Source organism: Diceros bicornis, chromosome X (assembly GCF_020826845.1).
Source record: "Diceros bicornis minor isolate mBicDic1 chromosome X, mDicBic1.mat.cur, whole genome shotgun sequence".
NCBI lineage: Eukaryota > Metazoa > Chordata > Mammalia > Perissodactyla > Rhinocerotidae > Diceros > Diceros bicornis.
In genome coordinates this window covers 37,932,363-38,066,741 of record NC_080781.1, presented here as the reverse complement: position 1 = coordinate 38,066,741, position 134,379 = coordinate 37,932,363, and the positions used below count along the sequence as shown (strand labels likewise).

At 40.5% G+C, this 134,379-nt stretch overlaps 1 protein-coding gene across 1 annotated transcript; it reads right to left on the bottom strand.

The window, feature by feature from the left end:
* Positions 1-20,629: 20,629 nt before the first annotated feature.
* On the bottom strand, positions 20,630-84,371 carry LOC131400887 (amine oxidase [flavin-containing] A). The gene is made up of 15 exons (XM_058535682.1): positions 83,293-84,371; positions 67,032-67,126; positions 56,847-56,984; positions 42,520-42,624; positions 41,681-41,772; positions 36,198-36,339; positions 33,700-33,849; positions 33,252-33,411; positions 32,291-32,387; positions 29,082-29,135; positions 24,900-24,957; positions 23,602-23,699; positions 21,501-21,612; positions 21,228-21,290; positions 20,630-21,036 (listed from the first exon to the last, which is right to left on the bottom strand). Exons 1-15 carry the CDS (start codon positions 84,164-84,166, stop codon positions 20,890-20,892), a joined length of 2,385 nt encoding a protein of 794 aa, XP_058391665.1. The 5' UTR covers positions 84,167-84,371; the 3' UTR covers positions 20,630-20,889.
* Between the last annotated feature and the right edge of the window lie 50,008 nt (positions 84,372-134,379).

Sequence of the window (134,379 nt, the reverse complement as noted above, 5' to 3'; positions counted from 1 at the left end):
TGGATGGACCTTGAGGTCTTTATGCTAAGTGACATAAGTTGGACAGAGAAAGACAAATACTGTATGGTATCACTTTTATGTGGAATCTAAAAAAAAAACAAAACCAAACTCATAGAAAAAGAGATCAGATTTGTGGTTACCAGGGGTGGAGGGGTTAGGGTTGGGGGGGAATTGAATGAAGGTGGTCAAAAGGTACAAACTTCCAGTTATAAGATAAATAAGTACTGGGGTGTAACGTACGACATGATGATTATAGGTAACACTTTGTTGTTAGTGCCCTCAAGTCGATTCCAAGTCCTAGCGACCCGAACCCTGCCTGGTCTTTTTGTGCCATCCTCTCACCTTCTGGTGCTCTATCAGACAATGCTCCGCTGCTATTCATAGAGTTTTCATGGCCGATTTTTGTGGAAGTGGGTGGCTAGGTCCTTCTTCCTGGTCTGTCTAGTCTGGAAGCTCCGCTGAAACCTGTCCACCATGGGTGACCCTGCTGGTATCTGAATTACTGGCAGCATGGCTTTCAGCATCACAACAACATGCAGCCGCCACAGTATAACAACCAACAGACAGGTGATGTGATTCCCTGACCGGGAAGGGAACCTGGGCTATGGCAGTGAGAGCACCGACTCTTAACCATGATACTGCCAGGGCTGGCCTGTAGTTAACATTGCTGTATGGTATATATGAAAGTTATTAAGAGAGTAAATCTTAAGAGTTCTCATCATAAGGAAAAAAAATATTTTTTCTTTTTTGTATATGAGATGTATATTTCTATATGAGATGATAGATGTTAACTAAACTTATTCTAATCATTTCACGATATATATAAGTCATTATGCTGTACACCTTAAACTTACACAGTACTGTGTCAGTTATATCTCAGTAAAACTGGGAAAAAAAGATTTAAAGAATGAAAAAAAAAAAAGGAAGAGTCAAATAAGGAATTACCTTCTCCAGAAATCTCCTGGACCATTCATCCCCCAGCGGGGCGAGGTGGCCCTCTTCTTTGTTCTCCCAATGCCACATACATAGACCTCTTGTCCTGCACTTACCACGTGATATTTCAATTGTGCCATCTTTTTGAATTACATGATTTGCCTGAGGTGCTAAGTCCCACTAGATATCAGTTACCAAGGTAAATTCTGAGATAGACAAAAATGGGAAACTTTAAAAGAAAAACCTAAAAACCAGTTTCCTCTCTGTTGAAACTCCCCACCAGTTGTGAGGATATAAAAAGAGTGGGGAGGGGGTTTTGAAGGGGTAGATTTGTGAAGAGATCTCTTTAGAGAGAAGTGCCATGCTCTGAATCTAACTCACCCCGAAGGGGACGGCCAGTGTGCTACCTTCTCATCCCGAGTCTAGTGAGAGGGGTTTCAAGGAGACCCCTTTGAGAGCTTGATACATCCCTGAGGAATCTAAAGCCCTGGATCCTGCTCAAATGCTTTAGAGCAGAGAGTGAGGGAATGCCACAGACATTGCCGGAAAACAGAAGCTGAATGAGAATCAAATTGACTAACCAAAAGAAGCGTACTGCCTGTGTTGGGGTAGTCAAAGTCAGAAAGGGCTAGCCTGAGAGTCTAGGAAAAAAACACACAAATGTCCCCAAAAGAGTCAGTTCTCATAACAGCCAGGCCCAGAGCATATAAAACTATTTAACAAGAGGACTCATCAAGTAGCAATCTTCAGTAAGCCCTTTTCCCTCCTCCTTTTCCATGCCCAAACGTGAAGTCCCAGAATCCACAGTTGACGAGCTAAGCAAGGAGTAGAGAAGGAGAGGAAAAGTTAACCACTGGCTCATGTGAGATGGCACGAGAGCCCCTGAAGCTGGTTCTAACTGGAAGAGAGGAGAAAATCAAACTCTAAATCAAGTTCAGTGATTTGATGTTCCACAATATTGGACATTCAAATTATTGAATTGAAACTGTGGTTTGTGACTTTTAAAAAAACCTTAGGATTGCCTCTAATTTAAGAGTAGTTGGTAAAGTCATAGACCTGCCAGGGTTTTCAAACACAAGAAGGGGAGAAACTTCCCTCACTGAACAGTGGAAGATAAATAAAGTTGTGATTTCTTTACATCCCATTCAATGCACTGGTGTTATTATCATCTGTTCTTTAGAGCAGAGACTGTTTTCCCTTCATCTTTTCATCCTCTGTATCTCCTATGGTGCGTAAGCCATCATAGTGTCTCAAAAAATAAATGAATGGATTCCTGTAATTTTCATTATAAGTCTGGACTTGACTATCCTATTATACCTGTTTACTCTTTGTGATGAGAATGCTTCTGTGCCTTCTTTTGCAGAGAGCTAATTTTCATTTTTCCTCATACTCATTTTGAAAGTATCAATTGTCTTCTTGACTATATTTTAGTTGAGGTAGCACTAATAACTGTTTGGATCCAGTTTCCTCCTTGGGTAGATTGATGAGTCTGAAGCAATGGTTCTCAACTAAGGGTGCATACCAGAACTACTGGGGCACTTCGGAAAAACTCATGTGCCTAGACTTTACATGGAGAGTTTAATTTAGCAGATTGGGTAGAGGGCAAGTGTCTTCATAGATCTTCTGGGTGATGGTCTTAGCCAAGGGCTAGGCATCACTAGTTCAAAGGTATAGTAGGGCTTGGAGATCCTGGAGTTGAGTCTTTCTCACAGGACTGCTGCTCTGTTTCCATTCTCTTTCAGTTACTCAGCTATATCAGGGTGAAAAGAAGATGCTTATAAAATACTTGGACTAAAAGGAAACTGTTGATCTCTGAAAGTTAAGCATTAATTCAATACGTTAAAGAGTAAGACACGTTTCCTGGATCATAGGAACTACTTGACTAAAGAAGGACTATCTTGATTGGAAGGCCTGGTTGTCTTAGGCTGGATCCTCCCCAAAAAGCAGAGCCTCAAACAAGGGTTTTTATGCAGATAATTCACTTTGGGAAGTGATCTCAGGGAGCAGAAGTGGGACTAGGAAGAGGGAAACAGGGAAAGAGGGAAAGCCAATCCAAGGGTGTGTTATCAAATTGGTCACTGCTGTGGGCTATTGGGGCCCAGTTTCGCTGGGGACCTTCTGAGGGGCCATGCAGAATGCACTTCAGAATAGATCAGCTGAGGGAACCAAAGAAGGGGGTATTTGTCTCCCATTGATCAGAGTTTTCCCTGGAATGCTAACTCCCTTACACGTCCAGGTTTGCCCATGTATCAGAATGGCTGCTGAGGAAAGTGTTGTCAGTAACTTGCATGTCTGGTTTCTGGTTGCCGTAGCATGACTGGAGTGCAAAGACAGGTTTAGAGGATATGGTGGTACCCAAGAGGTGTTCTATATATAGGGGCCAATATGCAACTTAAAAGAAAAGTTAAGAGAAGCACAATATGGCATTTTTGTGTGTATGTCCAAGGTAGAGATGCTGAACCTTGGGAAAAAATCTGTTTATGTGACCCTTGTGTGGATATTTTAGTTATGAGTACATTCCAATTTGAGATCTTCAAGGCTGAACAACTAGGGTAAATCCTGTCTACTGGTAAGGTCTCATGCAAGAAAGGTGTCTATGGAACATTAAGTGCTTGCCATGTCTGTGATCTCCTTTTAAAAACGTGGTCAGGGGCCGGCCTGGTGGCATAGTGGTTAAGTTCGCGCGCTCCACTTCAGCAGCCCAGGGTTCACGAGTTCAGATCCTGGGTGTGGCCTACACATCGCTCATCAAGCCATGCTGTGGTGGCATCCCACATACAAAATAGAGTAAGATTGGCACAGATGTTAGCTCAGCGATAATCTTCCTCAAGCAAAAAGAGGAAGATTGGCAACAGATGTTAGCTCAGGGCCAATCTTCCTCACCAAAACGAAAAAACAAAAAAAGACCAGAAGTGGATCCTTGCAGAGAGGTGGCAGGGATGAAGATAAAGTGGCAGGCTAAGTCACAGGAATGATGCCCCATCCTGAGGGGGTGACAGTAGAGTGAATGCTGTGTCACATGACCTACTGAGGCATCACAACAGCTATGACCAATGTTCTGGATATCATGAGACTTGACTGAAACCACAGTGGGCTGATCTCCCCTACTTCACTTCCCCTAGTTTTTCTATGGATACTGAGGGTACCCAACTAACAGAGACATATTTCCTATGCCAACATTCACCTCCCTCCTATCTGCTTCCTTTCAAGCTTCAACTCTGCTTGTTCTCAATTACCTAGTCCTCTGTCACTGCACACTCTTTAGGATCTTGTCTCCTGGACAATCTGTTAAGATCCCTTTTCTTCCATCTTAGCTTTGGCTCCAAACTAAGAAGGACAAGTCCTCATTTCAACAATAGATTAAACCTTGTAATCGAATTGAGTAGTCTAGAATGCTCTGGACTCTAAGGGACTGTGTAGACAACTCCGTGTAATGTGGTGGTGGGTTTGTTGTTTATTTCTTTCATGTTTGTTTTCGAAATGCTGAGGAAAACTCATCTGAGTTGAAAATTCTCCTGGAGAGTGATCATAATGACATTTCAGCCTGTGGACGCTAGAAGCCAAGCTCCTGTATTGGAAATAACTGATCTAATCAGACCCTGCACTTATCTTGGGCTGCTACTTTCTGATGTGATTGCTCTTGTCGTTTCTGCTGAGACTATGCAATGAGTCACTGACAAGTCATAGATCACTCCAGCAAAATGATATTTCAGCCTCTGGCTTCCCTCCGTGATCACTTTGACCTCTTCTTTCACCTTTCTTTACCTCTCTAATTCTCAACCATTTCTTTCTTAAGCATTCTGGTTCAGTTTATTCTCCTTGAAAATCCATTTCCCTGCGAGGCAAAATGCTGAGTGGCACTGAGCTTATGCACTCCAGTTTGACATACTTGACTGTCTTACCTCTAGGCCATTTCATTGTATTATATTTTCTTTTCCCTAACCTGCTGTCAAAACCTGTTCAATAACAGAATCTTCCCTGGGTTATAGAAAATCGAGGAGAAAGTCCTGGAGTTATGTGGGGGCAGTGGGAAGGAGACCAATAGCTGTTTCAGAAGAGGCTAAGAGCTGGCATGGGCCATAAGCCCCCCATCCCCATGACCCATTCCTCTTCTCTGGCTTCACGTGGTCCTCTACCTGCTCTTCTCCTCTTCTGCTGCTTGACCTCTGGTGCTGCCAAATGCTCAGACCCTTAGTCCGCTGGTCAAGGCTGGGTTTGGATAAATATACTGTAACTCCTTCTGGAGCCCAAAGCTCATTGGGATGTTGGCCCTTTGGACTCTGCACTGCTATGTTTTGGAAGCACTCCAAGGACAGGATTATCTTCAAAATAACGTTTTCTAAAAGCTGCTTGAAATGTTAAAACTAGGAAATAAATTATGTGTCCTTAAGTAAATAAGAGCCTTCCTGCCAACTCCCTGCATCCTTGAGCCCCCTTTGTTTTAGGTGCCCAATGCCACAGGCACTGCTTGAGTAAAGGGTAATCTAGGTGATAAAACCTGCCATAGAAAGGAGCAGTATAGGAATAAGGTTCACAGAGTCTGGGGCTCTAGGTATTACAGGCCACGCCCATTGGCACTGGCCATCTCTTTTTGAGCCACAAGTTAGGGAAGGATGTTGGGTATTAGACTTACTCAATATCCATCCTTCCATCTCCTTCCTCGCAGAATCTTGATTTTGTTCAGCTATTCACCCACTGCTATGCTACAGGGTACGTAGGCTGGCCACATCCTCAGTGCCAAGAGATGGGCACTGGTTAGTGTAAATTGATCGTGGTGGGTCTATTTCCTTTGTCAACGATTGACTTAAGCCTGGGTATGTTATGCAATTCTGGCTAATGGCATGAAAGAAATCTTAAGTAGTGGGCTGGAGCTTCTGGGAAAGGGTCCCTCAGTCTTAAAAACAGACTCATGAAATAAAAATTCCCATCCCATCCTTCCTCTGGACATTACAAGTGGCTGTATGTAATTGCTACAGCCATCTAACTTTCAGGCCAAGGATAAGGCCCATACACAGGACAGGTCAAGGCCAAAAAAGTCACAAAGAAACCAAGTTGTAGCCCTGATACCCCCTGCTTACAGCCTGTCCTGTCTTGGGATGGCTGGTCATATGACAAATAAATTCAACAAGTTTGAATACAGGTTTTCTGGTATTTACAGTCCAAAGTATCCTATAAGATCCACCTGGGGGCCAGCCTGGTGGTGTAGTGGTTAAGTTCGGTGCACTCCGCTTCAGCAGCCCGGGTTTGTGGGTTCAGATCCCGGGCGCAGACCTATACCACTCATCAAGCCTGTGGCAGCGACCCACATACAAAATAGAGGCAGATTGTCACAGATGTTAGCTCAGGGCCAATCTTCGTCACCAAAATAACAAAACAAAACAAAGCAAACAAAAAAAGATCCACCTGACTTCAGAAAATTTAAGACCTTATAAGACTGTCTTTGGATAATAACCATGCTTATTATTAATTATATTATTACAATAGCTACCTTTCATTAAACATGTATATTTACAAGACTGTACATCATCTCATTTTATCCTGAAATCACCCCCATCATCTCCATTGTACAGATGAAGAGTCTGAGTCTCAGAGATGCCATGAGGCAAAGATCTCATAATCAATAAGAGGTGGACATGGGCTTCAGGCCCAGTTGGGAGTTGTTCTAAACCTGTGAGTGGTCTCTTCACTGTCTATTCTCCCTGAGCCAGCCTTATAAGATCACTTATCCAGAATACCTAGGACCTGACCTTTCTGAATTACTGGTATTTCCAAAGCTTTGACATCTTATTTTCAAAAGAGCTTTTTCATGCTCTCTTAGCACTCAATCTAACCTCAATATCTTCTTGATATGTTCTTTCGCCTATTTCATTATATGGGTTAAAGAATGATAGCCATTCAACAATAACTCAACAAATATATAGTGAGTACTCTCTCTCTTCCAGGTATTTTTCAAGGTGCTAGGAATATAGTTGTGAACACAACTGAGAAAGTCCTTTTCCTCATGGAACTTAAATTCTTATGAGTAGACAAATAAATAGATAGAGAAGTAAATAAATGCTGTAATATATACTATTAGCGGAGAGAAGTGTTATGAAGAAAATGTAAGCAAGACAAGGGGCTAGAGAGTGATGTGGTGGTGGGGGATGGCTAAAGTAGATTGGATGGTCACTTTAGGCCTCTTTGAGAAAGTGACTTTTAAACAGAGATCTAAATGAAGTAAGGCAATGAAGTATGATGTTATTTGGGGGAAGAGCGTTCCAGGAAGGAGAAACAGCAAGTTCAAGGCCAAGAGGTGAGAGTATGATTGGAGTATTAAAGGAATAGCAAAGGGCCAGTGTGGCAGGAGCAACAGTAACATAAAACTAGTGGTAGGAAATAAGGTTAGAGAGTTAGACAGGGGCCAGATCACATAGGAAGTCTTAGGCCATAGTGAAGCTTTGGCTTTTATTCTAAGTGTGAAGACAATCCACTGGAGAGTTTATAGTAAGGGATCAGGTCTGGCAAATGTTTACAAGAATCACTCTGTAGTGGACACTGTGGTGCACAGCCCAGATCCCTCCTTCGGGACTGATGCTCTCATTCTCCAGCTGCTGGAAGTTGGGAAGCTGACAGCTCATGGCTGCGTTCCTTTCTGTGAGCTGAAGAAACCCTCCTGGCCCAAATACATGCCCCTTCCTAGGGTTAGCCCACATCCAATGTCTGGCCAATAACGGAGGGAAAAGGCCTATCCCAGCTCCAGAGTGCCCATGGGATCAGCTGACGCCTCTATTGCAATTACATCAGAGTTCAACTTCACCCTCTGCTCAGTTTTGTCTCCCTCACTCCCTCACAGGTGTTGAGCCCAAGGGAACCCTCCAATAAACTTTTTGCATGCAAATCTTCATCTCAGAGTTGGCTCCCTAGAGAATTCAGCCTGTGACACTTTGCAATGCGGAGAGCAGGCTATTATGCAGTAAGAGTAGAAGCAGGAGACTAACGAGGAGACCAAGGCAGTTGTCCAAGCCAGAGACTCTGGTTGCTTGGTCTAGTGTAATAGACTGAAGATATCTATTAGATATCCTTGGGCATCCAAGTGGAGACGTCAGGTAGACTGTTGACCATATCTGTTAGAATTTAGGGGAGAGATTGGGGCTAGTGATATAATTTGGGGAACCATGGGATTGAGTATAGATAGAGAAATGTCTGAGGATGAACCCTGAGACATCCAAACATTGCATTTGAAATGTTCAGTATATATTTGCTTAATTACAAACAGCTGTGATCCCTAAAAGAGCCATATCTAAGAACAATCACAATTTATGTACACAGAGACTACTGTGAGTTTGCTGTGATCATCCAATATAAGCTACATTATTACAGTTTTCCAATGATGATAATAACCTGATGTTAAAAAGTAATTATTTTTTAAAATCTCTTTAAAGCATTTCTGTTATATATTTTTTAGTGTTCAGACACCTGGTTAAACAATCTGCTGCTGTATTTATGTATTTGCTTATTGTCTGCTACTTCCCAAAGGATTTGAGGCAACATCCCACAGTACATGTAAATATAAAGTTAATAAAAAAAAAACCCAGAAAATCAAGACTCGTGCCAAAAGGAGATGGTGGGTGAGCAGTGAGTGGATGAGGAGAAGGTGGACGAGCAGCTAGACAAGGGGAAGGCCAGCTGCTCTCTACATGGGGAATCTGAAGGACTCTAGCAAGGACACATTGACCAAGGCCTCAAATGTCCCTATTTCGTTTTGTCACATTGTCTGGAATATTACAGCAGAAAGCCTCTTGGATTGGGATCCCTCAAAATGCACATTCGGCCCACCAAGTGAATTCCTGGCCCATCTCACCCTAGTGTGAATATGCTTCATCGAATTGTGGTCTACCCTGAAATAAAATCTACTCTGAAGATGAACTTCAGGGCAACAACAGCACAAGGTGACTGTAGGATGTTGGGAGACCCTGTAATTCCTCCGTCCCCATCACTTTCTGGGCTCTCCTTTCTGCCCGCCTCCTCAACGTCAGCTTTTCCTCATGTCTCTCCTTGGCCTCTTCCTGGTGCACTTTTAGTGGGTGAACTCCTCCTTTCCCAAGATCCTGCTGGTGGCGAGAAGAGGGTCCCAAATGTGTCCAGTGCCTCCCAGGGGCCAGCAGGGGGATGTTAAAAGATACTTTTCATGGCTTGACCTCAGAAAGATGGGTTCCCTATTTGAAAGAGCTCTATGAAAAAGCAGATGGGTGAGAGAGCTAGAATAGAGACCGGTGAGTGGGGAAGGCTGCAGTAAGTTCTATTGGTCTTTTGTCCATCCAGCAGACTGTGGCTTGAGAACATTCCCTTGGGACTTATACCTGTGGGCAGTACTATTTCCTCTGCCTTAGGCATCCTCCCCTGTTGTCAGCCTGGAGAATTTCTATGGTTTGTCTTCAGTCACTCAGCTCTAGAATTTCCTTCTTCGGAAAGCCGAGGAGAGGACAGTTAGCTGGACCCAGTGAGGCTTTTCCATCACCCCAACCCCTCGAAGCTCACAGGGCCAATCACACAGTATGCCTGGCTTGGTTGGGTGACCTGGATAGGTGAGCAGGGCAGAGCAGCAGGATCCCAAAGGGGTTTGGCAGGTGATTCAGTTGAGGTTCGTGGAGACTAGTCCAGGGGAGTTCAGGGGCCCAGCCCTCAGCAGGGGTATGAAAAGTCATAGTGAGCTGGGAGGGCGGGAGAGGGTGGATAGGAGATTGGCAGCACCTGGGTTCCAGCTATATTCCTGCCTCATAGGGAGATGTGGTGAGAAAAGGGTAGTTAAGGTGCCCAGCACAGATCACTGGCCTAGGACTGGGTCCCAGACCCCATCCTCTCACAAGGATGAGTCTGCCTGAGGGGATAGGACTGAGGTTCCATGCCCAGTAGCCGTCAGCAGTCCCCCAGGACTTCCACAAGAGGCCTAGCCTCTTCTCTTTATTTGTGGGACCGTCCTGCCTGAGCTTGAAAGTGTGCCTTACGCCAGATTCAGATTTCCTGTTGTTATCCTCTGCCAACCCCCCGAGACACCCTGGAAACCCAGACTGGGGATGGCTGGACTCTTACAATGGCAGGCCCACCTTTTCCCCCTGAACATTCCCTGACCACCGAGGCTGTGGTTTCCCTTTGTTCACCCTGGCCACCCCACCATGTTGCCTCTACCGCAGGAGACGGGATTGCGCCAGGCATGAGCTCCTTCTTTTTGTCTCAGAGGGACTGGCCATGCAGAGCCAGTTTTCCTGGACATTGATCCATGAAGGATGTGATCTGCTGAGTGCTTGAAAGCAGCTCAACAACCCTCATATTGTCCCAATATCATCTTCTCTCTCTACCTAGCCAGAAATTTCTACCATTGACAGATTCATGTGTATGGCTGGGAGTGGGGGTACAGGGGATGGAGGAGAAGGTTGACCCAACTTTGAGAAGCCAGGAGCACCCTTCTTGGGTGTGCCCAGTGTCAGTATTAGCCCTTGAAGTGAGCTGAGGTGAGACTGGATTTGTTCCTTTCTGTGCTTGTTAATTTTAATCTGTTAATTTTGTATTTCAACCAGATACCCAACTTCCCCTCGAGACTGGGCATGTCATAAATGATCGAGTGAAATAAATAATGAATAAATGCTTCTCTCTTAGAGTCCAATTTAAATCCAAGGAGCCCTGGTGAGATCTGAGGACTGGTCCTGTCAATTATTTCTTCCAGACTGACCTCCGGTTACTAATTGGCTCATTTAAATTCCTTCTTTTGAGGGCATGTTACAATGGAAGTAAAATAATTAAAGAGCAGCAAACTTGAATTTGTGGTTGGATACGTTTGAAGCTACATCATTACCATTATGATACTGGGCACCATATGAAATTGTGGTCCAGGGAAATGACAGTGGGTTTTAATTTGTCTCCCACAAGTGATGTTTCACAGTAAAATCTGAATATTAATGGTGATCCTTGATCCTGGCTTGCTTATATGTCTACGTGTACCAAAAATACTGGCTTAAGGCAGTGCTTTCCAACATTTTCACATCGTATCACACAGAAAAAAAATTATTGCATTTTTATGGCATATTGGGTAAATGGATAAGGTCATTCCACGTCTGAAAGTGAGCAGCCTGGGTGCTCCAGCCACCCAAGACCCTGTCCCTCTGCCCAGAGAGCTGATGGCCTCCAGATATCTGCACACATATAACCCATTTGTGGTGGGGCCCATCGTTTGAGGAGACATTAAACATCATCTAAACAAATGTGTAATTTCAAGTCTTTATGGAGGAAATTAAAGACAATAATAAGAGATTATGATGGAGAATTAATTGTGGGGAAGTGGTTGTCAGGAAAGGCATCCCTGAGAAAGTGATATATTATCAGTGACCTGAAGGATTTAGTTAAGTGAAGAATGGAGAAAAGAACCTTCTAGGGAGAGGAAACTGAGACAGAGAAAGACTGGATATGTCTGAGGATTTATAAGCAGAATTGGATGGCTGGAAGGTTCTGAGGGAGAGGAGAGTGGCTCAAAGCACGGATAGGGAAGCAGGCAGGTGATAGAGCATGCAAGGCCTTGTGAGCTGCCACACATCATATCCAAAGGGCAACGAGTAGCTATTGAAGGGACTTGAGCCCAGACTGACAGGATCAGATTTGCATTTTTTTAAAAGATCACTCAGGCTACTCAGGTGGTGTGGGAAAAGAGAGACCTGGGCATTTTGGCAGGAGATGACTAACTAGAGAGATGATAGTGGAGGAGAGAAATAATTCAAAGTGTATTTTAGAAGTAGGAGTCAGACCCCAAACTGATCTTGAGTCTCCTTTTCATTTTTAAGGCTAACATTTATTGTTACTAACAGCTTTCTCTGCATTATCCTATTGAATTCTCAGAGCAACTGAAGAGCTCCATTTAACAGATGAGAAATGCATGTTCAATACCAAGCTTCAAACCCAGGCCTAGCTGGCTCCAGAAACCTGAGTTCTTAATGTGTATGCTCTCCTACAAAGGAGGATGACTTAACAAAGAATCTGTTTCTAAAGAAAATTCTTAGGGCTACTAAATCAAAATGCGCATGTAGCAATATTAAGTATTCTCAGTTCTGTGTTAAATCTAAGAACTGAAACCAACATACTTTCCTGTCCCTGAGCTAGGCAATATGGGAACCAGTCAAAATAGCTTGGCTACTTGTCCCAGGAAATACTTGCTCCTGGAATACAAAACTTTGAACTGACAAGATTAGATTATTTATCAGGACTAACTACTTGCTCATTAAGACTCACTCCAAGACCCCCACTTCACTATGCCTACTACCCATCCTGAGCTATTATGTCATATACTCTGCCCATCCCAACTAGTTTTCTGCCTTATAAGACCAGCCTTAAAAATACCCATCCCAAGTTGAAAACCCTATAAACCTATAAACCCTGCCCTAATTTCTCTACTTTGAGACACTGCTAAGACTCTGTCAATGTGATGTTCTCCCTTACTGCAGTGAGTCTAATAAACTTAGCCTTGCTGGATTGACATGTTTTCTGGTGGTCTTTTGGGAGGTCAATAGTCGACAAGTGCCTGGTAGTATACTTTTACTTTGAGACTCTGCCACCTAAAGGGAGGCCTGAGAAGGTTCATATAAGAGCAAGGTATTCAGTCATGTGCAGAGTCTCAAAGAATTTGGATTAGAGAATAAAAATTTCTTTGGTTTAGATAATAGAAATTTCTGTTCTCTCGTTTATTGAAGGTACAAAATTGGAGTCTAGTTTTGTGCTTATGTAAGACAAATACATTTGCTTCTCAAAGATCACAATCTTTTCTCACAGAATCCAATCTTTTTGTATCTAGAAGACAAAACTGGGAAATGGCTATATTCAGATGTGTGTGTGTGGTGGGGTAGGGGGTGGGGGGCATTGGTGGGAGCAGGAGAGAGCTCATACGGTTTTAAATCATTAAAAGTTCTATTTGCTGCTCTAAATTCAGGTGCCTAGAATAGCAGGAATTTGAGGACAGGCCAATGCTAGCCTTTAATTCTTGGTTTTCAAGAACATCAAGGCTCATGTGGTAGGGTGAATAATGGCCTGAGAAAGATGTTCATGTCCTAACTCCAGAACCTATGAATACATTACCTTACATGGTAAAAGGGACTTTGCAGATATGATTAAGTTAAGGATCATAAAATAGGGAGATTATTCTGAATTATCCAGGTGGGCCCAATGTTAACACAAGCATCCTCATAAGAGGGAGGCAGGAGGGTCAAAGTTGAGGAGGAGGTGATGAGTCCATGGTAGCAAGAGATTGGAATGATGTGCCAAGCATACTGGCAACCTCTAGAAGCTAGAAGAGACAAGGAATGGATTCTCCCCTGGAGCCTCCAGAAGGAAGCAGCTCTGTCGACACCTTGATTTTAGCCCTGTAAGACTTATTTCAAACTTCTAACATTCAGAATTGTAAGATAATAAGTTTGTGTTGTTTTAAGTTATTAAGTTTGCGCTGATTTGTTATAGGAGCAATAGGAAACTAGTACAGCCCATAAAATTAAAATAGCTGACACAGCAAAGGTGGTTGGGCTGCTCGTGAGAGAAGCTCATCTACCTTCACTTCCTTTAGCCTGTCTGAGTTGACCCCACCTCCCAGTGAACTTGCCTTCAGGATGCACACTCTGGCCTGCTCTGCACAGTCTAAATACAGGGCCCCTGGAACACTGGCAGCCTCATTGGGCCTATCTAGGGGCCCCACATCTGCATCTCCCATGTTTGCTGGTTGACGCTGCTACAATGGCCCACGGTAGCCAGCGGAAGACACATATTGGGCAAGCAGGCCTCCTTCTTTCATTTTCCTAATATAAATCTAATTCACAGCCAGACCTATTTAGTGTATTTCCAGTCTGGGGTGCACAGTTTACCCGCTTGAATGTTGGTCTTTTCACGGCAGAGTTGCTGAGGTCCTTTCTGTGTAGTTACATTGAGATCCCGTAAACTGAATCTACAGGACTCTTAGGCACTGTTCAAGATCCCAGGCACTTAGCCATATGTTTTCTGATTTCATATAGCCCAGAATAATATAGGCTGTTTAGGGGACCTCTATACCAGTACAGTATAGTGTCTAAAAGAAACACCATTTTGAAACCCAAAGCTTAAAGAATAGTGTAGATCTTTGTTGCACCACGTTAACTCCTAGCCAAACTTCCTAAAAACTCTCCTTACTTCTATGTCCCTAGGTTGTCAAGGCAGGTTTTGAAAACTCCCTCTCTCCAGCTGCACTCGATAGCCCCAAGCTGATTTTCTGAAACTTTCTCTTTTCTCCCCAGCCTCCCTCCCCTGCTTTTCCCAGGTTAGTTCCCTGCCCTATCTAAGGTAAAAGCAATCCCACCTCTCTCAGCTCCCACCAATTTTCCTCACCCATTACCCAGATGGACATAACAGAAGCTGAGAAACCATGCAGTTCTAACAAAAAATCTTCCTGGGCAATTAGAGCAGAGGAAAGGTTGTGGACATTAGACATTAATATTTTTGATCTATGTCGCAACTGGAAAGTAAGAGAGCACAGGAAAATGTGTTTGGAGGAAATTCTGAGTGGAGGTGACACCTCTTAGTCTCCCCAAGGACAGCATTGTCTTGAATACTTGAGGATTTCCATTGGAAGGAAACAGCAGTGTTTGGCCAGAAGATGGCACTCTTTTAAAACAAATTTAGGCAGCTCCTTACCACAGGGGGCTGGGAGACACTGAATCCTAGTTGATAAAGATCTCGGAGTGCAGAGAAGGGCTGGGTAGACAGAACAGTAAAAGACTGAAGGTGAACAATGGTCAAAGGAGCAAATGGGACTTTACATTCAGCACTTATGGATGATGCTTATTGTGTGGTTTTCTTTACCATTTAGCCATGCAATCTGCTAGGGACTGATGTTTGTGCCTCCCTGAAATTCTTATGTTGAAATTCTAACTGCAAAGTTGATGGTATTAGGAGGTGAGGCCTTCAGGAGGTGTGTGTGTAGGTCATGAGGGTAGAGCCCTCATGAATGGGATTAGTGCTCTTATATAAAAAGGCCCAAGAAAGCTCCCTAGCCCTTTCCACAGTGTGAGGACACAGCGAGAGGGCGTCGTCTGTGAACCAGAAAGCAGGCTCTCACCAGGCACCAAATCTGCTGGCGCTTGGATCTTGGACTCCCCAGCTTCCAGAACTGTGAGAAATAAATTGCTGCTGTTTATAAGCCACTCAGTCTATGGCATTTTGTTCTAACAGTCTGAACGGACTAAGACACCATCTCCTTACTTTTTACTTCCTTTCTCTGCCCTATACAGTGTTCTTACTGACGTGCCACACAGTGATGCTCATGGAGGCTTGAGCACAGATCCTAGAAACCTCCCCTTAAATCTCATGTCCTCCTAGAACACTTCCCCTGCATTCATAGTATTCTATGGTTTTCTGTCATGGCACTGACCAGAGCTACAGTGAATGTGTTGCTTGGCGTCTATAGTAGACTGTGTGCTCCACGAGGTGGGCTCTGTCTGCCTTGTTCACTGCTGAATCCCAGCACATTGTAGGTGCTCAGTAAGTATGTGTTGAATGACTGTAAGAAGGTGGTAACTGCTCGCAAAATTTAAAAAGTGCTTTCTATCTGCTTCCATTCTAAAAGGTCGATGGATAATAGCTAATACTTATTGAGTGCTTGCTATGCTAAGCCCTTACCTGCATTATCTCACTTTTCCCATCCATTCTATAAGGCGGGTACTCTCAGTCAGAGTAAATGACATAAGGTTCAGGGGTACCCTGAATTCACTTTGGGATTATCAAACCATCAGTTTCTCATCATGTTGCTCTGTGGACCTTTAAGCACCCCTCCATTTCCCTTTTCTTTTTCTTGCTCCCACCCCACCCCCCAGCATACCACTACACTCCATCACTATTTCACCTATGGATCTCGGTGGTGCTTGGAAAATATCGGAGGCCCATTAATAGGAAAACTTGGTTCCCACTGAGATGTGCCTGTAAAGGAGTATAAATAAATAATAGTCTTGTACGGGTCACATGTGCATTAGGGGGCATCTTGCTCGAGTGGCCCATGATCCACCTTGAAGGAACTCCACGTTCCCTCAAGCCAACTTTTCCACATGAGGCCCCAGATAAAACTTTCAGAAACCTGGCTCCAGGCTAAGACAACTAGTTCATACCAGCTGTCACTTTGAGACCTGCCTTCAAACTCCAAAGAGGATGGCCTTGGTCAAGGAAGGGAACCAAGCCCTGAGCTCTGATAGAGGAAAGGGAATTGTGAGTTATCCAATACCTTCCTTTGTTTCCGTCCTGTTCCTTTAAGGTCTCAGCCAGCTTCTTTGGGCTAAGGGACATACATTGTATTTTTACCACCACCTCAGTGGTGGTAAAAAAAAAAAAAGTGGACAGTACAGTTTAAAAAAATTAATCCATTCAATGTTGACGTCCTGTGTACTAGAATTATATTGTAGTCAGCAGAGATTAAATGGTGACAGAAGAGCTGCAATTTCTATCTCATCACGAGGATGCAGTTTTTCCAATAAAGTTTGCCACTGCTCTTGTCAATCATGACATTGACATAGCAGGAGATAAGCATTGCCTTGGGATAGGCTGGGGGAAGGGTTATTTCTTGAGGGAGATTTGTGGTCTAAGAGGGCTTTTCTCTTTTTTTCCCTTTGTCTTTTTGCCCTTCCAAACCAGGCCTCTCTTACCTGCTTTAGGTAGTTTTTTGTAACTTTAGGTAGTTACAAAATGGTGCTGGTCTTGGTGCTCATTTCTTAGAAAATCAAAGACATCCAAAAAGAATTTGTCATTTAAGTGATGTAAAACCAAACCTTGATAAACCTTATTTATCAGAGACTTCAGAATAATTTGAACATGTGAGCAAAGACTTCAAATGTGTTTTCATTGATTAGCAATCTTTTAAAGGAATTTGAATATAAATGCTCTTCAGAGGGCAGATACTCCTCAGGCCAGCCACAGTCCCCACTACTGCCTAATGTCTCATGCCTGCTGCTGTTAATTTTTAGCTGCCTGACTCCTGAAAACATTGGATTTGGGGCTCCTACTTATAAATGCACATTTTTAGCCCTTGATCTTTTCTGTTAGTAACCTGTCGAGGGGGGCTCCTTCACTGAGACAGAGGTTGAATCATTTCTCTAGTTTCTTCCCATTCTGATTTTTTATTCTACATAAATAATGCAGAAATACAACCTTCTAAAATCAGTTCCCTTAGCTAACAGGGATAGGTTCACAGAGATAGCCTCATTCTATCTATAAAACCAAAGCTCAGGTCTACAATGTCTTTTACATGACAAAGGGAAACTCTATATATTTTCAGGGGAAGTAAAGTAGATACTGTGGGAGCCCCCCCCCCCCCCGGATCCCCCAGCTGCTGGGAATACAGGCTAATCTCAGTTCACTGCAGTTCCTCACTAGAAATTGTCCTTGGACCTGCCTCACCCAAGGCAACACCCCCTCCCAGAGGGTAGCTAATGAAGGGATAGAGGCCAGACTCCCTTGTCTCAATGGGGAACAATTCTGACGGGCCTTCCCAGCTGCCCCTTAGGATCTGCTGAGGCCTCAGTTGCAACTGCTTTGTAGGTCAACTCCTGCCCAATCCTGCCTTCCTCACTCCCTTAGTTGTATTTCCTGAGAGCTGTCCCCGGTAAACTTTCTGCCTTGACTCTGCATCTCAGTCTGTTTCTAGGGAACCCAACCTACGACGAGAAGTGAAGCAAGATACAGAAAGGCTGAGTGACTTGCCCCTGCCATACAGATAGGCAAAAATAAATAGCTAGAGTGCTGGTAACAAATGCATAAATCATATAATGCTGCCATGAAAAGAATCATTAGAAGTCATCAAGTGCAACGCACTCTTTTCCAGATGGGAGAGACTGAGGCAGAGAACCAAAGTGATTTGCTCAAGGTATCATAAGCTAATTAGGTGAGAAAGCTTCCATCAGACCCCACATGGACTGACTGTGGCCCAGAATACTGTGGCCCAATATTCTAGCATTTAATTAGCTTCCAGAAAACCTTGATAAAACATGAAAGTCAAATTGAACTATGAGAGTTTGGAGTCAATATAAAGTGGTTTTTAAACCCATCATCCAGGGATCACACCTCATTGTGACCTCTTGCTATAAGAAGCCATTTAACCTTGGGACCACTGACTAAATAGAGGAGCCAGGTCTGAAGCAGGGGTGGTAGTGCACTTTATTAACAAACAAAACTGTAGCATACAGGCGAAATCATACTTCAATGGCAAAACACACACATATACGTACTCCCACATGTAGCACTGGGGCACAGTTCAGAGAGAACATTAGGCACCAAGCTCACAATCAAACTAAATGTAGTTCACAATCCTTTGATATTTTTTCTTCAGTGTAGTGTAAGTCCTTATTTAACAGTTGTGAAAAAAAAAAGGTTAACTTTTAAAATCTAATTCTAGACCTTACTATGGAGTGAGGCCAACTCAGCCTTCAGAATTGTGAAGCAGATGCCTTAACAGGGCCAGGCTCTTTCAACTGCTTAAACTGGCTGTAGTTTCTCTGGGTTGGAGAAAAGACCTATGGTATCTTGGTGTTGGATGGTCTCATATATGGTGGGAGTTCTCAGTTCTGATTTCACGTCTGAAATGGCATTCATTTTGATACTCAATCTGTAGCTTAACAGGGCTGATCTAATTAGGATAAATTAATTTTTCTAAAAAGTTTGAGCAGAGGGTAAATCACATACTCAGGAGTCCTTCAACATTCAAGACTTAGATATGTTAACAACTTGATTACTGTTAAAACTGTTGCCAGTTAAGAAGTTTAAATCAGCATTTCCCAAAAGGTGTGTCAGAACCAAGTTAATCACTAAGTGAACAGAAACAACTGAAATAGATCAGGGATGTGATTTCTCAACATGGTTTGATATAATATGCGACAACTCTGTATGTACTGGAGCATATCCAAGACATTACTAAAACTCCTAAATTAAATAAAATGCTTTTTAATTGCAAGGCAGAGTGGCAGAAAAATCCTGCTCTTTGCTCTTAGGATAGGCACTAGTCCTCACATCAGGGTCCAGTGACTTAATTTTGGATTTATGATAAGATTAATTATGTAATAACTTGGGTTGGTTTCCTTTGGCAATCTTTAATTCCCATTCAATAAAAAATAGATAGGAAGTTAGGTTAAGAAGTATCGGGAAGTAATGGAGATAACAAGGATATAAAATAAAATATTGAATATGGGAGATGATAGAAGAAGCAGTAGACTGACCAGCTATAAAACATTCACATGACACTTAGTACAGGGGCAAATCCAATCGTATCACTCTATTATAAAAGTATAAAATAATTGAGATACACAATGATTGACCTGATTAATAAAAAAAGATGAAGTGGAATCAAGCTTATTTAATAATGTGTGGAAGTCAGTCCACCAAAATTTTTATTTGAAAATTTTGGCACATAAAAGAAGAAGCTTCAGCTATTTAGAAACTTCATTTGAAATAAAATGCCTCATTCATCAATGATACCGAATAAGGTATTACTGGGTATCCACCACCTGTGTACCTGATTCCATGGAATTCTCTCGACTGCTTTATTGGATCACATCTGTGCAGATTTTTTCGAGATATTTATATTAAAAAAAAGAAGTATTTTATGGCTGAAACCTTTGGAAGGGGATTTTAAAAATCTTACAGTTTTTAAAATGGGAAAGACAAGATGTGAGCACTGTTCTGGGCCCACATTTCTCCTAAGAGAACTTAGTTTTCATATATAAAATCACTAGATTTTATGTTTTATAAAACTTAATAACTAAAGCAAGTGAGGTTATAATACAGAGCCCTAATTCCCTTTCTGTATTGGATAGTCTCAACAAATAACAATCAGAAATTCATCATATGGATTTCAGTACTTATTTGAGAGAAATTGGCAGGTAACCATGTTGAAGACAAGTTAATGGATCTGCCTAATTCTACTATGGTCATAGGAAAAAAGAAAAAATATATGCCACTAGGGGCCTTCAGAAGGCCAAGGTCTACCTGAGAAAAGGAAAATACTGCTTTCCTGCAATCGGCAGAGAATGTTATCATTGAAAACGAGGGAAGTGACGTCTAGCCACCTTCGAGGAGGAAGAGCAGATGCCTATTGCAGTTGGTCTCATGCGGAGCTAGTCAGGAAGGCCTCTTGGGGAACAGTCTTGCCACTATTTTTCTCTGCTCACCTAGGGAGCTGCACAAAAGCCACAGCAAGTCAATTTTAACATTATACCTTGGTAAACACTGCCCTCTTTAAGAGGAAAAAGAGGAAAATACAAACGAGCTAGCACTAAGACTAGGTGTGTAGAAACTTCACAGGAATTAGAAGTGGTCAGGAGAGTCCTGAGGCAGCAGCCCAGAAGATGTACCCCCTACTGGTCTGAGGGCCTTGCATCCTCCTGCCTCCACCGCTTTCATTTACTATTCCTCCATCCAAAGTGGGAGCTGCTCACCTCAGGAAGCTGTGAGCCTCTGGGCTCTGGACCTATACTTCATCATTTCCTAAGGACTGAAAAGGACAGTCACAGGCTGGGCCTTAACTTACTCAACCTCTGCAGAGAGAAAGTTAAATGCTTCATTTCTGCAATCATCAGGCATTTTGTGTAAAAGGGGAGAAAATCAGGACACAGAAATTGTTTCAGAATGAGCATTTCAACTTGAAATTCTTGAAATTAAGCGAACAATCACAAGGTTTTTGAAATTCTTGAAATTAAGCGAACAATCACAAGGTTTTATTCTACCATCAATACGAGTTAATCTACACAACAAGATGGAACTTGATCTTACTGAAATTAATGAGGTGATTCTTCGGATTGTTTTCACTTAACACGGACTGAGACTAAACTGAGGGGTGAAATTCAGTGCACTTAAAGGTGGTCCAATGACAAGGCCTTTGATTTGTCAACATTTTGCTTTTGATGGTGCTGGGAAAGCATAAGCAGGAAGCATTAGGTTGAAACTTCAGGATCGTGACAGCCCCCTGAATTTGTACACCACGATCGACAGGGCAGTTATTGTTGTGGACAATCCAATGATCTTCAGCAGGCCTGACACGGAGGGCAGATTCCTCTCCCAGAAGGTGTGGGTGATGTCTGTAGCTGGAACATCCTAGATGAATGAATATAGATCATTAGCAGAAAACTCTTGCACTGACAAGGAGGGGCAAAACATATCTGTAAAATCAGTGTGTGGATATGCCCTGGAGAGTGGCATCTACAATTACATCAGACGCTAGAAGATGAGAGAGATGAGTTTTACATGCAGTTACTGGTCCTTGGAGATGGAGCCGCCGAACTGACCTTTGATTCAGGTTCTTGAAGCCATACGTCTTTCTCTGCCACCTTCCCCCAAGCATTCAAGACCTGAAAGAAAGTGGCCATGGTATTAAGTATGAAATGAGGTTCTGTACTTTCAACAGATTCAAGGCCCTACTGGCCATAGATGAGCCCCATGAGTGGAGCAAGGGGCGGAGAAGTGGACATACAGATTTATCAGTGTCAACATCTAGAAAGGCCAGATGCCAAACACACTGCCGGACTCAGGAGGGAGAGTGACTCGCCTTCCTCTCTTACCTCTCTAGCTGCCCGCTCTCCGGCCTCAACTGCTCCTTCCATGTAACCGCTCCAGCGTGTGGCTGTCTCCGTGCCAGCAAAGTAAATCCTGCCTACCGGTTGGCGTATCACCCTTCAAGGGAACAGAGAGGTCACACAGAGTTACCTGGAAAGGTGCTGAGGGTAAATGAGCCAATCACTGCCCTCATTTACAACAAAAAAGACACGGAAACTCAAACTGTTTCAAAAACTCCCATGGGACTCAGCCAAAGGTGAAAGGCTCTTCCCTGTTTCCTGGGCCTGCACCTAAGGATCTGAACTTGCAAGCCAGAGAGAATCAGGCTGTCAGATCATCAATCACTAAAGATGATGCTGACTTTTTCCTAGCCAGCCAGAAGTGGAATATAAGAACATGCATTAAATCCACAATCAGATTTATTTGCTCTGTGTTTCCTGTTTGCAGTCCAATATGCTCCCTACAGTCTTTCCAAGGGGCGCATTCTCCATGGGATCACATCTGACTGCAGACCCCAGCCATGCAGGTACTCCAAGGGTGTCAGGAGGAACCGCAGTGGCAAGTGGGGACACAGGGAGATTAACTACTTTCTAACAAAGGAGAGATCTGAGGGATTATATGTCTGTCTCCTTAAAAAAACACATCTGTACAGTTAGCTTCTGTGAATTTATCTGGAGACTGGCTGAGGGCAGGGAAATGGGCCTTCTCTTACAAACAGGTCTCGGTGAAGAGAACCACGGAAGGGCTAAGCTGAATGGGCCACTGTCCCTCCTATCCTGTTGGCTTTGACTCCTGCCACATCTGCAGCCACTTTCATGAAATCTCCTAAGCTGCACACCTCCACTCCAAAGGCCTTTACCTTAACCCACTGTCATGTCTTTTTCCAATTCCAGGAATCTTGGGCTTCATCTATTCCTAATCCTAGTCCCATTTTCTAGACTTCTACTTTGAATCCAGAACTACTCCAGTTAATCAATTCTGTTATCACTAACAAAGGCTATTCATTCACGACTTGAGATTTGACAGAAATAGACAGCACTAACTGCCCTTTGGAAAAGGAACTGTAAAGCGCACCCAAGATCAAAAAAGGTTTTCAGATAAATCATTTAATCTTTCATCAGATATTGATGACTTTCATTGAAATACTGCATAAGTATAAAATATGATTGATTCTTGCATAAACCTGAAATTTAACTAAAATCATTACTTAATGATTCAATTAAGAATAAACAAACAAAAAGTTCATGTAAGGAAAGGATTAACAAATCCTTCTTCCTTCTCTGTGGACAAACGTGACCTTGAGTTAACTTTCTAGCTCTGTGCGTTTGGAAACCTGATGAAGGAATAACACCATCTACGTTACCAGGTAACACTGCTTATGGTAAAAATGCGTCCCCACACCCCCACATTGGAAAATTGCATCTGGGCTGGGAAAACTGTCATGAAATGTAAAGACCTGTAGGAGTTTATCACTTTGGGTTTCCCTGAGTATGGTGCCTTTTGTAACTGGGCATGTCCCTTGCAAGGATCCTGGACACTAAGCCTAAGAGGCTGTTACAAGAGACAATGGGTCCTATGGGGCATGGGGCTTCTAAGCCAAGGTGAACTCTCCCACCCTGAGTGGATATCACCTCCTTCCACCTTAGCTGTATACAGAGAGGATGCTTCCCCATGAAGAGGAATGTCTGACGCTGCTCTGGCTGGCAAGACGTGTTTAGCCCATGTCCCTCTGTGTAGACTGGTGCCCAGGAGCCTAGGTTAGTCATGTGAGACTAAATGTTTAGTTGAGCTCAAGAAGGCCTCTTGGAGGACAATGCAGCTTGCAGAATTCTCAACGTACTGCTGGCATCTGAAATCCTCACCAGTGGTCTGTGATTGTTCTAGGTATTGACAGCTGTTGTTCTTTGTACTGACTTATTTTTGTTATTTGTACCGACTTTGTACCTACTTGTTTTCCTACGGATATCTAGAAATGTACAAACTGACTATCTGGGATATTAGAAATAAGAATGCTGATGACTATTTTTACAATTTCTATTGAACCTTGCTTATCTTTTTAAGTTTGGTGCATGTGTTGTATTAATCAGTTTAGTGTCCGGGTAGTACCTTCCGTACTGAGTCATGATCCCAGGGGGAAAGTAGGCAGTGTAGCAGCCCCCGGAGTACTGCTCTTCACACCAGTTCTTCTCTTCATAGTGCACCGGCTGCAGATCAGCGGGAAGAAAATTTCAAAGGGAAGACAAAGCTGAAATGCTGGCAGTCAATAATAAAGGCTCTTGTGTGTTTTACTTTAACAAAAAGTTTACATTAAAAAAAAAAAGGCAGCCCTGTTTTTCTAACTCATTTAAGGGGAAACATGACAGTATCAAGTAATGGCCTTTTGTGAGGTACCAAGTGACAAACTATGTATACTTTGACTTTCTCAACCTTTTGCCTAGGAGAGACATGAAGTATTCCAGTATCTGGAAGAGAGGGCATCTCCATGAAGATTCTGAAGTCTTTAGACCTAAGTCTATAGGAAACCCCACCAACAATCAGGTTCTGGAAAGGTCTGCTCAAATCTCTGGATTCTCTAAATCATAGACTTTACTTCCCCCATCTACTACAGTGTTACTGCTGACAGAGGGGTGGAAGGGAAGAGGCAGAAGATAAGCACAGTGTCTAAGAAAGGCTTTTTTCACAACCAAAACATATAAGCTGGAAAAGTGAATGATGGGAATCCTGCTAAAACGGGGACAATTAAGATGAAAAATGTTTCTCAAGGGACATGAGAACCTTCTCCGATTTCCCTAACACATTCTGCAAGTTTTTCATTTGAACAGTTCAGAGATAATCCCCTGAAAGAGCCCCCAACTATCTAGTAGGTTCTTCAAAAAGAATTTCATTCTTGTAATCACTTTCAACGGTGGATTGAAAACACTACAGTTCCTAAATGAGCCGTGAATTGAGTCTACAGATGGAAAAATAAATTAGTATGACTTTGATCTGGGCAGAGAGTCCAGATTCAGTGTGTCTTATCAAGTATATACTACTGTGCCTTCACCAACAAATGATGACATACCTGGGATTTTATTTCACAATAGTCAGTTGACACTGACATGAGGGCAGGACCTCTATTCTGGGAACTGATCTCACCCACCCTGGAGATAATACCTGCAGCTCCAGGCTCTGATTACAATTGGCTGCCAATTATCTAGTGAACAGCCCAAGGAACTGCTGCATCTGAAATTGCATGCACCTGACAGCAGCTTTTAATTGCCTTTTGTGATTGTTGAAGTTAATCCTCTAGTAAGCATATCCCTTTATACTCTCTTAAGACTGTCAGGAAACCAGAATCCGCTTTGCTTTACCACTTAGAGCAAACTGAGCAGAACCTGCTAGGGATTAAAGCTGGAGGTTCTTACTTGTAAAGCTTCTTGGGATCCCAGCACTTTGGCATAGAGCTCACAGATTTTCCTCTTCCTGTAAAAAAGAACAAAAAAAAGTTAAAGAAGTAAAAACTGATGAGTATACAATAGAGACAGCAAGACAGGGCTCTTGCCAATGAACCAGATTTAGTAAGGAAAAATTAAAATCAATGGCCTTCTGTCACTAAACAAAATGAACAGTTCCATGAATCTCCGCACTCTAACTCTATGCCTCAATACAGTCATTTGATTTGAAGATTCAACAGAATTTTCCTCTTTTTAAAAAATATTTTTGCCTCTTTCATTACCTTATACCATATCTATTCAAGATTAAAATGGGGAAAATGAGATTAAATTCAATTCAGTCAGTTTTAGGAACTGATTCTAAGTCACTTTTCTGGAATATGTAGAATTCTAGAATAATCCCTTTTATAAGTCTATAGTACATATGACAGTGTCTTTTAAGTATCCTATATTTATATTTTAAAGATATACAAACATATAAAGCTCATTTGATCTTTTAAGCATAACATAAAATATGCTATACCTGGAGAGGCCTACAGTCATTCCAGTCTAGTAATCTGTCACTCGACAGAATGGTCTGCGGACACAGTACTCCAAAGGGCATCTGGGCAGTGGGCATGGTGTGCTATGTGATGTTACCTCAAACGCAGTCTTTGGTTACCCTCATAATTCATTATGTAAATGACCAGCACAGAACATGGCACGCGTTATGTCTTAAAAATCAGTAGCTTAATTTATCTAAGCACTTCTTGAAACAGATACATTTTAAACTTATAACCACTCTTGGTGATATTAAAAAGTTCTAATTTACTAAAATAACCCATTTTAGAAATGAATGGGTCTATTTCAGGATTTGTTGGAATAGGTTCACACTGATCCCAGTTATATACTTTTGGTATTTACCTACTTTAGTTCTTATATAGTTTAAACATTGAAAGTGCTCCAAAATACTTGTTACAGGCTAACAAGCAATTGGAAAATATTTGCTAAAAAATGTGGCAAACTGTTTAATTCAAATCTGTAAGACGAGCATTAAAAGCTGAAGAGACAAACGGCCAAAAACGTGTGAGGGGGAAGGTTACACTTACTAGTAATAAAAGAAACAGAGATTTTTAAAGATGACGATTTTATGTTGCCAATTACATTAGAAAATATTTTTAAAACATGTCCCCAATTTCTCTGAATAATGTGGGACAAAATGTAACCTTATAAATTTAACTGAATGCTCACATTTATACCATTTATATAACCCCTAGAACTTCCATCTTGTGGACATACAGTGTTAAGTCAGGAGTAGGAGGTGGAATTATAAACATTGCTTATTGCTACCATTTTACCGTGGAAGGTTTTAAGGGAGAAACAAATGCCACTCCTGAGGTGATGTCACACAACATTAGGTGGCTATTTAAGTTCCAGTACAGACAGGAAAAGTTTGGTTTCCTTCAAGGAGCTGTTCATACTACAGATCAATAATCATAAATGAAAGGCAGAACTGGAAGAAGTCTCAAGACTACTGTCCACCTGTCTATCTCTCTCTATCTAATCCAAGCCCCTCATTTCAAAGATGAGGAGGCTGAAGCTCAGTGCATTGAAGAGACTTTTTCAACATCACTCAGCTAATTAATGGCAGGGCCGAGGCTCTACTCTCTTGAGCATCCCGCCTGTAATAAGTGGTCAATAAAAATTTATTGAATCAAAATCCATCCTCAGCCTAGTATGGTACCTTCTTTCCTACTCTATGATGAGATGACTCATTCTTAACTACTTCATATGAGTGTTACAAAGAATAATTCTGACATTTTGAGTCAATTAGAAAACAAAAGTATTGATAATCATCCTGAAAAGATTAATGATGCTTAACTTATGTTTGGAACATGTAGTAAAATCTTTATTAAAACAGTGAAATCTAAAATCCAATCAACCTACATTGTAGTTAATTTTTCGTTCTTGAACGATAAACCAGTTATAATAGAAATATGTCATTATTTACTGTATTTCACACTATTAGAAGAGTCAAGGATGAGTTCATACAAATATATCAGGAAATTATCTTCCCCATCCCTTTCCTCCCATTAAAATTAAAAATTTTTGGAAAAGTTATGTAAGAAAAGGATATTGGAGCAATGCAATGATTGGTTAGTTGGGCTCTAAAAATAATAGAACATATTTTAAATGATGGCCAAAAGAGGTCACTGTGCGAATCATCTTGTAGGTGAATTTACCCACTGGTTTCTAAATCTGGCTGCTCTTCCTAATAACTGGAAAAGCCTGTTAAAAAATACAAATACTCAGGCCTCACCCCTAACCTACCAAATCATAATCTACTGGCCTCATAAAAATATATTTTCCAAACATTTTTTGGGAGATTTTGATGCAGTCGGTTCTGGGAACCATTGCTCCAGTCAACAACATAGTCAGAGTTCTAAGGGTTTTGCCTCGTAAAAACTTTTGAGAAGTTCAGCCACCATGTGGAATCATAACCAAATGTCTACATCCAGGCTGGTATTTATTTTACTATTAAGAAGGAGGGAAAGCAGGAAATCCAAAAGAAAATGTCAAGCTTAGTGTGGCGTAATGAAAAAAAGTACACATTAGATGCTATTCCTGACTTGGTCACAAGCTAGCTATGGAGCCTTGGGCATATCATTCCCTGTCAGTGGACCCCAAATTCTTCCTCTACTCAGTGAGAAGGTGGACATTAAAATAGTTCCCTTCCGGGGCCGGCCCGGTGGCGCAAGCGGTTAAGTGCGCGCGCTCCGCTGCGGCGGCCCGGGGTTCGCTGGTTCGGATCCCGGGCGCGCACCGACGCACTGCTTGGTAAGCCATGCTGTGGCGGCGTCCCATATAAAGTGGAGGAAGATGGGCACGGATGTTAGCCCAGGGCCGTCTTCCTCAGCAAAAAAAGAGGAGGATTGGCGGATGTTAGCTCAGGGCTGATCTCCTCACAAAAAAAAAAAAAAAAAAAAAAAAAAAAAAAAAATAGTTCCCTTCCTGACATCAAATCTCATGGTAGCTCAAATAAACAAATCTGTGTGCAAATGTGGGAACTTCTACAGCTTTTCCCTGACTTCCAAAGTCATCAAAGTAACTCTCAAAGCAAGGGCTGTTAGTGGAGAGAAGTATACATTTGTGTGTGTATCGGTCCTCTTCAAAAGCTAACAAAGGATTTAGGACTACCCTAAAGAAGGGAAGCCCAGAAATTCCCAGAGGCAGTTCCCCAATAGCCAAATGCCTGTTTCCAGGTAAGAGTTCCAAGTAAGATTTTATTTGAACAAAGGATTCCAAGGCAAAATAAAACAAATACAACATGGTACAAAGAGAGAAAGGGAGAAAGAAAGAAAAAGCCATTGTCCTAAAATAATTGTTCTACTAGGAAGCTCTCGGGAGAAGGGAACATCAGAGCTGTGTCCTAGGTAATCAAAGAGGAATACTTTATGTACACAAGTTGCAACAGGTTGAAACACATATGTATGGATTTGCTTTTCAAAAAAGTACATGTTAGAGAACCTTAGAAAAGGAATAATGAATGGTCTTGCAAGGTGATCAGGACTGGGCCTCTAAAGCTTTTTTCAAAGCTAATGTTTTCTATGATTTTCTCTATCTTACAGGGAAATCCTACCTCTGAACTACTGTAAAATGAACACAAACACGTAAAACTCAATTTATATATGCATATGGGCAAGGACTAAGTCGAGGGGCTCATAGCAAAATACAAAATGGTTGATTTGTTGTGATTTTTTTTTTTTGTGAGGAACATCAGCCCTGAGCTAACATCCATGCTAATCCTCCTCTTTTTGCTGAGGGAGACTGGCTCTGAGCTAACATCTATTGCCAATCTTCCTCCTTTTTTTTCCCCCAAAGCCCCAGTAGATAGCTGTATGTCATAGTTGCACATCCTTCTAGTTGCTGTATGTGGGACGCGGCCTCAGCATGGCCGGAGAAGCGGTGCGTTGGTGTGTGCCTGGGATCCGAACCCGGGCCGCCAGTAGCAGAGCGCGTGCACTTAACTGCTAAGCCACGGGGCCGGCCCGATTTGTTGTGATTTTGAGAATATTAGTGGATTATTGTGTTTTTCATAATGCTATTATACTGTTGTCAGTGCAATAAGCACAATATAAATCTAACCTATTATATGTTTCAGATGTAAATTCTTACCTTGTTTCTTTATGCAGCTTAGCAAGTCGGTCAGCTTTTCGAGCAACGATGAAGCTAGAGAGAGGTTACACTTGAACGATTAGTCATCAGCAGTTTATCTTAAGAGTTGCTTCTTTTTGAAGTGTTCTTGCCTCCACCTACTTGGCATTAATGAACTCCCCAACACCCTCCCATGATTTCCCTCCACTAGAGCAAATGCCATGCTGTCTTCGGTCTGCCTCTGTGTCCAAAACCCTTGCTAGGCTGTGGGCTCCTAAATGACAGGTCACCTTCTACTCAATATTTTGCCCCCAAAGTTTAGCACAGTTCTCGGCATATAGTAGGAAACCAAACGTTAGATGAATTAATGTTGCATTAAATGATTATCCCAGCAATGACTGTTGCCTTCTGCCAAATACTTGAAAAATTGGAAAAACAAATATAAATAAATGCCTGTAGTAGATGTCATGGTGGGTCACCCAGATCTCTCCTTAGGATCAAGCACTCATTGCCCTCAGCTCATAGCTGAAGCCTTCCCCAGCAATCATTCTGCAGCAGAGAACTGCCTGGCTCAAGGTCCCGCTCCTCCCCAGAATGACCGGTTCTGGGGTGCAGTGGGTACCAAGGCCCACCCCCTTGCCTCAGTGCAGGATGCCTCTGAAGGGTAATCCTGCTCAGAGCTCCCTGTGGGATGGCTGAGGCCTCCGCTGGGACAACACTGAAGCCCAATATCTCCCTCTGCCCGATCCTCATTCCTCCCCTTCCTCACAGGTAGTGATCCCCAGAGCACTTCTCAATGAACCTCCTGCACCCAAATCTCCATCTCTGAGCTGGCTTCCTGGAAAACTGGCCTAGCACAGTCCCCAAATTCAGTAACTCAGCAAAACTCTGTTATAATCTGTCTGCTTCCCTTTAATCAGATAGATTCTACTTATTATAATGATATTACTAATTGCATGTATATTTTAAAGAATTGAATTGTGACAAGAAGAACTTAGTTATACTATTATTAGAAATCTTCCAAAAACTCAAATGAGCTAAAGGACAATGAAGTTATTTCTCCATTAAAAAAAAATTTTTAAATTGTATTTCCTTTATTCTAGACCAAAAAGACAAGTAGATCAGGACTGAAAAAGCAAGGGCTGGAAACAGATATTTCATCCTCTCCCTCACCCTCAGATTAAACTGTTCCTCAATTTGATTGGCAATTCTTTTAGGGCCGTTATTCAAGATCATTCTGGGAAGCAAAGATACAAAACATAAATGTGTTAATCCAGAGAATAGTATTTCAGAGGAAGCTGTGGACTGTTGAACTTTATGGGATATAGTCATAATTTTGCTTGATTTAACACCTTATGTTATAGCTTGCTAGTAATGATTTTAGTTAAATTTTAGGTTTATGCAAGAATTGATCATTTTAGATTTATGCAGTATTTCAATGAAAATCACCACTATCTGATGAAAGATTAAATGATTTATCTGAAAACCTTTTTAGATCTTGGGTGCTTTTTACAGTTCCTTTTCCAAAGGGCAGTTAGTGTTGGCTATTTCTGTCAAATCTCAAGTCAAGAATGAAATAACCTCTTTGATCTAATTCTAACTATGGACAACTATTCTTTAACTTCCTTTGGTGTTTTATCGAGGAAATTAAACACACTGGCTTTGGGTTGAGGACATTCCACAGTTCTAAAGTACAACGTCCTTTCTAGTTTCCAAAAGGCACTAGTTATCACAAACACAGTGCTGGGCAATTACCAGCCCTATCTTCAAGGCTTTCCTCGCCCAGAGCAAAGAGCAGGGTGGAGGCAATGAAGCTTCAAGGCAAGAACAAGGTGGAGGCAATTGCCCAGATAAAACAGAGTAGAATATCACTTTTTAGGAACTGCCTAAGTAACTCCATTACCATCTGGAAGGCTTCTGCCATACATGTCCTTGTTAATAAAGCTGAAGAAAGCCCAGAAGGGCAGATGGCACAGTATCTAACTCCCAGGGCAAGAAGAACATGAATGTTCTTCCATCTACAATTGGATAGGTCTTGACTGACAGTCTCCTGAAATCTCTACCTCAACCTCCTGCTTTCCTCTGGCATATAGAAGGTGGTAACAAACTGCCCAAACAATCTATATCCTTTCTTGCCCAGTGGAATTAGAGATGAAGGGGATGAACTGTTCCTATGGTGATTATGTTGTGAGCACCTGCCCTTGCCAGGGAGGCTGGTGCTATTTCTTGTATTTTACAGCCAGAGAAGGGGTTATAAAATGTCTTACTGACAGTCCAGTAGCACAGCCTGCTTTCTAAGTCCCTTGGATCGTGGGTCTGCTCCTATTGGTTTTGTAATTTCCCTTTAATGATGCAATGTGCATGAGCTCAACTCTCCCAGGGGTGAAGGAGAAAACCACTGGTCTCTAAACGTCACTTGACTGCTACAGAAGCTGTGCTCTTTTGTTGTGATGTGGTAGAATAAATAGGCCTTTTGTTTGTATAGTTTTGAGGAGGGCTGAAAGGCACGGCAACTGGGAGGCTGCAGCACTCCTTAGCAATTCCTTTGTGGGAGCCCCTGCTTCCTTCTCTGGACCCCTAGTCCCAAAGGGCAGAGCAGGTGCATGCGGGGATGCAAGGAGAGGGTAAGAGCTCTCCTCTTCCAGATACAGAACCTCGCCCTGGACCACCCCTGGTAAAGGACAGCCATGGAGTGACCTACTAGAAAAAGTGCCATCCACTCAAGGCCTGGCTCTACTTCAAGCTGCACTTCCTAACTGGTCATCCATCTTATGTCCCAGGGTAACAATGAACATATTAACATTTGCTATGAGGCGATGTCTGGAATAGAGAAGAGTATAAAGCCCAGAAACCCTAACTTTGGAAAGTTTTATAGGATAAAACAGTCAGTTCTCATTCCAGAATGGTTGTAGACATTCTGCCTCTAGGCAGGGTTGTCTACCATACTGCCTGTCTAGCTGCTTCTTTAACTCTGTCCTCAATCTGTAAGTTTTATCGAGGAAAGAAATATATGAGCGCAAGTTCAAAATGGTGTCAATTTTAGTAAAGTTTCCCAGTGTTCTTGTGCCACAAAACATTATTCTAATATTTTAATACAGGGAAACATGATCTATTTCTGTAGGGTTACTTATCATTGCTTGAGCTTGATTCCAAAACAATATGCTCTGCCAGCATCCACACCAATACACCAACACAATTTGGAAAATGCAGAACACCCAGCTCTAACTTACCCCATGATGGCAGGCAGCGATCCGTCTGGCTTGGTGTCATCCAGGGTTATTGAAATTGGAGCTTCCTCATCTTCAATGATCATACAGCCACAATAATCTTAACCAGGAGAAAATCAATAAGCGATTGGGACTGACCTCATCAGAGATTTAGGGGGAAAAATTTTATATAAAACTATTTTGCTAAGAAGAAGGCAAATCTTAAACCATTGGTCTTTACCCAAACCCTAGAAGCTATTTTCTATTAAATACACACACTGACTATACAAGGATGTCTATTCACCCAGACACTGGAAAATGACCCATCTCAATGACCTCTACATAAGGGTCATGTATGATCAATGCATGGCTAAAAGTCTAAGATGGCCCTGGAGTCCTGGACTACATGGAGAAAGAGAGAGGTGTGTTAGAGGGAATTACCCCTATAAACCCATGGAAGAAGTGGCAGGAAGGAATTCTTTGAGTATGAGCAGAAGGCTTATCAACAATAGCCACCATATCCATCTAGAGCATGCCTCATTTAATCTTCACAACACCCTGACAGTAGGTGTCGTTACCATTTTACACAAAGACTGATGCTGACAGAGGTGAAGTGTCACACCTGAGGCCACACTAGTAAGTGAAACCCAGGAATACGTGACTTCAAAACAGTGCATTTTCCACAGTGCCCCTTTGTCTCACTCTGCTCATGAAGAGTAAGTGGCAGGACATATGCCAGGAACCACGGCAATGGTGGCCCTGCAACTGGTGGGATCTCTTCTTTCCCTCTCACTGCCAGCAAGTGCTCTTGGGGTCATTTTGTGTCACAATGGGCTATCAGGAGATGGAGAGACTGAGATTTATAATCCTTTATCTACCAATTTGAAAACACATCTTTTTTTCTGTTTAATGTCTAGCCTAATGTTTCTAGAAGAGTGTGGTCCCTTCACTTAGTACAATTTAAACATGAATAAGTGCTGCATACCCTTCTTCCTCCAAAAGGCCTCCTTGTAATACATCATGCACTTAATGATAGCCCCCATTGGAAGACGCTGAATCAACTGGTTTCTCTCTGATGGAAGCTCTGGTCTGAAGTGGATCTTGGCCGTCAAAGTTGGAGGGATGGCACTAATTACGTATCTGCACTAAAACACACAAACACAAAATAGCACCTCAAACGTGAGTCTTTGCAGAGGGCGTGAAACATCATATTTATCATTTTGAATGACACTGAGCAGTAACAACATACAAAATGAGGCCACTACGAGGCAACAAAACAGTACAAGGCAGGTCAACCAAGGTTGGTAATTTGGAAGACTGAGTTGGAAACGTGCCAGCATTAATTACGTCACTGCTTGGATTATATTTGGTTAAAAGCTGCAGAAGATACAAGGCCTATTTAATATATTATCCTTTTGACTAAAGTGAATTACCTCATAACGTTCATGATTCAATGTCTCTACGATGACGTTGTCACCTGACTGGTCGACATAGGTGACAGGATGCTCCAGCTTCACTCTGTCCCCGAGGAGGTCCATTATCCGTTCGCTCACTTGACCAGATCCACCTACAAACTTCCGTTCCTACAAAAGAAGGCAGGCAGGAAAGGAAATGTTATAAAAGCTCAAGGAAGGAAAATTGTATTGCCACTGATTAGAAAAACTCCAGAAAGTCACAGGCCATATGTCTACCCTCTGCACACTTCACTGTTGAACTCATTAAGGACAGAAGCAAAGTCTACCAAGGCACCTCAATCATTATGCTCTGCACAGCTTCTGGCAATGAAAAGCCATGATTAGTTTATAAAATCACACAATCAGAAGAAATGTTCCCCTTTACCAGTGACACCTTGACCGAATGCAAATATCAGCAAGTCTGTGGGCTTCAAACGCCCAAGAGTTCAGTGCATGGAGGGAGCCCTGGGAAAGGAAGTGTGCCACACTTCTCCCAGGGGATGTGGTTTCTTTTTTTAAGACTAATTAATTATTTTCTTTCCTGGTTTTATTGAGATGGGGATGCAGTTTCTAATTCCCTCTGGTTTCTCAAAGTCCTGGCCAAGGGCTGTCTAGGCAGATTAAGATGTTCTCTAAGAGAACAGGCTAAGGGTGCTCTTAGAGATTATCTGGTCATCACCAAATGATGTTCTAAGAATCTAAATCTCAGATGTTGAGTAACTTTTTGCAAAAATGTCTGGAAGTTTCACTGCGGGGCAGAAGGGTGAAGGCTAAGCACCTGCCTGTTCCTTGACACATTGTTCAATAGTTCCCTTGAGCAGCCCTGTAAGACCATGAGTGCTCCACCCCATGTGATCTGCTGCACTCACCATGGAAATTATTCCAGCTCAATCTATGAAGGCAAGTCCTTAATACAACTCACTTTGTAAGAACCAGGGCAATATTTTTAGCCTGTTGTAGACGATTCTTTGAATGGTTAGAAATACATGTATGTAGACTAGGGCACAGACTAACATTTGACAATCAGGTACCTCAATCACACTCCTCTAGAAAACCTTGCATGAATAGCCACGCAGTAATTTTTGCACTTTTATAACTGGCTATTGTTCTAATAACACCACCAAAGTTCTTTACAAAAATATTTCCATAGTAGTTCACACCTAAATTCATGATCTGTTCTTCCTCAAGAAAGTGGGACCATTTAATTTATAATTTGACCTCTGTTTTCCAAGAGTTACTTTGAACTTTAGTATAGTGGAAGGATCATGAACTATTTCCACCTTGTTCACTGTCCACTCCTTCATGTCTAGTATTTGTTGAACTAAATTATTAAAGGATAAATCTAAGGTCTTTATAAAGATATTGTGATAATGGTTTGAGATTCATAATCTGAATTGCACTTTCCAAAAGGTTGTGTAGAATTTGCATAGAAGTACCTCTGCTCCTCTGAATGAGGCATATAAATATAAAATATGAGTCAAGATACCTCAGAAAGTAAAAAATCTAGGTTAAAAGGAGTAATGTGGGATTTCTAAGTGTAAAGACACGTAAAAAAATGCAACTATCCTGCATTTGTTCAAGCCAATGGTCAAATGGGTAGTAAGTGTTGGGGCCACAAGAATAATTTGGGGACTTCTGGAGGTCTCCTAAGGAGAGAAATAACTCACTTAGCAGAGAAAGACTCGACATCTCCTGCTATGGAACAGAGCCTAAGTTGGAAGTAAACTGCTCCTAAGTAAACCTCATCCCATCGAGGCATAACATTCCTAGAAAAGAGATACCCATTTTTTTGGATAAGGGAGATCCTTGACACAAAGAATCTCGGAGTCTAGAAAATCAGGGAATTAGGATTCTGGCCTCACCATTGGTTTGCTGTGTGTCAAGCCAATGAGCCAAATGAGTTCATTCATCAGTAATGAAAGTGGTATGGAAGCTGAGCAAATGATAGCGGGCAACAAAAATTTAGAATCCAAAATGTAGAACTTACTATTGAAAGAGTGGCCATAAATCACTTGTGTGAATTAGAAGAAAGAAGACACTTTCATTCTATAACAGTTAACATAAAAGAATAACTTTGAGACACAAAATGGGACAAAAAAAAGCCTCATGGCTGAAAGAGAGATGACTTTAAGTACAACAATTTCACAAGTACTAGAATTTTTTGGAAATTAGTTGATTTTAGTAATTTAGCTCCTCTTACGTAAATAGCCTAATTTTATCTACCTCCAAAAGGAAGGAACTAAATTCCCATAACTTAATTAATCAAAATGAAACATTCTTTAGCTGTGAACTTATTTTCAGGAATGAGAAACAGAAATGAGAAATTTTGTTTTCAGAAAAGTTTTTTGAAATCATTTCAAAAATTCATGTTTCAAATTCACTCCTGTTTCAAAATATGAAAGCAATTATTAAGACACTGCACTGGGTGAGGGCAAAATCACAAATGAAGTTATAGTGTGAGAATGAACACTCCATACCTGACCCCCGTTGGTAACCGAGAATATCCGAGTGGTGCCTCCGCACTGCTTCACATACCACAAGAACCACAGGGCAGACACCTCGTGGGGTTCGGATGTCACATTGATATTGACAAAGAGAGTTGCAAACTCCCTAGCTTTCCTGGTCACAGAACAAGAGCAGAAGTCAGGAGTAAATACACACATGCATCACAGGACATCGTGTTTTTAAGACACAGTTCAGTATGGTTAGAGCATTTCTCTTGCTTTTCAAAGAAAAAGAAAACTTCTGGGCTCAATTTCTGAAGGAATGCATATTTTAACTCCTGGGGAAAGTAAACTTTTCCCTTGCTTTTAGGAAATTATGGCTTAACTCCAAATATGCTAATTCCAGTGCAGTCTAAAGGGTCAATATGCTTGTCAGGGATCATTAAGGATATTTATTCTCATTTATTTGAACAACCATCCTCTACTCTCCACCTCCACTGCCCCCACCCTGGTCCAGGCTACCACTGTCCCTCACCAGGGTTACAACAATGGTGGCTCCTCCTGGTCATCCCTACCTGGTTATCCTACATCCCCTCTTGATCCTTCTCCACATTATAGCCAATTAAGTTTTTCAACAGTCCAAAACTCAAAGAAAAACACTCTGCTTAAAAGACTTTAATGGCTTTCATGGTAAAAGGCAAAAATCTTAAACATGGTCAATATATTTGCACGAACAGCCTCTCAACCAGTTCTCCAAACTCCCATTACATCACTTTCTAATGTCATCTTTATGGTCTAGGCATACGGTCCATTCACTGCTGAAACATGTCAACCTCCCCATCTCAGGGCCTTAATAAAAGCTATACGCTGTTCTCTCTACCTGGAAAATAATATCACCCACACCATCCAACCTTTGTATCTCCCAAAATTCATTGTGGCTCATTTCTGGAAGATACCATTCTTCACACCATTCATCCTTCTGGTCTGCCCCCATGACTGTGGGCCATTCCTGGAAGATACCATCCCCCATCCCTCACCATTCATCCTTTCTGTATGCCCCTATTAATTGTGGGTCATTCCTGAAAGATACCACCCTCTCAAACCACCACACCACCTTTCCTTCCTGTCACACCCATCACCTAAGTCACTGTGGTACTTCCTTGAAGATACCATCCTCCCAAGGGGATACTCCCTTCCTGCCTCCCCCTACCCACTGTGGCTCATTCCTGGAAGATACCATCCTTCCACACAACTCATCCTTCCTGTCTCCCCCATCCACTGTGGTACATTCCTGGATCGTACCATCCCCTCAGACCACCCACTTGTCATGTCTCCCCCCATCCACTATGGCTCATTCCTGGAAGATATCATGCCACCACATCATTAAACCTTCCTATCTCCCCCACAGTCACTGTAGCTCATGCTGGAGGATACCATCCTCTCGCACCACCTATCCTTCCTGTTAACCCCTTCAAGTCACTGTGGCTCGTTCCTGGAAGATACCATACCCTCACTATATCTACTCTAACTGTATGCCCCATGGACGGCTCCATTCCTGAAAGATACCATCCACCACACCAACCATTCCTTCCTGTCACTCCCATCAACTGGCTCATTCCTGGAAGATACCATCCTCCCACACCATCCATCCTTTCTGTATCCCCAATAAATTGTGACTCATTCCTGGCATATATCATCTCCTACACCACCACACCATCTATCTTTCCTGTTGCCCCTACCCACTCCAACCAAGTCACTGTTGTTGTTCCTTGAAGATACCATCCCCCCAAGGGGATACCCCTGCTTGTCTCCCCCTACTCATTGTCACTCATTCCTGGAAGATACCATCCCACCAAACCATCCACCCTTCCTGTCTCCCCAAAGCACTGTGGCTCATTCCTGGAAGATACCATCCTCTTACACCATCTATCCTTCCCATCTCTCCCATCCACTGTGGCTCATTCTGGGATGATACCATGCCCTCACACTATCCATTCTTCCTGTCTCCCCCCAACCACTATGGCTCATTCCAGGAAGATACCATGCCACCACATCATCTAACCTTCCTGGTCCCCCACAGTTACTGTAGCTCATCCTGGAAGATAACATCCCCTTACACCACCTATCCTTTCTGTCGACTCCTCCAAGTCACTGTGGTTTGTTCCTGGAAGATACCATTCCCCCATCGGCCATACAATCTTCCTGTATCCCCCTATGCACTGTGACTTGTTCCTGGAAGAGACCATCCCCTCACTATATCTACTCTAACTATAACCCCCATCAATGGCTGCATTTCTGGAAGATACCATCCACCACACCAATCATCCTTCCTGTAAACCCCCATCAACTGGGTCATTCCTGGAAAATACAATCCTCCCACATCATCCATCTTTCCTGTCTCCCCCATCCACTGTAGCTCATTCCTGGAAGATACAATCTCCCCACACCATCCATCCCTCCTGTCTCCCTCTGTCCACATAGCTATTTCCTGGAAGGTACAATCAGATTCACGATCCATCCTTCCTGCCCCTCCCCCATGCACTATGGTTCATTCCTGGAAGATACCACCAAACCATCCATCCTTACTGTCTCCTCCCATCCACTGTGCCTCATTCCTGCAAGATATGATTCCCCCACACCATCCATTCTTTCTGTATCCCTAATACACAGTAGCTCATTCCTGGAAGATACTATCCCCTCACACCACTTCATCTTTCCTTCCTGTCGCCCCCCATTCACTGTGACTCATTCCTGGAAGATACCATCCCACCAAACCATCCATCCTTACTGTCTCCCCTCATGCACTGTAGTTCATTCCAGAGACATACCATTCCCTCACACCACCCACTCTTCCTGTCTTCAACCATCCACTATGGCTGATTCCTGGAAGATATCATCCCCTCACACCACCTACCCTTCCTTTCCAACTCCCCCCCACACAAGTCATTGTGGTTCCTTCCTGGAAGATACTATCCCCTCACTATATCTACTCTAACTATAACGCCTATCAACTGGCTCATTCCTGGAAGATACCATCCCCCATACCATCCATCTTTCCTGACTCCCCCCCCGCACTGTGGTTCATTCCTAGAAGACATTCACTACATACCAGCCACCTTTCCCCATCCCATCCACTGTGCCTCATTGGTGGAAGATATGATTTTCCTACACCATCCATCCTTTCTGTATCCCCAATACACTGTGGCTTATTCCTGGAAGATACCATTGCCTTACACCTCCACACCATCTAATCTTCCTGTCGTTCCCTCCCCAAGTCACTCTGGTTGTTCTTTGAAGATACCATCCCCCAAGGGGATACTTCCTTCTTGTCTTCCCCTACCCACTGTGGCTCATTCCTGGAAGATACCATCAGACCACACCACCCATCCTTCCTGTCTCTCTCCAGCACTCCTGGAAGATACCATCCCACAAAACCATCCTCCTTCCTGTCTCCCTCCATGCACTGTAGTTCTTTCCTGGAAGATACCACTCACTCACACCATTCACTCTTCCTGTCTCTCCCATCAACTTGCTCATTCCTGGAAGAATCCATGCCCCTACATCACTCATCTATCCTGTCTACATCCCATTCACTGTGGCTCATTCCAGGAAGATACCATGTCCCCACATCATCCACTCCTCCTCTCCCCCTCCACAGTCACAGTAGCACAATCCTGGAAGATACCATCCCATGACATCATCTGTCCTTCGTGTTGCCCCCCCCACCCACTCAATTCACTGTGGTTCTTCCTTGAAGATACCATCCACTCAAGGGGATATTCCCTTCCTGTCTTCCCCTACCCACTGTGGCTCTTTCCTGGAAGATACTATCCTCCCACACATCCCATCTTTCCTGTCTCTTCCCATGTACTGTGATTCATTCCTGGAAGTTACCATCCCTCCAAACCATCCATCCTTCCTGTCTCCCCCATCCACTTGGTTCATTCCTGGATCATACCATCCCCTCATACCATCCACTCTTCATGTCTCCCCCCATCCACTATGGCTTATTACTGGAAGATACCATGCCATCACATCTCCCAACCTTCTTGTCTCCCCCACAGTCACTGTAGCTCAACCTGGAAGGTAACATCCTCTCACACCACCTAACCTTCCTGTCAACCCCACCCCACCCTGAGTCACTGTGGTCCTTCCTGAAGATACTATGCCCTTACTATATCCACTCTAACTATAACCCTGCATTAACTGGCTCATTCTTGGAAGATACCATCCCCCACACCATCCATCTTACCTTGTCTCCCCCATCCACTATAGCTCATTCCTGGAAGATATAATCTCTCCATGCCATCTATCCTTCCTGTCTTCCTCCATCTACTATGCCTATTTCCTGGAAGATACCCTTAGACTACACCATCCATCCTTCCTGTTTCCCCCCATGCACTGGTTCATTCCTGGATGATACCATCCCCTCACACCATTCACTCTTGCTCTCTCCCCCATCCACTGTGGCTCATTCCTGGAAGATACCATGCTTGATATTATCCACCCTTCCTGTCTACCCCCACAGTCACTGTAGCCCATCCTGGAAGATACTATCCTCTCACACCATCCATCCTTCCTGTCCTCCCTCATCCACTGTGGCTCATTCCTGGAAGATGCCATTCCAACACACCCAGACCATCCACTCGTTCTGTCTCTCCTCAGTTGCTATGGCTCATGTTCCCGGAATGCACTATCCCCCACACCATCCACCCTTCCTCTCTCCCCCATCCACCATGGCGCATTCTAGGAAGATACCATCCCCATCCCCACCATTCACCTCTTCCTGTCTCCCCCATCTTCTGTGGCTCAATTTTAGTTGATGCACTAACTCCTTGGTTTATGTTTAAAGATTGCTTCATTAAGAAATCTCTTATATCCTCAGGTCAGGCTTCTTGTTATAGCATTATGTAATTATGTGTATAATGTCAGTCTCTCCTGCTAGAATAATTTAGACTTCATGAGGGTTCGAGCCATGCCTAACAAGTTCACCACCATTCCTCAATATTTGGTACAGTGCCTTCACATAACAGCCTCAAAATGCTGACTGAATGATCTGTAAGTCATTCAGCTAATAACACAGATTCTCATTGAAAACATTATATAGTTTATATTTTTTATTAATATGAAATAGTATTAAATAATGATGAATATAGCTTCCTTCTAATTTTGTATTTTTCTATATCTATATGGAATTACTTTAATATTTTTCCAAATTGCTTCTGTAACTGACCTCTATATAATCTGAAAACACGATCATTTGTTTTACTGCAAATTACACAACCCTTTCATTAAAGTTATAATTCATTCATCTACTTTCTTCTTATGTTTTAGATTCATTTTATGGTCAAACCTACTCTGAAGTATCTAAAGTGCCCTCAAAGTTGCTACTAACCTAAACATCATTAGGTTTCCTCTCAACTTTTTTTCCTATAATTAAGAAAACGCTGCAGTTTAAGATTGGATAGAAAGGATCAGAAGGGAAGATAAAAAGTAAAATTTAAATAGTTGATTACTTTGTCCAGCAGATTTTATCGATGAGATCTTTCATGGTCATCTTGTCCCATTCCTCAGCGTGTGGGGCCTCCCATGGTGCATCAGCTGGAATCTGCAGAGAAAGAAGGGCCCACATTCAGGTGTGATGGTTACTGCCCACTGCCCTGTGAAGAGGCCCACTGGAGAACCTCTGAAAACTGGTCTCTCTGTCTATGTTGGACTGCGTGATTGGCATAGAATTCTATGTATAGATAGTGGTGGGGTTGGGATGGATAGATCTTTGGATTCTATGCCTTAATGCTGTTGCCAAAATAATAATAATAATTGTAATTGCATATAAATGTATTATAAATTAATAGGTAATTATGATGATGACGATAATTATTATTATTGAAAGCTAACACCCATTTTAAGTCTTCAACTTAAGTTTGAGGCAGTGATATTACAGAGCCTGAGACTAAGTAAAAAAATGTAGGGGAAACACATCCTTCTCTCCTTTACTATCTAAAGTGGCATCACGTGTGGATTAAACAACTATAAGTAGGATACCTGGAAAAATATATCACATAAATTCTCAGTGGCATAGAGTTGAAAGCACACAGGCATTAGTATCAGAGAGATGTTGGTTTGAATCCTGGTTCCCTTGCTATGTGATTTTGGGGAAATTACATAACCCCTTGGCACTCATTTTCCTCATTTGTAAAGTGGAAATACTACCAACTTGGTGGAGTTGTTGGGTGCACTGGAAATGATATACATCAATTTCCTGAGCAATGTTCTCTGTACTGTGGAAGAATATTCAACAGTTGCTATTGTTATTTCAGTAACAGGTCACGGGCAAGCTGACAACACACTTTACCTCCTTTCCCATGTTATCCATTGTCCGCCACAGATTGTTGTAATCCAGATATGCAATGGGATTCCATACTGGAGGAAAGGCTCCCCGAAATGGATAAGTTTTCCCCTACAACATAAAAGCAAAGGATAATACCTTAAATTAGGATGGTGTTCTAAAAATCCAGAACCAACCAACCTATTTTCAAAGCAACAGGATCCTCTACTGTGTCAAAAGCAAAAGTAAATATATTTTACCTATACAGGCCCTAAATTTCAATTAGATGAGCAAAATTTCCCTGGTATTGTGTTAGTCATTTTTTTTTTTGTGAGGAAGATGGGCCCTGAGCTAACATCTGCCAATCCTCCTCCTTTTTTTTTTTTTTTTTGCTGAGGAAGACTGGCCCTGGGCCAGTCTTTTTTTGCCCTGGAAGACTGGGCTAAGATGGGCCCTGCCCATCTTCCTCTACTTTATATGGGACACTGCCACAGCATGGCTTGACAAGCGGTGCGTCGGTGCGCGCCTGGGATCCGAACTGGCGAACCCTGGGCTGCCGCAGCAGAGCACCCGCACATAACTGCTTGCGCCACTGGGCTGGCCCCAGTGTTAGTCATTTTTAATTTACAGGAAATTATTATTTGAACTTATTTATACTTATATAGAATGAATGAATGAATGAACAAAGGTAGTTCATCCTAGTATCTAATGTTGATGCCACAATATTCTCAACTCTTGAGTTCCTGTCTAATCTCTTTGGAAGGATGGTCCCACTCAGATGAGAGCAGGATGATGACATGGAGGATTGTCTTTGCACCACATAGAGGACTGGAATAACAAAGCAGAATATCTCAGACTGTGTTTTAAGGTTCACACAGGCTAAATAAAGACTGGATAGACTACAGACCATGCCTGAAGTCAGGAATCAAAATATTAGAAATGTGGAATAATGGGCATTTGCCATTTTTGGCTGCCCAGCATCCATTCCCCTTTCCTAGTAGTACCCTAGTTTCTTCTTGGGAAATTGCCTCTCCTCCCCTGTGGATAGACGTGTAGGGAGGATGGTCCTAGGCACCATCTCTCATTACAGCAGGTGATGGGCTAGGTCCTTTCTCCCCAACTTCTCGCTCCTAGTGCAGCCAGGCTGTGAGCCTGTGATATGAGCTTGGCCAATCACACACTCTCAGAAGACTCTGACCCTGTAATGGGTCACCCAAGAACAGAAGAAAGTTGACTCTGGGTTCTCCTTCCCTGGGGCAGCATGTTGAGCAGATGCTTCCTGCTAAAAAGGCCATGGCTGTAGTTCCTGTCCCTAACTTGCCAGAGTTCCCCTGGTCTCTGCCCATTCTTGAGTGTGGCCCTCCAGCCTCCTGTTGATTCTGTGGGCCCTCTGATATCCTTTCAGTAAATCCCCTCTTGTTAGCTGAGTTGGTTTCTATTGCCTGTACCAAGACCTCTAACTCAAAGACAGCTAATTATTAGCCGCCATTTACTTCATTTCAATTGAGTGACAGGCACTGTGCTGTGCAAATGCAGGGGACAGGGGAGAGTGAATCCTTAGGAAAAGAGACCAGGTCTAGGTCGTTCCTACAGCCTTATTTCCTAATTTAATTTCTTTTCCTTTAAAAATAAAACATCTTGTAAATATTCATAAGGTCAAAATATTGTTTATTAATACAATTTTGCATGAGATTTTAATTTTTTGTCAAATGAAAATATATTCAATATTTGTAGAACGCCTACTGTGTGCACTGCACAATATTTAAGAGCTGTGTTGGATTTTAAAAAAGGGTTAAAGCTAAATTCCTGACCATCAAGGCAGGGACATAAGACATAACAGCATTTGCATTCATGTGAGCACACTCGCACACGTACATGCGCACACACACACTCCAACTGAGTAAGACTATTAAGTGACAAAGAAGTAATTTTCCCTTCCACAGTAGCAAATTCAAATAACCTTGGCAGATTATGTGATCTGATTTCTTATCTGAAAATGCTATGTTGTAATGCTGCAATACAACTTTTCGAGACTCCAAATCCTTTACCGTCATCATCTCCACCACCACCACCACGGCACCATTATTACTAACATTTATTGAGATCTTTCTCTATGCCTGCCACTGGCCTAAGCTCTTCAGCTGCATTATCTTATGTAATACTCACCCCAACCCTGGGGATGCAAGCACTATTAATATTTCTATTTTATAAATGAGGAAACTAAAGCCCAGGGATATTAGCTAGAAAATAGTAGAACGGAAATTTCCTGCTCCCAAAGGCTTTGTTCATAAACATTAAACTTGCTGGCCTCCTATACAATTGATGGAATGTTGAGATAGGTTTGTTCTAGAGATATCTTAAACTTCCCAACTAAAAGAAAGAAAACTTTAAAATGTGAAACATAAATCTTCCACACACATCTTTTATGTTTCTAAGGAGAAAAAATGGAGACTAAGAAGCTCTGGGGCATAAGATGACTGCTGAGGAAACAGGGTCAGCTTTGGAAAATGCTGAAGTGTATTCTGAGAGAAATAGGCAGAGATATTTTACCCAAAACACAAAAATAGCTATAGAGAAGAGAGAGACCAGGGTTAAGCAATAGCTCATAGGAAGCCTTCAGAACAACTGGTTCTTGTTATAATTCTTCCCTTAATTGAAATCAGGAAAAATCTATATTTTCCTCTGTAAAATGCGTTCATACTCAAGTAATAGTCTCATACAAAACTGATCTTTGCTCTGGGAAAAAAATTAAAAACAAAACTAAACATGCTCAATTGTCTGGGGACATTAAGAAAAGTATTATAAACATAATTCAACAAAATGTGTCCCACATTCCTAATGTTCTTTGCAGGACGATGCCAACTAGAGTATGATTTCATACAAGGTCCTAAAGACCCCGTGATCTGAGCCTTGATAAACAAACAGGTGGCAGGAGAAGTGAAGAGTTCAGGGAGAGAGAAGAGCCTAGCCTAGCAATCTTTTTAGGAATGAAAGTCATGGAATATTCTAAAAGAATATCATAGAGGCCCACCATGATATTAATTTTTATCCTGTTGACAGAGGCACCAAGTTGATAAAGGAATTTCATTAATTAGTTTCATTTTTAGCAGTTTATGGCTTCTCTGCTCTATTCCACAGAAAATCTAAATCTGCTAAAGAAATACATATACCCGTATGTGGAAACCAGCACCTATGTGTCACCTCTCCCTTTCTCGCAAGCCTCTGGGAGGCTTATTTCCTCCACGGCCTGCTTCTAAACTAGACAACTCGAGACTACTTTTTGTGTGTGTGAATCCCTCAAGTTGTGCAGTGGGAGGGCCTGGAGGTGTCTCTTGGCTGAGGGGGAACTACCTGCGATCCAGACCCTCTCAGTCTCTTACATGTGATTCTATAGTTTTCTTACAAAGGTGTTAGCAGTTTCTCAATCCTAAAGCATTTCTCAACAAGAAATGCCTTTATGACCTAAGAGTGGGAGGCAGGAACTCTGGGAACACTTCCAAATGGCTACTGCTCTTTAAAAATAAAAGAAAAAAGATTCTTAAGTAAAGGTCAAGTTCATTTTGTGCCTATACTCTGAAACCTTCATACCCTTCCAAAGTGGCCTTTAATCTCTAAAGGATACTGTCTTTGACACAGCAGAAATTGCTGATGTCAAGTAGAACACAATGTCCCTGGAACTGTGCCCCAAATACTTAAGCCCCTTTGAGAAATCACATTCTCAATCTACCACTGTTCATAATAATGGGAGACTATTGCCAGGAGATGACAGTTTATGGCTCCCACATTGTTCTTTATTGTTGGTCCTATAATATAAGCCAAGTTTATAGTGAGCCAGTATCATTTACTGATTGGCATGTCGGTGAGTTTTATCTCCCTGTACTTTTATGTTTTAGTTCAACAAAAGGAACTGAGTGTTATTAAAGAGTATCATAGACCACTGAGGAAAGCTGCCAAATATTTTTCTTTAATCATCTTGAAAATAAACAGATATGTTCTGGATTGGTTTAGGAACATGTTTGTCCAACCCATATGAATTCCTTGGCACCCTTCTGGTCTCACTGTTTTCTGACAAGCTGGTAAGAGAAATCTTTTGGTGGTTTCTTTTCTACAGTTCATAATAATGCTTTAAATAAAGAAATCATCTAAAAAGTGATCCATTAAATAAAATGGCAGTATTGTATTGTATTAGTAGTTTAAAAAGTCACTTTCTTCCTAATTCCAAATGCAGGTAGCCAAGTTCTCTTCAAACATAGTTCTACTCTACCTAGAAAAAGCCTTCACACTTGACATGGAAACATCTATTCCATTGTATTGTGCTGGTTCTCTCAAGTCTCCCTCCACCTAATTCCCATTCTTCTTTACAAGACCCTCCCTTCTCCCATCTACTGATCAACCCCCAAGATCTGATATCTCACACCAATATCTTCATATTTGGGGCCATCTTGGCAGGTTCATCCACATACTTCTCCCCCAGATCTCACTGTTACTAGTTTTCTAATCTGTTTTTTTCCAAATCCTTGCCTATATAACCAATCTGTTAGTCACTGCCCATGTATCAGTATAGATCCATACCTCAGGCTGTAGTGGGTGGTGTTGATGCCCTACTCCACATCCTACCTCTGAGTTCACCTGGAGCTGTGGTAGGAGATTCCTAGACTAGAAAGATCACTATCACCAGTGAAAGGGCTTTGGTCCCTGTGGACTAGTGGTTCTCAACCAGGAGTGATTTTGCTTCCCAGGGTATATTTGGCAATGTCTGGAGATATTTTTGGTTGTCACAACTGGGTGAGAGATGCTGCTAGACAACCTACAATGCACAGGACAGCCCCCTACAGCAAAGAAATTATCGAGTTCCAAATGTCAGTACTGCTCAATTTGAGATACCCTGCTGTAGAGTGATACACAAATGTGAGTGACTAACATAAAATTTTCTGGAATCTAACCCTTTCCATTTGCAGGATTCCTGGATTTGTGGAAGAACTTGCCTCAGAATCACTCAGGGTATAGAGTGCAGGGATCCTGCCATCACACCTACTAAATCAGGGATGTGTGGCCAGGCAATCTATATTTTTGACAAATCCCAGGTAATTCTAATGTTTACTAAGGCTTGAGCATTATTACATTATAGTGTTTGTACAAAATTCCTCTCATTCATTTAGCTATGCATGTTGTCATATTATTTGAATGAAGAAAAGTAAAAATAATAAAAATACTTAATCTCATAAATGATTTCTTTTTAACCCTTATCTTCATTTAACTTCAAAAAACACTAAAAGAAATGATACTTTCTATTGTGGTTGTCCATTTCCTTCATTAATATTTATTTCCTCCTCAATCTTTTCTTAAAAATTATTTAGTTGCTTTACTCTTTTTACTTACATCCATGATTTTACTATGCCTGGATTCCATGTCTGATTTCTCTTGCTTTTCATTGCTCCTAGGTAAAATCTTGTGATCATAAGTTAGATGCATCATAGGGTAATAAATTTGGGCAGGTTTAGATGAATTTAGCAAGTTTACTATGTCTTTGAAGATATTCAGAGGTCCACATTATATATGTATTAAATTTTTAATATATATGTAGGTACATATGTGTGTGTGTGTGTGTATAATTTGTTTAAACACAGCTGGTGCCTGGCAGAGGCAGAACCAGAGTTCATGTCTCCATGTTCTTGGTTCACACTCCTCTGCCCCCCTCCTCTGTGCCTCAATCTCCATGTCAGAAAGATAGGACCTGCAATGCCACTGAGCTGGATCCTCCATTGAGAGTCTGTTAGGATCTCCTTCTAGGCCTGGAGCTTGTAGGCATGAGTGAATACTGATTTGGGAGAGACATGGTCCCAAAGATCCCACCTGGCTCCCTAGGTCGGAAACCACCTCTGCTTCCTCTGACAGACTACAGCATTTTGTTCATTGCCCATGGCACCTCACCATTTTCTGCACTGTATTAAACTGATTTACGTACATGTCTTACTTTCCTGACTAGTCTTAATGCACCTGAGAAGAAGGACCATGCCTTACACATGTTTATATCTCCTACATTGCCTTGTAAATACCAAGGTTCCAAGAAATGCTCATTAAATGAAGGAATAAAAGGAGGAATGGAATTCTTGCTTTTATAGCCCATCTAGTTATCACATCTAGCTCCGCAGGTCCCAGAAACGGTCTAGTCTCTTTCTATGCAAACGACTCCCTCTTTTCTCACCTCAGACAAGACCTTCTAAGGAATGCCAATTTAGCACTGATTTTTAACTATCAATTTACTGGAACTCACTATGTGTAAAGTGCTGAAGGGAAGAGAAAAAGATAGAATACTCAGACCTTAAGGGAACCTAAATCTCTAAAAACATTTCCTATGTTAGCATTTCTCACTCTGATCTTTATGGCGTGATACAATAACGGGTTCCGTGGTCATAAATCTGGAAAATCCTGCCTTATAGTTAAACAACTTTTTTTTTTTTTTTTTTACTGCCAGTCCTCATAGAACTTCTAATTTGCTAATGGACATCTTGGCTCTTAAAGATAGGGATAGAATATGGAGCACTTCCAATATTTATCTGACCAACAAACTCCATCTTTTGCAAAGCACTTTTGGGATTAATTTGACTTGGAAAATATTCCCTTAGGCATGTTTTCGTCTTATTCTGGCTGCCACTGGCAGGGGCCTGAAAGAACACAGGAAAACATGGTCTAGAAAGAGGAGCTGTGATAACCAGAATATTTATCTTCCAAACGCTACAAATGGGAATATACTCTCATGTATACCTCTCCTGGGCAAGAGAGTACATCATCCCACAATACTGAGTCGAATAGGAGAAATAAAATGAAATCACTTGTACATCTAGCTAAAACTGCAAGGGCTCTGTGCTGAGTCTTGGACCTGGGCCTCCGCCCCTTAGAACCTGGTAGTATGGAGAGAAAGTACTTCAGAGCAGGTCAAGAGGGTCAAGGGCAAACAGAGCTTCTTGCCAGACAGGCTGTTAACTGAGTGCATTCATCTTGTGTACCCCAGTGACTAGACAGATGCAGCCCTGCCCCTCTACTGGATGGTACTGGATGGAGGTCCCTCAGTAGTGGCTCCTGAGATCATGATGGAAGAGACATGATAAGTGGGAGGGAGGTGGACCAGGAGTCATCAGATTCCTGGCACAATCTTCCCAACATTTGAACATCAGAAAAGTATTTTTAAAAAATCTACAGATTGGGAAAAGTCACGGATACTCAGGACTTCTTTGGTAGGCACCCAAATAATTATGTAGATTAGCAACTGCACCCACATCTGTGCCCCAAGGACTACTTTTATCACCCGTTGCTGGTCAGCAAGTGTGAACCAATAGTAATTTTTTCCCATTGTCTCTGAAGCCCAATGCTTTTTCGGAGACGTTTATCTGCTGGATATGGCTGTAGAAACTAGGCCACTGGGTACTTTGGCAAACACACAAAATTAAATCTCAGCCTCAGGTTCACCGTGTATCATTTGAGTCTGACAAATTACATAAGAGCTATGGGAATGAAAAGAAATGGACTAGGAGAATTCAGTAATTGTTCTCTTTGTTTGAAAAACCTGACATGAAAAGGACTCAGTTCCACAGCTTTCAAGATCAAAGTGTTCATTACATTTAACTATAATTCACACTGAAATTTTCTGTGATTCCACCTAGAATTTTCTTGTTCTGGTTGCATTAAACCCAAACACAAAGCAAAAATTAAAAGGAAGTGCTATGAAAACAGTACTAGACTGCTCAAATATAAGATATGAACATTATTATCATTATTTGTCTCTTTTCAGTTTCAAGTCCCGTGTTTGCTAAGGTTAGTTATCATGTAGGCTTTCACATCTGTCTATCTGTCTGTCTGTGTGTGTGTGTCTCTGTCACTCACTTCTGTAGGACCTTGAACCAAATACTTGCATTCTTACAACTTTCTCCTATCTCTAAAGTAAGGATAACTGTCACTTAGTAAAACTCTGAGGTCCACTAAGTTTTCAAAAGGTTACTCGTTCATTGAGTTTGACACAGAAGTGAAAAAGCTTGGATTTCATACCTGAGACAGAAGTCTATGTAGCATCATCAATCCTGTTAGGCGGCAGGACAGGGCAATGACAGAAAAGACTTTCTGGCTGGGCCTGTGTGTGCTCATGGGACAATGGAACGTCCCTTTTTCAGGAAGTGCCCAGAATGTATCAGGTATGGGATTCATAGGACATTAGAGGGTTTTTTAAGTTTCAACTGTTAGAAGGCTACTCTGCAAAAGTTTGAAAATTCAGGACCAATGATTAAGCCTTTTGGTTGGGGTAGCGGGTGCATGCTCTGAGGTGGTAGGGGCTGCAGAGGAGGGAAATAGGCAGGAAGTACAAAGCAAGGAAGAGGGAGGAAGGAGGAGATTTTAACCTCAAACTGGCAACTACATTCTAACCTGAAAGGTCAGAAACTCTAGGAATTGGGTTATCATGGAGACTAGAGCAATTTCCCTTGAGGAAGCTGATTATGTAATGTTTCATTCTATTCACAAGGTTCTTTTTGCCATTAACCAAAATGCTGAGGCCCCACTTGAGGAGGTGATTGCAAAGTTCCACAGCCTTAGTGAGAAAAATCTTTAGTGTCTGACCTAACCCCCTTTCTATGCTGCCAGTGAAGGCCAGGCCAAGGTGGGAGGGCGACTGTAGGCTACTGCTCAATGAATGCTTAGGAAACAATTTCTGTAGTAAATGACTCCCTATTAAAAATGAATGGAAGGAAGAGTTCTGTGGAGGGATAACAGTAACACAACAATGTGAATGTACTTAATATCACTGAATTGTACACCTAAATATGGTTGAGATGGTAAATTTTATATTATGTATAATTTACCACAATTAAAAAAAATAAATGGAAAGAAAAACTGTAGTAATTAACCTGACTTTGCTATATATTGGGCTGTTGCTTCCACTGAGTAGAAATTTCATTCTCTAGAAACTAAATCTGAGATTTACCCCTGAAAGTTTATAGGAAAAAGAAAGGAGTCTGAGAGAAAATGGCTAATGGTTACCTAGCTTTCTAAACAGTACAAGGCTTTAAGAGTAATTTCTGCTTTCCTGTGACCCACAAGAAGTAAAGGAAGTCTTTTAAAAATGGACGAGAAAAAAGAATGGAAGTTACTATTTCTTTTTTTTTTTTTTTTAAAGCCGGTTTCTTTTTTTTTTATTTATTTTATTTTTTTCCCCCAAAGCCCCAGTAGATAGTTGTATGTCATAGTTGCACAGCCTTCTAGTTGCTATATGTGGGACGCGGCCTTATCGTGGCCGGAGAAGCAGTGCGTCGGTGCGCGCCCGGGATCCGAACCCGTGCCGCCAGCAGCGGAGCGCGCACACTTAACTGCTAAGCCACGGGGCCGGCCCTGGAAGTTACTATTTCTTACAAGCTATGTCCACATATCTTTATACTGAACACTTGATAGATCAAAGTGAAAATATGTAAACATCATTAGTCTCTCTGCTTTTAAAAATCTATGTATAATTGTAATTTAGAGAAGAAAACAAATAATCCCCCTTGCATTACCTCATTTCGACAATCAAAACAGAATTTCTTACCAGGAGCATAGGCCCATTACCACTTGCCTGTCATTACCTAATTGTCTTTTTTTCATCTTCTACCCTGACTTGTACAAATTACTTTAAATCTTCTTTTTTTTCTCTTTTTTAAACCAGGTAGGGTATAATGGCATAAAATAAAATACTCTTACTTCGATCATACTTTGACTAATAAGTTTACATAAGTCATTTAACAAACAGGATATGTAGCCAACAATTCCAAACCATGCCCTAGACCTCTAGACTTAGTATTTTAACACAATAAATAGAATCCATCTGTAGTCTTCAGCCTGCAGAGCCCAACTGGCGTGGCCTGGGGGTTGCTCAGGAGTCAGGTACTCACTGAAGGCCAAAGGGGATCCAGATCTATGGCTCAGGGTCCAATAGAAGAGAAGAAGCCACCCCAATGAACAGCACCACATGTTGCTCCCAGGCACACCCACTCCCCCCGAATCCCTGGGTCCACAGGAGCCCCTATTGCCAAAGTGGCATCTTAGCACTCCAGAGCCTGTAGGGGTAAGATCATTTTTGTCATATCTTAGAGTAGTTTATTAAAGGGGTTCATAAGTTGACTTTCTGCCCATGGAATAAGGAACGATGTGATGTAACCCACAGAACCCTGGACTCAAGAGCTGGAAAGCCTCACTTTGGCTCCTAAACTCTCTGAGCCTCAGTTTTCTCATCTGTAAGATGGGGAAAAATAATGCTTATTACCTCATAGGGTCATTGGGAAGCTCAAATGAGGTAACACATGTATAGGCACATTACAGATGGAAGGCAATGCCAATGCACGGAGTCAAGAGGATGAATTTAGGTGAGTAAAAGAAAAGAGGCAAAGACACAACAAGCAACATCTCTACAAGAGCCTAACACCTTTGGCTTCTTGAGTTCCTGCTGAGAGGGGTTGAAAGTGAAAGCATAACTTTCTTTGAAGACAAAAGAAAAGACTTCTGTGAGTTGGTATGGAAAGGTGTTAAAAGCAGCTTAAAAATATATATCCCTAATCCAAAAGAAACACCCTATTATAAGCAAGGAGCCAAAGATGCAGTTATACCCAGCAAGAATTAAGACAAACTGAAAAAAAAATACATCCTCTGCTTTGAACATGGCCTACTGGCTAAAACAAAGTTCACTTCTTAGCAACAACAAAAAAACTTACTTAGTATTCCAGAACACACACCTTCTGAAAAGCCTCTGATTTCAGTCTTTGGCATAGAAACCTGGAGTAAATGGCTGTGGGAAGAACAGAACCAAAACTAGGAAAAATTGCTTGCTGAGCTGTTACTATCAGGAAAGCCTATGTTGTTTTAAATAAATCTTTATCACACCATTCTCTAAAAACAAATGTGTTGTATATATTTATAGTCTCTATTTTTATTGAGAGGATGTGAAAAGCAGGGAGAAAGTGAGAATGGATGAATATGTCAATTTCTCCTTCAAAGCAGCTCCTGCGAAATGCCTTGTTCCATCTCTGGCAGTGTGCTCCCTCTCCACACCCTACCTGCGTTATTATGATCTGGAGGAACCCATGGAAAGCCAAAAAAAGGAATCAAGCATTTCTTCCTCCCTCTTCAAGACTTGGCATTGCAAAATTTAACAAAAACGTCTCCACAACTCAATGAAACTCATTCATAAAACAATCATAATGATGGTGTATCTTATTTACTAATTCAAGTAATGAATCCATAAGTCCAAGAGGCATTCAAGTCCACCTGCTTCCCTTACGCCATCCAAAGGAGAAGAATTGATAAAGAGAACATTTTAAACATATCAAGCTGATGCCACTTCAAATTCACCTTTTAGGTTAAAGACAACATGATTAATTTATATTAATTTTACAAATCAGATATAATCTCCCAAATAAAGTTATCAAGCTCACAATATTCATAAAACTCATGTTCACTGTAGAAACCAGTCAAGAACCTATTATATAAGAATCAGGATCTACTAAACCAGAATTAGAATAGGGTTCTATTCACAAGACCCATGAAGGATACAGGCAGAAATGTTAGCTAATATTATTTATTTATCGTTATTGTTTACTTGTCTCCTCCCTTTAGATGGCAAGCTCCATGCGAGCAGAAACTTTGATCATGTGTCCACCACTGTATTTTCAGCCTAGAAAAAGATTTGGTACAGAGTAGATTGCGCAGTAACTATTTATTAAACTGATAAATGAATTTAGCATAACGATGTGAACCATCTATGAATGAAGTAGATAGACGTAGTCTCTTGGGAAAGGGATGGGGTGGAAAACACCACTAAATGTCTACCCCCAGTGCTCAGCTCAGAGACTCAGGCTTGGAACTCCAGATTGTCATGTCAAAACTTGCACTGCAGACACAATCTAGCAAAAGTCAAGAATAGTTCTTTGGTGAATATTAAAAATCATCATAGAGTAGGTTGAAACTGGATGCACTACGTCTACTGACAGAAGAAACAATTGGGGCATTCTTTAAGGCTGCACATTGGGAAAATTCAAGAGCTGAAGCAATCTGGATCATAAAGAATATGGCTTGGTTTAACTAGACAGTGGCAATCTTCTAGTGATTCACTCACTTCATTTCGGTGTTATTTACCGAAAAGAATGCACTGTATTAGATTACAGAAGCTGGAGTTGTCATGAAAGCGTATGCAGAGAGTGTCACAAAGACAATTTGCATTATTAACCCAATATACTATCATGCTGGGAAAAAGTCCCTTTTTTTCCCTAGAAGTGGCCAGAACAGTGAGAGTTGAGATATTTTTAAATAAGTGGAATTATTTTTTGCTATACAGTTTATTAACAATCTTACCTGGAATAGTTAACTGAATATCTTCCTGCTTTTCCCTAATCTGGCCTCCTTACTTTAGTTTCCTGGTCATTACAAAAAACATTCACTACACTGAGTATTTCTCGTTGCAGAAATGATACAATTTATTAGAAACACTAGTAGAAAGGTACTTATTCAGATAAAATGAATTAACCTCTAATTGACCCACTACTTTTTTTACCTTAACATTGCTGTCTACCTTGGGTGAAAACGTGTTCTTTTGGCTGGTTAAAGTATATGAGAGGATGGTTTAATGGTAAATATTTCTATTCTCCATCATTTCATTAGATGAGATTATGTCTTAAATGAAAAGTACAGTGTTTAGCATCTTAAATATGTGCTTAATTGTAAGTCAGTCCTAAAACTCATGAAGAGCATGCACTCAAGGGGTAGGCAGACCATTACTAGTTTTATAGCCCTGTCAAGTCACTTTACCTCTCTGAACCTCAGTTATACAATAACTGCGGATAGACAGGGGAGAATCATGCCTGTCTAACAAGGTAGATGTAAGGATTTAATGAATTTATGCATAAAAAGCACTTAGTTGTTTATCATGAGCCTCCAAGGAAAATAAAAATCTCCCAGCTCCTGAACTTTAGGAAGAAAGAGATTAGAAGCATGAGTCTGCTCAGATTCCAGGATAATCACGACTCATTTGCTTCCCAGCTGGACTAGAGAGTGAATTTACATGACTGTTTAGTTAGTAGTTGAGTGCAAAGGATTTGGTCTCTCTCCCTACAGTAAATATGCTAATGAATGTAAAAGTGCTCAATAAATGTTAGTTGGTATTACTTTTACCGTTGTTATGACTAGTCCAAGGAAACATGCTATGCAGAAAGGAGAAAGTGGGGAAGCAAAGTGTTTTTTTCCATTTTTGATCATGGCCTATTGAAGCTAGCATTCATAAACACTTTGTATAATTTTTTATACTTTCTTCATTCCTCCTTTGACCTCTGAACTCAGTTTTTCTAAAGGCTACTGGTTTGTTTTTCACATGTCACTGCCAGACTTTTCCAAACCATCTCAAACCGGCTATCAGAGTTTCCCAGGATTCCTGATCTCCCTGATTGGGCATCAGTTTGCATACATCACAAGTATCCTTAACTCCCAGCTCTGAAAGGCCTTGAAGACACTAGACCCACATGATTGCCTGGGGTGGGGTGGGAGGTAGATGTGATTACTGGTGTGGGAATCTTGGCATTAGAATGAGTAAATGACCCCTGCCCTAGTGACACTAGTTCCAGGAAGTGGGCTGCAATGTCAGATTGGAAACTTGATTTCTCAAGGCACATTTCCAGACTCCAGCTGCTCCATGTTTGGCTTCAGTAAGAAAGAATAACACTGGCAACAGCTGCTGTTTCTTGAGTGGATATCAGCAGTCAGAGTTTAAACAATCTCTTGTTTAAACAGTAGGAAACTGCACAACTGAGCTAGACTTCCCAAGAGTCAAGGCTAGGTACAGAGGAAATTATCAAAGTGTGCAAAGAAATGTCAGGTAAGAAGGAGGATGAATAACCTGTTTGAAGTCTTAAGAAGTGGCCTCAAACTACTGTGTTCCTTGGGGCCTTAGAATTGCCTCATAGGTGCCTTAGGGACTGCCTGGGGCTGTGCGTGTGTGTGCGCGCGCGTGCGTGTGTCACAGGCGCTCCCCTACCCCCAGAGGGAGGGGAGGGAAGGAAGCTGAGAGCTTCCAATCCCTACTCCAGTTTGACTGGGGGTGGTGGTGCAGCCTTCAAGGGCCACAGTGGGTGATGTGAAGGAGGGCCAAGCTGAGGCATGACCCCTTGCAGAGATTCGAGGAGTCCACAGGGATTTTTTAAACAGAAAGAAAAAAAGAAAAGAAAAGCAGAATACCACTTTCAAACCGAGAGTCAATTTTTGATTGCTTTGAGAAAAAACAACTGAAAACAAAACCAAATGTTTTCCCAAATAATGCTCCCCCATTGATCACTTGAGCAAAACCTCAGGCTTACCTTGACATATTGAACAAGACGCTCTTTTATGTTCACTTTGTAGGTCTCTAAACCCAGCTCCTTAGACAACCGTAAGATTCTGTTCTGGGTGGGTCCCACATAAGCCCCACCAACATCTACGTAATTCACATGTTCGTTCTGTAGAAAGAGAAAAAGTGGCCAGAAGATTTTAGTTAAAACTTGAAAAAAGAGTTTCTATGTCTTATTAAAAAAAAAACCATTTATTTTTTACAACTTAAATGTGACTTACATCTCTCTTATAAAATGCAACTGAAAATAGCAATCCTTTCTTCTCCACTCATTAACCGGGCACAACCCTGTACGACACTCATCGCTAAGCAATCCCATTTGTATAGTCACTGCTGAGGCCAATTCAGCAATAATATGCATAAAGAGTAAAGAACATTGTAGTAAATCTTGCTGATCTAGATCCTTTTCAAAGCATTTAGGTTATTATCTATGCTCTTCTTTGAGGTTGTGCTGGAGGAGCCACCCAGAGATTTATTAGGCCTAATTCTCTGATTTCCAACAGATGAAAACTTAAATCAGCCCACACTGATGGGCTCTTGATCCTATTTTAAAACATTTGCAGGGAAGAATGCATCATAGGAAAAGAGAACAAAAAGGTATAAAAAGATTCATGTACCCAACAAAATTATTTTTTAATATGTAAATTTTCTTTCATAAACTGAGATTTACTTTCCCCCTCTTAAATGCTGTTCTACATTTTTCCCAGCTTTTTTATTAACATGTTTCCCAATGATTAAATCAATAAACTGAATATTGGTGAGTTATAACTCTTCCATGTGTTTGTACTAACTTCTCATGGGTCTGTTTCTATTTTGTCATTTATACCAGTTCTCATTCATGTTGCCTTTCTCCTTGTTTGCCTGATTATTTTTTATTACGTACCACTTATTGAATTTGAAAACATGTAGAAATAATTTGAATCCTGATATCTTTCTCAGAGAAGATTTATGTCTGCTTCTGCCCAGTACCTGGGGATGCTAACAATACTAGATAACTGTATTGCATTTTCTGTGCCTGACATGATTTGAAGCTGGGCTGAAATGCACACAGGGCCTAGTCCTCTTGCAGTTCACCCTTAAGTTCTAAGATGCAGTCCAACCCAAAGCACAAGGGGTTTGCCAACACCTCCCTCCATACACACACACACTTTGTGGGCTCTGGACTTGACCTTCAGTTGCTCTGTCTTTGTAAGACTTTGTGTGTGTGTGTGTGTATGTGTGAGGAAGACTGGCTCTGAGCTAACATATATTGCCAATCCTCCTCTTTTTGCTGAGGAAGATTAGCCCTGAGCTAACATCTGTGCCCATTTTCCCCTATTTTATATGTGGGACGCCGCCACAGCATGGCCTGACGAGCGGTGCATAGTTCCGTGCCCGGGATCTGAACCCACGAACCCCGGGCCGCCAAAGCAGAGTGCACAAACTTAACCACTACGCCATCAGGCATGTAAGACTTTGAAAGTACTACTCAGTCCCTCACTTGCTTCTTCAGTGGTCAGCAAACTCTCACCCACCCCCCACCCCCCACCCCCAGGGGAAAAGTAGGTCAATCTTTTCCGGATGTTGGCCTAGTGATTCTTCACTACTTTGTTAGCTCTTTGATGCTTTGAAGATTTGTGTGTGTGTGTACATGTACAGTGCAATTTGTCTAATCTCTTTGTATTTAGTAGGAGGGTTGGGACAATTTATCTAATCTGTTGTTTACAAAAAATTGATTGTCTAGTATTATTCAACTTTGCCTTCCTGGGGTAACCCAATCTGATATTATCTTTCTATTGCAGGATATGCTTTGCTAACATTTTGTTTAGGATTTTTGTATCTATGTTCATAAGTGAGATTGAGATCTGCCTGTGATTCTCCTTTCTTCTATAGCCCTTATCTGTCTTTTGCATTAGCGCTTGTCTGTCATTGCTAATCTCATGAGTTAGTGATCATACTTTCTTCTATTCTCTACAAGCGTTCATATATAAATAGAATGATCTATTCTTTGAACATTAGGTAGAACACACCTGAAGAGCTATCTAGGCTTGGTGTTTTCATTGTGGGAAAATCTTAAACTACAGATTCAATTTACTTTGAAGCTAAAGCACTACTCATATTTTCTATTTCTTCTTAAATCAGTGTTAATTTTGATAAATTATATTTTTCTCATAATATATACATTTCTTATATGTTTCAAAACTATTGATTTAAAGTTCATGACATCCTCTTTTCATTCATTTATTCTTTACTACATCAGTAGTTATAACTTCATTTTCATCTCTTTTATTGTTTATTTGGGATGTCTCTTTTTTCTTTTTCTTGAAAAATCTGATCAGACAGTTGTCTGTTTTTAATGTCTCTTCAAAGAATCAACCTTTGTTTCATTGATCCTCTTTATTGAGTATTTATTTTTTGTATTATTGATTTATGCTCTTTTTTCCCCTCTCTTTTGGATTTATTACACTCTTAATTTTCTAACTCTCTGCATGCTTATTAGCTTATTCATATTCAGCCTTTTTTTCTTTTGTAATAGAAGAATTTAGGCTATAAATCCTCCTCTAAATATTGTTTTAGCTACATCCACAACTTTATTTTAGTATTTCCATTATTGTGCAGTTGTAAGTATTTTCAAATTTCCATTAAAATTTCTCTCTAAATCCATGTTTCTAAAAGTTTTGCTGTGTTTTAATGTCCACAGCTGGAATGTTTTTTAGTTATCTTTCTGTTATAACTGCATTGTGGTCAAAGAATGTGGTTTATATGATAATGATCCTTGAGGCTCATTTTATGATCTAGTACATGGTCAATTTTCAAATATTTTTAATTTCTGTTTGAAAAGAACATATACTCTATAAGAAGTTATATGCATGTTTTATACATGTCCATTAGAATAAGATTAATTGTGCTCAATCTTTTTTGTTTGCTTAATTTATTATTAACTTATAAAAGTATGTTAAAAATCCCCTAGTATGTTGGGCATTTATCTTTGATTCTTGTCAATTTTTGCTTTATATTTTGAGGCTATCTTATTCAGTGCATACAAGTTTAGAATTGTTCAACCTTCTGGGTCTTTTATCATTATATACTGACACTTATTTCAATGAAATATTCTTTCGTTTAAAGTTCATTTTTTCTGATATTAATATAGTTATAACAGCTTAGATTAGTACTTGTATATCTCCTTTTCTATCTTTCAGTTACAGTTTTCTTTATTCTGACATTTTTTTCCTCTTAATTGACAAGTTTGGCCCATTTATATTTATTATTATTTCTTTTAAAATGTCTAACTTACTTCTCATTTTATTATGGTTTTCCATTTTTCCCACTTTCATAGTTTTCCCTGATTTTTATCCTTCTTTTGGATTAAGGGTTTTCTTCTTTTTGTTTTCTTTTTAAGTTTTTTCTTCTACTTGTTTGGAAGTAGAAGTAGAACTTATAATTATATATTATATATACCGTCAGGCCTATTCTTTTAGACATTTTCCTAGCTAACACGCTACTTAATATAGTCTAAAGTTTATTAGTATATTATCTTTCTACTGAAAAATACAAAAAATCTTCATGCTTCAACTGTGATCACCCTTCTTCCCATATGTAAACTATAAAAGTACTTTGTTTCAGGTTTATTTGTCTCTCAACAAATTCAACATTATTTTGTTTTATTCTGTTGTTAATGTTGCTGAATTTTATTTAAATATTTATCAATAACTTTACTCACTGTCCTCTCTTGAATCTCAGATCTTTCATTTGTAATCATTTTCCTTCTTCTTGAAACACATCCTTTATAATTTCTTCCAATCTGAGTCCTAAACTTTATTTTTCTCAATCTGACAAAAAGATAGTTCTAGCAAGTAATGCATTCTGGTTAGTTTCTCTTTCTCTCTCTCTCAGAACAGTGAAGATATTATTTTCCTATCTTCTGGCATCTATTTTTGCTGTTGAAGAGTCACTCATAAGTCTAACCATTGATTTTTTCAGAGTATGTATGATTTGCTTTTGTTTCTAAAAAAATAATCGCTTTTGAGATCTCTTTTCTTTTGTATACTGCAGCTTCTCTGTGTCTGGCTGAGAATTTCTTTTCATTTATCATGCTTTGGACCTATTAGGTTTCCTAGTTTCTTCCAATAATGCTGGAAAATCCTCAGCCATCATTTTTTTATACCATTATACACTATCTTCCATGTTTTAGGTGCCCCCCACCCCGCAAAATATTTTTCAGTCTTTATCTCTGAACTACATTCTAGATAATTTCTTCAGATCTAGGTCACTCACTCACTTCAGCTGTGTCTATATTAGACATACCTTTTAATTCGTCCCTGAGTTTTTTCATTTTAATTAGTACATTTTCATTTTTAGAAATTATTTTTGCAAACTACTCGATCATTTTTTTTGGTTTCTTTTACCCTGCTCCTGACTCTAAGCATTTGTTTTCTTTAAAATATGCTAAACAGTAATTTCTTTTCTGTGTATAATCCAACTGTTATAAAATCTTTCTGGATCATTTTTTCTGCTTATTCTCTTTTGGTGCCTTGTTTCCTTGCATGTTTTGACATTTTTGACTGTGAGTTGCTCAGTTTCCTTGGAACTTTTTGTGTAAATTATTTGAGGCCTGGGTAGAAAGAATTTGATTCTACTTCTGCCAGCCACATTAAACTAAATATTCTGCCTAAGGTTTTTCAAATACCATATAGGTTGTGTAAATTTGGATGGAAACCATGAATGAAGGCAAGCTTTATTTTTCTCCCTTTCTGAATGGTAAGGTTTATTTCTCTTTCACTTTCACGCACAAGGTATAACACAAGGGATTCCAATTTGGAGTGCTTCCTATTAAAACTCCCTACCTTCAACAGGTTCTGGGTTTTATCCTCTGTTCCCTGAATGCCATACAGCCATCACAGTGGAACTTCAAAGTCTTCAGGGTTCAGTACGCATTCAAGGTGAAAGTCAAACTGTGAGCCCTTTTTCTTCCTAGGCTTCATGTTTTTATTTTGTTTTGGGGATTAATTTGTTTACTCAACAAATATACCTTGAGCTCCTACAAGGTGCCAAGTACTGTTCAAGGAGCTTCTGTTACATCAGTGAACAAAACGAAGATCCCTGCTCTCAAGGAGCTCACATTCAGTAGGAAGAGACAGAAAATGAACCACAAACATAATAAATAAGTATCTTAGAAGCTGATAATGACAATGAAAAAGAAAAAAAAAACTAGAGTAGGACAAGGCAGATTGAAACTGCAGAGGAGAGAAGAGAAGATTTCAGCTTCAAATACAAGGGACACGTAGGCCTCCTTGAAAAGGTGATTGTTGCATAAATACTTGAAGGAGGTAAGGCAGTTATCTATATGCATATTTGGGACAAGAGCATTCCTGGCGGAAGGAAGAGCCAATGAAAAAATTCTAAGGCAGAAATGTGCCTGGTGTGTTGAAGAAATAGGAAGCCAGTGTGGCCAGAACAGAGTGAGCAAGGAAAAGAGAATTGGAGATGAGGTTAGAGAAGTTACTGGGGGGAAGATCAGGGAAAGCCTCACAGGGCCTTGTAAGGACACTGGCTTTTACTCTGAGGGAGAAGGAGAGCCTTTGGAAGGTTTTGAGCAGAGAAGTGCCAAGATATGACTTAGGTTTGAAAGGTTCATTCTGGCTGCTGCACTAAAACTAGATTATACGTGGCAAGGGTAAAGGCAGAGAAACCAGTTAGAAGGCTATTGCAGTAATCTGCAGGATTACTAGAGATGATGGTGGCTCCCACCAAGTGGTAGCCACGGAAGTGGTGGGAAGTGTTGAATTCTGGATATATTTTGAAGGCAAAGCCAACAGAATTTCCTGACAGAATGAATGTAGGGCCTGATGGCGTTGAGCATGACTCCGAGTTTTTCAGAGTTCCCATCCTCTGATATGGGGAAGGCTGCGAGAATAGTGGTCTTGATGAAGAGGATCAGAAGTTCAGTTTGGATGTGTTAAATTTGAGATATCTGTTCAACCTCCAGGAGATCTGCAAATTTCTAACTTCCATATCAAGGCAGCACAGTATATTTTATCCAGCATTTTACTTATTTCAATGGGGAGAGTTAATCAGGCTTTCCATTCTGCCATAATACCAGAAACAAAGTGTTCCTTTGACTTCTTTAATCTGTTCCTCATATAATCTTTACATTCCCTTTTACTAACTATTGGTGCTGTCCTCCAAACCTTCTCTAGTCTCCAACATCCTTTCTAAGATATGAAAACAAAACTGGAGTCAGTACTCCAATAAATTTCCAGGCTTTAACAAAGACAGCAAGAGGACTCTTGGGAGTTTCCAAACATGATTTCTTCAGAACACTGACACTATCTTTAAAATAAAAATCCTAAGTGAAGTAGTAAAAAGTGTGAGGCATTTTACAGAATGTTTCTTTATAAAGTTGAAAGATTCTAAAGGAGGTGCCTCAGGTTCAGCATGAAGATACTAGAACTGTAATACCATATTCTGCTTTGTTGCACCTCAGTCTTTAGGGTCTTGATTTCCATCTCATTACTCAGCCTTTGAAAAGGTCACCAACATGCAACTATATTAGGAAACAAATACAACATCCCTGTGGTAGCCCCGCAGGCATTTCAACTTCATTAATTTGATCCTGAAGAATTATAGAGGAATCACACTAGGAAAAAATGGGAAGTTCTAAACTAATAGAAGATCTATCTAAACAGCTGCCAAGTAACAATACCAAATTTGACATTTTGGTACTTAAAGATCCAGAATAATTTTTATGACATCTCCATTCCAAATTATCCTAACTGACCACGCTATTAGAAGCAATTCTAACAATATTCATTTCAGTTTTTTATTAAATACCATTTCTGTCCTTGTTTCTTAAAGCCCTTTCTTCTCCTTCTATTCATTTGAAATCTTATAAATGTTAAGTCCTAGTTTCTAAGCATTTCAAGTTCTTTTCTCACATACTTATGGGAAGTTATAATACCTTGTTCAATAGACAGTATTTCCTATATGGTGCTGACATATATAAATAATGCAGCATGGAAAGCAGCCTGGGGCAATAACATAGATGAGGACAAGCATGTTGGAATTCTCATTTCCCTTATACAAAGAAATTTGTTCTTAAGTGAAAATCTGCAACATGACTGATGCTTCTGTTTAATAACCAAAAGGTTTTAGAGATAAGAAAAGTAGGGCTACGGAACAACTTAATAACTATCTCCAAAACGAAGGAATATTTTTCAGAAAATGACAAGAGAATCATATCCAATACGTCATACAGGCAGAATATGCAATCCTTCTTTTGCACTCCAACACAATGCCTACAATTACAATTCGAAGTTGGAAAGGAGCTTCTTTGACTACATAGAGATTGTATGTATCTCATTGCCCAGATGAGAAAACTGAGATGTAAAGTGCTAATAGGACTTACCCAAGATAAGACAGTGTGTCAGGCCAGCACAGGGGCCAGTATCCCAGTCTCCTCATGCCAAGACCAACAGCCTCCCAGTGGACTACATTTGAGGAAGTACTCAGAAATTCTCCAAATGCAATTAATCTGGATTTCCATTAATTTAAAGCAAGCAAGTGTGGGAGATCATGATTTGGCCACCATGAAATATGTCTCTTTACCTTGATTGTTTTCTCTGATGGACATTTGACCTCCCTACTAACTACCTAAAGAATTTAACATAGAAGACCTGTTCCAGGAAGGAGTTACTGTCATCTGATGGCTGTAATATAATGTAAAATAGATGTTACAATAGGAAAGGCACCAACGGGCCCCTCTTATCAAAAATTCTGTCTCTTCCTGACCACATTCTCTAGGTGGCCCTGCAGGGAGTTGCCAGACAAACATTTACATTTATAAGGGAAATCTCCATTTGTAAAGGTATCTCCCTCTCTGGGGGGAAGGGGGAATGGCCTCTCTAGAAACTTATCAGTATGGAGGATAAGGCCTTAAATCTACATACTCTTGATTACTATAATTCCTGTCTCTCTGGCCACATTCTCTATAGGTGGCCCTGCAAAGCATTGTCTGACAAACATTTACATTTCCCTCTTCATGTAAATTGTCTTCTTCTGGTCTGAAATCCCAAAACACCACCCACCCCCAACATCCTCCTTTGTCTTTAGGTGAAGATAGTATTTAAGACAAGAATCTCTGCCATTTTGTTGAGAAACTCAGTTTCCCTGGTTTCTCCCATGTATACATGTTATTAAACTTGGTATTATTAAATCCTGCTAACCTGTCTTTTAATTATTTGGCCATACAGAAGAACCTTAAGCAAAAAGGCGAAGGGGGATTCTCCCTCTTCCCCGACACAAGCAAACATACTCCATAGAGCAGCACTTCCACAGTATCCTCTAGGCATCTTGTCAAAATGCAGATTCAGTTTCAGCACGTCTGGGACAGGGCCTGAAATTCTGCATTTCTATCAAGCTCCTGGGTGATTCCAAGGCTGCTGGTCCACAGGACACTTTGAGTAGCAAGGCTGTAGAATACTTTTAGAGCTGAGCAAAGTGAAAATAGGCCTACGATCCATCCCTGTATATCTAAAATGGTAGAAAGTGAATGACAGAAGGGGAGCATGGTATGGTGTGACTGAAAGAGCTGGTATAATATCCTAGTTCAGATGCTGTTGGTTGGCTATTCAATATCCATTCATATTCCCTTTCCCATACCTACTTCTATTATGCAGCCTGGCAATGCTAAATACTTGCTTCCTCAGGCTCCCTCTCAGCTAAGGGTAGCTATGTGCCCCAACTCTGGTCAATGAGACTAAAGCAAATGTCTGCTAGGGTCTTCTAGTAAAAGAAAAGCTTTGCTAAGACTTGGGCCACCTCTCCATGCTCTTTCCTGCCTTGAATAAGAGGACTTGATGCTTAAAGTTGCAGCAGTTATCTGGTTACCACTAGGCAATAAGCCAACACACAAAGAATGGCTGAGCAGCAAGACAGAAAGAGCGTAAAGCCTTGATAACAAAGCTGAACCCTTGCACCAGCCTGGACTACCTACCAACAGACTTCTTCCTATATAAAATAATTGAATGTTTGTATTGCTTAAGCCATTGTTATTATCACTGCATAAGCCATTCCAAATCTGACACATCTTCTAATTAGATAGATGCTTCCTCTCCTTCCAGTCACTTCAACAGTCTGGTTTTGTCCTTACTGCCAATCGTCAGCCTTTAACACTCTATCTGTGTGCTCTAGCAAAGGGTTTCTTAATGGCCTTCTTTCTAACTGCCAAACACAAGGGCCTCTTTTCAGCCTTCATCCTATGTCAAATGCCCATGGCATTTGACTCTGTTTACCATTCCTTCCACTTTCCTCTCCTGATTCGCATGGCAGTCCTCTAGTCTGGTCCTCCTTCTCTGCCTCTACTGCCTCTCTCCGGCTCCTCTGCCTCTGCCCCCTCTTAAATCTGCATGCTCCCCAAACTTCCATCTTTGGCCCTATTTCCTTCCCACCTTACACTGTCTCCTTGTGTACTTTCATCAGGTCCCACACATTCAACCACCTGCAACCATTTCCTTGAACAGTAGTAAACAACAAGTGTGCCTTTTTCCAGAATGGTGATGTAAGCTCAAGTATAAAAAGGCAGTGATGTAGCAAGAACTGGGCTTCCTTCTAATGTCTAGCCGACTCTATCTGAGCAAGGAGTGTCTCTGGCAGCAGCACACCTCTTAGGGAATGGGCACCATGGAAAAAGTTGCACAGAAATATGCTACATTTACTTCTGCTTACTATAGCCACATTTCTTTTAAGTTGTGTACCCTTGGATAAATAAACAAGGAACCTATACTGTGTGTGTGTGTGTGTGTGTGTGTGTGTGTGTGTGTGCGCGCGCGTGCGTGTTGTGGGTGTATGGTCACTTCAAGTCCAGCCAAACCATAACTCCACCTGAGACACTACATACTCTATTTAGGTCTCTAGTATGGAAATTATGACACTGTACTGAAGTTATTTGTTCATGTTTGTTTTCTTCACTAGAATATAAGCTACTGAAGGAGAGAGGCTGTCATTTTTCGATGAGTGCTTGTTGAAAAGAACAGACACTTATTTGATGGAGTAGTTTAGGGCTATGGACGACAAATGTCTTAACTGCATGAACTCTGCTGATCTCCTCTAGCTCTGCGACTTCCAATGACCCCCTCCTAGTTTGTGTGAGATATTTTATGTAAGTATTAGAATCACTTACTCTCACAGTGTATGTTCTTCCTCCAACTCTGTCTCGGGCTTCCAAAACCAAAACATTAACTTCATGTTCAGCTAAGAGTTTGGCGGCAGATAATCCTAAAAGGAAAAAAAGGAAAATAAAATCGAGGGACATATTAACATCTAAACGTGAAACATCCAAGATTTAACCAGGTCTACACATAAAATGAATGCAGGGCATCACGCATAATCTATTGATTTTGCTGTCTTTCTAATAAATTCTGACCACACTGTGATTAATTAAGCCACCAATTTTATAATCTATTCTATATTACATTATATATCATAATTGTATTATCTATCATAAGGTTGGTTGGCAAAATGCAATAACTTTTAAAATATCTATTTTGTTTTATGGTGATAATGAGATCATATTTAAGAGCATTTGTTGAACTCCTAAATCAACCCTTATTGTGCTCCTCTTCCAGAAATCCTGATTATATAAACAGAAGAGTATGTTTTCCTGGAAACTTCCCCTGGCTACACCAGCCCTCCATATATCTGTGCTTTTCTCAACTTAAAAATCCCCTATAATCACCTCTTATAATTTATATCTGGATTACTTGCTTCCTAGATCTTGTTTTCCCCACTAGACTCAAAATTACCAAAGGTAGGAATCATGTTTCATACTTTATTCATTGGCTCAAAGCTGAGAACAGATTTTCACCTGTAAATCAAAACTTTCATAAAAGATAGATTTAAAACCGAGTAGTAATACCAGAAAAGTAGAGAAAATGTGGATTAACATTATATCAAGGGTGCATGCTATCAACATGACTTATCGCTGATGTTAATCTTGATCACCTGGCTGAGGTAGTGTTTGTCAAGTTTCTCCACTGTAAACCTACTCTTTTTCCCCCTTTCCATGCTGTACTTTTTGGAAGGAAGTCTATACACAGCCTACACTTAAGGAGTAGGGAGATGTGTCCTACTTCCTTGAGAGTGGAGTATCGACATAAATTATTTGGAATTCTCCTGCACAGGAGATTTGTCTCTTCTCTCCCATTTATTTATTTATTCAATCATTTACTTATATCAATATGGACTCATAGATAGTTGTTTTATACTTTGGGTTATAATCCAATCCTACGTTATTTATTTTGTTGCTTTCAGTTGGCTCCTGTGTCCCTTTGACATGCCCCCATCATTTTGTGTGTGTGTGTGTGTGTGTGTGTGTGTGTGTTTGAGCACTTCCTTACTTTCTGGTGTTACAAGATGTTCCAGTCTCATCTTGTCTTCTCTTCCCAGCCCTAGAATCAGCCATATCTCCAATGAGCCTTGGTTGCTTTTATCCGAGACCGGTATTAGGAAGCAAGATCTGGGCTCTAGGCGTGCCTCTTGCTACTGGGGTGTTATTGCTTCTAAGACCTCTCAGCTCACAGAGTAAGAAAATATATGTGTGTACACACTTATTTTTAAATCTACATTTTTTTGTACTTCAAATGTTATCTTATACCTACTTATCTTTATACTCCTATTACCAAAAATATGAAGCAGACTACAAATATAAACATATTTCAAGAAGAAAAAATATCAGTTAGAATATTAGGGTGAAAGAAAAATAAGAATGACACCAGGGATAAGATTAATAAAATGATACAAATAATACCTAAATATGTATACAAGTGGTTGAGGAGAGGAACCATTCTAAGTGATTTTAAAACCCAGTAATTTGATAGTTCATTTCCAATGATATATATCCCAAAGACAAAAAAGAGCTGTAAACATTTTGTTCAGTAATCATTTCGTTGGTGCTAGTATTAGTTTTGTTATTTTGAGGCTATTATGTATGTAGTGTGGGATTAAGCAAGTGAGTGATCAGGCTGGTGGTCACTGAGAACCAGAATTTGGGGCATGGTGATAAGAAAATTCAGATGTAAGAACAATGAGATTAAGCAAAAATCTTGTAGTCCTAAATATGAATTGGAATTATCGATAGAATCTCTGGATATAGTCTATCTTAAAAAATACATATTTCTTAGTCCTGTCCAATGAAAAGGCCTAAAAATAATAACCTACCTAGTAGCAATGAACACTCCCAACACCCAGATTGTGGTTTCAAAACAATCAATTCCCCCTAAAATGAACCATGGCTCATGACCTATTCCAGATCTGGGGCAGGAAATGTACAAGATGGGTTTGGACCAGCAAGTCATACCAGAAAGCAAGGAGGCTATCAAAGACTACTAGGATTGTGACAAAAAGGCTCAGGAACCTACCTATATAAACTCCCACTGGCCAAAATGGAACAATTGGATTACCAAAAATAACAAGTGCAATGGCTTAAATCCATGATTTCATGATAATACTAAATAAACAAATAAAAACTCCCATTTCTCACCTTTGGAGAATGCTAAGGAACCAACTTATCATTTTGAAAAATGATAAAAGAAAGAAAAGAATCTGGCATTCATCTTACCTTTCCTATTTGCACTAAACCTCAAAGCAACCAAATAGCTAACAAAGGGAGGTTTCACTATATAAAAGTATGCTAGCTAATAAGTGAAGACAGGAATAATTAGAATATCAGCATTTTGCAAGCCCTAATGAATTAATGGATCTAGTGTAATAATTGTCAACAGCTGCTAACATTACACACAAAAAAGCGAGATAACCAGACATTATCTGCTTCCTGACGCAAGCAAGCACACACCACCACCTATGAAGAGCTGAAGGAAGGAAGGGAGGGACGGGAGGAAGGGAAGGAGCAAACAAGCTAAATTCTAATGTGATTAAGCCTCTAGATCTGATACTTAGATACTCTGAGGAACATGTTAAATAATACCACTGGGATGCAAGCAACAAAATCCAGATTGTGGGAAATTATACAAGACTGCCTTGGTTCATTTTTTTCAACAACTTGCCTACTCCTGCTCTCTCTCCGCTTCACAAGCATTTCCTACAATAAATCTCTTACATGGCTAGTTCTGTCTTGATGTCTGCTCTCAGAGGACACAGCCTGATGCAGTATTTTGTTCATATACAGAATGGCATGGAATATACATAGCCAGAACCAAGGATGTGTTTAGGTCTGTAAGATCTAAAATGCAGGGAAGCTAAATCATAATATCCAGCACTGTTATCTGCTGATGTTTGTACGTACTTTCGACCCCTTCAAGTACAGTGTACCCTTACATTGCTGACATCCATCAAAGACTTAGGTATGCAACGAATCTTTGGAATCTGCTCACAAAGAAAGGCATCCCATGACGATTTAAATAAATTCAAGCCAATATCTGCAAACCTTGGTGCAGTGTGTTTTCTGGGACACAGCCAAGGCTTCTTACGCTGACCGTTGTAAAAAAAAACAAGGAAGGTGTGATGAAAAACATTTATGCATAAATCTTTGTTCTTATGTCTATTTCTTTAGAATTAAGTCCTAGAAGGGAAACTACTTAGTCAAACGATATGAACATTTTTTAGGCTTAAAGTACCACTCTATATTTAAAAGCAGAGAAACTAAGATGCAAAAAGTTTAATTTCTTCCCAGTTCTCCTTAATCAATCTAACTATAAACCAATTAGATAGATAAATACACCCAAAGGTTTACTAGAATTCCTTGGGTGGCTTCTCTTCTAAGGGAGGAGAAACTTGCCCTCTGCATGCTGCCTAAGAAGAAACAGAAGTGGCTTTGAACTCCCGCAGCAGTGGGATCTGCAGTGCTCCTGCCTCCAGAGGCAGCCTCGCAGTTGGTTTAGCATTGTGCATCCTATAGATCAACTTCATGTGCCTTTCCTGTTGCCTCTCACAGCCATCCCTTGGAATAGATTTCATTATCCCCATATTCCAGATGAGAAAACCAAGTGCGTGATATGACCACAACAAAGTGTCCTGAAAGGGAAGAAATTTTACTTCTCACACCCTCACTTGGAACCTTAATAAAATCGAATCTAACGTGTAACTCTAAACAAGTTTGGTGAGTGGATTTCAGTGCCAATAATAAATAAATACTACTCAGGAGGATAAAGGGAGAGAGGAGAGCAGGACTAGCTGAGCCAGGACAACGACCAGACCAGTGACAAAGGTCATTTTGCAGTTTGGCATTTAAGGATATAAACAAAATTAAGAAGCTGACAAAAATGGTTGTTTCTGCATTACAGGAAAATGATTGGCCCTATCTTAACAAGGAAAGTTTAAATTCTTAGTTTAAGAAATAAGGAAAATGTTTAAAGCATTTAAAAATGATTTCAGGAAAATGATTTTAAAAAGGTTTTAGAATTTTAAGGGAGAAGATTTAAGTTATTTAGAAAAATATTTCTTCTAAGATGCTGAATAAATAGGATGCTAACGCTTCAGTTTGAGTGCTAATGGTGAAGAAGACTCTGATAAGGAACTTCATGATAATTTAAAAGTTAGAAAATATAGAATATTGAAATAAAAGCAAGATGCCATTAGAAAAAGTTATTTTTGAAAAATAACTAACTAATTTTCAATGAATAACTCAGTAAGTCATAAATAAAGCACAGGCAAACACTTGTGATCCAGAAAAGCTTTTCTAATATATCAACTGTGGCTGTCTGTTGATTCGAATGGAAAAAACTAAGATAATGCCTGCTTCAAGATATAAGTCTTGGATTATACTCCTTAACTCTTTTTGTGTATCACTATGCATTCTACCCTCCCTTCATTACTACAAAATTCAATAATCACTTATAGAAAAAAAATCATATCTCAATTGTCAACTCCACAGATTAGTTAAAGGGCTTTTGCCATAATCTTTGAAAATATTTATTTAGCCTTTGTTTGTAAATGGGATAAAATTGTTAGAAAAGGTTTTTAAGTCTAAAGGCAAGTCACCAAATACAATGTAGCTACTAAAAAAAAGATTTCATATTCAAATACTTTTTATTTTCATATTTGGTATGAAAACAGATTTAAAATCTTGTATTAAACCTATTTCATCTTGCTCCAAAGAAATATAGATAAACCAAAGCTAAGAGCATTGTGCATTATAGCTCCTCCTTTCATTCATTTTCCATAATTTAATGGCCACATAGAATCTAGAGTGATAGAAGCCTGCTCCCTACCCACCCCTCCTGGCACCCCTCTCCCTCTCCAAGATAAGGAAAAGATTTGATACAGTAGTATGCTGGTAAATGGTTAACCACCATCTCCGGGCTGGGGGAAGGAGAGGGCAGCTGATTTGCAGCTTTGTGTTTCCCTGGTATATCCCATGGATGATCCCATCATGGCTGATTTCAAACTACCAGTGTGATTTCAAGCTACCAATGTGATATCACTGAATGTGGAACTAGGAAGAGCATATGCAATCAGGATCAATCCTTTGGAGCTAGTAGAAGCTGGCTCCAACACACACTGTTAAAGCTATAGACTCGGCCTCAGATCAGAGAGGGGAAGGGTAAAGAAGTCATGGACGGGGAGAGAGTCTATTAAATTGGCAAGCATATGAGATTCATTGGGTTGTAGGGGATGAAGGACCACCTTGGAAAGGTGTCCCAGATTCTCAAGTGTCCTAGTGTCTAAAGTCTGTGATTCTCCCATGAGTGTGTTTGGGACAAAAGGTCTAAGTGGGCACCAGCAAAATCTACCATCCCCTGCACCTGCACCGAGAGCTCTTCTCCAAAATCATGGCCAACTGAGCTCATTAGGAAGAAAAGAGCCCAACACTCTAGAATGTCTTGTGGTTTTCTATGCGAGTAGAGAGTCCAAAGAAGCTACATTCACAAAGAGTTTGTCAAGGCCTTATTGTGTAAATAAGGATCTGATCACTTTCAAAATGCAAAAATCTGAAAATAGGAGATAATGGCGCAAGCAAATCTTTAATCATTTTGCAATTATGTATTTTACATAGGGGTGATGAGTTTAAAACAATACAATTCCTCTTCTGATTTCTCTCTCTTCAATCATTCAGGTTTTACAGAAACCAAAATAAAATAGGTTAATGGATTTATGAGAGAGGCTAAAAAAAAAACCAAGTCTGCTAAAAGTACATCTTGTTTGAGAGTTCAAGCAATTGTTAATCCTAATTATTAGATCAGAAGAGCCTGGGTGAGATGATGTATACAGCCAGCACCAGTGTTGCCATAGCAACTGCAAACCGAGCTCCAGCTTCTTAAAGCCATTGCCCATGGAAACTGTGTTCCCACAGATTCTGCAATGCTACCAATGTCCTGAGATGGCTATATCCCCATAGAAATGGTATAGGAAGTGATTTAACCCACATAGCATAACTGGACAAGGAATTAATAATATCTGCAATGAAGCCTTCGAGGAAATGGTCCTTTGCTTCCTGAGATATAAATCTGTTGCCATGAAACTTAGCTTCACACTTATCCCTGCCTTCTCTACCTCGCCAAGGGCCCTTTTCTTTAGCTTACTCCTTCAAGCACACTCACATTAGGAAAAAAGGGAATTTGTCCATTTGACTCGTGCTATCCTTTCCAGTTCAATTTCTAATTTTCCTCCTACAATAAATGATCTGGTGTCTCCACTTCCTCACTAGCACAAATCTTGAAATGTAGCATATTCGTCATGAAAAATGTCCAGGGAACCCACTTTCAATATAGACAAGTGATACAATCATCTGTCACACTCTGTCCCTGTTACCTTGCTTTATTGTTCTTCTTAGCATACTTCACCACCTGGCACTATACATACTGTATATGTATACTATAGGATATACACATATAGTATTTATATAGTTTATATCCTCTTTGCTAGAATTAAGCCCCCAAGAAAGTAGAGTCATTTGGGCATCTCGAGCTCAATACATCTAGAACAGGACACTTGATATTTCTCCATAACTCATTCTTCCCCTGCCCCTTTTCAACTTAGTAAATGGCACCACCATTTAGCTAGTTCTCAGGTCAAAACTCTCAAAGCCATTCTTGATTCCTCTCTTTTTGTCATATACCTTATTCATTCAAGTGGCAAGTCCTACTGGCTATAGCCTCAAAATACGTTCTGAATCTGACTGCTTCCCACCACTGCAACCACAGCCACTCTTGTCCAAGCCAATGTGGCCTTTTGCCCTTGTCCAAGGTACCATGACCTCTTGCCCAGAGATCTGCCTTTTAACTAGTGTGTTATGACCTTCTTCAGAACAGAACAGAATGTGTTATACATCTTTGCATCCCTAGAATAGAGCCTGCCATGTTGCAGGTGTTCAAATGCTTGTTGCAATGAATAAAAGAACTACATACCAAGAAAACAAAACCATGCTCACCTGAATGAGGGCAACAGGGAAGTTTCTAATGCTACTCAGCTTATATTTATCTCAAGCAACTAAGAAAGATTGACAAGGAAAGAGTACCAGGTAATTTTAACCTTTATGCCTAAGTAAGTCAGCAGATTCTATATACTACTAGTACATTTTCTGGTCTTTGAACCAGTATTGCGCCTTTTAGCAAAAGAGAACAGAGAATATCAATGTGCACACAAACTTGTCCCTGATACATACAACCATTTCTATCTACCTACCTACCTACCTACCTATCTACCTATCCATCTCTATATCCATCTGTATTTTGTGCTTCTTTTCAGAGAAATAATTCTCTGCTTTTGAAAAAGCCAAATCTTCTAATCCATTTGATAAGCTAAAAAGACAGCACTGTCTCAAATGATAAATCGAGGAAAGCTAACAATTAACTTCAATTTGTCCTGAATTCAACAGGCTGGTTGTCTAGACAGTCCTAATTTATTTGATTACTGTTCAGCATTCATCTCCACTTTAGATAAATGGATCTCACCCAAGTTAGGGAACACAATTACCTCTTAATTCATTATTCACCCCATTCGTTCATTGAGACTTAAAATACATCAAGGGCACTCCACACTGCTGTCCTCAGATTCTGCACACTAGGATGTGCTGTGGTTTAAAGAAGTAGTTTGCAAAAAGTTTTATGGAAAACTAGTCCTCAAGATGCTTTAGGGAAAAGTATCAATGTTTGTGGAAGTTGGGACACATGCTGTTTCTCCTTCTGGGAAATGTGTGGCACACATTGGCATATTAAAGGCTCTGATAAGTCCTGCAGTGAAGAGACCTGTTTAACTCAGCATTTCCCCACTCTCTTTTTGAAAAAACTATACCTCAAAACACACTTTGGGAAAGCTGGTTTCATCTCTTATAAGATTGTTCAAATATTTACAGTAATAAACTCCCCTGGGCAGGGTCCCAGGGGAACAAAGCCTAGAGCACAAGCTAAGAGTGTTGAAGCAAAGCTTTAGTGTAACTATGGCTTATGATCTTCTGGCTTTTCCAGTTCTTCCTCTTTATTCCTAAAAAGAGACATTTTTCTTCAACTCTGACTTTCATCTCCACCTAGGGAATGTGTATAGTGTATATCATATATTAAATTTTTAAAATTAACTTTCTATTATGCAGTGAAGTGATCTCAGGCCAACAGAATTCTTACATAACTGCAGGTTTGGACTCTTGGACTGAATACTCCAAGGACAATAAAAAGTATAGTCAAACATTAGCTCACACTGAAGTTTTAGAAGAAATGCTCCCAAAGCAGGAAAGCAGCAAAAGCCATAAATTTTGCTCAAAGCACATAGTGAACTCAATCAACAAATATTTATTGAATGAATGAATAAACAAATAAATGAATGAATGAACAAATACATGCAGGTATGCAAGAAAAAGGTCTTTAACTTAAGCCACAGCTTACAGCAAACTCATTTAATCTGGAAACGGTCACCTTAAAGGTCATCTTTGTTACACTTCAGAATTTATACAAAATCCACAGCACTTCCATCAAGCATGATTTCCTTCATGAAATCCTTTCCTTGTCTGTCACTTCCTGCTCTCTTCTCTGTACCACGACTGAACCCCTGAATCAACCTCAGACACCAAGAGCACTTCAGGTTCACAGTTGTAACCTCATGACATAGAGGGGTCCTATGCCTCAGACGGACACTGGAGAGACAAATGCACTGACAGATGATCTAGAGAACTTAAATCTCCCATTTGGGCCCGAATTTTCTCAAATGTCTTCAATGACCAATGATTTTTATAAGCTACTACAAATGCATATTAAATCAGAAATGTATATTTAATATCGATGGCTTCACTTCAATACATAAAATCTATAAATACCAATGTTGGAAAACTATTTAAAAAAAAATCACATCAGCCATCACAGCCTTCCATTTTCTTCACCAATGTTGTCTCTCCAAATACTCTCTTTTCAAAACATGTTAGGTTCACTGTTCTATTTATCATGGCCTTAACGTAGGAAATGCAGGTGCCTTATTTTTCAGCCTGGATGTCTTGACTGTTTTTATCGTCTATTTACATATTCATCACTAGAAATGGTCTAATGACCTAATGAATCCTTTGAATTCTTATTTTTTACCACTTCTGTGAAGTCTCAGTATCAGCCGAAAATATTTACACTACAGGGACAGTGACACTGAAGAGGTTTCCATAACATCGGATTTTTGCCTGGTGCATGAAAAAAAGTCTATGGGTAAAAATATGCATTTTTTTGGTGAAAAGATCCAATAGCTTTCATCAGACATTCAAAGGCAAATTTGATCCAAATGGTTAAGAACCACTGATCTAAACTATTCAAACAATCGCTACACATTATCCTAAACACACCACAAATGGATTTTTCAAAAACAAAATAGATTCTTCATATAAAAGTCATTTGATCTAATAGTGTGCCCCATATTTCTAAATTTAAATGTTCATGAAGCAGTCATATGCCATGTAATATATTCTAAAATATAAACTACTGTGAAAAAACAGTCACTAGGTTTTAGAGCATCAAGCCTCAAAGTAAAGCAATAACAAATTTTACTGCATTTCTATGAATGAGACTATACAGCAAGCTCGGTGGCGCGAGGCATAGAAGGAGCACTGTCCTGGCGGTCAATATTTTAGGGATCCAAGGTCAACTTATACTGCTGAGAATTTTGTGGCATTTGGTAATTCACTTGACCCCTCTGAGCCTGCTTTTCAGTCCCTTTGAGCTCTTACAGGGTGTAATTCTATGACTGTTTAACATGCTTAATATGTAATTAACTCTCAAAGCCTATCATCTGGTTTTTATGTTCTTATTGACACTCTTACCTAATCAATCAATTGAATATTGCTATAAAGTGGAGTTTTACTTACTTCGGCCTAGTAACAACTAGAAAAGGCCTTTAAACTAAGGCTTAGAGGGGCCATGGAGAAGGTGTGAATGAGTACCTGTAAGAGAGACCCAGACCCTGACTTAAGTTAGTGTAGGATGTCAATATGAAAGATGATGCAAACCATTTCCAGAATACAACATGGAAGAAAAAAAGTGTTGAGGAGGAGTCTGAAAGAGAAAGCTGAAGAGACAGACCTTTAGGAAGCCGAATAATTACTAAAAAAGATACTGGAAGATATATCACATATAACTTAATTCAACCTCTAATTTTACAGATGATAAAACTGTGATTCAAAGATTTTAAGCTGCACTAATTCATAATGCCAGATGACAACATAATAAGGAATAGATCATCCAAATGAAAATACAAATTGCTAGTAAAACTACAAAATATTTTTCAAAATAAAAGGATAAAACAGTCCTAACAATCAACTTGTCTCAAATGCTTACAATGTTTAAAAATGTAACTAAACATCTTTTGATTCATTTTGTGCAGTTCTAAAAACTCAAACTTAAAATGAAAAGTAACTATCGTTATGAAATCTATTTATCTCATACATGCAAGTATAGTCTTCAAATTAGTGCTGACTGGATGTCTACACTCTTGAACACCCCTGTATGTGATATAAAACTACACCATAACCCCAGTCTTTTGGGGTACACCTGAATCCAAATACTGACAAGATTTGTCATAAGTAAAATATGTATATGTCACACCTGCACAAAGATTGTATGACCCATAATTCACCAATAACAGGCTTCCACATTTCTTTTGCTTAATTATTGGTCTCTGTGATCCAATTATACTGTAGTTATACTATACTTATATAATTATACTATACTTACATCTATTGTTAAATATATTTTTCACATTATCTGAGAATTATGTATAGATTCAAATCAATTAGTAATGAGCAAATGCTAAAACTGCCCATTGAATGTCAGATAAACCCTCATTCAACCGTGAAGATATTGAAAAATTAGAACCCAAATAAATGTAATTCTTATGTTCTTTGTTCAACATAAAAAAGTTTATAAAGGAAAAGTATCCTAGTTTATTTTTGAGAAAAAAACACAAAACACAAAACAGGGGCAAAGAAGTATCTTACAAGGCAGAAAATTAATGCTCAGCCCGCACTGAACCTCAGAGTATCTAAATTACTAAGTCATCAAAATAAGTGGCCTTTTTTTTAATGTAAGCTTTTCTTAATCACTACAAAACCACACAGTATGTGCTGCCAAATTCTGGATTAAAATGTCTAAAATGCTTCTAGCAGAAATGATTCTTCAGGGTGATGTATTTCAGCAAAAAGGGAAATTGTGGTATGTTGTGGATTCAATTGTCCGAATTTAGAACATTACTCAATCTTCTTGCAAAATGGCTTTTCTGTTTCACATGATGGAAAATATTCAGTCCCTGATAATTTTATACCAACTTCTGGGTGGCTACTGTTCTCAATTCTTTTAGTTGAACTCGGCTTGTAGAAAAAAATATAGGGGAGTTCTATCGCTTAGACACCATACGGAAATATCTCTTTTTACATGACACTTGGAATTTAATTTCAAAAAACATGGAAAAACTCTCTAATCACCGAGGACTATCCAGCCTTACGACTAAAGTGTTTTCACTGCGTGCTCGCTAACCGTTGGGCAGATGTGGCACATTGGGGTTATCCCGATAGTTACCAGGATCACATCCCTAGAGGCACAGTAGGCAACAACTTTCCTTCCCTGGAACTCTTGCCGTGGGCTTAAACACTGCTCATACATGGCTCACGGCCTCATGACTCCGTATGTGTGCTCCTCCAGTCCCTCCTGTTTGGTGTGTGTTTTTCCCATCCTTTTATCTCTACCTGTTAAAAATCCTACTTATCTCTCAAGGTCCCAGCACTTTGTTCATATTCATAACATTAATATTTCTCTCACTGTACGAATGTCAATTATTTTCTCACTTGATTACTTCTTGCAAGAGGATGGGGCACCTTATGGGCATGGACACTAATACTTACTCATCTTTATATACCTCTTTCCTGTGATCTAGCCACTACCGGCATATGGTAGAGGCTCCCAAAATGCTTGAAAGAGTCCAGGCACCAGAGCCTCCTCTGCCCAAAGACTCTGAAGTATGCATTGTCTTCTGAAGGTGGGCTTTTTTTCTCTCCCTAAAGAGAGCCAATTCATAAATTCCCAGTTGAGGGCAGATTTTTAAAATCTTACACACTGGGTTTCTGTCATTTGTTATATTTATGTCAGCTCATGAGTAAGAACTAGCATCTGAAGTCAGCAACTGAACCGCTATACTTAAAATAACATCAAGAAATAAAGACAGAAAATAAGTGTGAATTGTTGGATACAGATTATAAGCTCTACAAGAAGAGAGAAAAATCAAGGGGATCCAGAATGATCAAGGAAAAAAATCTTTAATCAGGTATTAAAGAATGGATAGGATATAAATGATCAGAGAGAAGCACTTCCACGTAAAGAAAAACAAAAACAGGGAAAGAACGGAGGGACAAAATAAACATGGTATAGCACTGAGGACAAGAGAGCAGCATGACTAAAGCTGAGGTCCATGTTGGAATTAGTGGAAAATGCCACCCAAGTAGGACCAGATAATTGGGGGTGTGGAGGGGAGCTTGAGAGGCTGGTAATAGAACCACTGAAGGTCCTAAGCAGAAGAGCAAGGTGATGGAAAAAGTGTTTTTTAAAAAAATCATATCTTCATGTCTAGGAGAACACTGCAGGATGGACATGAAGAGAGAGCCCAAGAGAAAGGGTGGCCACTGGGAAGATGGTCATAACCTGGTGAGCTGAAGGGGTCAAGGGTCTGTCCTGGGTTCAGGGGAGTCACTGGGAATGGAGAAGAGGAATAGCCCAAAAGAGGTGTTAGAAGGATCTGTTGACTGGGTGTAGAAGAAAAAAGAAAAGAATGTGTCAAAAATGATGGAAAGGATGGTGGTGCCAAGAACAGAGTCAAGGAATTGAGGAAGAGAAACTGGGTTGGAGGGCAAGGAGGCTTTTGGACATTCTGAATATGAAGTAAGAATAAGACATTCAAGTGTGAAATATCCAGAAGCAGATAAGCTATGGGACAGTAGTTCAGAGAAAGAAAAGGATTCAAACTAGAAACTTAAGAGCTTTCTATAAATAAGGGAAAGTTGAAGTCCTAGAATGAGAAAGAAGAAAAGAGTGCATAAGAGCCCAAAAGTGATAAACAGCTGAACCTCAAGGCCATTTCAAAACTAGAAGTTCACAAAAACATGGGCACAATGAAAGCAACAGAAAAGAAGCAATCACTGTGGGATAAAAATTCAGGATCCAATAGTGTCACAGAAAATATGAAAGGAGTTTCAAAAAGGACTTGGTGATAGATGATGGAAGATGGATAAGGGCCAGAGCATGTGAAAGATACCATTATACTACTTACAAATGAGCAGGGGTTTTTCCCCTCTACTAACATAGTATATAAAATTATTTAATCAGTGAGTGGACAGAAAAAGGGATTTTGTGGCTGTAAGACATGCTCTGTTTTATGTTTTTTAATGACAAAGGGAGATACATTAAGATGCTGCTATTCTTTGTGCAAAGATAGTTATAAAAAATGAAATATAATTCTGTTAATATGGATCGATTTTGAGGACTGTCATTTAGAATTTGTACTCTTCTGGGAGCTATTTTGTTATATAATAGGAATAACACTGCAGATGCTAAGTATTGGCCATATATTATAAGTATGTGTGGGTAACATATTAAAATGTGCAAGTCCTGACAAAAGTTATAAGACATATCCAAAAGCATTTAAAACTGATACAGGGACTATTAAGTAACTCATGGGATACTGCTAAGCACACACAAAGATGATGTGTTTCTGAGTCCTCAAGAACCCTTGGGAAGTAATGCCTCTCATCTGCTCATCAAACACCCAGTCTGTGTGCAGGGTTTATCCTGTGCCAGATTTGCATCTACTTTTATTTTAGTTATAAACCCTCTGGGAAGGCACCACGGCCAGAAAGCAATGTCTCTGGTCAGATTTGAGGGATTTTAACATCAAAACTGATGTTAAAATCCCTCAAAACTGACTGACAGAGATGGTATTAGGGGGAGCCCAGTGCCTTTTCCACTGTCACTGATGGACTGCAAGCTGGCTTCTGGAACAGGAGTGTGAACTACTGTGCAAGAAATGCACTCTACTTCCTCCAAACAGAAATGAACAAATTAATAATTAATAGTGACCATGGACAGATCCAGGTTTTGAGGGGCCTGAAGCTTATATAATTTGGGTGCTCTCTTTAAGAAAAAAGAATGCAAAATTAGGAATACAAGATACAGTATGAAACTGTTTAATTATTTAGAATGAGAACCAGAAGGGAACAGCAGTTGTAAGGCCATAAAGCATAAGAGTCATCAGCTACACTTAAATCCACCTCTGCTCATGACCAACTACTGGGAGTAAAGTGTGGAAAGGGAGAAACAGCAGGTAATCAGGCAGGGGAAAAATAAAAGACAAAATGCTCCTTAAGGAATACTGGAACACAGAACTAGGAAAAGACAAGGGTAAAGTCCAAAAAGAACCCTGAATTGTGAAATATAGATGGTATAGAGATGGCAGAAGAGACAGAACTCCTAATCAATTTACACAACACATTATCATCATATTTATTTTCCAATGATAAACAATTATATTGCTTCTAGGAGGCTTGCACAGAAGGACTAGGTTTTTGGAAACACCAGTCCACTTCATTGCAAGCACTCAACAAGTGTTTGTTGAATGAATAAATAAATGAATGAATGAAGGGAAATATTTCTTTTTCTTACTCTGCTTTCCTCTGATGCTCCAACATACATGCATGTTTTTGCTGGCACTGGCTGGAGTTGTCAAAGCAACAGCTCATGTGACTCTCTTCTCTGGTGATTAAGACTTTATCCTCAACGGGACAAGTCAAAAGCTATCTCTACCCGAAATTAATTTGTAAGCATGTTCAGAGTCTCCTCAAAAGGATTATATATGGGGCCACCTTACTTAACTCCCTCCCACCTTCTTTCTCCCTCTCTTTAAATCAGATCCTACAGGTATATTCCAGAAATTATTAACACCCTCCTGGGCCGTGGACAGCTTACTGTGGGCTTCTAGATAGAGATCAAACACAATTCCTAAATTTCAACCATTTTACCAGTTATAACAACATAAGTGACAATTTAATACATCAATCATGATGAGGTTTCCAGGAAGATACTGAGAAGCCTCATGCACCACTCAATTGGTCAGCTTCAAACCCAAGCCAGGACCAGGGGAACCCAGGCTCGCCAGCTGGCTCATCACAGGACAAGAGTCAGGTGGTGGGAGCTCTTACAAAAGGACACAACAGGACATTCTCTGATCTGCCGTCAGCGCCAGCTTCACAAACGGATTCCCTTAGGGCAATAAATGCCCTATACCTTCCTGCAAGTTCTAAAAAAACTGGTGAGAGTAGGTTAAAACTAAGAACCCACTTGGCTCTCTTTTTCAAAAAAAAAAACCTTTTCCTAAATGCTTCTTCTTCCTCTTCACTTACCAAATTTTCTAAGGAAAAGTGCTTAGAGAAGAGCAGGACTTAAATAACACTATTACCACCTCAATACTACAAAAATCTGTATACTGATGTTCCGCTTCGGGCAAAGGACGTGAAGTCAGTGAGGCAAAGCAGCCACTGCAGGAATTAGAAGTGCGAGTCTTAAATGGGAGAAAATCATTTCAGCCACTTCTCGGCTGGGTGATTTGACCTCCAGAGAGTTACTGCAACTCTCCAGACCTCAGTTTCTTAGTTTTGTAAAATGGGGGCTAACATAGTGCCCACCTCACAGGACTGCCGAGGACTGAGAAAATCCACGTAAAGTGCTAAATATGACTGCAGAGCAAGAGCTCATTAAATGTTAGTACTTAATAGTAGCAGTAGTAAAATTATTGTTCCTGCCTCCTCCCGGTTCACATCACCAGCAAAACTGGCCCAACCCCCACTCCCGCCTTGCGGGATCCAGCCGGCCACTCTTGCACTCTGGCGTGCACAAGAGAGACCCCACTAAACGCCACGGCGCTACCGCAAGTCCCCCACCCCAGGGTCAGCCAGGTCCCCTCAGGCTACCGCTATGGTCCACACTGACCTGAGATGCCGCCTCCTATCACGACTACGTCGAACATGTGGCCTGCGGTACTCGCCTTCTCCTGACTCGCCATGCTCTGGGTGAGAGTCTCCCGGGGCGTGGGTATAGGAGTGGGGCCGGCCAAGGGCGGGGCGGACCCTTCTCGGGGGGAGCCCGGGGGCGGAGCTGATTCTTCCACCGATACCCAGGAGGAGCTGGGCATTGAGGGCGGAGCGGACTCTTGTAATGACACTTGCGGGGAGTTACTAGGTGTAGCAGTTCTTTGTAGCGAACTCCAGGGGGCGCTGAGCGCTGAGGACGGGTCGGACTCTAGTACCGACGCTAGGGAGGAGCCCGAGAATGGGTAAGATCCAGCTAGCGAACTCCAGGAGGAGCCGAGCTCTGAGGGCGGGGCGGACCCTTGTATCGACGCTTGAGAGGAGCCCAAGAGTGAGACAGATTCTAGTACAGCTACTTGGCGGGGGCCAAGCCTTGGGAACTCGATGGACTCTTGTAATGACATTCGGGGGGTGTTATTGGGCGGAGGAGGTCCTTGTACCGAACTCCGGGAGGAGCTGGACACTGAGGACAGGACGAACTCATGTACTGACACTTGGGGAGTGTTATTGGGTGTGGGAGGTATTGATACCGATTCCATGATGGACCCTTCTATCGACCCTCGGGGGGAGTTATTGGGCGTAGGAGGTCCTGGGGGTGTAGGGGGTTCTGATACCTGGGGGGAGCTGGGCACTGAGGGTGGGGCGGACTCAAGTACTAACAATCGGGGGGAGCTTGAGGGCGGGACAGATCTTCCTACTGATACCAGGGGGTTGCCGGTGTCCGGGCTGGAGGCTGGGGCAGCCCCCTCGGGGGTGCTCTTGTGGGTGGCAGACATGGGGATCCGGTCGCTCAGGCCGTGGGCGCCAGAGTCCCAGTGGCCAATCTTCGAGTCCGTGTGAGTCCTCGGGCTAGGACTGGGGCCGGCTTGGGCGGGCGCGCTGAAGCTCCAGGAGTATGCCGCGTCGGGTGTGGACGCGTTCGACAGGTTGCTGGAAAAGAGATGGGAGACGGTCCGCCACTCAGAATGGACACTCCACCGGGACGTGGAGGGCGAGGCCGGGCCCAAGTTGGAGGCTGGGTCCAGGATCTGCGGAGCGACGCCCCGGGCACCCGGCGCGCGCTGTGCCTCGCGCCCTCTGCTGCCGCCAGCGCCGCGGCCGCGGGAGGCGTCCCGGCTTTGTGCGCTCATAGGGCTGACGCACCAGGGGGCCGGGCGCTCCGCTCGCCCCCGCCCCTCCCCCTGTGCGCTCGCCTCTCGGGCCCCGACTGCCCCTGACGGGCACTCTGGAGGCCCAGCCCGGGAGCCCGGCCCACTCGGGGAGGGGAGATGAGGCGCTGAGGCAGCCTGGCTCCGCCTTCCCTGCCCGCCCAAAGCGCGCTCAAGGAGGGCTCCCCCGCCCGGAATAGCCGGGCTACGCCACCGAAAGGGAGGGGGGCGGTGGCCGGGCGAGAGTGTGGGCGTGGCCGCGTGGGGGTTTCAACCTGGTGCTTTTACTCTAACGCTTTAACTAAAAGGGGCCTGGGCTGGGGTGGGCTTAGGGAAGCGGATACGTGAAGAAACGGCACCTGGATGGCACGGTTGCAAGGCCGCCGACCCCACTTGGTCTGGCCCATTTGTGACGTCACGAGGGGGCCGGAAGAGATCTGCGCAGCCGCGCAGGGGGCGGGGTGAAGTGGAAACTGTCCGTTGGGGGAGGATTTGGCAATTATTGGTTTTCTGTCTGGTTTTTCAAACTGAGGTGCTTAACCAAAATTGAAGTAAATAGATGAGAAAATGAAGAACTCAGCTATCACAGATTAAGTGGGACCTGGAGTTTAAAAGCTAAGGTCAAGGAATGGCTAAGGTGCAGAAACAAAGAAAATGTGTTTCCCCTTCCGACTGAAAAGAGGGATATTTAGTGCATATATTTTTCCTGTGCAGCCAGGCTCTTGTCTTGCTAGTTTTCTTTCCTTAAATTTCCACTTTATCCTTCTAGAGCTGAATTTGTCATCACTAGAACCCTCAAAAATAGATGTAATTATGACATGAATTCAGAGTAAATGATGGCAACTCTAGGAAGTTAACTAGTATCCATTCTCACTTATAAACATTTCTCCTGCCCGCACCCCCAATTCTGTATCAAACAATATCTTGTTGAAGAAACTTGAAGAAAATATAGATTTAGTCTTTTATCCAATTTTAATAACTTTTACTTTCTAGAAAAGGAGTTGAGACTTATGACTAAATCGGTATCACTTTTATCTTGTTAGACTTTGAAGCAAAGAAAGAGGAAGTAGATATAAAGAATTCAGCCATTTCTAATGTGATTCTGCCCAACTTTTTCTTTATTCCTGTTTCTTTCATTTCTTTTTATTCAAATATTTGATTTCATACTATGTGCTAGGCATAGGGCAAGGTACTGGGGGTACACAGGCAACACAAGACAGTTGGAGACCTTCATCAAACATACTGTCTGCTAGAGCAGCTAGTAGAGGAGATAGACAACCAAACACTTGATGTGTCAATCCAAATTCTGATGAATGTTATCTTGGAAAGGTTCATAGTGATAAAGTGTTAGGATGTCCTGACCACTCTGGAGGTTAACTTTGGTGGGGAGGAGTGTAAAAATGTCCCCGACATAGGGAACAATGTGGGCAAAGGCCCCGAAGTAGAAAAAAGAATGGTTCATTGGAGCAGCTGAAAGCCAGCCAGTGGAGCTATAGCAAGGGGAGAAGTGCAGGAGACAAAGCTGCTGAGGTTGGCCGGGCCAGCGTAAGATCGTTGGTCTGTGTTCTAAAGCAATGGAAGGCACTGCAAGATTTTAAGCAAGGGGCAACATGACTAGATTGCATTTTGAAAAGGTCTATCTGCCTGCTATGTGAATAATGGGTTGAAGGGGACAAGAGTAGATAAATACAGGGAGACCAAATTTTGGAATTCTTCAAAGAAAGAGGTGATGGTGTCGGACTAAGGTGGGTGGCAGCAGTGGAGCTGGAGGGATGTGGACATATTAGAGACTTTTACATGTAAAATTGACAGGACTTGGTCGTGGCTAGGATTTGGAAGATCATGAGCTTGTTTTTGGACATGTTGAGTTTCAAGTGCCTCTGAGACGTGCAGATGATGTTTTTGGAGTAGGCACTTGAACATAAAGCCTGAGACTCAAAAGCAGGAGTTTGGCTGGAGATAAAAATGTGGGAGTCTTATTAAATAAATAATGGATGAAATAGATGAGTGGAAAATGAGTATTTTCTCTTCATTTTACTTGTTTGTATTGTATATTTTGTGTATCTTTTGTAATAAAAGTTATTTTAAAATAGATAAATAAAGGAATCCTTGTGACATGTCCTACAAGTATTGTTTCCTCCCTTGTGTGACCTTGGGCAAATTACTTAAGTTCTCTGTGCCTGTCTCCTCAACCGTAGAATCTCATAAATTATTGTATCAGGCAGGGTTCCAGCAGGAAACAGCAAACTCTAACTGGATCATTTGAAGATAGTATCATAAAGGAAGTGTTTTAAAAGATGTGGGCAAGATGGAGAGAAACCACAAGGAGTCGTGCAGTATTCCCAGGCTAGTGATAGCAAGAAGGCATCACTATGAAGGGAAAAGGGGAGAGAGCAGTAATCAGATCCTGGCCACAGGGGTCTTTGGAAAGGGCTGCCTGACACAAGCTGTGGCCTTTAATTCAGAGAGGCAGTCAGCCCACAGGAAACCCGCAGAGAGGGAGCCAGGACAAATAAATACCAAACCTCCCTCCCCTCCCTCCTTCCAATCCCTGCTGGTCCTCTCCATTGACCTAATCCAACCAGAAGCTAGAAGGCAAGGGAGCCCGTTGATGGACTCCATACAGGTCAGCCTTTAGGGGACAGAACAGGTGGGTGTGCCTGGAAGGGCCGAGGGAAGATATCCAGTACTGTTGTAGTGAGGGTTCAGTGAACAAATGAATATAAAATACTTAGATAATTACTCAATACATACTCACATTTTAATTTCTAAAAACAACATTATATTCACGTCATGGACTGTAATTTACTTAACCATTATCTTCTAACATTAAGCAGTTAGTGCTTTCCAATTTTTAAAAATATAATACATAACATGGAGACGAATATTTTTATGCATAAAATATAAGTACATATTTCTTAGAATTTCCTTGAGATAGAATTCTAAAACAAGAATTATGGGGTAAGAGAGTAGGAGTATTTGTAAAGCTCTTCTACTGAAATTACCAAATTACTTACCTAAGAGATCATACAAATTTATATCTCATCAGCAATGTCTAAGAATGGCTGTCTTCGTACTGCTTCCGCTTCAATGTTAAAGTTAACTTTTTCTTTCTTTTTTTTTTTTTTTTATGAAGAAGATCAGCCCTGAGCTAACATCCATGCTAATCCCCCTCTTTTTGCTGAGGAAGACCGGCTCTGAGCTAACATCTATTGCCAATCCTCCTCCTTTTTTCCCAAAAGCCCCAGTAGATAGTTGTACATCATAGTTGCATATCCTTCTAGTTGCTGTATGTGGGACGCGGCCTCAGCATAGCCAGAGAAGCGGTGCGTTGGTGCACGCCCGGGATCCCAAGCTGGGCCGCCAGTAGCAGAGCGCGCGCACTTAACCGTTAAGCCACGGGGCCGGCCCTAAACAAGTTAACTTTTTAACCTTTCTTATCCTGAAAGGTGAAAAATCAGCATGGCATTGCTATTCTAATCAGTGTTTCTTTAATTACTGATGAAACACTTTTTTCACATATTTATTAGCCATTTTAATTTGTCCTCTTGTGAAGGATCAGTTCATATCTTTCTGTAGTTGATTTCTGTAAGTGCTTTATATAATAAAATATTAACCCCTTGTTTGGTATTTTCACTGCAGATAGTTTATTCTAATTTATATTTTAGTATAGTATAGTATAAATACTATATTTTAGTATTTAGTATTTATATTTAGTATTTATATTTTAGATATGCAGAAATTTAAAATTTGTGTACTTGTATCTATTCTTTAGTGATTTCTTCCATTGCCTTTAAACTTAGAGACCTGAAGGATAAAATCTATGTTTTCTTTTGTTTTTTGATGGTTTAATATTTTAATTATTTAATCCTAATCTACTGGTATTTTGTTATGTGCTGTAGGGTGAGGATCTAAATAGACACCCCCACACATACCCAAATAGTTAACCAATCATAACAGAACTGTCTGTTGAAAAATCCTACCGTTCTCCACTGATTTGTTTTATCTCATATAACATAAATACTGAGATCTGGTTTTGGACTGTCTCTTCCGTTATATTGATCTGCTTATTCTTGCCACATTGCCATCAATGCTACATTGATTTACTTACTGTTCCTTTATAGTAGATTTTACCAGATGGAAGGATTAGTCCTTTCCCAATACTCTTCTTTACAAATTATTTATGATATTCTTACATATTATTACCATTAATGTATTCTTATATATTTAAATGAATTTTAGAATCATTTCATCAATAAAATCTCTCTTGGATAATTTAATTTGGATGATGATTATTCCTAAGAAATTTATATTTGGCAATCTCACTTAACATCTTTTTTAAGGATGTCTTCATTTCCAGAATACTTACAAGAACTTGTTTTATTTATCCCCCAAATTAAACAATTTTGTGAGGATAATACGGGTCTGTGTGCACATGCATGCGTACATGTGTGCGTGTATGTGTGTGTGGTATCATACATCCTTTCAATCTGTGGATTTTCAATTTTGAGTTTTTATTAATCCCCATGCTAGGATAGTTTTCTTCTCTAACTTGGATTATTGAATCTGTTTTAAGCGGTTTCTTCCTGAGAAACACCTGTAATTATGTTATTGGAGCATCTTTCTATGTCCTTTATCATTGTTGTCATCTCTTTGTCCTTTTCCTCTGAATTCTGAGAGAGCTAATCAAATTTATCCTTTGTATTACTGATTTAATTTTATGCAGTTCTAATTCTAGTCTTTATTGCTTCTACTGCAGATTTTGACTATGCCATTTCAGTTGAGGGTTTTTTTTTTCAGACTTATTTCATCCAACTCACTTTTCATTTATGCCATGTGTATCTGAGTGTATTTTCTCCTTATGACATCCTAATTTTGTTTTACAGAGATCACAGAGACTTATTTTTATGCACTTTATGGGGACAACATCAACTGTTTTTGAAAATGCTCTTCTCTGTCTGCAGACATGTATTGCACTCTCGTACATTGCTTGCTCAAGTGCGAAATGGTACAACCCCTGTGGACAGGAATTTGGTAATATCTAACAAAATCACTTGTGCATTCACCCTTTGATCCAGCAGTCCTACTTCTAGGAATTTACCCTAGTAATACACTTCCACAAACAAGAAAAACATATGCACGGGTTATTTATTGTGGAATTACTTTTAATAGCAAAATATCCAAAACAATTTACATGCTCATCCATAAGAAACTGGTTGCATAAACTTTGATATGTCTACACAATGAAACACTATGCAGTTATTAAAAAAAAGAATGAAGATGGTCTCTATGAACTGATAGGAGTGATTTTAAGGATATGTTGTCAACTGATAAAATCAAAGTGTGAGAGAATATATATAATATACCTTTATATGTGTGTGTACTTGTGCCTTTGTGTAAGAAAAATATTTACTTATCTTTACAAAAAGAAACATAGGAAGGGTAAATCATAAATGGAGAAATGTGTGAAAATGAGATGGAGAGGGTAGGGATGGGAGTGAGATTTCTCGGAGTATTCTTTATAAAATAGTGCAAATCTCATTAGAGGTCTTCATGGGTTCAACTAAACCTTCAGACTCACAAAACTACCATGGGCCACATTTGGCATCAGTCTGCTCAGAGAGATGCAGATTGCCAGCAAGGCAGAGTCCAGTGTCTATCTTCCACGGGGGTGCTTGCAGCAGCAGATCATAGAGCAGTCCAAATAATAGTACTTCAGCTATCCTCTTTAGCCCCCCAAGTGGTAGTTCAGGTACAAGGGAACAAGTTTCACATCAGACGGGTATGGACTCTAGCCTGGAGTAGAAGCCTTATGCCCCATAGGAGCCAATAACTTTTGTAATAATTCCACAGCCATAGTTTCCAGGGTCCCTCATATGGGACATATGCAATTTTAACAATCACCACACCTAGTGAAGCCCAAAATTATGGCATTTCCATCAAGTATTTATAGTTAATTTATAGTTTCTACCAGTCCATATGCTATTTCCCAATCAGAGGGCACTTTTTTTTTGCCATAAGTAATGTTGCCTAATAAAATTGGAACAATTTGAGCGTCAAAAAGAATTATGATGATAATTAATAAAACATCGCTAAAAATGCGTTAGTTCGTTGTTATGCCAAAATAAATAAGTTAATAAAATATAGAGAGAAAGGAGTTAAAAAAAAGAAAAGTTATTCTCTACAGAAAACTCCCAGGGAGTAAATATAGAAAAATTATTTTTAAAAAAACACCATTTTCAATTTGTAATAATTGATTCAAGCAAGTATCTCAGCAGATGCTAAAAACCTTGAGTAAAAGATTATTAGGAAACAGTTTATTCACCTGGTCTCCAAGAATTACTCCACAGATTATTTTATCAATTATAAAGCAAAAACATTCCTTTACAGTTAGGAGATCTGGTAGTCATCACCATAATCAAATGACCAAACTTAAGCTCACCAGTCATCAATAACCTAAAATGTCCTTTGGTGTGATGCAGTGAGGTACACAACCTCACTTCTGCAGTATTCTTACCAAAAATGTCTAGCTTGAATCCAATCATGAGGAAAGAATCAGACAAATCTGGATATAGGACATTTTACAAAACAACCAGCCTGGATCCTTGAAACAAAAGTCAATGTTGTAAAAAAACTAAAAGGCAAGAGGACTGTTCAATATGCAGAGAATAAAGAGACATAATGACCAACCACTGTGAGAAACTTGATTGGATCCTGGATTGGAAAATAAATATACATATTTTGACAATTGAGAAAACTTCAACATGGACTGCATATTTGATGATATTATTGATTAGTGTTAATCAAGCTAGATGTGATAATGTGGTTTTGTGGGAGAACGCTCTTGCTCTTAGGCGATGCAGGCTGAAGTTGTTTGAGGTGAATGTCCTGAGTGCTTCCACTTATTTTCAAATAATGCAAGAAAAAACAGACAAATAATGAAAATGTGGTAATATACACAACAATTGGTGAATCTAGGTGGAGGATGTATTAGTGTTGATCAAAATATTCTTTTAACTGTAAAATTTTCAATATTAAGTGTTGGGGAGAAAACATTTCAGAGGAAAAATTATTTTGAGTCAAAAATTCTTTACCAAGCTAAGTTACTAATCAATTATGAAGGCAAAAAGAAATTTATCATACAAGCAGAAAAGAAAGTTTACTCTTCTTTCTGAAAGGAAAGTTTTTAGTATGCACTTCAGAAAAATAAGGCTGAAAGCTAAGAGAGAGGGCTATCTCATGGCAAGGAACGAACTAAACATCCAGTGTAATAGTGACCATTGGCCAGGAGTCTGGAAAGCAAATAGACCAAATTAGAGTTCCGTGGGCTCTATGAAGAATATAGTGGATTCCAAAGGAGATATAGAATGAATAAATTAGAAAAAATTAGGAGCATGGTAAAGAAAGCCTATTATCCTCTCAATTAAAGAGAGACAGAGAAGCAAACAAAAACATGGCATTACTGAAAAATTTGTTGCCTTTAAGAAAAGCAAATCCATTTGACCTTGACACTAAGCAAATTCTCCTTTGCTTGGCACAGGGATCATGACCTTGGAACAAGAGAGAAGAAAACCCCTGTATAATTGTGCCACACTACTCAGCTCTACAATTAACAGTATTCTCATAACTATGTTGATATTTTACTGATTTTTCTACTTTTAGAATATTTAGTTATGGTTACAGAGAGTAATATAAGTGTTATCAATCTTGAGAATATAAAAATAAAGGAACAGCTGACAAGTGATGGGGAGGAAGGAGTAGAGGAAAATGTAGAAGTGTCACAATACTTATAAAGTATCAAAGATACTGTAGAAAATTGGTAGAAACTGAAATAAGATTTTAGGTGTACAACTCAAAAACATAAAGGAGGAACTAAATTAATGAGCTGACAATCAAAAATGGGAGTGAGGAGAAATTGTGGGAGTGGTGTAACTGAATTAAATCCTCACCTAAAATACAGGGAAGTCAATAGACAGTGTCTAAAGTAGACAAATGAAGAAACAGTACTATGAGCTGGGATTGTGGGAAAAAAGCACCTCCATATATTGCTGATAGAAGCATAAATTGCAGCAGTCTATTTGAGGGTAACGTATTAAAAACCTTAAAAATATGGATACTCTCACTTGGTAATTCTACTTGAGGGAATTATTCTAAGGAGATAATTATAAGAGATTTAGCTATAAGCATTTTCATTGTTATACAAGCAATATATTGAGAAGAACCCAAATATAGGGGACTTGTTAAATACATTTTGGTTTACCCATAAAGTGGACGACTGTAACCATTAAAAATGATGATGTATATTTCACTCAGGAGTAATCATGGCTAGCTTCATCCATTCATTCATTTAAGAAATATTTATCAAGCACCTGATATGTGCTAGGCACTGTTCTAGATGGCATGGATACGTCAGAGGGCAGAGCAGATAAAGTCTCTGCCTCAAAGAGCTTGGATTCTAATGGGAGAGAGAGCAGAGGAAACAACAAATAAACATATAAGTAGCTATATAGGATGTCAGGTGGTCAAAGTGCTCTGAAGAAAAATCAAGCACAGCAAGGGGAAGGAGAGTAATTGGGTAGGGTTTAATATTTTGTATAAGGTGGTCAGGGAAGGCCTCTTCCATATGGTGACATTTGAGTAGAGATGTCAATGAATTGAGGGGCAGAGCCAAGAAGATATCTGGGGAAGAGCATTCAAGGCAAAAGTACAGCAAGTACAAATACCTAAAGCTAGAGATATGCTTGACTTGTTTGAGGAATAGCAAGGAGAGCCGCACTGTTGGAGTGGAGTGAGCAATGAGGGGAGTAGTGGGAGATAAGTGCAGTGCAAGAGTGGGCCGATCTTATAGGACCTTGTAGACTATGCTAAGGACTTTGGATTATTTTTTTCTGAGAAATGGGAAGCCATTCAAGGTTTTGAGCAGAAGAGTAAAATGATCCAACTTTCATTTTAGAAGGATAATCCTAGCTACTTTGTAATTGATAGATGATTAGGGCCCTTGCCCTTGAATCTGGGTGATCTTGGGACTGCTTAAACCCATAGAGTTTGGTGGAGGTGATGCTATGTGACTTCTGAGGCTAGGTCATAAAAGGTCATGAAGTTTTCACCTGATTCTCTCAGGATGCCTACTCTGGTAGAAGTTGGCCACTATGTAAGAAATTTGACTGAGATCCCCATGCTGAAGAGGCCATGTATTAGGCACCCAGTCCACAGCCCAAGATGATCTCACAGCTGACAGGCGCCATCGACTGTCAGGTCCGTGAGTGAGCCATCTTGGACAGCCAGCCCAGTTGAGCCTTCAGATGACCACAGCCCCAGCTGACACCTGGCTGCAACAGCATGAGAAACTCTAAGCAAGAACTGCCTAGCCAGGTCCTTCCTCAAGTCCTGACCCACAAAATCGTGAGTAAAATAAAGTGGTTGTTGTTTCATACTACTACATTTTGGGGTAATGTGTTGTGCGTGAATAGTAATGGAAACACCAGGTAAGAGATGACAGTGGCTTGAACCTGGGCAGTAGAAGTGGAGGTAGCCAGATGTAATCAGATTCTGGAAATATTTGGAAAGTAGAGCCAACAGAATTGGGTTCAGGGTGTGATAGAAAGAGAAGAGTCAAAGATAACTCCTTGCAGCTGGTCCAGCTGACTAGGGTGAGGCAAATGGGGCCCTTTCCTCAGGTGCAAAATTTAAGTGGCACCAAACACTAAATAATCAAGATAAATAATATTTTAATGCACTATTTCAAAAAACCAAAATTAATGCAAAAATTCATGATGAACAAAATGTCAAAATTTTAAATAAAGACAGGATCAGTAATTCTGATTTTTCGTTTTGCCTTCAGGCTCCAATATGGCTAGCACAGATTGGGCTCCTGGGTGTTCCCAATATACTCATTCATTGATTTTACTCCTCTCAGCAGGTAGAAGATGCATATGGGCCACTCTGTTCAGTTTCCCTCTATGCCATCATTGCCTAGGAGCTTTCCTCATCTCCTCAGCTCACTGGGGTCCATGGGAAATTCTTTTTAGATTTCCCCGCTGACTCTCCCCCTGTTATCTAGAGCACTTGCATGTGAGTCATAGGAACTATTTGAGAGCTAATTGCCTGCAAACTCACTCCTCACTCACTCCTCAAAATATTAAGTGTCTGTGTCATTTCTGTAGAGGCAGTTACCTGCCTAAAATGTTTAACACAAGATTGACAGATGCCAAATCAGCCTCATAAACTTGCACCTGCCCTCTCTCCTCCAGCCAGTATCCATTCCTCCCAACAGAAGTACAGCCCCTACAGTCGCAGGGTCCACGACTTCTCTGAAAGTAAGAAGGTGCCCCCACCTCCCTCAGAGCTACTACAACTAGCCACTCTTTGAAGAAGGGCTCCACCAGGAAAAAGAAGGCACACACATGTTAGGATAATTTGAGGAAGGTTTAGTAATTGGAATATTTATCAAGTTATGAATGGAGTGCAGGGAGACTACAAACAATAGTGAGATACTCCTGAGGAAGTAATAGCAGAGCTGTTACCACCCCTAGGCAGGGCCGGAAGAAATGGAATCTAGAAGGACAAAGTCATACGGAAAAGACCACCTTGAGAGGAGCTGTGAACACTGGTTGAGGGACACAAATAGGTCCTGGAGATCTCACAGGGAAGGAGCCATGGAATAAGTCCCCCAAACTTACTCCCTTTGCCCTGTTATCTCCCCACAGAACTCTCCATTGGATGAACTCAACCAGAAACCAAAGCATATTGGGGCCTGTTACAGACCATAGAGGCTAACCTCCCATGGCAGAATGCAGTGTGGAGAAGAGTGGAAAGTAGATGTAGAGGGGTAACTGGAAGACATCCAGCACAGGTAGCCTTCAATTAAAGCAAGACTATGAGACAGATACCTTGCTTTTCACAACAAATTATCGTCTTTTCCATTTTCAGGCCTAGTATCCAGAATTCATGGATCTTTTAAATAAATATATTTTAACTTGCAAGCAACCACAGTCTCTGATGGTTTGCCATTCATCCTCTATAACAATCTTAGCTGGCAAAAACAAAATCTCTAGATGTGACCAAGTGGTGTCTGCTAGAACTGAAGGGGACAGTAAAATCTATATTAATCTTCATTTTCAAAATTCTCCAGTAATCTTCTGTTTGAAGTCTCTCTTGATGTGTTGTTTCAGAAATGATAATTTAAGAGTGCAGCGAAAGTTTCTCTCACACCTAACTCTTGGGAGAGTGGATTGGTATAAACTTATCAGAAAAACCATTTGGTGATGTACGTCAAAAGCCTTAATAATATTCATTCCTACCAACTACTATTTCTGTTTTTTGGGAACTTTCATAAAAATACAAACACAGAGAAAAGATTTATGTTCAATCATATTTATAATAACCACTTCCAGAAAAAGAACCTCTAAAACTGAGAACAACTAAACATGCAACAATAAAGAAATGGATAGGAATATGTCACAAATATGCCATTGGAGATCACGCAGTCTTCAAAAATTATGTTTACAAGGAATGTTTTCATGGCATGAGAAAATTATTATAAGATTAAGTGAACAAAAGCATGATAAAAATGTAAATGGCATGTGGTCTCAATTGTAAAGCAAAATCTATAGGATGGAGAATCACTGAAATATTAAGCTAAAAATTTGTTTTATTTTGAAATAATTATAGACTCACAGGAAGTTGCAAAAATAGTACAGAGAGGTCCAGTGTACCCTTCACCTAGCTTCCCCCAATGGTAACATCTTATATAACCATAGTACATTATCAAAACCAGGAAATGTACTTACATAGGTTGGTACATGCTCCCCAGCATCACTGAAGTTATTTCTGAAGGATAGTCCATATAAGCCCTCAGCAACTATACTTGATTTATATACATATTACTATTGAAATGCTAACACTTCAATTTCTAAAATATTGTTATTTGGTGAAATCCGAGTAAGAGCTGTAGTTTAGTTGATTGTATTGCCTATGTCAATTTCCTGGTTTAGCCCTCCACTCTCCCACTCTCCTCCCCACTCTGCCTCCCCGCTCCACACACACACCAGAAAGAGCAGCACAATGGTTCATAATTTTTTACTATGCTGCTTCCTGGACTTCATTCCCCCTCTATATGAATTTTTGCCTGGATGTTCTCTATTCATTCTTCTAGACCAAATCATTATCTCCTAATGAAGCTGCCACAGATTGGGTTCTCTGGGAAGGCTGAAATGGAGCTAGGAATGCAAAAGGTTTATTGTGAGAAGCACCCATGAAAGAAGGATAGAAGAAGGACTGGGCAGGAGCCGGTGGGCGGAAATGCAGATCTAACAGTCTCTGCCTGCCCAGTGGGAGCTCCAAGCAAAGGGTGCCCATTAGAGGAGCCCCGTGTTGGGTGGAAATGGCCAGCCCCGAGTGCCAATGCGTTGCTCAGTCATTCACTGGGAGTTGCCCTAAGAAGACTGCTTTGCTTAGTCATTGGCTTGCACTTCCCCAAGAATATTGTGAAGTTGGTATAAAGCTGAGGCAGATCCTGAAGAAAATCACAGCTAGAGGCTGTCAGCTAACCACACCCCTCACTTCTGGGTAGAGGGTCCTTTCCTTTTTTATTTATTTTTTTTTTGAGGAAGATCAGCCCTGAGCTAACATCCATGCTAATCTTCCTCTTTTTGCTGAGGAAGACCGGCTCTGAGCTAACATCTATTGCCAATCCTCCTCCTTTTTTTTTTTCTCCCAAAGCCCCAGTAGATAGCTGTGTGTCATAGTTGCACATCCTTCTAGTTGCTGTATGTGGGACGTGGCCTCAGCATGGCCGGAGAAGCGGTGCGTCGGTGCGCGCCTGGGTTCTGAACCCGGGCCACCAGTAGCGGAGCGTGCGCACTTAACCGCTAAGCCACGGGGCTGGCCCCCTGCCCTTGTTTTAATGCCCTTCTGTCACTGTCTTGAAATTCTTAATTTTATCTTTGAACTTGTGTTTTGTACGTGAAGCCCAATGAGACAATGGAGCGTGCCCGAGAGCTGAGAAGACAAGCACAAAATGCATGTACTCTGTTCCTTGTCGCTCTATTTGCATATAGCATTAGTGATGCCCTCTTTGAATAAGTGGCTTTGCAATTTCATTTTGCACTGGGCCATGCAAATTATGAAGCTGGTCCTGACAGCAGCCCTCCTCGAACTGGCTCCAATCCTGAATAAATGTCTATCCCCTAATCCTACTGTGGGTATTACATCTTCTACTGCATGTAGTATAAATATATTAAAATTGCCTGTTCATATATCTGTTGCCACATTATGGGGTACTGATTGTGTTTGGTGTACTCCACTCTATTTTATTTATTTATTTACTTATTTATTTTTTGAGGAATATTAGCCCTGAGCTAACATCCGATGCCAATCCTCCTCCTCTCTTTTTGCTGAGGAAGATTGGCCCTGGGCTAACATCCGTGCCCATCTTCCTCTACTTTATATGGGATGCCGCCACAGCATGGCTTGATAAGCAGTGCATAGGTCCGTGCCTGGGATCTGAACCTGCAAACCCTGGGCCGCCAAAGTGGAGCATGCAAACTTAACCGCTATGGAGTACACCCTAGTGTACTCCACTCTTAAAAGGCGTAAATGCCAGGAATCTATGCATTGTTTCTGTTCTTTTACCTGTCTTTCTCCCTCTAATCTTCCCACCCATCTCCTACTCCATTGTAAATTGTTAAAAAACAAAATTCAACTGAGTAAATTTTAAAGATCTTATAGGCTTTATTCAACGATTCATGAATTAGGTAACAAACAATCTAGCAAATAGAAAGGAGCTCTGAGGAGCTATACAAAATGAAGGACTTTTAGACAAAATTGTCCCATTTGCAACAACATGGATGGACCTGGAGGGTATTATGTTAAGTGAAATAAGCCAGAGAGAGAAAGACAAACACCGCATGATCTCACTCATATGTGGAATATAAACCAACACATGGACAGAGAAAACTGTATAGTGGTTACCAGGGGTGATGGGGGTGGGGGGTGGGCACAACGGGTGAAGGAACACATGTATTTGGTGATTGTCAAACAATAATGTACAACCAAAATTTCACAATGTTATAAACTATTAAGACATCAATAAAAAGAAATGAAAGACTTTTATAGGCAAAAGGAAGCAGGAACAAGAAAGTTATACTAGGCAAAAAAGCAGGTTGGCTATTGCAAGATCACTTTCCTTAGGGGATGGTAAGGGTCTATCAGGCAGATTACCTAACTACTGCTGATCAGGCGATTCCTGATTGATTTCAGATTCCATTTCCAGGAGAGCCAAAACTGTAACTAAGTTGAGTCCCAGTATAGTGACGTGGGACTTGGCATAAGTGACTCCATTTTGGGTCTTTTGTCTTGTTTTTGAAAAAAAGATCACTGTGATTGTCTTTGTGGAAGAGACAGTTATCCTCTAATATCTATTTTCCCTTTCTCCCTTAGAAATAGAACCCATAGTTTTTGCTGCACAGAATAAAGACTATAATTTCCCAGCCTTCCTTGCAGCTAAGTGTGACTAAGTTCTGGAAAATAAATATAATTGGAAATGTCATGTGAAACTCCTAGGAAATTTTCTTAAAAGGAGGGATTGTTCCCTCTTCTTTCCTTCCTGCTACCTGGAATGTAGACATGAACACTAGAATTCACGTTGCCATCTGGGACCATGAGATAGAAGGAGGCTGGCAGAGTAATAAGATGGAAGGAGTATGTACATTTCTAGACTTCTTTTACATGAGAGGTACACTTCTTTTCGTTTAAGCCACTACTTTGGGGGGTTTCCAGTCACAAGCAGCTGAACTTAATCCTTCTGATATAGTTCTTTAAACAAATGTGGAACAGTAAATGTGTGTCTACTGTTGCCCCGTTCAAGAAGGGTACTCCCAACTGTTGTTCCTGTTCAGTTCCACCTTACTAGGGGCTGAGATTCTCCATACATGCCTCTCATCCCCACCTTTAAGTCAAGGGTAGGGTGGGGAAGGGGACTTACAAATGTCCAATATTGTTGAAAAGTAGGTTGTCCACAGGTTATGAGTTGGCAGGGTTCGGGGAAGCGGGTCCCTTTTACTCAGCACTCTGGTTATTGTGACAGAAAATTCATTTCTCCTATTCTTGTGTCCTTCCTCCATTTGAGTCTCTACTTTGCCATCTCTTTCTACTTCGCTTAGGCTCTGTCTCGTTTAACCTCTGGGAGAGGAAAAGCTGGCATACACATATTTGAGACTCTTCATTTGACACAAAAGTTAGAAGTTTCTTTGAATATTTTTAATGTATCCTTATTTCATCTTCAGTGGAGACTGAAAGAGTGAAATTGGCCCTCAGTGCACCAGTGAGAGCGAGGAGGAGGCAGAGAAAAACATAGAACACAACCAGAATAATACTTTGAAATATAGCCCCATTGTGGGCGGGAACCACATCGATTATCATGACAATAACCAGTGATGGTATCACTAAGATCTGAAATATGTGGACCGAATTAAATTCTCAGAAGGATCTCCCAGATACAAGAAAAAATATTAATGTATGTGGTTGAGTTCCTTAATAACTTACAGGTGACAAGTTCAGAGTGAGGCACCGGATGTAGACCAATGAGGTGGGAACTACATCACCCCAGCTGCTCAATGGCTGAAGTTTCTATACTCAGACTGCAAGAGTGGCTGGCCCCTTTAAAGAGGTTCTTGTGTGCAGTGACAGAGAATCAGGGAAAAGTAAGGCTTTTCAAGCACATCCTCAGTTCTTTCCCAGACTTCTGGTCAGCAATGATATTGAATCAAGCCCTTTGGATAATTTTTTTAATGCTGGCTCTGGCTGTCTGCATCAATAGCCCCTGCAGGGGCCGTGTCTGACATTTATAAATGTGTTTACTCTTCCTTTCACCTAGATAGACAAGAGCGGGAGAACCCTCTGAATCATGTGTCTCCAGGCAATTTGAAGTCTAGGCTGTTCTTTAAATCATCCCTTTAACTTTCAATATTTCAAGACAGAATTTGAACAACAAGAATGGTTAAAAAAAACACTCAGGCAGTCGTCTCCTTTGAGCAGATAAACGATTAAGGTCAAATCAGCCTCACTTAAGAGATGCAGCTCCAGGCATTCCTACTGACTGGGACCAGGAAGGCAAAGTAAAATGGTAAGGCAAACAAGCAATTATCTACACAATTTGATCAATATGGAACTGGAACGCCATGCTTCCTTAAAAGCATCATCTTAAGAGAGACTTGAATTATAAACCAGATAACTGCCTTCAGTTTCCTCAACTTGTTTTTGTACAAAAACCGTTCAAAAGGGCTGAGGGCATGTGCTGATTATTCTCCATTTCTCCCTCCTCCACATTGATTTTCCACCCTTCTGTGCCCTGCTCTGACCTCTGTGGAATACATAGCCTGGGCACCCCTGCTTTTAAGCTTCTGATTGAATGGGGCCATGGGGGCGGGGGTTGGCAAGAGACTGAAGGATAGGGGAGAAAGGTCATGGTGTTTATTCTGTCACCATCTCTCCCCCTCTCCCCCCTCTTAGATGAGGTCATGGCCAGCCATGGGTACCTCCCTCTAACTCCTGTCCTGCTATCTTCCACAGCTCCAGATCTCAGCCAGGATCACTTAAAACCATTTCTTCCCCTTGCCCTGTCAAGCCAATTAGTGGCTTCCCGCAATTGCTAGTCCCTGCGTGCTTCAGTATCACTTGTTGGTTCCCTTAACCCAGCCTATACCTTTGTAAATATTCTCTTCTTAAAAAGTCTATTCAAAAATCCCAGCTGAGTTTGTGGTGTGTTTCTTATCAGGACCTTGATTAATGGTCAACTACATCAATATGACCTGCTGATAAGCAAGACTTTGGAGTTATGTTTACTTTCTATGTTCTATTTTTGAATGAGTCCCTTAAAAATATTTCAGAAATGGGGTTGTAATCACAGTGTATATGCATGGTGAATACACCATTCTAAATTTGCTGAGCTGGAAGAGAATGTTTAAAAAGAGAAGGTGTGACCTGTTATATAGCAGATAACGTCTGTTATCATTCACCACAATCCTTTGATTGAGGGCAAAAGTTCTTTAGAACAGTTTGGATTGATAAGTATGAGTATGAGTCAGCTTTACTATTTTTAGTTGCTTCATGTTCCGAATAAAAAAACTGGAGCTAACAGCTCTTGCTACAAGTGCAGAGCACCTGTATCTGCGGAAATTCTTCCAGTTTACGTCTGTGATATATTATGATAAATTTAAGAAAACTTCCCCAGAGGAAGCTAAAATCTGAAATCACGATTATTACAATAACATTTTTTTAAAAAAGATGAGAGTGACATAGAGACATTGGAGACAGGGCAAGCAGAGAGAGCTATGGATAACAAGACGCGAACAGATGCTGTGCAAGTAGCACAGTTGCCAGGCACTGCACAGTCTCCTGACCACTTCTCTGTGGTTTGAAGAGGGGAGGGGTCTGGAAAAGCTTGGCTGTTGTCACTGAGCATGCAGTTTGGTATATAATGGGGATTTTCTCAGGACATGCTAGCAGACCCAGTGTGGGGGTGTACAATAAGACCACAGATTTTTAGACCAGAGGTTCTTAACCTGGGGTCAACTAATAGAATTCAGGAGGATCTGTGATCTTAAAAAGGGAAAAAAACCTTACATCTTCATTTTCATTAATCTCTAACTGAAATTAGCATTTCTTTCAATTATGAATGTAGGTAACGAACTGTAGTAGTGTTAGCAGTACCTTTGACTTTGTCACTGACAAGAATCATAGGCTCTCTCCTATCATACGGTTGTTCTTGCAGCTATCTTGAAAATCCTTTATATTCATCACAATACTTCAGTCACCTAGCCCACTGCTAGACCTTGCTATTTAATGCACTAATAAAGAATCACACATATTATTTTATTATAAAATTTTTAATACTTTGATAAGTGTGTTTTGATGTAATTGGTTTCTTTTCTAATCTTAGATCTTTTACTTTATTAATTTAAAAACATTATTGTCCAGACTGCCAAAGGGTCCATGGCACAAAAATCTTTAAGATCATCTGCCTTAAACAACCAGCTCTGACGCGGAAATCATTGAAAGTTTTTTAGTCTTTAATGGTTTTTAGGTCCCAGTGACTACTTCAGTCATTACCCTTTGAACGATCAGAATAGATGTTCAGCTTCTGTTAAGTCTAGGAGGGAGTAACTTCCGTGGATAATGCTCCCAGGAACACCGTCCTCTGGGGACAGAGGAATCCATTCTGTATAACTTTTCCTGTTCCCACTGAACGGTAGCAGAATATGCCACACTAAAATATGCCACTTTGGCTATTTTGAGCTAGAGGCAAAAGAGAATCAACAGATGCAAAATGGAGCATTCTGGAGCCTTCCTTATCAAACTAAAAGCAGAAACTTCTGAGAAATGAGGACTGCCATAAAGCCCCTCACCTAGGCAAGTTTTATGGCCATGAAGAAGATGGAAAGTCAGCACCAAAATGGACCTGCGTAAATAATCCTTATCTTCCATTAATTTCCACCATATATTTACCTTCCCACAATTTGCTGCCCTTGGAAGCCTAAAACCCTTTCCCTTTGTCTTGTCACATCTCTACAAATTTATTGTTCTTTTGTTAAGATACTATATAAGCCCAAGTTCTAACCACTCCTTTGAGTTGCTCATTGGTGTGTGCTCCTGTGTGTATGCATGATGCATATGTTAATAAATTTCTGCTTGTTTTTTTTCTTGTTACTCTGTCTTTTGTTAGTCTAATTTACAGGACCCCAGCTGAAGAACCCAAGATGGGTAGAGGAAAAAGAGTCTTTTCCTCCTTTACACCATTTTGGAAACCTCACTTGCCTACAATTGAGGAGCAAAGGACAAAACTGCCAAGTTTAATAGGTCAAAGTCATGGTTTGCTTATAAATACCTGCTGTCCCAGCAGAAACAGCAAACAACTCCTCAGCACTTAGACTAAAATTTTTCCTGCCCTATTATTTTTGAGTTACGTGGAGTCACCACTGTAGGCAAGTTTCCAGTTGTTTCCACAGGACTGCTTCCACATTAAACTTTTATTAACAACTTGGATTGTATACTCATGTTTATTTGCATTGTCCAGCTTCCCGACTGGATTGCATACTTCTATATGATGGGGGCTGTCCGTGTCTCACACCAGGAAATGTACTTACCTAGGTTGGTACATGCTCATCAGCATCATTGAAGTTATTTCTGAATGATAGTCCATATAAGCCCTCAGCAATGATCCTTAACTTATATACATATCACTATTAAAATGCTAATACTTCAGTTGGAAAAATATTGTTATTTGGTAAAATCTGAGCAAGATCTGTAGTCTAGTTAAGTGTATTGCCAGTGTCAATTTCCTGGTTTGGCCCTCCACTCTCCTATCCACCTGCCCCACTCCCCACCACCTACACACACATTCTATGCACCAGTAAGAGCAGCACAATGTTTATGATGTCCTCCCTTTATTTGTGCTGCATCCTAGGCTTCATTCTCCCACTGTATAAATTTCTGCCTGGATGATCTCTATTCATTCTTCTAGGTGAAATCAATCATTATCTCCTTATGAAGCTGTATCTATCAGTAAATGTTGCGGGGTCCCGGTTGTTTCAAGGGTCTGCCTTTCTAGGCAATCCAGTTTCCTTTCTTTCCCCCTACCTCCAAATAATCATAATTAGGATATTTTTTTCTCCTCTTATCTCTTTTTGTGCTCTTTGTCTTTCTCCTCATCTTCTTGCTTGTTTCACACTTGTGTTACTTCCAAGACTTGCCACTCTCCACGTCAGAACTTTTAAATGGGAGCCTATTCTTTCTGTTTACAGGAAAGTCATTAAAAACAAGACCCAAAGCTCATTTTCACTATGTCATCTCAAAGCCACTTGCCAAGAGGATCCAGAGAAGATTTAGGTGAAACAGCAGTTCCAAAACAGCCTCAGAGGGAAGATATATTTAATAGGATTAATCCCTTGCTTCAAGGAGGATGGCAGATCTAATATTCCTAACTCACTTAGCATATCTACTTCCGTGGCTGGCACATCAAATCAGGGATGGCAGACCCCCAGGCCTCTGGCCTTTCTTTGCTGTCACTCTCTCTTTCTTTCTCTATCCTTGGCTCTTACCTGAGTGAAATGTAAAATCTTTCAATTGGGTTTAAGTTTTGAATACTAATGGATGCTTGGGAAAATTAGCCATGGGCAGAGTTTTGTTAAAAGAAGAGATTCTGCAGGATGATATGTGTCCTCACTTGCACTTCCTAGCCACCTTTTCTTGCCTACATAATGGGCTGCAATTTGTCAGTTTAGTGCCTGCTGTGTATTCTAGGGGTCTTTTAATTTTCAATATCCCTCTCTCTTGGATGGAGGAACTTTAGATTGTATTTGAACCAGATTTTATTTACTCAGTATTCTACTTTGCTCTCCTCAAATCTCTGAGAGAGAGATTGTGTTGTTGTTGATATTTTAATAGAATATGTCTATCTCTCCCAGGGGTATTATTACATAGCTGATGACCTAGTGAATAGAAAGTCACTTAGTGACTGTTCCTTCCAAAGTATTCTTCAGCTCCACTGCTAGTCCTTATGTAGCTCCCCAAGCAATTCTTTAAAAAACAAGATGTGTAAATTTTATATCCTTTTTTTAGAAAGTCATTCATTACATCTTATTTTTTTACAACCTTTGTTCTATTGAATATTATTCCTTCTATCTTATTTATATGTATTTAATTTTAAGGGCTTTATTGAGGTATAATTTATGTACAACAAACTGCACATATCTAAAGAGTATAATATGATACATTTTAACATATGTGTACATACCTGAAACCATCACTACACTTAAGAAAATGAACATATTCATCAGCCCCCAAAGTTTCCTTGAGCCACTTTGTCTTCCTTTCTCCTGCCCCTCCCTACACCTAACTCCCAGACAGCCACTGATCTGCTTTCTTACTCTAGTTTGCATTTTCTAGAATGTTGTATACATGGACTTAAACAGAATGTATTCTTTGTTACCTGGCTTCTTGCACTCAGCATATTATTTTGAAATTCATCCATGTTGTTGTGTGTATAAACAGTTTATTCTTTATTTTATTGCTGATACTGGATATTTGTGGATAATGGACAATTGTAGATATATCACAATTTGTTTATCCACTCACCTCCTGATGGACATCTGGGTTGATTCCAGTTTTTGGTTATTACAAACAGAGCTGTGATGAACATTCACGTACAAGTCATTGTATAGACTTAAGCTTTCATTTCTCTTGGATAATACCTACAAATGGATGCTGGATCACACAATAGGAATATGTTTAACCTTTTAAGAAACTGCCAAACTATTTTCCAAGTGGTTGTACTATTTTACATCCCTCCAGCAATGTATGAGAGTTCCAGTTCCTCTACATCTTTGCTATATCCTGTTGAATATTAAGAGCATCACCTTGGCAAAATTGACTTGCTATAATTGCACCTAAACAGAAAGACTTTTTTTTTTTTTTTGGTATAGGAGTGCATATAAATCTATGTTTGAAACAAATAATATTGTTCTAACAAATGTTACCTGCTTTTAAAATTCAGGTTCGTTTTAACCTCTTAGAGAAAATCATATCCCACTGGGAAAAAATAAGGCAGTAAAATTCAAGTATAAAAAATAAGAAAACCATTGACTTCATATTTCAATAGCTAAGATATGTTAACACATATTACAAATAATTCTTGCAAATTTATATGACAAGAGGACAGATGATACATTTCTCACCATATTTTTTGGTTTGAAATGTAAAAATAAACAAACAAGTGTTTGATGATGAACACATTTCCTGGTAATATGTTAGTGATTTTGCAAGTACTGCCCCAGTAAGAGAATAGACTTTTATATGTATGAAACTCATCCAGGGCAATGAAGATAAGGAAGTAAATCACAGACCAAACTATTTGATGAGCATTTCTTCCCTCGAGAATTATTGTTCGAAAAATGCAGAGAAATGCAATAGAAGCATTTCTGTGTTTCTAGTACCTCACTGTGGATTTTACCCTGGAGCATTTGTACACAACATAAAGCCATTACCTTCACTTCTGGCTGCACACTTCTCGAATAACATGGGGACTAACTGGTTAATGATGAAACGCAGCTCTTCCTGCCAGAGCTAACACCAGCAGAGTGCAGTCTCCCTGCCAGAAAGTCCTTGGGCTTTATTGTTGATGGCTTTATGGGTCAAGTCTCCTTGAGGCAAAATCCCTTTGGTATTTTGGTAAATAAAGTCTTTTTACTGCATTTGCTAGAGCAAATAAAATTAGGGTAATGATCCAGGGCTTTGGACTGTTTAAAAGCCTGAAAATTTTTGGAAGCCATTCCACAGCAGGACAACGTTTTAACCTGCTACTGTATTGTGTTCTAATCAAAGTTTCAATGAACCATTCTATCTGATTCCTAAAGAAAACTGATGTGAATGAATCATGTCCAACACGATAGGGATCATCTTAAAATTAAGTAAAACTGATATATAGACAATATCTTTTCAGTATCTTAGATGGATGAGAGAAAAAATATTTTAAATGCAGAACATAATTGTTTAAAAGCAATATCAAGTGGAAGACAAATTTTCCATTCAACAGCAGAGAGGACATACAGAATGTATCTTTATTCTTTCACTTGACATGAAGTTATGAGCGTTTTCCAAATTTTTACAAACTCTTTGTAATCATTCTTTGTGAGTGCATAACAGCCCATCAAACGCATATATTGACTTATTTAATGTCTCACATTTATTTATTTTCATGTTTTTGCAAATTGAATTAATGCTGTGATGAAAAATTATGCAGAACAAAGCTTTTCCCATATTTGGAATGGTTTCTTTAGGATAGATTCCAAGAAATGGGATTACTTTCACAAAGAATGTTAATCTCTTAGTTTTAATGTCAAATGTTAAAGTACTTCCCCAAAAGATAGTGCCAATTTGCACCCCACTGGCAGTAAGTAAGAATGTGTTTCATTGAAACCTCATCAGGGTTAGGCATTTTATAATTTTTTAACACACTAATTTAACAGGGAAAATACTTCTTTGTTTTAATTGCATTTTATATTACTAGAGATTGTTCTTAATATTTGCTTACTTTTGAGTTATCTACTCATATCATTAAACATTTACATCTTTTGAAGTAGCCACACTTTTATTTATTGATGTATATGAGTTTCTTAGACATTAAAAATATCAACCCTTGGTCTATCTATGCAAAATTTACCGCAAACGAAAACTCAGCACTTCTGCCTCAGTCTCCAGTTCTAAAATAACCATAGGCTGAAACATCCCTAAAACTAAAACTAAGTCTAAGCTAAAATTATTTTAATCGCAGTTTCATACTGACCTCTTTTCAAAGTTTCTCAGTTTACCACTCCTAAAACAATATTCTGAGGAAGATATTTTCTGCTGCATTCATATTTCAGCTATTTGCACTCATGGACTTTCTGTTTCCCAAACTTATATTACCTTTTATATTTTATAAGGGATTGTTTGAGGTCATGTTTCCTGTTCCCAAAAAGTTTGACTCTGAGCCAGAGCTTAGTGTGTAGCTTAGTGTATGAGAAGTGTATTCAGGATCATTCGTGGGGAACTGAAGGAAGCAGGACTGGGTGGAAGTGAACTGTGATGCAGACACAGCAAAGGTCTCAGTGGATCTCCCAGGGAGCTCTGAAGCTGGGATGGGCCTTCAGAGTTGTTATCCCACCCTGAGATAAGGGGACCAGGCTTTCCACTCCAACCTTGACCAGTCACTGGATGAAGTCTACTCCTAGAAAGGGAGCATGAGCTTGAGGCAGTTGGCTCTTTCTGGCTTTTGGCAACTCCCAGACAGGGACTTAGCTGAGAGCCATCAGCCACCAACATTCCTGGCTGCTGGAATAATGAATGTCTCAGTCCTTAAGGTGGAATCTGGGATGATGGATCACAGCATCTGCTACAGGGTTGAAAGACTTGCAATTCTTTGGGGTGAGTGACTTCTTCTCTGCCATATCTGGTCTTCCACATGACTGAGAGGTTGAGTGTGGCTTTGTTAAACCTAATCTGGTCTCAGGTCTTCTCTCAATTCTGGGTCTTATCTGGTGCTTTCCCTTAGCACTTTGGATCAAGTTCAGGCTCTTCCTGGGACTTAGAATTGCCATTTCTGAGGCTCACATGAGGGCTCTGTGGCTATGTAGGCTTTATCTGAATTACACATACTCATCTTATTGGCCCAAGAAGAGGCCTGCACCAGGGTCCCCAGATCTGTTAAGATTCTGGGAAAAATGACCTTCCCAGGACTGCTATATACCAAAGCGGGCCTCACTTTTTCCTTTTCCTCTAACATCTCACATCCTCAGTCAATCTAGACCAGATAATCCTTGATCAGTTTATAAATCAATCAGTTTTGAACTTGGATGTCGAAGGAGTGGTTGCCCAGGCATTGGCTTAAATGCTTCTATCAGCTTCGAGGTAAAATTTCTAGGCTCCAACAGAAAATAGTAATTTTGCAGGGTCATTTTTGTTTTTATTTATTATTATCTACAACCAGGGAACAGATGTACAGAGTCCCTAGAAATGAAAGATGGCTCTACTTAGAGCCTAGCTATACCTATGGTAATATTCAGTGAATACCTGTTGAAGAATCATAGTTTCATTGGTCAAAAGAATGCCGAGTGCCACTCAAAGGAGGTGAGGAGGACTCATGGGAGATGTTAAGGGGAGTCCTGAAGATGGGGGCCACTCACAGAGCATCTTCTTAGCAGACCCTTCTCCCTGAGATGGCCCAACCCCATTGGCTCTGCCTCTTTTCTTCCAGATTGCCATGTACTCATACAAAGAGTGGTAAGAAGCATACTGTACTGCTCCTGGAGTCAGAAGAGTTTGACTCTAGGCTTTCTCCATATGCAACTATAAAGAAATCAGGTAACTTCCCTGAGCCTAGAGTTCTTTTCTGTAAAATGGGGGCAATAGTCCTGGCCTGGTTCTTGTGGTTGTTCTAACGGCGTTAATATGTTAATACCTTATTTCTTGAGCATCATTGAAGTACAAGGTGTTCCGCTCGAGTCAATTTTTCAGATAATAGACCCATCTGGGTGCCATAATGTTAACTATTTTTAGTGAAAATCTTTTAAAAACTACATTATATACTTGAAGATTTTGAAAATAGTTCACAATAAACGTAACAATCTTTTTCATGAGTTAGGCCACCATTATGAACATTAGTTATTGTACTTTGATATCATATGGTCCATATAAACTATGTTTTTCCTCAATTTTAACTCTTTACTGAAATATAGTATACATCCAAAAAGGTGCACAAACTGAACACAGCCGGGTAACTAGCACTAAAATAGATAGAACATTACCAGCACTCTAGAAGCCTGCCTCATGCTCCCTTCTAGTCACTACCTGCACCCTCCACGAGAAACCATCATCCTGACTTCTAGCAGCATAGATTAGTTTTGCCTTAAACGCTATCTCATCGTCATTGTCTTTATTTAACATCTCTCACAACTTTTATCTTATGTGTAATTCAGTACACTTTAATTCTGCCTTGTTTGTTGGTTAGTTATTTTTGATCAATTCATTTATTCAAGCTACATTTTTGAATGCCTGCTATATGCCAGACAATGTTCTAGGAATTATGGACAAGACACACATAGTCCCTGCCCTCATGGAATTTACATTTTAGAGGGGAAGACAGGCAATAAAAATAAACACATAAAATTACCACAGATTGTCCTAAGTGTTATGATGGGAATTATTAAAACGCTATGACAGGGAGTAAAGTGAAACACTTTTGATAGAATTGCCAACGAAGGTCTTTTTCAGGAGCGACATTGAAGTTGAATAAGAGCCAGTCATGCAGAAAGCCAGGGGAAGTGACAGCAAGTTCCAAGGCCCTGAATTGATAAAGAGTTTAGCATATTCTAAGAACCAATATGGAGCCCATGTGGAGGAGGTATTTTGAACAAGGGAAGTGTGGTAAGGACGATTTTGGAAAGGTGGGCAGGAGAACATTCAGGTAGGATCTTTCAGGGCATGGTGAGGATTTTGGATTTTATTTTCCGAGCATTTGGAAACCATCGGAAGATTTTACATGGGGAAGTATAACGATATGATCTATGTTCTAGCTGCTGTGTGGAGAATTAATGGAAAGGGATAAGAGTGGATATGGGGAGGAGACAAGTTAGGAAGTGTTAAAGAGTAGACAATAGGCCCCAAAGGGAGTCACTTATGCTAAGCTCCATGTCACCACAGTGAAACTGAACTTAATCACAGTTTTGGCTCTCCTGGAAATGGAATCTTAAACCAGTCAATCAGGAATCGCCTGATCAGCAGGTGTTAGGTAATCTGCCTGATAAATCCTTGACATCCCCTATAAAAAAGGTAACTTTGCAATAACCAATCTGCTTTTTTGCCTAGTACAACTTCCTGGTTCCTGCTTCCTTCTGAAATCTCTTGCCTTGTATAGCTCTTCGGAACTCCTTTCTATTTGCTAGATTGGACATGGCCCTATTCATGAATCACTGAATAAAGCCAATAAGATCCTTAAAATCTACTCAACTGAAGTTTTATTTTTTAACAGAGGCTACTTCAGTAGTCTGGGTTAAAAGTGCTAGTGGCTAGGATCAAGGTTGAGGCAGTGGAGATGGAAATAGCAGTCAAATTCAAGACCTGTTTTGGAAGTAGAATTGACAGGGCTTCCCAGTGAGTTGGATACGGGGTGTTTGTGTGTGTGTGTGTGTGTGTGTGTGTGTGTGTGTGTGTGTGTGTGTGTGCTGGGGGGAGGGAGGTGGCAGAGGATAGGTAAGGGAAAGGAGTGAGTTTAGGTTGACCCCTGGGTTGCTCCTAGGAGCAACTAGATGAATGGTGGAATGGTGGGGCTACTATTTACTGAGAGGGGAAAGCTTGTGTTTTTTTTTTCCCAGCTGTTCATTAAATTAAGACAATGTCTTTTTCATTGAAATATCCTCATAAAACCTATTACAGTACTAGGTGAATGTTTATTAAATAAATGAATTGAATATTCTTTAAGATCAACTGTTACTTTTATTACTGTCAATGTACTTGCCCCTAATAAATCCACACCTTCAAATCTCTTGTTTTTAAACTTATGCAGCCTGGGAAATCAGATAACAAAATCCTCTCAACTCCCTGCAATTAAATCTACAAACCTTTATCAGCATCCGTACCAGTCTTTTCCTCATTCCTTCCAGTTGCAGTAGAACCTGGGCTCTGGATCCTATCTCCTTTAAAATTCATATCATTTCTGGCTATTTTCTTTCCCTCTCTCTCCTTCTCTGCCTTTCCCTCCCTTTTATTTTTAATCCCTTCTTTTCTACATTCTCTTTCCCATCAAAATGTCAATGTGCTCCTTTCTCCCATTAAAAAAACGAAGAAAAAAAAAGTCTCTTTTTGTCCCATCCTGCTTCACCTATTGTTTATTCAATTCATTCTCATTTTCTTGCTCTCTCACTCTCTAGCTCTCTCAACTCCCTTTCACAGCCGAACATAGAACGAGTTGTCTATACTTAATGTTTCTCCTAATTCAGCTCCCACTCTTTAGCAATCTGTGTTCTGTCTCTACCACTCTGCTCAACCTGGTTTTGCCAAGTTTATTAATAAGATTTTTGTTGCTAATCTAATTAACATTTCTCATTGTCATTTTATTTGGCTTTCAACAGCACTCAGTGTTCTCTCTCTGTGAAGTACTCTTTTCTCTTCGCTTCTGGGGCACTACACTCTTTTGGATTTCTATTTACTTTTCTGGGAGCTCTCTCTCTGACTATTTTTCTTCTACCTATTTCTGGATGTTTTTGTCTTTCATGATATTATCCTGGGCATCCTCTCTTCCACTCCATGTCCTCTGACTGGGTGAGCTCATTTACTCCTCTGGCTTCCTTTACCAGCCACAGGGTGAAGACTCCCAAGCCAGACCTCTCTTGTGAGCTCCAGACAAGATTCATCTGACTGCCACCAAACTATCATAGCTTGTGTATAGGCACCATAAGCTCACTCAACACGTCTAGAATAAAATTTGTCATTTTCCTTGCCATAGCTGCTACCCCTCCTTTATTATCTTAATGAGCAGCATCATCTTCTACTTGGCAGAAAAATCATTTCCTACAGAAAGCCTAGTGTAGTAATTTAGGTAGTAGTTTGATTTAATAGTTTAGGTCTCCTTGCCATGTGTTCCCTTAATTCTCCTCCAATAATGTAACTTACACTCTTTTCTTACAGTCATTTGTTTAATTACAGCCGGCCCTCTGTATCCGTGGATTCCACATTCACGGATTCAACCAACTGCATATCGAAAGGCCTGTGATGGTTGCATCTGTACTGAACATGTACAGACTTTTTTTTCTTGTCATTATTCCCCAAACAGTACAGTTTAACAACTATTTACATAGCATTTACATTGTATTAGATATTATAAGTAAGCTAGAGATGATTTCAAGTATATGGGGGGATGTGCATAGGTTATATGCAAATACTATGCCTTTTTTTTTGGTGAGGAATGTTGGCCCTGAGTTAACATCCATTGCCAATTTTCCTCTTTTTGCTCGAGGAAGATTGTCCCTGATCTAACATCCATGCCAATCTTCCTCTATTTTGTATGTGGGATGCTACCACAGCATGGCTTGATGAGCAGTGTGTGGGTCCACGCCTGGGATCTGAACCTGTGAACCCCAGGCAGCCGAAGCGGAGCATGTGAACTTAAGCACCACACCACTGGGCTGGCCCCTACTGTGCCATTTTATATAAGGGACTTGACACCCGCAGATTTCAGTATCTGCAAGGGTCCTGGAACCAATCCCCCGCAGACACAGAGGGACAACTGTGTCTATATCCCCCTATACAATGTAAGATTCATGAGGGCAGGAACTGTTTCTATTTTGTTGTCACAATCCCAGCAACTAACATAAGGAGCTGACATATGGTAGGTGCTCAATGTTTGTTTAATGAATGAATGAAATATGTTAGAATTTTAAATAAACTCAGAGTGATAGTTTGGGGCTCTCTTGTATGAATAAAATATGTGGAATTTAATGCATAAACTTTCTTTTAGGTGATTGAAGAGAAGGTGGGGAAAAGGCATAGACATTTCCTATGTATTGTCAGACATTTCTTTAACACTCTTCCTCTCATACTCATTAAGGAAAAAAACGTTCCAGACCTGAAGTCAAGTAACTGATTTCCTGATTTAAGCCATCAATGTCTACCAAAGTAGTTAAGCATTGAATAGATAACTTAAATTTCAGGGAAAAAAATATGCTGTTCTTTTAATAAGCAATTCTGCTAATTGTTCTAGCTAGTTTTTCCATTTTTAAAACCTAGTATCATAATCAAAAGTAAACTTTACAGTCCTCCTGTGTTTAGAGAGTTTTAAATTATTAAAGTCAATTTTTATTATATTTTCCTGTAATTTTACACATGCAATTTTATTTGCTGATTTGCTTCTGTCTCTTAGTGTGAAATAATAGAAAAGATATATCTTGGTCTCTGCCCCTGGTTCTTGGCACAGAGTTCCTAAAATCCTTGTAATTTCCTAGGTGATAAGAGCACTAGGAGTATCCTTTGTTCTAATATTTGGTCTTTGATCCTGGTTCCTGGCACAGAGCTCCTAAATCCCTTGTAATTTCCTAAGTGATAAGAGCACTAGGAGCATCTCTTGTTCTAATGAGGCAGTGCTTGGTGGGCTCCTGGATGGGGGCTGGTCACTAGATAGACCAAGCTATGATTAGAATCTTAGACCTTTCAGCTCCATCCCCTATCCTCCAGGAAGGGGTTAATGATGGATCATGCTTAAGTGATGAAGCCTCCATAAAAATCCCAAAGGTATGGGGTTTGGGGAACTTCCAGGTTGCTGAACATGTGGAGGTTCTGAGAGAGTGGTACTCCTGGAGAGGTCATGGAAGCTCCGTGGCCCTTCCCACATACCTTGCCCTATGCATCTCATCCATCTGGACGTTCATCTGTATCCTATATCTTATCCTTTTATAATAAACTGGTAAACAGTAAGTGTTTCCAAGTTCTGTGAATCATTCTAGCAAATTATCCAACCCAAGGAAGGGATCATGGGAACCCCAATTTGTAGCTGGTTGGTCAGTAGTACAGGTGGACTTGCAATTGGCATCTGAAGTGAGGATGGGAAGTCTTGTGGGACTGAGCTCTTAACCTGTGGGATCTGACACTATCTCTGGGTAGATAGTGTCAGAATTGAATTGAATTGAATTATGGAACACTTAGCTAATGTCACAGAGAATTGCTTTGTGGGGGAAAACTCCCCAAATATTTGATGACCAGAAGTTTCAGAAGTGAAGTGTTCTGTGTAAGTAATAAAGAAGAGACACATAGGACAAGTGAATTTTTCCCACTTATTTAGCAAGTCGTAGAGTTGAAGTGAGAAAATAAATACTAAAAAAATCAATACTAAGTGAACATTGTATAATATTGGTGGAATGTCACATGAGAAGCTTTGTAATCTAAGACTACTAATTTCTTTGGAGTTCAACAATATAGATTTCATTTCATCCTCTTCATTCTCTATACTTTTTAAATCCTTAAACTCATATGAAACATTCATTGCAATATAAAATCTCCATTTAAAAACTACAAAAGCAGCTCTATGTAACACACATTTTTCACACAGAAATCATTGAAGCATTATCTAAAAAACTACAGCTGTCACTGCTTTCATGGAATATATTTCCTAAATATAGGACAATTATTAATCATATGGTGGGTACACTTACTGTGCAAACGTATGGAAAAGGAAAATGAGACCAACGTACATATATGACATTATAAATATGTCACAACTTGACATATTGGCATATTTCCTTAAAAACATACAGCAAAACAAGGACTAATCTCGGGGCCGGCCCCATAGTCTAGTGGTTAATTTCAGCATGTTCCGCTTCAGTGGCGCAGGTTGGCAGGTTCAGATCCCAGGTGTGGACTTACACCACTTGTCAGCCAGGCTGTGGCGGTGACCCACATACAAAATAAAGGAAAGATTGGCATGGATGTTAGCTTAGGGTGAATCTTCCTCAAGCAAAAAGAAGAGGATTGGCAACAGATGTTAGCTCAGGGCAAATCTTCCTCAAAAAAAAAAAATGTAATTTCAGAATTAAGACTAATCTTGAAACTGTAGGACCTTGGCCTTTCTCAGCGATTTCTAACTATAGTAAGGCAGTCCTGCATACACACATACATAACACACCCTTAATAATTACACACCTCACCTAGGGTTAGATATCTTGGTATATCAGGGTGTGAGTTATTCACTTTTGAAGACTTCCCAGGAAAGCCTAATCACTGACAAATGTTGATGCAAATAATCCATAATCAATCTATAAATCAAAATTGCAGTGAGTTTATTAGTTATTGGTCCTCAGGTCTGAGGACTAGAGCCAGAGGCTTTTTTCTCCCAAGGAAGAAAGGGCACCAAAGAAGTGAGGTGTATAGAGTGGTTATATACCATCTTGGAACAAAGAGCATACATCACATATGATAGGAATGTCCCTTTTACAATAGTCACGAGATTGCTTTGCTGGCACAACAGATCACTGGTCACAAGGTAAGCACGTAGGTCGGTAATTAATCCTTAGTTTCTAGTAAGAGATGCTTATCCTTAAGGAAATGCTGATATGGGGAAAGATACATCCCTGTCTTTTTTTTTCTTTTGTGAGGAAGACTAGCCCTGAGCTAACGTGCGATGCCAATCCTCCTGTTTTTGCTGAGGAAGATTGGCCCTGGGCTAACATCCATGCCCATCTTCCTCTACTTTATATGGGACGCCCCCACAGCATGACTCCACAAGTGGTGCATCGGCGCACTCCCGGGATCTGAACCTGCGAACCCTGGGCTGTTGAAGCAGAGTGCACGCACTTAACTGTTATGCCACCAGGCCGGCCCCAGATACATCCCTATCTTTAAGAACATCATTCTTGTCTTTGGGACATTGTAAATGTTTAAAGCAGATGTATAATGCATGCTCAACAGGCCAGGTCAGTCTCTTTTGGAAGAACAAGGTTAGGCCAAATTAGTTTTAAACCAAATGGCTTCCTCATATACTCCAATATATCCTATTGCTTTTCATTTATTTATCACAAACAAATGCATCTTTAGTTTTCTTTAGACTTCAGGATTCTCAGCTTTGCCATATTCTAGTGTTAGTCCTAGACCCACAGAAATCTATCTTTCTCTTCTGAGAATGTCTCGTTCACTGCCAAGTTTACTCCATGATACTTTTTGGCAGCAGAGAGAGTAGAACAAAGTTTACACTATTTATTATATTCCCAAACTATAAGGCTTTCCACCTAATCTGCACATGATTGCGTTAGGGTACGTCTGTAATAAGTGATTATGCTTTACTTGTAACTTCTCAATAGAAATCAACTTGTTTTAGATTAATGATCTACCATTAATATATTACTTATCTAATGCTGCATAAGAAATCACCCTAAAACTTAGCAGCTTAAAGCAACAAACATGTATTATCTCCCAGTTTCTGTGGGACAAGAATCTGAGTACAGTTTAGCTGGTTCCTCTGGCTGAGGGTCTCTCACAAGGCTCCAATCAAGGCATTAGCTGGGGCCACAGTTATCTCAAGGCTCAACTGGAGAAGGACCTACTTCCCAGCTCACTCACATGGTTGTTGGCAGGATTCAGTCCCTTGTGGGCTGTTGGACTGGGGGCCTCAGTTCCTCTCTTGCTGTTGGCTGGAGACCATTCTCAGTTTCCTGTCACGTGAGCATCTCCATATGGCAGCTCATAACATGGCAGCTGGCTTCATCAGAGCAAGTAAGCAACAAGAGCCAGAGAGAAAGTGTTAGCAAGGCAGAAGTCACAATCTTGTTGCTCTAATTTCCGGGAGATTCCTCATTCATATTTTCCAAACCTTCCATTGGATTTTTAAATTTTTGCTGTTTTGTTTTTGAGTCTAATAACTTCTTTTAGTTGTTGTTTTCTGAACATTCCTTCTGTTATAGTATCCTAGTCTTTGTTTTACAGATGCAATATTTTCTCTTAACTCCCTGAGGGCATTAATAATTAAAATATTTGTATCTATTATGGTTCAGCTAGAGAGGCAGAACCCCGAAGATATATTGTGTGTTTGTGTGTGTGTGTGTGTGTGTGTGTGTATAAATCTCTGTATCTGATGCTAGAATGTGAAGTCCAAGGCAGGCAGTTAGGAAAGGAAGATGACCGTAAGGTGGGGAAGAGAAAATGCAGGCTGGAATACTGCAAGGACAGACTAAAATTGATGTCAGTTTTTGTTGCCCCTGACCTTAGTGGTGTGGGCGTTCTGTTTCGTCATGGAGTTAAACACACACACCTGCCTCAGGAATTGGAGATGCTGCAGGAGGATCCAGGGAAAGGTAGAACAGTTGCAGGTCCAGCCACTGCCTCACACCAGTGGGTGAGTCAGCAGATCAGCAACAACTTGTGTGAGCTACAAAATGGCTGCTTCCCTTCTGTGCTCCAAATTTCCCAAGAATCTTCCTTGTGGCTGACCCTGATTGGAAACATACAAGAAAGGGAATTCTGGAAAATGTAGTTCAGCCTAGCCAAGTTGACACATTATAAAGCCACCACAATCACCAAACCACTCCTGTAGATTGCTGGCTAATAAATAATACCACAATATTTAAAAATGCGTCTCATAGAGATTTATTCATCCAACATTTATTGAATCCCAATAGGTACTAGGTACAGTCCCTGCTTTCAAGGAATTCACAGTTCCATGGAAAAAACAGACAAATCAATGGAGAGCAAGAGTCCAGCGGGAGTTCTAGAGCTCTACATTCTCTAGTCACGATCATTTATTCCTCAGTCTCCACATCACAATTGGCAGGAATGAAAAGGAGACCAGAGCTCTGCATGCTTCTGGCAAAACCTCCATCTCCAACTCCTCTTTCTCCATCATAGCCTTACTATCACTATCCACCTTGAGAGCATCAGGAAAAATCTCACAGTGACCTGAAGCCCGTCACTTCTTTTTTATTTCCACAGGCCCTAATTCCCGAGTAGTGACAACTCCCATCTCAACTCCCTTTCTTGCTCTGTTTTTCTCTATGGTACTTATAATCTTTTGAAACACTATTTATGTTACTGAATTATTTGTTTGTCTGTCTTTACCCATTAGAATGTAAACTTTAAATGGGCAGGGAAATTTTTGTATGATCACTGTTATATCTACAGAGGAAACTACCTCACACGTAATATATATTCAGTAACTATTTGTAGGGTGAAAGTAAATCATCTACTCATTTCAAAGAGGCAACCTGCAGTACCTGTCTATCATGGTTTTATTGAACCTTTCATTGAGAAGGAGATGGAATGAATAATAGATATTCAGATGTCATATTAATCTACGAGTTTAGATGGCATGAATGTTCTGGAAACATTCTGTTTATTCATATTTTTAAAAGAAATAACTCACAGAAACAACCTCAAGGGGCTATCTTATCTTACCTTTTGAAGGAGAATATAGAAGAATGCTCGTCTCGCTCCTTGGTGTTTTGACAGACAACCAGTCCTCTATTGATTCCGGTTTTCTTAAAATTGTGAAGATTGTTTCTAAAATATTATTTGAACCTGAACATATTACCATAGTTTTTCGGTTGTACTCATCATTTTTACACCCCAACAGTTTCAAGATTTATAGATAAGCTAAGGCAATAGTCTCTGGGTTCCAATTTGTCTCAAAAGTATAATTTAATATCCTCTTCCCAAAAGCAGTTGTTCAGTGTTGCCAGTACGCGGTTCCAAATCTGGGACTATTTAACCCAGATAAAAGTAAGAGCAACTGACAAGTGTGTTTTAAGGTTCACCAGGCTTTTCTGCAGAATCAGACAGCCAGCCAGCTGTTCCTCATTGTGTCAGAGGTGATGCTATGTGCTCACCAAATCCCATTTCATTTTCTACTATCTGGATACATAGGAAGGTTACAATCCCCAAATTCCGTTGCATTGAGGTTGAAGCCATGTTACTGGATTCTGGATAATGAATTGCGTGTGGAAGTAAGTGGAGGACATGTTTTCTGAATGGTATAGATACAAGATGCTCGAGCTTCTATGCCTTGGGTGACTGAGTTTATAGCACAGTCTCCTATTGACTGTACCGATTGTATAATGTGAGTGAGAAATAACCTTTGGTTGTGTTAAGCCATGGAGATTTTAGGGTTTATTTGTTACTGTTTCCTGACTAATCCACCCACCATTAATAGGAACCTGTGACTGAACTGAAAAATTCAGAATTTAGGTTAGAATTATGTCCTGGTTCCTAGGCAAATATTTTAGAAAAAGCTATTTTATTCCACAATGTGGGAAGTTTGTAAGTAATTCAGGAGTTTGCTGGGGTCCCTCCCTTCTTTCTTAAGAGGTATCGTTTGCTAATCTATAAACAGTCAAAATGTTTGGTCTTATTTTATGCATATGTTCTCTCCAGAACGTTTCTCTTAGAGTCTTAGTTTCTCCTGCTGCTTCTGGCTTAACTGTGGGAATCTTTCCAGGGCCAGAAATCACCGCTGTGTTCTCTCTCAGAGATATGGGGCATAGTGTACAACAAGGGATGGGGGATAGTGTACAACAGACCCCTTTCCTCTGGCCACCCTGTCTCTAAAGGGATAAAATATGTTTAGAATAGAGGGACAGAGAGGGGAAATAGAAATTGAAGTTCTAGCTACATTTGACTTTCCTTTCCACCTCCTGAGAGGTGCACCCAGAGACATAGGTCTTCCCTTGGAGAAGGCCACCCTTCCCCAGCTTCCCCTAACTCCCAATTTGCTTTTCTGCCCTCAGGTTTGGCCTCTGCTTCCCAAGAACCCTTTCTTTCAAATCTCTCAGTCTGAATACTCTCTTCTTCCTGTCAGGAAAACCACATCCTGTCCCACAGGAAAAGATCTATCTGGCTCTGCATTCAACAGAATCTTTCTTCACATGGAAAGATTTGCTACCCAGCTATGAGGAATGCAGTCAGCAGGCAGCCTCCAGCTGTCAGTGACTTCAGGGTCTGCCTCACCTAGAGAGCAGCCTTGTTGGAGTTCACGCCCTTGCCAGGGCAGCCTACATCCAGTAACTGAAGGATTCAGTGGTGTAAAGGCCCTGCTATTTTGGCCTGATGGGAAACAACTCTGATGGACAGTCCTATCTTCAGAGATCCCCATTGGATTGAACTAGGCTGTATTGGGTCTGCACTGTAGTTCCGCTTCTCCCTCTGCTCCCCCTTCCTTTCAAACATGTTGATCTCTAATAGCATCTTGCACCCCAAATTCTGTCCCAGCATCTGCTTCCAGAGAACTCAACCTGCAAGAGGCTCTCTGGATCCTGTCTGGTTCCTGAAGTCATCACTAAGACTCCTGAATTTTGCTGGATAGACCTTGATGTTTGTCACTGGCCATTCAGCAGGCAGTAGTGGGGGTAGGGTGTGTGTTTGGGTGGAGATCTACTATTGTCCAAGAGAGCTGTCAGCCATGGAGCTCCATTACTCAGTGATCTAATCACCTCTTTTAAACGCTATCATTTATCGTTTTTAGAGATCACACAATCCAAATACATATTGAGAGAAAAATATTCCCCCAATTAGCAAAGAGCTGTTTCTGCTTTCAGAGATAGTGTAAAATGTGGGGTTTTTTTGGTATTCCCAGCTTTTGGTTTCCCCAGCTATCTGAAAGTTTGCTTTATGCCACTTCACTTTTATGAAAGACCTACATTAGTAACTGTTTTCACCAACTGAACGAAATCTGAAGAGGATTTTCGCTTTTGTGAAAAAAGGTGAAAAGCAAAAATAGCGTTCAGTATTGGTTTTGCAGCAAATCATTATAGAGGCTGAGCAGTCAAGCACACTGTCGTACTTCAAGCCTTCCACATCAGCCACAGCAGACACCAAACTTCGACCTTCGACCTCGAGGCAGGCAGACATAGAAGGTGTAGATGTTAGTGACCTGTCTGCCCTGATGGATTCAGGTGATGACAATGAGATGTTGATAGATGCCTCTCTCCCTCTCTCTCCTACAGCCCAGTCTCCTGTACCTCCCCCCACCCCAACCTCCACAACTCAGCCTAACACCCCGTCATCACCACCGTCACCTCTCAGCCTTCCCGTGTGCTCGCTGTCTTCCGGATTCTGGTAAGGGAAACTACACTGTACACACATTATTTCTACTTGATGTAAGCTGTGTACTTATCATATCATTCCTGCTTTTACTATATGTTAGTGTTATTTTAGGGTTATGTGTTATTTGGTATGATTTGGTAGGTTATTTTTTGGGTCTGGGAATGCTCAAAAAATTTTCCCGTATAAATTAATGATAATTGCTTCTTCGCTTTACGCCATTTTGGCTTACGAAGTGTTTCGTAGGAACGCTCTACTTTCAGATAGCGGGGGAAACCTGTATTTGAGAATAATACAACAGCTATCATTCATATTTCTGCTATAACTCAATAATTCAATTCTGCTATAGAAAATAAAATTAAATGGGATAGATGAGACTCATAAAAAGTGTTAAGCATAAATGGTAAGTAAGCTAGAAGTTCATAAGATATAGGCAAAATTCATAGGATGTGTTAAGTATAGATACTTAGTAAGTATGTCATTTATGAGACAGGCAGAATATATAAGAGGTTTAAGTTTAGATAGTAAGTTAGTAACCTAAAAGATAGATAGAATAAATGGAATAATAATAAAACAGACAAGAGTGTTCTTATGGATAGAAAGTGTGATGAAAAGACCAAGACCAAATCATGATCATGCTACCTCTGATTGACAGTTAAGTCACCCCTAAATTGGCCACCCATTGGTGACATCCTGTAGGGTACAATTATGGCTTCACACATGCTCTTCCCAAGAAAAGCAAATGAATTTCATAGCTGTTGAGCAGGCTTATCGACAAGTCACATCTGTGTTCAGATGTGCTTGTCTCTGCATCTCTGCAACAGAGTAAGTGTGTGCCATTGGTCCCAGGAAATTTCCATTTGTAGGCTGAGAGCCCACAATATATAGTTTTCTAACTACATTGTCATTGGTGGAAAGCTGATGTGGCAGAGAGGGAGGGAGAAAGATTCAGAGATAGTGACAGAGAAAAGGAGAACATTCTAAGGATTCAGATGTGTGGTCTTTCCACCCTGCTTGTACTCTATCCTAAGTGTATTAAGCTATCCCATCTTTTCCTTCTTGTTTCTCACTATGCTTTAGATTGATTTAATAAACTGTGTGTTTATTATTTACATCATAATTTGGTCTGTGAACCTTTCTGCTTTTTAACCTCTGGGATTCTGGGATAGGTTGCCTGATAGTAATGATAGCAACCATTGCATCAAACTGACTTTCCACATGATACAGTAGGTCACCATTATTTTGTTTTCTTACTAAGCAACTCACCACTCTTAACTGATAATCACAAGAGAGCACCACTAGCATTCAATAGGAACTTTCTCTGTTTCATGGGGAAGCACACTAGTTTTTTCTTCAAGGTTATGGTGATTTTAAAATAAGTTCAAAAATTCTTTGATGCTCCTTTCAAGATGTGGAGCTTAATTTCCTTCTCTTTGTGTGTGGGCTAGACTTGGAGACTCACTTCTAATGAATAGCATATGGTAGAAGTGATGCTATATAACTTCCAAGACTAAGTCATAATGGCATTGTGGCTTCCTCCTTGCTTCTCTCTGTCTTGGATCATTTCCTCTTGGGGAAACCAGTTGCCATGTTGTGAGGACACTCTAGCAGCTCTAAGGTATGGCCCATCTAGGGAGGAACTTAGACTTCTGGCCAATAGCCACATGAGTGAGCTTGGAGTTGGATCCTCCAGCCCCAGGCTTTTCTTCTCTTTAAGTGTAGGATGACTTCAGCCCTGGCCACCATCTTGATTATGACCTCATGTCAGGCCTTGAATCAAAATCACCCGCTAAGCTACTATCAAATTTTTGACCCACAGAAACTGGTAGATAAATATTTGTTGTTTCAGGTCACTAAGTTTTGGAGTAAGTTGTTAGCTAGCCACAATTAACTAATACAGTGATCCATTATGATGAGTAGCTGAGGGTGAGGGGTTCTTACATATGACTATTTATGGGAAAGGTGTCCTTCATTTCCTTCCAAAAGTCTGACTTTATCTTGTGACACACAGAGAGCAAGGAAACCAGCAATTTGTAGAGAATAAAGAATCAACAATTCTCAGTTTTGTGAAAAAAATTACAGGACACTCTGCATTTACAGTCGTTTAATTTTCATAAGGCTGTGCCACCTTCATGATATTAAAAAAAACTTGGCATCATTTGCTTTGCCCATTCTGTGTTTGAATGATAAATGATATCTCCCGGGGAGTCAATGCCTCATCAGAGGCAAAAACCTTGTACCCATTTAATGCTTGATTATCGCTCCTCAAATTTGTATTTAACTTAAATTGTATTTAACACAGCAAAATCCAAACATACCCCTCCTTTCCCATGGAAAAATATGTTTACTTATTCTAATATTAGGCTTAGGTCAAGTTTCAGGGAACCTCAAAGACTCAATACTTGCAGCAAAACTGATTCGCAGCCCTGCAGCAGCTTTACTTCACAACACACTGGGGTATATGCACCGCTTGTTACCATGACCTATCTTGTGGTAATGCCAAAGTCATATTTTTTCCTGGTGGACTTGATAAATGGTCCAAAACGTTGGGAGGAAGAAATACTTTGGCTTTCAGCAACTCTTTCACAATCCTACCCTTCCATCAAGGATTACCTGAAAATTTTGAGGGATGATCGTATGCCTTAAGTTTCTCTACCAAGGCACCCATGCAATTTGGATTGTTCTAGAAATTTGTTTATACATTTTATAGTACTTATAAAATGTTGTGGTGTAAACATATATTTTTGTGCTAATGTTCAAATACCCTCACTAGTTTGTAAATTCCTTGTGGGCTGTGTGGAGCAAAGAAGAAAGCACAGATACACTTTAGATCCAGACAGATGTGGGCTTAAATTCTGGCTCTACTGCTTACCAGCAGCATGACTCGGGCGCAGTACATAATGTCCTTGAGCTTCAGTTTCCTCATCACTAAAATGGACACAAAGATTTTAGTCTCACAGCGGTCTTGTAAGGGCTCAATGAAATAATGCATGCTAACCATCTGTCACATGGCAGACACTCTTTCCCTTTCCACCTTTATTCATCCCTGTAAACCATCACCCCTACCTCCCACCCACACATACTCCATAGCATTTCATGGTGCCTACTGTAGTGTTTCTCAGTGAATATTTATTGAATTTATTATTATGTTATTAATAATATCAATAACACTTTGGAATTCTATAAACTCTGGCAGGATCAGAAAGATCTATTCTTAACTAACCACATTACTGTGTGTATATGTGTGTGTGTGTGTGTCTGTGTGTCTGTGTAATTCTACTACCTGATACATTCTTACTAACACAAAATAAATCGGTCCAGACAGAGAATCATGGGAGTAGATAACTCGTTGCTTTAGAAACTGCTACTTGCCTTCCCTCTTCCCCAGTCATCCAAATTATCTTTTAGAAACACGTTTTGTTTTGTTAGAATATTCATGAGTTCATCATTGTTATCTGAATACCATTTTTATGTTAACCAGAAATAGTGGTTTCAATGAACTGTAGGTAAATCTGATTCATTATCTATTCCTTAAAAATATTGCTGTGACTGTGTATCTCATGTTTTTCTCCTTAAACCAGGGGGTCTCAAACTTGTACATCAGAACCCTGCAGGGCTTGTTATGTAAGCAGATGCTTGGGCCCTATGTCATCTCATTCCGATTCAGTAGGGCCCAGGCATTTGTATTTTAAGCAAAGAAATAAGCCTACAAGAGATTCTAAAGCACATCAAAGTTTGAAACCCAAAGATACAAATCTTTATTTTTAAGAGTTGAGATTATGATTTCTTGAAAAAAGAAAAGCCAGTCTTTAAAAACTTTACTTTGTAATGATAACCCTGTTGACCCTCTTATTCAAGTCAAAATTGGGAGTTATTTTAGTCTCTTTCCTTCCCTCATCCCGTACATCTAATCCACGGGAGAGTCTAGTACTTTCTTTCTCCAAGATATGTCCTGAATCTGCCCTCTTTTATCATTCACCCCTGGCACCATCCTAGTCCAGCTATGGAGCACTGCTACAGCCTCAAACTGGCTTTTTTGTTCCACTCTTGATCTGCTTTAGTGCATCATTCCAAGTAACAGCAAAAGTAATCTTCTTCAAGTCTAAAACAAATCATTTCACCCCTAGCTTAAATCTCTTCCTTGGCTTCTCTGTACCTAGAACAAAAACCAATCTCCATTCCATGACCTATAAGCCCAACATCACTTGTCCCTGCTCATCTCTCCAACCCAGTCATGGACCAATTCTTCCTTCTTGGTGTGCTACAGCCCCACTCATTTTCACTTGCTCCAACATGCCATAGGGATTTACATAAGCTTCCGCAGAGCTCTTCTCCTCCAATATTTCTTGGAGCTGCTTCCTTCTTTCTTTAGGTCTCAGCTCAAATGTCATATTCCTTGAGAAGCCTTTCCTGACAGCCCATTTCAAGGTAGATTTCCCCTTCGTTCCACCTTATTTTCTATCTCAGCCCCTTAATTTGTCTCCTATGTAGCATCTATGACAACTTATAATTATTTTATTGATGTCTATGTTTAATTGATTTTTATCTCTCTTCCCTACAAACATGTATGCTCCATGAAGGCGGGGAGCTTGTCTCATTCCTCATTTTCCTAGTGCTCCTTGCATTAGCTTGCCCCCATTTTTTTTTCTACTCATCATGTCTTCATATTATCTTCCTTCCATCTATATCTGATGGATAAAGAATGATATAAAGTTTTTTTAAGATTGAGAACACACTGTCGATTGATTTAGTCTGAGATATTTACCTCTTCAGTCAAAACCTTTCACCCAGTCACCTGGACAGCTTAGTAATGGAGCTTGCAAATACATAAAGCTTAACTAAGAGGCTTTAAAGCTCCTTTAAATTTTACCTAAAGCTACAGGATATACTGAGAAAGGGGAGCAGAGAATGTTAGCTTTAATACATCCCACACTTGAGGCAGGATCCCTGTAACAAAGAGAGGGTAAATAATCTACCGTCTTAAGGAAGTAATTAGCCAAAAGTCATCTAGCACAAAATACTCCTACCTAGTAAAATATGCACTAAAGTCTTGTACAGGGATCCTCTCCTTAGATTATTATTATGAACCTTCAGCAGGAGTGCTTCAATACAAGGGTGTTAAGGATATTGCTAAGCACCACTAGGTCTGCCTAAGCAGAAACGCCAGCCATCAAAAAAGGCTGCTAATGTGTGTCAATGGAGAACTCTGCCTACAAATCAAACTGGCAGCATTCTTCCCACATGCCAATGGAGTGGCAGAGCTTTCTTGAAAGGAGCATTTGCAAGAGGAGAGAAAGTGCTCACGGTCTGTCCGGTAGTAAAAGTTTCTCTGACAGTCACATTCCTCCTGAGTCCTCTAGATAAACTCCAGAATCCAGTTGATACTGGAGGGGAGTGGAGGTGAGACAGACAGTGACAAGTCCCTCAGAGCTCTTTGTTCCCTCCCATCGTGGACAGAGCTCTGCTCCTAGAAATATTCCTCCTCATCATCACAGAAGCTGTTTTCCAGAGCATAAGTGCAGTCTGGGTTGGATGCTGCCTTACGTTCCTGAATCGACTGTAGAGTTGACAGGACAAGGACAGATCCAGATGTTGGAGGCCAACCATTGCCTTGTGGAGCACAGTGCTGGCAAACTGTAGGCTTTTTTGATTAATAAATTTTTTATTTTGAAATAATTTTACATTTAGAGACTTGGGAAGATAATACAGAGAGTTCCTTTATACTCTTTACCTAGCTACCCCTAATGTTAACTTCTTACACAACCATGTACATTTACCAAAGCTAAGAAATCAACATTGGTATCACACTATTAACTAAACTACAGACCTTATTCAGATTTCATCAGTTTTTCCCACAGTAGGTTGTTGGTGGCTATGATTTTCCAATAAGAATACCTCTGAGCCAAAAGTAAAAGGGAACACCTGTTTGATGAGGTCAAAAATGAGCCCCAGGTGTCAGTATTCAACCAGCAGGTCAGGAAGCCAGTCTGTATAAAGAGAGTAGCCAAGCATCATTTAAGTTTTCTGAATGTTATCAAGATAGATACTTCTTCCTTCTTAATTGCTTTGGTCTTTTATTTAGACACTATAGCTCTTTGTCTAGCTAACTTTCTTCTACTTACTGTTTTCTTCTCCTGTCAACCCCTGGTGTTTGGGAATTAGTGGTCCAGTTGAGTAACAAAGTGGTTTGTTAACCATGAATTAGAGCAGAGGGGCCAATTTTACTTTATCCTAGATTAAGATGAAACATGTAAATTTCGAAGTACACTTCGAATTCCGATGTGTAGGAATTGTAGCAAATAACTGGAAGTAAGTACTAGTAGAATGATTTAACAGAGACAACACTTAATCCAGACACTTTTGATTTTTTCCCTACTCTAAACTATCTTATTCTTAAATGAAATTATGTTTCTACGTCTAAATCTGGTGTCTGCCATTCAGTTCTAAACTAGAAACTGATACTTACCTACTTGGGACAGATAAGAAACCAGACATTACAATTTGATTTGCCGTAACTTGTATTTTAGAGACTATCACAGCATGGGACAACCATAGATCAGGGATTTGAGACACTCTTTACATTCTTGTTCATCTCTCTTTTTGGTTCCCTCACATGTCAATTCTCTTCTGCCTACAATTAACTTTCAGTGCTGGAGCTGTGAGTTTAATCAAGAGGATTTCTCCGAAAACACTCCAACAATATCTAAAAGTGATTTATTACTATGTGTGGATTATCTCTGTCACAGTAGGACTTATCTCGAAATTGTTGCTACCTGGCTTTCTTTTAGGCATTAAGACTTGCCTCAAGTGGATCAGGGTTTGGCCCATCAGCAATGATAACTTTGTGCATTGCTCTGCAGCTCACACAGCTTTTGCACTTTTGTTCTCATTTCATCTTGAGGCATCTCAGTGCGATGTGTATTTCATGACTCAAGCAACTGAAGCTTTGGATGTGTAGTGGCCCAAGGACACAGAGTTAGTAAGTGACCGAGTTGGGATGAGATTCTAGGTTTATTTATTTTTCCTAGCCAAGCAAGTTCTTGGTCTTAACTCTAAATAAGCCTAAGATACTGCAGTACCGTCCTCCATGCTCCAGGAGTCTTTGTGTGCTTGCTCATCTCTAACAGTAGAAATGGCCTCAAATTTCAATAATGTTCAAATATCAGTGACTTTCAAATGTAATTTGTCTTTGGCTCTGAAATCAGTTGGCCAAAACTAATCTAATAACATGGGGCTTTCTTTGTTTAATTAAATTGTAAGAAAGGGAATAGTAAAGGACTTGCTCAAATTGTCAGCAGGGGTTATCTCTTTTTATTACTTTAGCTGTTTCCAGTGGAAGTTTTTGCTGCTGTAGAATAACTAAAAATCTTATTCTGTTCTAGTCTGACTGACCTTGACTTTTCTAGACTCTTGCTCAATCTGTTGCCTTGATCACTCTCCCCTAGTCTAACTTTTGTTCAGGTATGAGTTTGCCTTTCTAGTATGGCTAGGACTCAAGAGAAAGCTTTTTATCTTGGATTTCCTCATTTGGAAAGCATTAATGACCTCAGTTTTTCCTGTTCTTAGTACTGTTAGAACTTTTAAGACCTAATCAGAGTTAGATCAAGACGTAATTTCATGAAAACACTTGGCAGACAAATTATGGGCAGTGAATAGGCTCTGCTTGTATGTAATACAGTAAATATTAGCTTAGATAGAGAAGGTAAAAACCTGCCTTGCGTTCATCAAGTTGGGATAACAGATACAGATAAAGCCAGCTACAAATTATCAGGAAATATTTCTCTCCAGGTCATCACAGCTATAAATTATCAGAAGAACCTCCATTTTTTTTAAAGCAAAACATGGAAACTTCTCCAGTTTATTTTATGATGCTAACATTAATAATAAAACCTGACAATGATAATATAAAAAGAAGGAAATAAAGAAGAGAGAGAGGGAGGGAGAAATAAAGCTATAGAACAAAATTTCTTAATTGAAAATAGGCTCTAGCAATATATCAAAAGAAAGATACAATATGACTAAGGGACCAGTTGGTTTAAAGATCAGGGAATCTATCAACCTAATCCATCAAAGCAGTAAATTAAAGGAAAAAAACTTATATGATTATAACAATATGGGCTGAAAAGATATCTGACAAAATATAGCCAGAACCTCCTTGAGTGACTACTTCTTTCTTACTCACTGAAGAACCTTGTTCTCTAAAGTCATAGACTATCAGAAACATAACTGTTTGAAATTAGATCAGTAAGATGAAGTCCCCCACTTTTGCCTAGAGTATCTGAGTCTCTATGACAGAGAGAAGAAGCCTAGGTTTCCAATCCAGGTGTAGATAAGGCGTTTTGGGACACAACATTCTACATCTATTTTAACTTTATTATCCCCAAGGACACAGGAGCTTGGGGCTACTTCACAGTGGAGACCTGATGTTGACGTCTTTATACACTGCCCTGCTTTGCTTTGAGCTCATCATTTACCTAAACTCTACCTTCTCCCCAAATCCTACAATAACTACCTTTTCCTTTGGTGAGAGATGCCCCATGACTCCTCTGTTGCTCATTCTCACTTATTGCAATGGGTCAACAAACCTGATGCTGTCAAACTACAGGTTTGTCCTGGTGGTTTGAGATTGATTGAGCTAAGATAGATGGCCAATGGGTTGGTCGGTTTTCTAGGAAAAAATTGTTCACTCAAAAAGCACTAGCGTTAGACTCTTTCTGAAGGAAAGAGAGCTGAGTCTGCTGGATGTTGACTGTTTGGGGTTGTTTTGTAAGTTGACTTTGGCCAAGATTTTGGCCAAAATGTAGCTTACCAGGGCCTCACTGTCATTTGCAAGCAATTCCTCCCCTGGTGTGCACCACTCCCCCATTGCCCATGTACAACCAACTCAATATTCCAGTTGAGAATAAAGAAGTCAAATATCTTCAGGCTGGCTTCAAGATATAGGTTTCTCTTGGAAAATGGCATTCTTCAACAAACTACTCAGTCTTTGCTACAACCAGATGAGAATCTTCAGTAATTAAAGGAATTAATCTTTGGAGAGACAACTTCACTTGTGACCTAGAGCGCTTATGAAAGGCAGCCTGGCCTGATTTTAGACCAAACAGTCTTTCCTTGGCCACACACCACTTGTGCCCTGTCCCTGTGAATGTTAGAAAGCTCAAGTTCATGGCTGGCAATCCCTTTGGTTTTCTATTTCTTTTCTGCCTTATTTTTAATCTAAGGTCTGCAAGTCAGGGAAACAAGCTAGAAAATTGAACTACTTTTCTCTTTCTTCATTAAGTTTCTCTAAAAGACTGAATCAGACTTTACTTTGTATCCACAAGTGACTTCTTCTACCTCTTAAACTACATGCTATTCTAAAATACCTAAGCAACCAGCTGTGGAAAAAAATTGAGACTAAAGTCATTAAGTCATATCCTTTAAGGTATTAGGGGCTTAACTTGGCCTGTAAGGACATTGACTTTGCCTCAAACTTGCTGTGTTACCTTGTGCATGTCTCTTTCTTTCTCAGTTTGCCAGTTTATGAAAGGGTAAATTATTTCATTCTGTGTGTGTAAGCTCTGTTGGACCCCCAAATTTTGCAGAATTTCCTATTTGGTTTCCCAGGGCCCCTGGCACTCTGAATCAGTCGTTGCTTGCAAAGGTTGCCCAGCTGCACGACTACTCCCTACCATGTGAGGGCGCTGTGTGGCAACATTTCCCTTTGAATCTCTCTGGGCATCACATAAGACTACTCTTTCAGACATCCACGGGTAACGTTAGCCTATTAGTATTTTTATCTCAGGACAGGGGCTCAGCTCAGCTGTGGCCATGCTGTGATAGCTCTTGGGGCCTAAAACCAGTGGGGAACCCCTAGGAATAGAAGAGACCTATCGGTCAGGATAATAGTGAGGGTGTGGAAAGACTGGTCGTATGTGGAGCTGAGTGGGGCTTATAGGCCAGAATGGCTCCAAAGGAGAGCCAGATGCTGTTGGAAGCAGAGGGAGGCCTGTACTAGTAAGCTGCAGTACTTCATGTTGTGTCAAACTTGGATGTAAGACATCTTAAAGGCAAGTGACCAGTTGAAAAGTCAGGTTGCCAAATCAGATGAGGATAATCCACTCTCTTCACAAGGGTAACTAACCCCAAAAGCCAGGAAGTCCTGAGCAACAGAGCCCATTGATGTGAGGAGGCTAAATGACTGGTGGCAGCGGGGGACTTCTAGGTACTATGATATTGAGACGGAGTCTTGTCCCCCAGGTACTGTCCATCTGATGAGCTTTCAGTGGTAGATGCCAGAGGGATAGAAGCTATAGTTGGTGTGAAACCGTTTTGGGGGTGAGCAATTGCTCGCTAAAGTAGAGTAGGTACAACATTCTTGCTATTTGTGGGAAATAAAATGGCATGGGTATTCCTTAAACCCCACAAATGTACCTTAGATGCCTGGGAGTGTTGGGGGAGGAGATGTGGGTGCAGACTTAAAGAACCTTGAGCTTATCTTCAAAATGTAGCTTGGACTGGAAATAAAATGGATTAGTCCACAAGTCGTAAAGTTTTACTAAGTAAGGTGGTGGTGACTGGATTAAATGTGGTACCTGTGTTAAGTCTGAATTAGCCATTTCTTTGAAGTTGTCTGCCAGGGTAGTGCCATAAAAGCCAAGGGAAAATTCATACAAAATCCAGAGATGTTCAGAGCCTGGAAGTGTGCAAGATCTTCAAGTTCCCCCACCTTGGTCTAAGCCAAATTCAGGTGTCACAAAGAGTTTCTCAGAGGTTACCTATTATGTCAGGTATATTCACCAGGGATTTCTATATTCCAGGTGTGTCAGAAGGACGCCTCTTGGAGCTATTGACTCTCCTTATTAAGCAGAATCCCAAGGAGACAACACTCAGGTAAATTGCCCTAATTCCACCCATAGATTTTGTCCTTGCTGTGGGTGGGTACCCATTTATTTTCTAAGACAGATTGTTTTCTCCAGCTTCAGTAACAGCTGAAAGCCCTTCCTGAAGGCTGACAAGGCTGGTGGTATCCTAGAGGTATAGTTTAATGGAGACCTGTGACCTTTGGATATGAAGGATCAAGAGCAATTAAAGGATGGGCAACACTCGGATCTTGATGATGTGGCAGAGGTTGAACTCTCCAATAGCCAAGCCCGGGAACAACCCCTGCTGCAAGTTGTTATCAACCAACTCAGTCTGTCTGGCTTCCAAAACAGAGTCTCCTTTTGCTATGGGCTAGCTCCTGGGAACCAGGCCACTTGTGCAGGTATATAAAACATAAAGGCAACTCCCTTGTCTCTGTGTTTGAAATATTTGTAGAGATGGAGCACGTAGAATGTGAATATGAGGAACAGGATACAGTGGGACACGTAGATGGGTCTTGTGACACAGCTGGGAAAGTAATGGCTGGATCTCGTGGTAATGCTGATGAGGTTAATAGCTTGAAGAACACTAATGCCAAAGGCTCAGTAAAGTCAGTAAAGTAAAACAGAAGTCTGTTTCACAGGAGCGGTCTTGTGAGATATTGTCCCACCTCTTTCAGGGGCTATCCATCAACAGGTGGCTTGCATTTTCTGCTGGCCTATTGGACCAAGGCTGAACAACGGGATGGCAGATACAATGTATCTGCCCCCTCTGTGGGTGGTAGTGTGAACACAGCTGGCTGCAGGGCCCTATCTCTTGTTCAGTGGAGGTAAACAGGAAATGTGTATGGGGAGGTGAATGTAGCTGACCTCCAGCCATTCTCAAATCTACTTATTTAGAGTCTGAGTCGCCCATTGGGCTAGGTCACTGCTTCCTTCACCTCTATGCACCTCTTCCTGGCCTTAATAATTGGGCCGATGCCATTGTGCTTGCATGTATTTGCATGGAGCATGTCTTGTGATGAAAAAGCCCATGGTCTCCCTATAGATTACCAGATTTCATGACCTAGAGCTGTGGGTCAGCCCCATGTTCCCCTCCTTGGTAAGCTGGGACCTGAAGAATGTTGCTGTTCTGTTCCCTATGAATTTTGAATTCTGTGTTTCCATATTCAATTATAACTGAACAGAACAGCTGAACAAGTAGGTGGGCTTGATGGGAAATAGTCTGGGATGGTAGCAATGTGGGCACTGCAGCATCAGAGCAGTTACTACTTGAGATCATGGAGCTGGTGTTTCTGATCTGGTGGCTTCTCTGCAGTCCTAGTTTTTTCAGAGACTGCTGAGTTGCAAAGCTGTACTGTCTTCATAGGAGCCCTAGAATCTGAGAGGTTGGTTTAATCTGATCCAACTGATCAATAAATGATTCCTGTAATGGGAGAGGAAACTCTGGTTCCTAAAGCTGTAGCCTTCCCTCAACTCTAATTTGCTCACCTACCAGAGGAAGTTTATAGAGTTGGAGCTATCTTGGAGGTAGGGGAGAAGGCGTTTGGACATCATGCTTAGATCCTGAGCCTAGGTAATGACCTGGTCAGTATAATCAGCTTGGACATGTACCAGACCTTGGGTTTCATAGACCATTGGTTGGCTACCTCTTGAATTCTGCACTTGATTGACACGACTCCTGTGTCCATCTCCAGAACGAATCTGTTTCTTTTCAAACTGGGGTCATCTAGTTTTGTTCCTTATTTGGCCAGGTCTCCCGGAGGTCTTTTAGACTTATTGTTGGAGTCTCTGATACATGAAAAACCTTGCGATGCATTCATCATATTACCTATGTAATCATTTGCCTGATGAGGCCAGGGAAGATAGCCTCTGCTTTACAGACTTCCTGCCCTTTATAAT

Bases quoted from the DNA above. Each gene is read 5' to 3' on its own strand.
- LOC131400887 (XM_058535682.1), bottom strand. From the start codon at position 84,166: ATGTCTGCCACCCACAAGAGCACCCCCGAGGGGGCTGCCCCAGCCTCC. The intron at 67,127-83,292 runs GTCAGTGTGGAC...TTTTCCTTTTAG, and splicing joins GATAGGAGGCGGCATCTCAG to GATTATCTGCCGCCAAACTC. The intron at 42,625-56,846 runs GTAAGCCTGAGG...TTTATGTTGTAG, and splicing joins GTCTTGTTCAATATGTCAAG to GGGAAAACTTATCCATTTCG.